This window comes from Chlorocebus sabaeus, chromosome 26 (assembly GCF_047675955.1).
Source record: "Chlorocebus sabaeus isolate Y175 chromosome 26, mChlSab1.0.hap1, whole genome shotgun sequence".
NCBI lineage: Eukaryota > Metazoa > Chordata > Mammalia > Primates > Cercopithecidae > Chlorocebus > Chlorocebus sabaeus.
In genome coordinates this window covers 16222842-16345006 of record NC_132929.1, presented here as the reverse complement: position 1 = coordinate 16345006, position 122165 = coordinate 16222842, and the positions used below count along the sequence as shown (strand labels likewise).

Genomic DNA, 122165 nt, shown 5'->3' with positions numbered 1-122165 from the left:
CTGCAGGCTGTATGAGAAGCATGGCACGAGCATCTGCTGCTGGTGAGGCCTCAGGAAGCTTACAATCATGGTGGAAGGCAAAGCAGACCCAGTATGTCACATGGCAAGAGAGGGACAAAGCAGGAGGGAGAGAGAGAGGGAAAGAGGGAGAGAGCAGGTGCCAGGCTCTTTTAAACAACCAGAGAGAGAGAGAGAGAGCTCACGTGAACTCAGAGTGACAGCTCACTCACTACCATGAGGACAGCACCAAGCCATTCATGAGGCAGCCGCTCCCACGACCCAGATATCTCCCATTAGGCCCACCTCCAACATTGGAGGTCACTTTTTTTTTTTGTGATGGAGTTTCGCTCTTGTTGCCCAGGCTGGAGTGCAGTGGCATAATCTTTGCTCATTGCAACCTCCACCTCCCAGGTTCAAGTGATTCTCCTGCCTCAGCCTCTCGAGTAGCTGGGATGACAGGTATGTGCCACCACACCTGACCCAGTTTTTGTATTTTTAGTAGAGATGGGGTTTCACCATGTTGGCCAAGCTGGTCTTGAACTCCTGACCTCAGGTGATCCACCCACCTCAGCCTCCCAAAGTGCTGGGATTACAGGCGTGAGCCACCACGCCCGGCCTGAGGTCACACTTTAACATGAGATTTGGAAGGGACAAAACATCCAAACCATCTGATCGTCCTTGCGCAGGGGCCGTGTGAATCTCTGTATGTTCCAATTTTAGTGCATGCACTGAGGAAGAGAGTACTCGCTTTTTATTCTGATACAATTTCAAATTTACAGAAAAGTTGAATGTACCAGGAATTTCCAAATACTCTTTACCCAGATTCACTGATGTTACCACATTTGCACGTGCTTGCTCTCTCTCTCCCTCTGCTTTTTCTCTCTGCATATAAATGCATTTCCTAAGAATAAACACATAACCAACCAAAGAATAGAGTTTCCATTATTTGTACTATTTTCTCATTTAAAAAGGCTGAGGAAATGTGTGTTCTTTTCCTGTGATCCTGGGCCACAATTTCACCAGGTTCAGGATGCAAGGCCCTTTTCTGTATTCTTCGGCCCTCTGTCATCTGAAAACACTGGCAAACCACCACTCCAGTGATGCCGCCATGTGTTAAGCTTCCCTTTAAGACCTCTGGCACAGAGTAGCATACTGTGCACCAAGGTTGTGTGGGAAAAGGGGCTGAGATGAAGCCATCCCTGCAGAGCGGCTGCTTCTCTTGTACATGTGGGTGCACAGAGGTTTCTGTGACCCTGGAAGCCTGTCCACTTAAGCTGACCTTCACTGGGGAACAGAATCTCCAGAGAAAGGCACTTAGCTGCCTACTGGGTCCTCACCCAGAGACTGCTGAAAATATGTCTTCAGAATGCTGAGCGCTGAGGACCACTTAGCACATGCTAGAGCCAGAGGTGATTAGACACAAGTCTGTCCTTGGAACTCCCAGGCTCAGAGCCACCATTATGCAAAGAGGACTGTTTAGGGGTTTTCTTTTACTTTTCTTTCCTTTTCCTTTTTCTTTTTTTTCATAGTTTTTTGAGAAATGGGATCTGTGCTAAGGGCTTTGGGCAGGCCAGCTAGGAGGATGGAAGAAGTTCCCCATTCGCTTGTGGACAAGGCCTCCTCCCGTATAATCAACTCCTACACACCTCTGACGTCAGCAGGGTAACAGCCCTGCCCACTCTCTCCTCAGGCCCTCTGCGTTACCAGACCTGGGGCTTCCCCTCCCTGGATTTGAGGGCTCTGGACTCTTTGCAGCCTCTACCTTATGCCCAACCAGGACAAGCCCTCAGCACAGGCAAAACAGATTCCACAGTCTGCAGCCCATGGCAAAGAATTTCATATCATTTCCTCCTCCACTCCTCCCTTGGTCTGGCCTGGCCTTGAGACCCAGCCCTGGCTCCACACAAATTCCAGGGTTAATGATGGCCTTGCCTCTGCTACTCTTCCCTTCACTCTCAGACTCCCCTTACCCCGGGCTGTTACTTCTTAACTTTTTGATTTAGGGAAGTTAGTCTCTCTGGGCCTGTTTCCTCATCTGAAAAAATGAGACAATGATATTTACCTTAGAAGGTGGTTGTGAGGGAGAAAGAAGACCAAGTGTGTGAACGTACATGATGGACCGCACAAGTGTTAGCCAAATCCAAATCTTCCCCATGAGAGTGGCCAGAGCTTTGCCTCTCTCAGTTTACACTCTAGAAGTGCCCTGTGCTGAAGGTTGTAAACTGCTCAGTCAGTATCGACTGCTGAGGCTGATTTCTGCTGAAAAGATTATTGCCCATTTTTATCTACCAAATTGACAAAATTACTGAAGATAGGCCACAGGGAGTAGGGGAAAGGGCCCTCTTGGACACTAGTAGTAGCAGAATGAATGGGTACAATCTCGATACCCAGTATCTTAGTCTGTTTTCTGTTGCTTATAAGAGAATATCTAAAACTGAGCAATTTATAACAAAAAGAAGCGTATTTCTTACTCTTATGGAGGCTGAGAAGTCCGAGGTCAAGGGGCTGTACCTGGAGAGAGCCTTCTTGCTGGTCGGAACTCTGCAGCATCCAAGGGCAGAGCACAGCACCACACGCTGAGGCGGGCTGACCACACTCATGTGCTAGCTCAGGTCTCTCTTCCTCTTCTTATAAAGCCACCAGCTCCCCTCCCACAGAAACCCATTAATCCATGAATTTATGAATGAAAGAACTCATCTGTGAGAGCAGAGCCCTCATTATCCAATCACCTCTTTTTTTTTTGAGACGGAGTCTCACTCTGTCGCCCAGGCTGGAGTGCAGTGGCGCGATCTCTGCTCACTGCAAGCTCCGCCTCCCGGGTTCACGCCATTCTCCTGCCTCAGCCTCCCAAGTAGCTGGGACTACAGGCGTCCGCCACCTCGCCCGGCTAGTTTTGTGTGTTTTTTTTAGTAGAGACGGGGTTTCACCGTGTTAGCCAGGATGGTCTGGATCTCCTGACCTCGTGATCCGCCCGTCTCGGCCTCCCAAAGTGCTGGGATTACAGGCTTGAGCCACTGTGCCCAGCCCCAATCACCTCTTAAAGGCCCCACCTCCCAATACTGCCACACTAGGGATTAAGTTTAACAAGCGTTTTGGAGGGTACAAATATTCAAACCATAGCATCTATGTACAACATTTAAGAACATTCGGTGGGGTGCGGTGGCTCTCACCTGTAATCCCAGCAGTTTGGGAGGCCAAGGCAGGTGGATTGCTTGAGATCAGGACTTCGAGATCAGCCTGGACAACATGGTGAAACCCTGTCTCTACTAAAAATATAAAAATTAGACAGGCGTGGTGGCCCACATCTGTAGTCCTCGCTACTTGGGAAGCTGAAGCAGGAGAAATGCTTGAACCCCGGAGGCGGAGGTTGCAGTGAGCTGAGATCTTGCCATTGCACTCTAGCCTAGGTAACAGAGTGAGACTATGTCGCAAAAGGAAAAAAAAAAAAAAGCAAAAAAAAAAAAAAAAAAGCAGTTCGAGACCAGCCTAGGCAACATGGTGAAACCGTGTCTCTACTAAAAATACAAAAATTAGCTGGGCATGGTGGCCTGCACCTATAATCCCAGCTACTTATAAGGCTGAGATGGCAGGATCATTTGAACCTGGGAGGCAGAGGTTGCAGTGAGCTGAGATCACATCACTGTACTGCTGTTGTCTGGGTGTACTGCTGCTCTGGCAAGACCCTGTCTCAAAAAATAAAATAAAATATAAAATAAAATAAAATAAAATAAAATATTCAGTATATTTACTTTATTTTATTATTATTATTTTTATGAGTCTGAGTCTCACTTTGTCACCCAGGCTGGAGTGCAGTGGCACTCACTGCAACCTCTGCCTCCTCAGCCTCCTGAGGGGCCAGGACTACAGCCAAATGCTACCAGCTAATTTTTGTACCTTTAGTAGAAATGCGGTTTCGCCATGTTGGCCAGGCTGGTCTTGAACTCCTAACCTTAGGTAATCTGCCAGCCTCAGCCTCTGAAAATGCTGGGATTACAGGTGTGAGCCACCACGCCCAGCCAGTACACTTGCTCTAATTAAGCAGTTTCCCTTATAGGAGTCTATTAGAAATATTTACGAATGTCAGTATTACAAATGTGCACAAGGTCATATGACAAAGGCATTCACTGCCATTATTTGTAATGGAAAAGTACATGGAGACAATCTGAATGTCTAAAACTAGTTAAATTCTGGAGTTGTGATACTGCCATGCTATGGAATCCACGTGACTGTTAATAATAATGATGGAGATCATTATGTACTGATGTGGAAAGATTTTATGCTTTTAAGCAAAAACAAGTTACAGTATTATTTTCAGTTATATAAAACAGTACCTGGCATATAGTAACTAATCAATAAATATTTATTGAGCTGAAAGAGCATGAGCCCAGCCTGTTAAAAACAAATGACCCCCCAACACACACTTATAAACAAGCCCACATATTTTCATGAAAAAAATGTTCGGAAGGACAGTGACCACTGTCAATGGTGCTTATCCCTAGTTCATGAGCAGCTTTAACTTTCTCTGGCTCTGATCTACACAGCCCATGCTGTGTGAAGCAAGGCTGCAGTGGGCCCACGCAGGCACCAGGCAGCTCACAGGTGTTCAAGAGGCCTTTCGTCCGCACTCTCGGTGGGAAAGAACGGTAGAGCCTAACCACCCCAGCCACCATCCAGGGTGACTTGCAGGTCATGGAGAGAGAAAAAAAAAAAAAGCCAAGGACAAAGATATGTAATTATTGACACTATTTTATTTATATCTAAGGAGAGACACCAAAGTATGAGCTCCCAAGGGCCCGGGCCTTGGGTGGACCAGAAATTGTGGGCAGGTGGCTTCCAAGGCTTGGAGAACCCAGGCCACAGCCACCCAGTATTCCCTAAGCACTGAATGTCCTGGGTCTCTGCACTCAAAGCTTAAGGGAGAAACAAGGGGTATCAGGCAGGGTCAGCTCTGAGGAGCGGGCAAGGTCCCAGTGGCCTGCCAGGGTGAGGTCAAAAGAGCTGAGCTCTGGGTAAGAGGACACTTCAGGTCGGTTACGGTGGCCTGAGAAGGACTGGCAGGCCTCCCTGAGGTCTTGGAAATAAGTCTAAAAGAGTGTGGCTTTAGAATATTTAGGACTTTTTCAAAATTTAGGACACATAACGTAGTTTAGGGAGACTTTAGAAGAAGAGGGCTCAGCTGGGCACGGTGGCTCATGCCTGTAATCCCAGCACTTTGGGAGGCTGAGGCGGGCACATTACCTAAAGTCAGGAGTTTGAGACTAGCCTGGCCAACATGGTGAAACCCCATCTAAATTTACAATTACAAAATTTGGCCAGGCGCAGCGGCTCACACCTGTAATCCCACCACTTTGGGAGTCCAAGGCGAGTGGATTATGAGGTCAGGAGTTCAAGACAAGCCTGGCCAAGATGATGAAACCCTGTCTCAACTAAAAATACAAAAAAATTAGCCGGGCGCAGTGGCAGGGGCCTGTAATCCGAGCTACTCGGGAGGCTGAGGAAGAATTGCTTGAACCTGGGCAGTAGAGGTTGCAGTAAGTTGAGATCGTGCCACTGCACTCCAGCCTGGGCAATAGAGTGAGACTCCATCTCAAAAAAAAAAAAAAAAAGAACAGATTGGTTGGGCATGGCAGCTCATGCCTGTAATCCCAGCACTTTGGGAGACTGAGTGAGGGGACTGCTTGAGCCCCAGGAGTTGGAGACCAACCTGGGCAACGCAGTGTGACTCTGCCTCTACAAAAAATTTAAAAAATAGCTGGGCATAGTGGCATATGCCTGTAATCATAGCTACACAGGAGGCTGAGGCAGGAGGATTGCTTGAGCCCAGGAGGTCGAGGCTATAGAAAACCTGGGCAACAGAACAAGACCCAGTCTCCAAAAAAAAAAAAAAAAAACAGCTTGATGAAGTTTTCCAAAGGTATACACCCATGTAACCACCACCCCAACGAAGACAGACCTTTCCATCATTCCAGAAAGTTCTCTCATGCCTCTTTGCAGCCAATTGCCCCACCCCCACAAGCCCCAGGCAACCACTGATCTGCTGTCCCTATAGCTTAGCTTTGTCCATTCTAGAATTTTACATAAATCCACTTACACAGTACATACTCTTTTGTGTCTGGCTTCTTTCACTCAACATAAGATTTTTAAGATTATGTATGTTATGTGTATCAATAATCTGTTCTTTTAAAGTATTGACCTGTCTTTAATTGTTCTGGATATACCACAATTTATTTATCCATTCTCCTGTCAACTGATATTTGTTTCCAGTTTTTGGCCATTGTGAATAAAACAGCTATGAACATTCATGTACAGCTTTTCTGTGAATATACATTTTCATTTATCTTGGGTAAATACCACAAAATGGAACTACTGTTATGTCTGTTAGTTTTATTTTTAAAAACTGCCAATATGTTTTCTAAAGTGGTTGTCCCATTTAACACTCCCACCAGCAATGAATGAGAGTTCTAATTGTTCCATGTGTTTGTCAGGACTTGGTGGTATCAGTCTTTTTAAGTTTAGCCATTCTGGTGGGTGTGTATTTCACTGTGGCTTTAATTTGCATTTCTCAGTTGGCTACTGATATTGAGATATTTTCATTTGTTTATTGACCCTTTTTATGTCCTATTTAATAAACTATCGTTTACCTATCTGTTTTTATAATTCAAAAAATTTGTTCAACACAATTTTACTAAGTAGTTGAGGTAATTATGGTTGTTTCCTTTTTACAGGTAAGGAAAATAAATTCAGAGAGACTTACCCACTTTTTCCTTTTTTTTTTTTTTTTTGAGATGGAGTTTCACTCTCGTTGCCCAGCTAGAGTGCAATGGCAGGATTTCGGCTCACCGCAATCTCTGCCTCCCGGTTTCAGCCAATTCTCCTGCCTCAGCCTCCTGAGTAGCTAGGATTACACGCATGTGCCTCTACGCCTGGCTAATTTTGTATTTTTAGTGGAGACAGGGTTTCTCCATGTTGGTCAGGCTGGTCTTGAACTTCTGACCTCAGGTGATCCACCTGCCTCAGCTTCCCAAAGTGCTAGGATTACAGACGTGAGCCACCGTGCCCAGCCCTTACCCACCTTTTCTTGTAGCAGATAACCAGCAGCTGCCCAGGTGCAGTGCCTCACTCCTGTAATCCCAGCACTTCGGGAGGCCAAGGTGGGTGGATCACCTAAGTGAGGTCAGGAGTTCGAGACCAGCCTGACTAACATGGTGAAAACTCCATCTCTACTAAAAATATAAAAATTAGCCAGGCATGGTGGCACACGCCTGTAATCCCTGCTACTCGGGAGGCTGAGGCAGGAGAATCACTTGAACCCGGGAGACAGAAGTTGCAATGCGTGAGATCGCACCACTGCACTTCAGTCTGGGCAACAAGAGCGAAACTCCATTTCCAAAAAAAGAAAAAAAAGAAAAGAAAGGCCAGGGGCGGTGGCTCACACCTGTAATCCCAGCACTTTGGGAGGCCGAGGCGGGTGAATTACGAGGTCAGGAGATTGAGACCATCCTGGCTAACACCGTGAAACCCCATCTCTACTAAAAATATAAAAAATTAGCCGGGCGTGGAGGCTGGCAGGCGCCTGTAGTCTCACTACTCCGGAGGCTGAGGCAGGAGAATGGCGTGAACCCGGCAGGCAGAGCTTGCAGTGAGCCAAGATTGCACCACTGCACTCCAGCCTGGGTGACAGAGTGAGACTTCGCCTCCAAAAAAAAAAAAAAAAGAAAAGAAAAGAAAATCAGCGGCTTGTGGCAGCACCTCTGAGTTATGCTGAGCAACTATCTGTACTGCAAAGGTAGGGACTGTCCTCCTCAGGTTTTGCTGAGTGGCATCTACAAGCTTAACGGGCTTTACTCAAGGTACCCAACTGTTTGAAAATAAATAGAACCATCTGATATTTTAGCTCCCTGCCCAGTAACATTTAAAAAGCAGGTGTACACCTAAATTAATGGAAAACCATCCTATGTTCATGGATCAGAAGACGTAACATGGTTAAGATGCCAGTTTTCCCCAAAATGATCTACAGATTCCATGCAATCTATAGCAAAATCACAGTGGATTTTTTTGGTAGAAATTGACAAGCTGATTCTAAAATTCATATAGAAATTCCAGGAATCCACAATAGCCAAAACAGTCTTGAAAAAGAAGAACAAAGTTGGAGGGCTCACACTTCCTAATTTCAAAACTTCCTATAAAACGGTAGTAATCAAGACAGTGTAGTACTGGCATAAGGATAGACATAAAGCAATAGAATAGAATTGTGAGTCCAGAAATATACCCTTACATTTATGATTGATTGATTTCCAACAAGAGTGCCAAGACAATTGAATGGAGAAAAAATAATTTTTAACAAATGGTGCTGGGACAACTGGATATCCAATTGCAAAGGAATGAAGTTAGACCCCATCTGACACCCTACATGCCATATATTTCTTTTATTCTCTCTTTTTTTTTTTTTTTTGTAACCCACATTACTTTGGAGAAACCATACATTTCTTAGAAGAAATATAGGAAGAAAATATAGGCATAATATTTGTGACCTTGGGATGGGCAAGAGCAAAAGTGACAAAAGAAAAAAATAGATAAACTGGACTTTATCACAATTATAAATTTTGGTGTTTCAAAGAACACCACCAGGAAGGTGAAAAGACAACTCACAGAATGGCATAAAATATTTGCAAATCAGATACCTGAAGGGACTGCTATCTAGAATTTATGAAGAACTTTAACAACTCAATCATAAAATGACAACCCAATTAAAAAATGGGCAAAGGATCTGAACAGACATCACTCCAAAGAAGATATGGAAATGGCCACTAGCCATCATGGAAATGCAAATCAAAACTACAATGAGATACAGTTAACACTCATTAGGATAGCTCTTTTCAAAAAGACAGACAATAACAAGAACCTGCTAGGATGTAGAGAAACTGGAACCCTCATACATTGTTAGTGGGAACGTACAATGGTGCATCCACTTTGGAAAACAGTCATATGATGTGGCAATTCCACTCCTAGGTATATCCCACACAGACACTTGTATATGAATATTCATAGCAGTATTATTCATAGTAGCCCAAAGTGGAAATAACCCAAATATCCATCCATTGATAGATGGATAAATAAAACTCCATACAATGGAATATTATTTGGCACTACAAAGGAATGAAGTACTGATACATGCTACAACATGGATGAACCTTGAAAACATTATGCCAAGTGAGAAAAGCATCACAAAAGACCACGCGTTATATAATCCCATCTATACGCAACATCTAGAATAGGCAAATACACAGGGGAAAGTGAGGAGTGACTGCTAATGGATATAGGGTTTATTTTTTGGGGGTGATGAAAATACAGTTGACCCCTGAACAACACAGGTTTGAACTGCACTGGTCCACTGATAGACGAAGTTTCTTCTGACTGTGACACCCCGAGACAGCAAGACCAACCCCTTTTCCTCCTCCTCCTCCTCTTCTTCCTCCTCCTCAGCCTACTCAACGTGAAGATGACAAGGATGAAGATCTTTATGATGATCCACTTCCACTTAATGAATAGTAAACATATTTTTTCTTTCTTATGATTTTCCTGATAGCATTTATTTTCTCTAGCTTACTTCATTGTAAGAGTATAATACATACAGCATACAAAATATGTGTTAATCAACTGTTTATGTTATCGGTAAGGCTTCTGGTAAACAGTAGGCTATTAGTAGTAGTTAAGCTCTGGGGGAGTCAAAAGTTATACATGGATTTTTAGCTGCAGGGAGGCTGGTAGCCCTAACCTCCACGTTGTTCAAGATTCAATTGTATTCTAAAATTGATTGTGATGATGTTGTAGAACTCTGTGAATATACTAAAAAACAGTGAATTTTACACTTTAAACAATTCCATGAATTATGAAAAAGATTATGCAAATGTCCACTTTTATAAACTACTATTTTCTTAACTGGAAAATGATTTTATAAATAAAGTTGCATTATTGCTTTGTAGATGAAGTACCTTTTTTTTTTTTTTTTTTGAGACAGAGTCTCACTCCCTCGCCCAGGCTGGAGTGCAGTGGCCGGATCTCAGCTCACTGCAAGCTCCGCCTCCCGGGTTCACGCCATTCTCCTGCCTCAGCCTCCCGAGTAGCTGGGACTACAGGCGCCGCCACCTCGCCCGGCTAGTTTTTTGTATTTTTTAGTAGAGACGGGGTTTCACCGGGTTAGCCAGGATGGTCTCGATCTCCTGACCTCGTGATCCGCCCGCCTCGGCCTCCCAAAGTGCTGGGATTACAGGCTTGAGCCACCGCGCCCGGCCGATGAAGTACTTTTATTATAAGCCTACAGACCAGAATGCAAAATGATGCCATTTATGCATTCAGTCAGTAGTTGAGTTATTTGCTGAAATTATATCAGTATAGTGCATTGATTCTGCTTCAAAGCAGGTATAGAAAGGAATTCCAATATGTTGAACAATGTGTGGACTGAAAAGCAGAAGAAAATATGTATAGAATTGGGTACAAAGTAAATGTATTTTCTTCAACATTGTGTTCTGGACATACTGTCCTGAAATAAAAGAACAGGTTCTAAACATTAAAACAAGTACACAACATCCAAGAAAAATGATATAATAAGCAAAACATGCAGAACACACACACACACACACACACACACACACAAATATCTGGCAGCTGGAGCTACATCTAGAGACAACAGTTGTTAGGGGAAGCCTCCCAGTTTCCTCCAAGGAAAGGACATTCTCAATTTGTCGTCTCCACTCCCCTGTCACCCTCGACTTAGGTGCAGAGAGGGGCGGGGCAGCTGTGCACACCAGGTTGTCTCTTCTTTCAGGGGGTGCCCATGTGTGTTGGGGTAAAAGGGAAGCTGGGGGAGGGGGCACTCTCCGGGCGAGGGGCTGGCCCAAGCTCAGCCCAAGGGCAGCCTCAGCGAACAGCACTGCCACCTTGCGGCTCCGATTGGTCTCAGCTCTGATTAAGGGTCCAGGCACCCACAAGGCGGGGTCCTTCATGTTCTTCAGAAGAAAATATTTGGTAATTCAGTAGCCTTCCTTCAAATATCATTTTTATGTTATTTTCTTTTTCTTTTTTTTTTTTTTGAGACGGAGTCTCGCTCAGTCGCCCAGGCTGGAGTGCAGTGGCGCGATCTCGGCTCACTGCAAGCCCCGCCTCCCGGGTTCACGCCATTCTCCTGCCTCAGCCTCCCGGGTAGCCGGGACTACAGGCGCCCGCCACCTCGCCCGGCTAATTTTTTGCATTTTTAGTAGAGACGGGGTTTCACCGTGTTAGCCAGGATGGTCTCGATCTCCTGACCTTGTGATCCGCCCGCCTCGGCCTCCCAAAGTGCTGGGATTACAGGCGTGAGCCACAGCGCCCGGCCGTTTTTTTCTTAATCTAAAAGTAATTCAAGTACACTTTATAAAATTTTTAAAGTAGATATAAGGAAAAATAAAATAATAAAAATTATCTGTAAATCCAACCTCCAGAGATAACTAAGATTAGGCACTTGAGTGTATATTCTTCCAGTCTTTTTTCTAAGTCTTTTTTTTCTTTGTCAACAAAAACAGGATTATGCAGTACATACTGTTGTTTCATAAACTAAATATATTGTACGAGTATCTTTCCACTTGTTAAATACATTGTACAAGTATCTTTCACTTGTTCTGCAATACCTTTTATTTCATTTTATTATTTGGAGACACGGTTTCGCTCTATTACCCAGGAGTGCAGTGATGTAGTCTCTGGTCACTGCAGCTTTAGCCTTCTGGGCTCAAGCAATCCTCCCACCTCAGCCTCCTGAGTTAGCTGGGATTACAGGCATGCACCACTGCCCCTGGTTAATTTTTGTATTTTTTCTAGAGACGGGGTTTCGCCATGTTGCTCAGGCTGGTCTCAAACTCCTGGCCTCAAATGATCCATCCACCTCAGCCTCCCAAAATGCTGGGATTACAGGAAAGAGCCACCACGCCCAGCCCACAACTTCATTTTTGATGGCTGTCTTGTACTCCTATCTTTGGGTGACTGGGCCATAGTTTATTATTGTTGGAACATTTAAATTATACCCCTTTTTTTCACTGAAGTAAATAATGCTGGGATGCACTTCCTTGTTGCTGAATCTTTACAGAAATCCATGGTAATTTTCTTAGTGAAATTCCCAAGACAAAGTGGATATGAAGTTTGTAAGGTGTTTCATATAATACATTAGTTAAGACTTTCTAGAAAGGCTGAATTAGGAGGCTTTCTATCTTATTTAATTTTTTTGAGACAGGGTCTCACTTTGTCATCCAGACTGGAGTGCAGTTGATCATAGCTCACTATAGCCTCGAATTCCTGGGCTCAAGCAATCCTCCTGCCTCAGCCTCCCAAAGTGCTGAGAGCTCGAGGCTACAGTGAGCTGTGATTCGTGGCACTGCACTCCAGCCTAGGTGACAGAGTGAGACCTTGTCTCTAAAAAAATTAAGATAAAATAAAATAAAAATTAAGGGCTTTCTCATGTTAGTGGAGATTAAACAAATAGAGAAAATTATAATGAGTTAAAAAATACTGTAAGTTCAGAAACATTTTATTCTTTTTTAAAATAACTTTTTTTCCTCCTCATGTTCCTTTGTTTAAGATAAATGTAGAAACGTTTTAAAGTGAGCTTGCTTTATTTTTTTATTTATTTATTTATTTTGAGACCCAGTCTCGCTCTGTTGCCCAGGCTGGAGTGCAATGGCGCGATCTTGGCTCACTGCAACCTCTGCCTCCCAGGTTCCAGGGATTCTCCTGCCTCAGGCTCCTTAGTAGTGGGATTATAGGCGCCCACCACCATGTCTGGCTAGTTTTTGTATTTTTAGTAGAGACGGGGTTTCACCATGTTGGTCAGACTGGTCTTTTTTTTTTTTTTTTTTTTTTTTTTGAGACGGAGTCTCGCTCTGTCACCCAGGCTGGAGTGCAATGGTGCGATTTCCACTCACTGCAAGCTCCGCCTCCCGGGTTCACGCCATTCTCCTGCCTCAGTCTCCCTAGAAGCTGGGACTACAGGCGCACGCCACCAAGCCCGGCAAATTTTTTTGTGTTTTTAGTAGAGACGGGGTTTCACCGTGTTCGCCAGGATGGTCTCGATCTCCTGACCTCATGATCCGCCCGCCTCGGCTTCCCAAAGCGCTGGGATTACAGGCGTGAGCCACCGCGCCCGGCGCGTCAGGCTGGTCTTAAACTCCTGACCTCGTGATCCGATCCGCCCGCCTCAGACTCCCAAAGTGCTGGGATTACAAATGTGAGGCCACAGAACTCAAGATGCTTTATTTTTATAAATTACAACTACACCCTACACCTATATACTTTTCCTCCTATTTGTTTTTATTTTTATGAATTTCAAAAGCAGCAAATTTGAAAGAATAGTATTAACACCCCTCCACTCTTCACCAAGCTTCAACATTTTAAGCATTATAAAACTTTGCTCTCTGTCTTTATATATGAATTTTTTTTTTTTTTTTTTTTTTTGAGGCGGACTTTCTCTCTTATTGCCCAGGCTGGAGTGCAATGGCGCAATCTCGGCTCACCACAACCTCCACCTCCTGGGTTCAAGCGACTCTCCCGTCTCAGCCTTCCGAGGAGCTGGGATTTCAGGCATGCGCTACCACGCCCAGCTAATTTTGTATTTTTAATATAGACAGGGTTTCTCCACGTTGGTCAGGTGGTCTCAAACTCCCGACCTCAGGTCTGCCTGCCTGGGCCTCTCAAAGTGCTGGGATTATAGGCATGAGCCACCTGGCCCGTCCATGAATACTTTTTTGCTTAACCTTTTGAAAGTAAATTGCAAATGTTATGTCACTTCACCTTTGAATATATTTGCATGTATCTCCTAAAAGAGGGACATTCCCCTACATAACTACAAAACCATTATCGCATCTAAAAAGTTAACAATAATTATCTAATATCATTTAATATTTAGTTTATATAACATTTTACCCAATTGTCCCTAATTACAGATTTTTAAAAATCAGATTCAATCCAAGTTTATGAATTGTTATATCCTTTAAGCTGAAAGAGTCACTTCTTTCTTTTTCTGTAACATTGTCTTTTTGAAGACTCCAGGCCAGCTTTCTTACAGAATGTTCCACATTTTGGATTGACTGAGTGTTTCTTCATCGTGTTGTCTAACTTGTTCCTCTGGTCCTTTCTGTTTTCTGTAAATTGGAAGGTTGGTCCAGAGAACCTGTATAAAATAATTATACCAGCTGGGTGCGGTGGCTCACGCCTGTTATCCCAGCACTTTGGGATGCTGAGGCGGGTGGATCACCTGAGGTCAGGAGTTCAAGACCAGCGTGGCCAACATGATAAAACCCCGTCTCTACTAAAAATACAAAAACTTAGCCGGGCGTGGTGGCGGGTGCCTATAATTCCAGCTACTCGGAAGGCTAAGTCAGGGGAATCGCTTGAACCTGGGAGGCAGAGGTTGCAGTGAGCCGAGATCGCACCACTGCACTCCAACCTGGGCAACAAGAGCGAAACTCTCTGTTTCAATTAAAAAAAAAAAAGAATTCTACCATAGTTGGTTGCATTATTGGTTCTGATTTATTCTATCCTTTCCTGTGAGGTGATTATACAATCCTCTCCTTTTGCTATGTGACTTGCAGCACTCCTTTTTAGGAGGAATACACTTCACTGTCCCATTAATGGTGGGCATGGTCACACGACTTGCTTTGGCCAATAAATATAAGTGGAAATGACTATGCTTTTTCCTGCAGAAGGCTTAAGAACTATGGCAGACTTCTATCACTTTCCTTTTCCCTCTGCCATGAGGATGACATGTTCCAAACAGAGGCTATGTCTTCTGCCCAGATCCCAGAATGGAGAGGACAACACAGAGCAGAACCATCAATGACCACAGCCGACATAAAATGTGCATAAGAAATAAATCCTTATTATTGTAAGCCACTGAGAGTTTTGGGTTATTTGTTACTACAGTGTAACTCAGAGAAAGTTAATTAAAATACAAATACATATGACAGCAATATTATTTCTTTCATCACAGAAGAGCCTTGCTGTATCCATAGAGTTGAGAGCAGGTCTCCTTGTTACACTCTGGGTACCCTAGATTCCAGAACCACTACCTGTATCAGCTCCTGCCTTTAAGCAGCTGTGTCTCTGTATCAGTTCCTGCCTTCAAGCAGCTCAAGAAATGGCTTTGGGGACCCAAGCTTGGGGCCAGTCTGTCCAGGATGACTAAAGAGAGAGTTAGATGGAGAAGGCAGGGTCTGGAGCAGTACCTGGCACATGCAGTACTCAAGGATTTGATAGATAAATGAGTAATTTGCTCGCATCCTCGTGCCAGGGTTTTTAAGAGTCAGTCCAAAATAACGATTATGTTATAAATTTTTCAAAAAGTCTTTTTTCCTTTAAAAGACTTATTGGCCAGGCGTGGTGGCTCACGCCTGTAATCCTAACACTTTGGGAGGCTGAGGCGGGCGGATCACAAGGTCAGGAGTTCAAGACCAGTCTCGCCAACACAGTGAAACCCCATCTCTACTAAAAATACAAAAAAATTAGTCGGGTGTGGTGGGGTGCGCCTGTAATTCTAGCTACTCGGGAGAGGCTGAGGCAGGAGAATCGTGTGAACCTGGGAGGTGGAGGTTGCAGCAAGCCGAGATCACACCATTGCACTCTAGCCCAGGCAACAGTGCGAGACTCCATCTCAAAAAAAAAAAAAGAAAAAGAAAAAAAAGACTCACTTAGGAAGATGTAAAATGAAGATTTTATTTCCTTTAAAAGACTTATTAATCCACTTAAATTATTTACTAATTACAAAGGGGAAAATAGTAATTTGACAGTGGAGAAATCTGGTGGCCACCCTTTTAACTAAGAGAGCAAAGTTAACATCTCTTAAATAGGACAAACCAATGTCATATGCCTTCTGATGTCATGCAGCGAGAAAGGACGTATCATTTCTGTGGTATGTTGGCAAAAACACATTACCTGAGTGTAACCATGAGCAAACATCAGACAAACTCCAACTGAGGGACCTTCTACTCAATAACAGGTCTGTACTTTTCATATACACAAATGTCAATGTCATGAAAGACTAAAGAAAACCTGAGGAAACTGTCAACAGATTGAAGGAAACTGAAGAGACATGACAACCAAAAGCAACGTGTGATCCTAGAGTGGATCCTGGGCCAGAGAAAGCAATGCCTAGAAGAGGAAAAAGAAAAGAAAAAGAGGAGAAAGAGGGTGTAGAGAAGGAGGAAGAAAAGGAGGATGGGGAGGGGGAGAAGGGGAGAAGAGAGAGAAGTAGCAGCAGGGGGAGGGAGAGGGGACATTATTAGGATAATTGGCAAAATTTTAATCAGTTACATAGATTATAATTTTATATCAATGATATTAAGTTTCCTGGTTTTGGTGATAGTACGTAAGTATTTCAGGGTAAAGAGGTGCAATGTCTATAATTTACTCTCAAATAATTCAGTAAAGAAATTTATATAAACAGAGAGTATTCTGTCTTGTATGTGTGTTCTCTTTCTCTGTGTGTGTGAATGCAGAGAGAGAATTGTAAACCAAGACTGAGCACAGTAGCTCATGCCTACAATCCCTGCACTTTTGGAGGCCAAGGCAGTAGATCATTTGAGTTCAGGAGTTCCAGACCAGCTTGGCCAACATGGTGAAACCCTGTCTCTACTCAAAATACAAAAATTAGCTAGGCATGGGGGTATACACCTGTAATCCCAGTTACTTGGGAGGCTGAAGCAGAATTGCTTGAACTCGGGAGACAGAGGTGGCAGTGAGCCGAGATTGAGCCACTGCACTCCAGCCTGGGTGACAGAGTGCGACTCTGTCTCAAAAAAAATTTTAAAAAACCCAGAAACTCAGAAACCTAATATAGCAAAACATTAGCAATTGGTGAATCTGGGTGAAGAGTATATAGGAGTTCATGGTACTATAGTAGCAAATTTTATGTGTGAAATTATTCTAAAACAAAAAGTTAAAAAAAGTAAATTAATCCTAAAATGATGTCATTTCCATATTTTTGGAATTAGAAAATCTGTTTATTTATTAACTGATAGGATAGTAGACGGTGGTTTTTTGTTTTGTTTTGTTTTTTTTGAGATGGAGTCTCGCTCTGTTGCCCAGGCTAGAGTGCAGTGGCAGGATCTCAGCTCACTGCAACCTCCGCCTCCCCAGTTCAAACAATTCTTGGTGCCTCAGCCTCCCAAGTAGCTGGGATTTCAGGCACGTGACACCACGTCCAGCTAATTTTTGTATTTTTAGTAGACACAGGGTTTCACCATGTTGCCCAGGCTGGTCTCAAACTCCTGACCTCAAGTGATCCGCCCACCTTGGCCTCCCACAGTGCTGGGATTATAGGCGTGAGCCACCGCACCCAGCCAATAGTAATTATTTTGAATGAACTTGCTTGGCTAAGTAAAAAGTTAGCCATCCCCTGTTGGCCCCTCCCTCCAAAGTCTTTCATGGTGCAAGAAATCCTCAAATGTGGGAAGCAGTATTTTAGTGTGAATTCCCAACACGATGGACTCCTGCTGTCATCCAGAATCCAGAGGCAGGCAGCACACAGCGTGTCCTCAGTGATGGGCCAAGAACAACTCCGCAGAGGCCTCCTGGGGCAGAAGAGACCCATGAACACACACCTTCTTGGGCACATATCCACAACACACACCCTGAGAGCCCCTGGAAATGGGAGCCCAGCCTCCCTTGGCATGTGATTGGCTGTCCAGCTTAAGATGTGGCGGGTACTCCAGAGCTGACCAGAGGGAGAGAGTTGACATCACTGTCTCTTTCTGGAAACAGCAATGACAGAGAAGACCACAGCAAGAGATAAAGGCAGGCTCTAATTAAGCCCTCAATGTGTAGGACTTGGGCCTTGATGGAAGGGGTAGGATTTAGTTAAGCCAGGAGAGAGGACAATGCTTTCTCCTTCTGAGAGTCCCTTACTATACTCAGTAGGTACTCAGAGAGTGTCGATGTAGTCACTATCAATTTTAGGAAACAGGAGCAGCCAAGACTCCGAAGATCAAACCAGCCTTTGTTTCCTTTACCAATTCTTGGCGGTATGTTTGGCTGACCCAATAGCATCCCTAGGTGTGCCAGGAGGAAGGATGAGGCTAAGCGCTGCTCCTCCTTCACCATGAAGGCTAGTAAAACTTCTGTCCCAGGAGGACCCAGGAGGATGCAGACCCTTAATGGCAAATGAGATTAAGAAATGGGGTTCCAGTTAGGCGCAGTGGCTCACACCTGTAATCCTAGCACTTTCGGGGGCTGAGGTGGGCTGATCACTTGAGGCCAGGAGTTTGAGACCAGCCTGGCCAACATGGTGAAACCTCGTCTCTAGTAAAAATACAAAAAAAATTTAGTTGGGCATGGTGGCACCCACCTGTAATTCCAGCTACTTGGGAGGCTGAGGCATGAGAATTGCTTGAACCCAGCAGGCAGAGGTTGCAGTGAGCCGGGATGGTACCACTGCACTCCAGCCTGGGTGTCGGAGCAAGACTCTGTCTCAAAAAAAAAAAGACCAGAAGAAAAAAAGAAATGGGATTCCAATTCCTTCGGCAGAAGCAGCAGGAGCTGGAATTTGTTCTGTGGACTGTGGCTGGCAGGTTTGGGAGCACACATGAGGATGCAGGCCAGGGTTGGGGCCCGGAGCAGGGCAGCAGCTGGAGTCTCAACATGCGGACACCAGCAGGACACACAAACTCCATCAGGCCAACACCAGAAGATTCTGTGCTGGGCTGGGCCAGTGATCCCAGATTCAAGGGAAGTGGGGGCCCCACTCAGGAGGGAAGGTCTGAGTCAGGGACCATGAAGACAAAAAAGTTGGAGGGCAGCATGTGGGGGCATGTTAAGGATGGAGATTAGTGAGCATGGGGAATAGAGAGCCAGAAATAACCACAGAATCGTGAAGTCTAAAAAATGAAGGCAAGGATGGCTGTGAGAGTTGAATTCTAGGGTTACAGCTGAAGTAGCTGAGTGATCCTGGGCTGATAGTGGATGGTAGTTACTTTTAATGAAGTTGCTCAGGCATCAGGATTGGGGCTGATGAAGGGACAGGGGCGCTGGAAGGAGATTGGGTCACAGGGAAAACAGGGTGACGGTGAGGTGGAGGAGAAAGTAGGACAAAGACCAAGGTCTACGGCTAAAGCCAGAAGCCCGAAAAAAGAGGGCCCAAACACGTGTAGGGCAACCCCAGATCCTTGAGGGACATTCATCAGGTGGGATGAGTTAGAGCCAGGAGAGTTAATACTTATCCCCAAAGTAGAGGTTTGGGGAGCAGAGAGGAGGGCAGAGGCGGGTGGGATGCAGACATGGGGAGGGGTCGCACTCCTCTGTGGGTTTGGAGGGCTGCCTGCCCGGGCGTCGCCTGCCGGAGGCTTGGCGCTCAGCCACAGTTGCATCACCACTAAACGCACTGAGCCTGTGACCCTGTTTTTACACACGCCTGTACCCAGTTCAAGCGGCATCTGGAGAATAGTCTTAAAACTCCAATCTAAAACGTTCTTTTCCGTCCGATCAGGCAGAGCGCAGGCCCCACGGGCCGAGGTGGAAGGCACATACAAGCCAGCACCGCGCGGCCGCCCAGCCCGAGGCCTCCGCTCCGCCCTGCCGCCGGGTCCAAGCGGGCAGCCAGTCTCCGCCCTGGCGGCAGCGGCGGAACCGGCTGCGCGAGGTCGGCGCTGGGGCGGCCCGCACGTTCCCGAGGGCTCCGCGCCAGGGGGCGGCGCTGCGGACGGGCAGAGCCGAGACCTTGACCCGGGCCGGGGCCCTGGGGAGGGAGCGTCCGGCCAGGGAACCTGCCCCTGCGCGCTCCTCGGCTCTCACGCGGCGGCTTGAGGCGTGAGGCCAGAGCCATGAGCAGAGGACGCGCAGTGAGGACGCCCCCGGCCCGCCTGGGAGCTTGGGGCCGCGCTGGAGTCAAGCGGAGCACACAGGGGCCTGTTATCGGCCGGGGTGAGAAGCCACCGTGGCCAGGTCCTCTGGAGTGGGCCCTGGACCTGCGCGGCCGCTGCGGGACAGGAGAGCGGAGACACGGTTCACTGCCCGGCGCCTACGACCAGCGTGAAGCTAAGTGGCGAGTGGAAGAGAATAATTTGCCTCCAAAAGAGGGAGGATTTGCTGGTCTACTGGCGAGGCGGAACTGGAACCCACTATACCCACATCCCCATTCACGAGCGCCCACCTTGAAGGCGCAGAGACGCCATGGTTGTCATAGAAACACTCGTACTGGGCCGCTGACATGAGCCTGCGGCGTGGAGTGAGGCAAGTTTTTACCAGAATGTGTGCACACATACAACACGACTTATTACGCACATACCCTGAACCTAGGACTGTGCAAGGCACATTAGAGAAGTAACTCAGATGTGGGTGTTTTGCAACCTACATTCCTCCCTATGGTATCCTCGAAGCAGGGTTTACCAAGTCTCTCACCCCTCCCAAAAGAATCCACTTGCACAGGTGGATTTTATTGAAGGCTTATAGCGGAAACCAAGGAAAGAGATTTTACATACATACAGCAATAGGGTGAAGCATTTCTTTACATTAAACATCTCTTCCCTTGTTTTCCTTTTTGGCTGTTTCTCATGGACCCTTTCTCTGATCAATCTCTGAATCTTGCGCAGCCCCAGGTGCTCCCTCCCGGAGCTTCCTCTGAACTCTCTATCTCTCCCCTTTCCCTAAGATCACCCGGTCCTGCCTTTCCAAGACTGCTCGTGGGAATACACACTCTCACCCACACGAGACAGCCTGCTCAACAAGTACTTGCATCGCCAGCATCCACAGTCTGCAGAGGTCAGCAACAGTTTTTATTTCTGAAACACATAGCTTTTCTCATCCAACTTGCCCAGAAACCCAGGGGGTAGGTATCAGTCCCATTTTACAGATGAGGAAACAGAAGCCTGGGGAGGTTAAGTAACTCCCCCAATATCACATGTAATAAGTGACAGAACCAGCATTCAAACCCAGGCGGTCAAGATCTTTCCCCTCCCCAAGGAGTCTCACAGAGCAGCAGTTTAAAGAACTATGTCTGGGTGATATCTTCTGGTACATCTATGAGCATTCATGGAATTGTTGCATATGTGATGTGCAGGTCATGAGAATGTGTGATGTGCTTGCATCATTTTATGCTGCTTTGGACTTGAAGCAGCATTTCTCAGATATAGAAATTATGTTGGCAAGTTAAGTTGGATGACCACTATCTACACTTGTATTTTCTTTTATTAATCAAATACAAATGTAGCTGAGGTATATGGCCTCATTTGATCCTCACAACCCCTTATGAGACTGAAACAGTGGAAAAGTGATCCCTCCTTCCAAATTGTGAATTTCCTTCATGGAAAATTCTGAACATAGAGAACTTCAAAACGTAAATCTTTTCCACAATGTCACAGATTTCAGACTAATTATAAATACTGTAAGTAAATGCTGTATAAATACTATATACACACACTATAAATTCTATATGACTATGTATACGGTAACATCTATATGCCAGGTACTGCTCTAAACACTTTCCATAGTAACTCATTTAATAATTACAACCACCCTATGCAGTATAAATTATTTTTTCAAAGATATTTTTAAATTATTAATTTTTATGGCTGCATAGGTGTATCTCTTTAGGGGTACATAAGATATTTTGATACAGGCATATTATGTGTAATAACCACATCAGGGACTGGGCGCGGTGGCTCATGCCTGTAAACTCAGTACTTCGGGAGGCCGAGGCAAGTAGATCACTAGGTCAAGAGATCGAGACCATCCTGGCCAACATGGTGAAACCTCATTTCTACTAAAAATATAAAAAGTAGCTGGGCGTGGTGGCATGCACCTATAGTCCCAGCTACTCAGGAGGCTGAGGCAGGAGAATTGCTTGAACCTGGGAGGCGGAGGTTGCAGTGAGCCAAGATCGTGCCACTGCACTCCAGCCTGGTGGCAGATCAAGACTCTGTCTCAAAAATAAAATAAAAATGACATCAGGGTAAATGGGTTATCTACCACCTCGAGCATTTATCATTTCTTTGTGTTAAAAACATTCCCATTATACTCTTTTAGCTTTTTTTTTTTTTAATGGAGTTTCGCTGTGTTGCCCAGGCTGAAGTACAGAAGCATGATCTCAGCTTACTGCAACCTCTGTCTCCCAGGTTCAAGCAATTCTCCTGCCTCAGCCTCCCAAGTAGCTGAGATTACAGGCATGTGCCACCACACTAGGCTAATTTTTTTTTTTTTTTGAGATGGAGTCTCACTCTGTTGCCCAGGCTGGAGTGCAGTGGCACGATCTTGGCTCACTGCAAACTCCGCCTCCTGGATTCACATCATTCTCCTGCCTCAGCCTCCCAAGTAGCTGGGACTACAGGTGCCCGCCACCACACCCAGCTAATTTTTTTTTGTATTTTTAGTAGAGATGGGGTTTCACCGTGTTAGCCAGGATGGTCTCGATCTCCTGACCTCCTGATCTGCCCGCCTCGGCCTCCCAAAGTGCTGGGATTTATAGGCGTGAGCCACCGCACCCAGCCTAAGTTTTATATTTTTTGTAGAGATGGGGTTTCACCATGTTGGCCAGGCTGGCCTTGAACTCCTGACCTCAGGTGATCCACTCGCCTCGGTCTCCCAAAGTGCTGGGATTACAGGTGTGAGCCACTGTGCCCGGCCACTTTTAGCTATTTTTAGATGTACAACAATTTATTGCTGACTGTAGTTACCCTGCTGTACTATCAAATGCTAGATCTTATCCATTCTATCTGAGTATATTGTTATACTCATTAACCCCACTACCCTCCCCACTGCCCTTCCTAGCCTCTCATACCATGGTTCTACTCTTTAGCTCCATGAGTTGTTCAATTGTTTTAACTTTTAGCTCCCACAAATGAGAACATGCAAAGTATGTGTTTTTGTGCCTGTCTTATAAAGGTATTTTAAGCTTATCTCTACAACAAATGAAAAAATTAGCTGGCTGTGGTGACATATACCTGTAGTCCCAGCTACTCTCAGGAGGCTGAGGCAGGAAGATTGCTTGAGCCTAGGAGGCTGCAGTGAGCCATGATTGTGCCACTGCATTCCTGCCTGGGCAGCAGAGCAAGACTCTGCCATAAATAAATAAATAAATAAATAAATAAATAAAGGTACTTTAAATTTGAGGCTTAATTTACATACAGTAAAATGTACAAATTTTAAAGTACAATTCTGAGTTTTGACAAATGTATGTACTCATGTAACCATCACCTCAGTCAAGATACAGAACATTTCCATCACTCCAGAAAGTTCCCTGTGCCCTTCTCAGTCTGTACTATGCAAAGAAGCCACTGTTCTGATTTCTAAAATGACAGATTAGCTTAGTGTTTTCAGACCTTCATACGGAATTGTACAGCGGTTTATTTAATCCAGTGCTTTTGAAATTCGTTCATGCTGTAGTACATATCAGTAGTTTGTTCCTCTTATTGCTGAGTAGTATTCCATCGTATGAACACATGACAATGTATTATGACTTTACTTGTTTATGGACATTTGGTTGTTTGTAGTCTTTGGCTATTATGAATAAACCTGCTATGAACATTTGTGGGCAAGTGTTTCGGTGGACATCGATTTTAATTTCTTTCTCTCTCTTTCTCTGGTCTCCAACTCCTGGGCTCAAGCGATTCTCCTGCCTCGGCCTCCCAAAGTGCTGGGATTACAGGTGTGAGCCACCACACCCAGCCTAACTTTATAAGAAACTACCAAATAGTTTTCTAAAGGGATTGTCAATTTGGTATTACTACACAGAAAAAAGGAAACTAAGACCCAGCCACGTTAATTGCCCCAGAATAATTCGCCCAAGCATATGTATTCTGGAGTCTCTCTAGGTGGGGAAAAGGGGAAAGTTGGGGCTGGGAAAAAAGGCTGTGAGGTGGGAGGGAAGAGATGCTAACCCGGGAGAGCCAGCCTTTACCTGTCCTGTGTGCTGGGGGAGGAGCCCCGGGTACAGGCAGGAGACAGGGCTGTCCCGGCTGAGCTCTGGGGTCCTGCCTGGGGTTGGCTGACAACATCACTCCTCGCCAGCTTCTCGGGCCCCCTGGCTTGCCATGGCTCACCCAAATTCCCCCAGTGGGAACCAGTGAGCGGGCGGGCACAGCACTAAGCTGTCTTCACACCGAGGCGCCCGGGAAACGCGAGGCCGGAACAGAAAGCCCAGGAGGCGTCTCTGCAGATCCTGCAGGGGGAGCTGCTCCCACCGCCAGAGGCTGGCGGAGGGCGGGTTTCCACCGCTTGGAGGGGAGGCGGGAGCCCCCTTGGCCTTGGCGGGAGTGTTCCAGACGCCTGCTCCGCTGACACAGCCCCCGCGGTCTACACAGCGCGCTGGACTGTTAGGTCTTTTTCTCTTTTCTCCAGTAAGTGATTTTGTTGGAAGCTGCTTACATGGAGAAGTGAGATCACATCGAATCGTAAAATCAAACATCTCAGCTGAATTATCCTTTGGTTCCAAAGACACCAACTCGCAGATTCTACCAACAGAGTTGTCGACATTGAAACAGGAGTGGAAGAAATAGATTTTTAAAGGTTGGCATTTTATACAGACAGCCATTTGAACCACGAAATACCATCTAATATACAATGGGTAATTGAATAGAAAGCAAACACATTTTCATCAATAAGATGGAAACTGCCTTTTGTTAAAAACCTGAAGATACACTCTGAGGAGCCCCAATTTACCTGGCAACTATGTGCCTGTCTGACTTGTTCTTGTGCATTAATATTTTGATTTACTTGAAAAGAAAAGTTGAAAATATATGATAAGTGTTCATGATGAAATGGAATGAAAGTCTGAGAGCCCTAATCAACCAATCAGTTGTCCTCAGATATTCACTGTGTACCCAGGTTAAACACTGCAGAGGTTCCAAAAGAGGTGAGGAGGGCTAGCGATTGATTTCACTGGGAAGACAAGACTTAGGCACAAGAAGCAATTAGCTATACAGGATGGTCTGTACCATGTAATTATATCACTAATCATGAAGATTCAAATTTTCCTAAGACCACCATCATCCTACCAGAGTAGAATTAAAAGTTCACAGAGCCAGGCACGGTGGCTCATGCCTGTAATCCCAGCATTTTGGGAGGCCAAGGTGGGCGGATCACGAGGTCAAGAGATCGAGACCAAGTTCACCAACATGGTGAAACCCCATCTCTACTAAAAATACAAAAATTAGCTGGACGTGGTGGCACATGCCTGTAATCCCAGCTACCCGGGAGGCTGAGCCAGGAGAATGGCTTGAACCCTGGAGGTGGAGGTTGCAGTGAGCTGAGATTGCACCACTGCAATCCAGCCTGGCGACAAGAGTGAGACTCCATCTCAAAAAAAAAAAAAAAAGTTCACTGAAATCATGTGAATTTTTTACTTTTAACTTTTTGCATTGGCAATATGTTAACAAGATTCAACCGTCAGGAGATATTTAAAACATTTTCACAAAGTCTCCCTCCTATGGCATCTCTTAGCCACCCTTCCCATCTGTTTTCCTTCTACTTTATTAATCTGATCCCAGAGTTGCTTTATGCACCAACACACACATAGGAATAAGCTCCCCTCCTTTTTATACAAAATATAGCATACTCTTCACACTGTTCTATATCTTGCTTTTCCCCCTTAATATACTTTGAAGACCTTTTCATTTATTTATTTTTAAAATGTATTTATTTAGAGACAAGTCTCACTCTGTCGCCCAGGCTGGAGTGCAGTGGTGCAATCATAGCTCACCTAAACCTTAAACTCCTGGACTCCAGAGATCCTCTCACCTCAACCTCCTGAGTAGCTGAGACTACAGGAATGTGCCACCATGCCCAGCTATCTTTATTTTTTTGTAGAGATGGGGCTCACTTTGTTGCCCAGGCTGGTCTCGAACTCCTGGGTTCAAGCAGTCCTCTCGCCTCAGTCTCCTAAAATGCTGAGATTATAGGTGTTAGCCACCTTGCCCAGCTGAAAGTCTTTACGTATCAGCTTACAGAGAGCTTTCTCATTAAAAAACATCTTTCTCATAATACAATATTATCTCAGTGTATGAATATACCATAAATGAATTATCCAGTCCTTTTATCTGTGGGCATTTAGATTGTTTCCAATGTTTTGCCATTACAAACAATAATGCAGTGAATAACCTATTATACAAGTCATTTTACACATAAGTTTACCTTTAAGGTAAATTTCAAAGTGGAGTCTGCTGGATGGAAGGAAGTGCATTTTCAGTTTTGAGAGAGCTTGTCAAATTGCTCTCTGCAGAGGCTGTCCCACCTCGCCCTCCTATGCCCTCACCTACAGAGTGTGTTATCAAAGGTTTGGATGTTTGCCAAACTTTTCGTGAAGGTTTTCAGTGTAGTTTTAATTTACATATATCTTACAAATGAGGTTGAACATCTTTTCATATATTTAAAGCTCATTGTGTTTTTTCCTGTGTATAGATTCTTATACCCTTTGCTCATTTTTTAATGGGTTATTAGTTTCAGGTTTTTCTTTTTTTTTTTTTTTTGACGGAGTCTCACTCTGTCACCCAGACTGGAGTGCAGTGGCGCGATCTCGTCACACTGCCATCTCCACCTCCCGGGTTCACTTGCCTCAGCCATTCTCTTGCCTCAGCCTCCCGAGTAGTTGGGACTGCAGGCACCCACCACCGCACCAGGCTAATTTTTTGTATTTTTAGTAGAGACGGGGTTTCACTGTGTTAGCCAGGATGGTCTCAATCTCTTGACCTTGTGATCTGCCCGCCTCAGCCTCCCCAAGTGCTGGGATTATAGGCGTGAGCCACCGCGCCCAGCCTCGGGTTTTTATTTCTAAGAATTCCCATGTAACAGAGAAATTACATTTTTTTGTTTTGAGACAGTCTCACTCTATTGCCCAGGCTGGAGTGCAGTGGCGTGATCTTGGCTCACTGCAACCTCTGCCTCCCAGGTTCAAGTGATTATCCTGCCTCAGCCTCCCAAGTAGCTGGGACTGCAGGCATGCACCACCACACCGGGCTGATTTTTGTATTTTTAATAGGGATGGGGTTTCACCATATTAGCCAGACTGGTTTCGAACTCCTGACCTTGTGATCTGCCCGCCTCAGCCTCACAATGCTGATCCCTACTCCTGCCCTACATTAGTACATACAATAAATAAGCATATGATATGATAAAATGATCCAAGGTGACTTTTTTTTGAGATAGGGTCTTACTTCGTCACTCAGGCTGCAGTACAGTGGCACGATCACGGCTTACTGCTGTCTTGACCTTCCCAGGCTCAGGTGATCTTCCTGCCTCAGCCTCCCAAGTAGGTGGAGTAGCTGGAACTATAGGCACATGCCACCACGCCTGGCTAATTTTTATTTTTGGAGAGATGGGGTTTTGTCATGTTGACCAGGTTGGTCTCAAACTCCTGTGCCCAAAGCAATCTGCCCACCTCAGCCTCCCCAAGTGTTGAGATTACAGGCATGAGCCACCATGCCCAGCTGTGACTGCCTTTTTAAATAAATATCCATCTTCAGATTTTTAAAAGATAATTTTCTTTATTATGTTCTAATTAACATAAAAAACAAATTTAATTCCTTAGCCAATCACCAGATTCAGAGCTGGATAGCAGATTCAGAACTAAAGACATGGGGACACCTCAATTTAGAGGACATTTTTATAGAATGCACTCATTTCACATCAAAGAAAGAAGTATCCATGAAGAGAATTGATGCCTATAACGTATGTAAAACTTAAATATTTTAGAACAGAAGACTCAGATAAAGCACAATCATAACAAACTGGATCCACTTACATCCATCAAAAATCAACACACATCTAGCAGGTGCCTGCTGTGGTAAGGCACTGCTAGGCACTGTGGGGAATACAAAGAAATGAGGGGTCATTGTTCATGTTTACCCTTTCACAGTTTACATAAATGTGCACATAATTATATGATATATGACAATGTGGGTGTTAAGCCATCTTTCCAAGGTTTTCAGCTAGCAAGTCATCTAGAAACTTTGGCCAGGAGAGAGCAAATATGAATAACCATATGATTTTTGTTAATAAAATTGAGAGGAAAACAGTTGATACTTCTTTACTAATTTTAAGAGCAATAAGGAGACCAGACTACAGCCTCCCTCATATGGAATATTCTTGCCCTGTCTTTGCATCTGCCCCCAATTCAGTGAATGGATGTGGAGACTGGTCACCCTGCCACTTCTTTTTTTTTTTTTTTTTTTTTTTGAGACAGAGTCTGGCTCTGTTGCCCAGGCTGGAGTGCAGTGGCCGGATCTCAGCTCACTGCAAGCCCCGCCTCCCGAGTTCACGCCATTCTCCTGCCTCAGCCTCCCGAGTAGCTGGGAGTACAGGCGCCCGCCACCTCGCCCGGCTAATTTTTTTTGTATTTTAGTAGAGACGGGGTTTCACCGTGTTAGCCAGGATGGTCTCGATCTCCTGACCTCGTGATCCGCCCGTCTCGGCCTCCCAAAGTGCTGGGATTACAGGCTTGAGCCACCGTGCCCGGCCATACCCTGCCACTTCTTTATCCTCCTATGCCTCCTCATTCCATCTTGGTGGTACACTTTTATGACCACTGCCTTTGGTGCAATAAATGATTACAGTCTTTTATTATCCCTATTTTATGCAGTGCATTTTAAGTATTATTTAATGTGTTTAGGGGCAGTGATGATAGGTAAGTTGGATGGTGAAGTCTGGAATACATCTCAACATTTTGCATTCATCCTTATAGAAATAATTTCTATGTATAAGTTGTAGCAGAGGACAGAAAAGGCGGCTCACACCTGTAATGCCAGCACTTTGGGAGGCCGAGGCGGGTGGATCACCTGAGGTCAAGACCAGCCTGGCCAACATGGTGAAACCCTGTCTCTACTAAAAACACAAAAAACTAGCTGGACACAGTGGCACGTACCTGTGGTCCCAGCTGCTCGGAAAGCTGAGGCAGGAGAAGTGCTTGAACCCGGGAGAAGGAGGCTGCGGTGAACCGAGATCATGCCACTGTACTCCAGCGTGGGTGACAGAGTGAGACTTCAACTCAAAAAATAAAAATAAAAATAAAAATCAGGCTGGGCGCGGTGGCTCAAGCCTGTAATCCCAGCACTTTGGGAGGCCGAGGCGGGCTGATCACGAGGTCAGGAGATTGAGACCATCCTGGCTAACACGATGAAACCCCGTCTCTACTAAAAATACAAAAAAAGTAGCCGGGTGCGGTGGTGGGCGCCTGTAGTCCCAGCTACACGGGAAGCTGAGGCAGGAGAATGGCGTGAACCCGGGAGGCGGGGCTTGCAGTGAGCCGAGATTGCTCCACTGCACTCCAGCCTGGGCGACAGAGCGAGACTTCGTCTCAAAAAAAAAAAAAAAAAAAAGGTTGTAGCAGGGATGGAGAACTGTTTACCAGACTTTATGCTCCTCTTTGTAGTGTAGTGTATTGCCAGGAAAAAGCTTCCCATCCAGGAACTGTCTTTCCGTTCCCCTTGTGGCTAGGTGGGGTCAAGTGATAAATTCACATGATAGAACATAAATAATTGTGTACCACTTGCAGGCCAGTTTAAAGAAACATGGGCTGCGCGTGGTGGCTCACGGCTGTAATCCCAGCATTTTGGGAGGCTGAGGTGGGCGGATCACAGGGTCAGGAGTTCGAGACCAGCCTGGCCAATATGGTGAAATCCCGTCTTTTACTAAAAACACAAAAATTAGCTGGGCCTGGTGGTGGGCACCTGTAGTCCCAGCTACTCGGGAGACTGAGGCAGGAGAATCGCTTCAACCGGGGCGGCAGAGGTTGCAGTGAGCCGAGATCATGCCACTGCACCCCAGCCTGGGCGACAGAGCAAGACTCCATCTAAAAAAAAAAAAAAAGGAATATGTATGCCCCCTCCAAGTTCTCTCTTTGCTGACTGGCTGCATGGATAACAAAGCCAAGGAGATAATGAAGCTATGTGATGAGGAATTGCCTGGGCCTGAATCACCAGAGGAGGAAAGGCACCCAACTGACCAGGAATGTTAGCACTGGATTGTTAAGGGAAGTAGAAATAAACTTGTTATATTAAACTTGTTATATGTTGGGATTATGTGTTACAATAGCTAGTGTTACCCTAAAGAAAACAAAAGTAAACAAAAAATCCTTTCATTGTAAATTGCATTTTCTTGGAATTTAACTTTAATATGGAATGTAGACCAGTCCTCTATTTCAGGTATGTAAATTTGGGCCCTCTGTCCTTATGGAGATTATAATTTAGTTAACTAGTCTATCTTTAGTCATGTCTTCTTTTATCATTTAGTGACCTGAAGGAATTACAGAAAGTATAAAATGAAATTTGCATAAAACCTAAGGTAGAAAGGGATAGTATGATGTTCATTGAGAAAATCAGGATCCAAAAGTATCCAGGCCGGAATGATGGGTAAAAGTAAGAACACAACCTTTAGGCATGCCTGAAAATGATATGCTTTCACAGATAGTGGTTTGAAACAGTAAGGATTCAGGCATTGTTTTGAATTGGAATATGCAACATTTGATAAGTAATGTGGGGGGAGGGAGGGAATGATTTCCACCATGTGCAAGGGAAAAGTGATTCTGTGCTCAAGATGAAGGTTACTCTCCAGTTACCTGAATAAAGTATGTGGGTCAGAATGTTTTAAATTGTCATTTATATATTTGAGTGTGTTAATTTCTCCAGACATAGGGACTTCTGTCTCCTTGGAAGACTGTGTGTATTTGAAAAATGACAATAAAATACATATGAGAAGGACTGGATTCAAAAGATGAATCCTTATAATTTTTTTATACACTAAAACTCACATTTATAGAAAAATAGGGACTCATTCTATGGCAGACTCAGTCTGGCTGCTGACCTCAGTGACGAAATGGAACACTGCTCTGAGTGAAATTACCGTAACAATAATAAATCATATTTACAGGGCTCCAGAGCAGTGCTGTACAATAGAAATGTAATGTGAGTCACATGTGTAATTTTAAATGTCTAGTAATCACATTTAAAAGTAAAAAGGAATAGGTGAAATTAATTTTAGTAATATATTTTATTTAACCCAGTATATCCGAAATATTATCATTTCAACATGTACTCAATACAGAAAAATTATTGAGATATTTTACATTTTTTCCCACTAAGGATAGAAAACCCAGTGTATTTTTTACACTTATAAAACATCTCAATTCAGACTAGCCACATTCCAACTTCAAAAGCTACACGTGGTTAATGGCTGCTGTATCAGACAGTGCAGTTCTAAAGCATTCATCCACACTGTCTCATTTAATCTTTGCAGAAATATTCTGCCATAGGTGTTATTATTCACATTTTACACATAATGTTTTCACAGAAATAAGGTAAAGACACACAGTCATAATGGAAGAGCCAGGGCTTGAACCCAACTTACCTGAAAACCAGTGTATCCCAAGGTTAAGTGGCTTGATGTCAAGTCCAACAGAACTAGCTTCAAATCCTGGCTCTGACATTTATTAGCTGTTACCTCAGGCACAATTTTTCACTCTGACACTTGGTTTCATTATGGAAAATGTTGATAATAAGAACCCTAGTTGGCCAGGAGAGTGGCTCTCATCTGTAATCCCAGGGACTCAGAAGGCTGAGGGAGGAGGATTGCTTGTCCCAGGAGTTTGAGACCAGCCTGGGCAACATAGCAAGACCTGTGTCTACAAGAATTAAAAAAAAAAAAAAGGCCGGGCGCGGTGGCTCACGCCTGTAATCCCAGCACTTTGGGAGGCCGAGGCGGGCGAATCACCTGAGGTCAGGAGTTTGAGACCAGCCTGGCAAACACGGTGAAACCCCGTCTCTACTAAAAATTAAAAAATTAGCCAGGTGGGGTGGTGCACGCCTGTAATTCCAGCTTCTTGTGAGGCTGAGACATGAGAATCGCTTGAACCCAGGAGGTGGAGGTTGAAGTGGGCCGAGATCACACCACTTCACTCCAGCCTGGGTGACAGAGTAAGTCTATGTCTCAAGAAAACAAAAAACCAACCAACCAACCAACCTTAGCTGGACATGATGACATACACATGTAGTCCCAGTTACTCAAGAGGCTGTGGTGGGAGGATGATTTGAGCCCAGGAGTTTAAGACTACATGAGCTATCATCACACTACTGCATTCCAGCTTGGGTGACAAAGACCCTGTCTCTAAAAAAGAAAAAAGAGAAAGAAAGAAAAAAAAAACCTCATAGATTACTGTGGGGTTAAATGAGACCATGCATGCAAAGTGCTCAGCATAGCACCTGCCCCTGGCCAGTGCTCCATGGAAGTGAATGGTTATTGCCTTGGCAACAAGACCCTTACCACCTTCACACACTGCTTCCCAGGAGCTTCTCCTTCCATTCCACAAGGGTTCATTCTCAATATGTGCCAAGAACCAATAAACTGGATGATGTTTCTGACTCCAAGTCTAGCCTCATCCTTCACATCACAACTGCTTTGTTGTCGTTTTTGGTTAACATATTATCATCTGCCAGTAGCATACAGTACGATGACTTGACAAACTACAAAGCAAACCCGGAAATATCCAAAGTCAAACCATACACTCCCATTCTGAGACCCCCTCCAAAGAGCCCCCTCATGACTTTGGGGATTGCAGGAATCCGTGCCACTCAGTGCTCAAACTGCCTACATCCCTCCTTCAAGCCCTCTGCGATCTGCAAAGCTGAACGCGGGGAAGTAGTATCCCCAAGCAGGAGCTGGGCATCCTCACAGCCTCCTCCCTGCCTGGCACTGGTATCCTCACCTGTCTGCAGTGTGATAACATGACCCCTTTCCCCCAGAGCCAGGTTGCCCGCAAGCCAGTAATAAAGCGTTTTTTACAACCCTGAAAGAAATACTTTAATAGAGTATATGGTTGGATTATAAAACCCACAAAGTATAAAAATATTGTGGAGCTCACACATGCAATGCATGCTGGTTAGTGACTGCCTCCAAAAATGTTTTACTTGACATCACAGAGAAATGGGTTTATTGAAGATAAACGTTTTTAAAAGACCGACACATAATGAAGTGATTCATAGTTCATTCACACCTTCAACAAATACTGAGCCCTACCATGGACCATATGAGCAGCATGCTGGTGATGCAGGGGTAGGCAAGAAAGACAGAATTGCTGCCTCTGATGACCTCACCTTATGGAGGGGGATACAGATATGCATCAAATATAGAATTACAAGCTGTTGTAAGAGCTACAGAGGAGAGGGACACAGTGATCAGGGAACAAACCACGGAGAACTGATCTGGTCTGCAGGTCAAAAGAGGCTGCCCAGAAAAGTAATGACTGAGGTGAGGGGGCACAGACTATGTGATAGAATTGGGGTCTAGGAGAGAAGCCTCAGCATACGCGAAGAGTGTCCAGGGATTATGCTAGGGTCATCTCGGGGTCTGGGATAACAGAACTGTCTATCAAATACGTCTTTTATCCAGAGGCCCACTGGGATGTCTTGGGAAGTGGCAGAGAGGATGCTGAGATTCAAGGCTGGGCTCTGGCGGCCGGGCACGGTGGCTCACTTTGGGAGGCTGAGGCAGGTGGATCACCTGAGGTCAGGAGTTCAAGACCAGCCTGGCCAACATGGTGAAATCCCGTCTCTACTGAAAATACAAAAATTAGCCAGGCATGTTAGCACACGCCTGGAGTCCTAGCTACTTGTGAGGCTGAGGCAGAAGAATCGCTTGAACCCGGGAGGCAGAGGTTCCAATGAGCCAAGATAGTGCCACTGCACTCCAGCCTGGGTGACAGAGCGAGACTCTGTCTCAAAACAAAGGTTGGGCTCCTAAATAAGAAAGGTAGAAAAATGCTGCCCCAAACTTCTAAGAGAAGCAAACTCAGTGGGCAGGAACTCATCCTAAGGTAGGAGAATGCTGGGCCACATGAACGCCATCTGGAAGAGCTAGCTGGTGTCTCGTTCACAAGCCAGACTATTCAAGGTCTGGCCCAGACTCAAGAGAGCCGGGCTTGATGACAGTAGAGAAACCATCCCTCCCCTCGCATTAGCAGAGATGGCAGCTGCAGACGAATGTCACGAGGGCCAGGGTAGTGGCCCTGTCTCTTTTTGGCAGCCAGTGGCTAGAGCAGTAAGAAAAGGGCAGCTATATAGAGTGGTAGACATGAAAGAGGCAGGAGCAGTAAGGGCAGCTTCAGCTGAGAGTGAGCTGGCAGAGTCAGCCCAGGGGAGAGGAGGGGCCCATGGTGCTGAGGTCTTACCCAGTGACTTCAATGTGCTTAGAGATCACGGAATTGTTTCATGTCATTAACTGAGCTGTAGGTTGTCAGATTATGAAAACATGATGATACAGCTTAGAAAATGTCCAGAATTGGGAGGTAACATGGCTCATGGTCCCTCGACACAAGTGGCAGTCTCTTGAGGAACATTTTCAGCAGCACTGATGAGTCAGAAGTGCAATAACACCTGTGACATTCAGGATTTAAATAAGACCTGGGACATCAAAAACCTCATATACTGCAGGCTCTGGCTCTTTGGGTGCCTACCACTTCCTCCCTTTTTGTAGATCCATTCATGATTGAGAAATGTATCAAAAGAGGCAAGTAGAAAACCTTTATATTTATGGTTATTTAAGGAAATATAAATACAAACCCACTAAAACATTTATTATTATTATTATTTTTAGAGACAAGATCTTGTTCTGTCACCCAGGCTGGAGTGCAGTGGTGCAACCATAGCTCACTGCAGCCTGTAACTCCTGGGCTCAAGCGTCCTCTCTCCTCAGCCTTCCAAGTAGCCAGGACTACAGGTACATGTTATCATACCTGGCTAATTTTTAAATTTTTTTTTGTAGAGAGGAGGGCTCACTATGTTGCCCAGGCTGATCTTGAACTCCTGAACTCAAGCAATCCTCCTACCTTGCCTCCCAAAGTGCTGAGATTACAGGCATGAGCCACCTTACACGGCCACTAAAATACTTTAAAGCAAAATTGAAAAACCGCTTTTATTGCTCAACAGTTAACATTCTTAGTATTTGCAATAGCTAAGCTGAAGGCACAAAGGTAAGCAGAATTAGACATATGGTGTCTATCTGCTTCAAATTCATTGGCTAATTGGGAGCCAGCCATTAATTAAATAATTGCCCTAGGAGATATATAATCACACAGACAGGAGGGCCTAAAGAAGAGGTACATCTCACTGTGAAAACTTATGGCAGGCCAACTTATCTACTGGAGGGGGTCAACGAGGCTCCCCTGAGGAAGTGACAATTGAGAAGGTCTAAAGGATGACAAGCAATGAGGCAGATGAGGGAAAGCATTTCAGAGGGAACAGCATGTGCAGAGGCTCTGTGGTAGGCAGGGAAGCAGGTGTAACTGAGCACCTGAAAGGCCTATGTGGCTAGAGAAAGTGTCCTAGGAAGTGGAGGTCAGAAAGGAGGACAGGGTGGACCATGCAGGGTCTATGGTTGTGCTGAGTATATGGGTCTTTATCCTAAGAGTGGAGGGAAGCTATTGAAGGATGTAAGCAGAATTGGGCTGGAATGGGACAATGGAGATTTGGGAAGATAGAAAGGAGGCTACTGCAATAGTTCAGACACAAGACAATATTAGTCCTCACCTTAATTGTGGCACTAGAGATGGAGTAGAGAAAAATAGAGAAAAAGTGGAGGTATCTTGAAGATAAAACAAGATTGATGACTGACTGGAACATGGGGAGAAAAAGGGGTTAAGCAAGATTCCCAGGTGTGTGGCCTGTGGAACTGGATGAATAGAGGTCTTGTTCATCATGATAGGAACAGAGTACAAAAGCAAGACTTGGGCTGTGTGCAGTGGCTCATGCCTATAATCCCAGCACTTTGGGAGGCCGAGGTGGGTGGATCATGAAGTCAGGAGGTCCTGGCCAACATGGTGAAACCCCGTCTCTAGTAAAATACAAAAATTAGCCAGGTATGGCGGCGCATGCCTGTAGTCCCAGCTACTCGGGAGGCTGAAGCAGGAGAATCGCTTGAACCCAGGAGGCGGAGGTTGCAGTGAGCTGAGATTGTGCCACTGTGCTCTGACCTGGTGACAGAATAAGAGTCTGTCTAAAAGAAAAAAAAAAAACAGAATCTGGCACCTCCTCCTCTCTCTCGCTCCCTCTCACCATGTGATGCACGTGCTCCCCCTCCTCCTTCTACTCTGAGTAAAACCTTCCTGAGACCTCACCAGAAGCCGAGCAAATTCTGGTGCCATGCTTGTAGAGCCTGCAGAACTGTGACCCAAGTAAAACTCCTTCCTTTGTAAATTACCCAGTGTCAGGTATTCCTTTATAAGCAATGCAAAACAGACTAACATACTTCCTCCTCTCCTCCTTTTTCTTGGGGAGAAAAGCATGAATTTTGAACATGTCTAATTGTAAGTACCTTTGAGATGCCTAAGTGGTGGCGCTAATTAATTAGCATTTAGATACACAACTCTGTAACATAGAGGGTGAGCCCTGGGCTAAGGATCTGTATTTGAGATCACTAGCATATATGCTACTTGAAACATCAGGCATTTGGCCAGGAATGGTGGCTCACACCTGTAATTCCAACACTTTGTGGGAGGCTGAGGCAGGAGGATTGGTTGAAGTCTGTAGTTTGACACCAGTCTGGGAAACAAAGCATGACCCCATTTCTAAAAAAAAGAAAAAGAGAAAATTAGCCTGGTATGGTGATGTACACCTGTGGTCCAAGTACTCAGGAAGCCGAGGAATGATTGCTTGAGGCCAGGAGTTGGAGACTCCAGTGAGCTATTATTGTACCTCTGCACTCCAGCATGGGTGACAAAGTGAGACCCCATCTCTAAAAAAGAGAAGAAAAAGGAAACATTGGGCAAGAATGAGAGAGCTGGAAGAAAACATACAGTAAGAGAAAGAGGACTGGGGAAGACCTTGACAAGCCTCAACGTTCAGTGACTGAATGTAGGAAATAATCCACAAAAGAGCCAGAGGAGTAGGAAGTGGTCAGAGAGTGAAGAGCAACACTAGCAGAGGGGGCTGTCCAGAAAGCTAAGGGAGGAGGGTGTTTCAGCAAGGAGAGTGTGATTCTCAGGACTGAATCCTGCTGGGAGGTCAAGAAAGAAGCCTGAGGATGCCCACTGAATCTAGTAAGACAGAGGTCACCGGTGACCATGGGGAAAATGATTCTATGGAGTGATGGGGGCTGGAGTCGAGGAATGAATAGGAAGTTCAGAAATGGAGACAATGCATATAAACAACTCTTTCTAGAAGCTTGGGTATTCTATTAGCACATGCAATTGTGACGTTGAAACCACTGTATTAGGATTCACTGAGGCGAATAACATATTTCAATGGAAAGAGAGCCACTGTTAGTCAATGGGAAACCCACATACTAAAACAGAATTGGTGCCCCTCTTGATGAATCTGTGGAGCACTGATTCTGGTAGGATTGCTACATATATCCTGACAGCAACAAGACAGATGTTCTTCATTTTGGGTATGCACCTGTAAACCTAAACAGCATGATCTATACGTACAGATGGTTTGGTAGACAATTACTGATACAGGGCATTTTTAGCCCTTTGATTTACTAGGAACAGGAAGTGGCAGAAAAAGAGACTAATCACAGTGATGGATGTTTCATCAGAACTACTGACTCACAGCATGTATCAGCACCCAGTTCTCACCACCATTGCCTGTGGCACTTCAAACAGCACGGAGACCACTTCAAAACCACGAGGCAAGGTCTGCTATGGAAACACAAGCATGCGGCATTCACTCAGTCCACAAATGAGAATTACGAAGGAATGGGAGATTTGGGGACTGAAACATACACTAAAACCCACACTTTGACACCTGATCATGTCAGAAGCAGGAGATTATTTCAGTCATTCTGGATCTCAATACTTGAGACATTTTGACCCTCTTGAAGACACTGACAACATTCACTTGGTACCGAATAGGAATCAGCACACTTTTCTGATCTGTGTGCATATACCAAAAATCTCCTAACCCTAATTTCTGATATCTGAAGTTTCTGTTTCGGTGGCAGGCAGCCCTCCTTTTATCCTTTTTACCTAAAAAGCAGATCCTGAAAAGCTGAAATACATGTCAGGAGAATAGAGTGTTTGAAACTTTCAGCCAGGCGCAGTGGCTCAAGCCTGTAATCCCAGCACTTCAGGAGGCTGAGACGGGCGGATCACGAGGTCAGGAGATCGAGACCATCCTGGCTAACACGGTGAAACCCCGTTTCTACTAAAAAATACAAAAAACTAGCCAGGCGAGGTGGCGGGCGCCTGTAGTCCCAGCTACTGGGGAGGCTGAGGCAGGAGAATGGCGTAAACCTGGGAGGCGGAGCTTGCAGTGAGCTGAGATCCGGTCACTGCACTCCAGCCTGGGCGACAGAGCGAGACTGTCTCAAAAAAAAAAAAAAAGAAAGAAAGAAACTTTCAAACTGGTGTTCATTAAGGCAAGTATCTCACTGGCACATCATACTGACAGCAGCAATGCCTCGCACTAAGAGCGCTGGTACTTAAAAACGGCTTTGGGCACACTTGAAACATATTCACTCATAGGATGAGCATATATTAAAGGGAAGGGTTTTCAGAGACAGTTATTTGACAGTCACAGTTATCTATATTCATACATCAGGTATTTGCTTCTCCCCATCTGTAAGCTCCTCCTTGGGTTTAAGAAACACACCAGGGGTGGTTCACACATGTAATCTCAACTTTGGGAGGCTGAGGTAGGAGGATACTTGAACCCAGGAGTTCGAGACCCACCCAAGAAACATAGCAAGACCTTTACTCTACCAAAAAAAAAAAAAAAAAAAAAATTTTGGGGCAAAGGTCTCACTATTACCCAGGCTAGAGTACAATGGTGTGATCTTGGCTCACTGGAACCTCCACCACCCAGGCTCAAACAATTCTCCCACCTCAGTCTCCTGAGTAGCTGGGACCGCATATTCGAGCCAACACATCTGAATTTTTTTTTTTTTTTTGGTAGACACCAGGTTTTGCCATATTTCCTAGGTTGCTCTCAAACTCCTGGACTCAAGTGATCCGCCTGCCTCAGCCTCCCAAAGTGCTGGGATTACAGGCATGAGCCACCGTGCCTGGCCTCAAATTAAAAAAAAAAAAAAAAATAAGCCAGGTATGGTGGCATGTACCTGTGATCCCAGCTACTTGGGAGGATGAGGTGGGAGGATTGCTTGAGCCTAGGAGGTCAGGGATACAGTGAGTCGAGACCGTGTCACTGCACTCCAGCCTAGGTGACAGAGTGAGACCCTGTCTAAAAAAAATTTTTTAAGAGTATCTATTAACGTTTGTTTTAGTCAGAGTTCTCCAGAGAAACAGGACAAATGGAATATATACATAACATAGAAAGATTTATCCGAATGAGAATTCCCAAGCTCTGTAGTTGGCAAGCTGGGGACCCAGGAGCATCAAAGGTATAGCTCCAGCTGGAGTCCAAAAGCCTGAGAAGCAGGAGAGGCAACAGTGTAAATTCTAGTCTGAAAGCTGGCAGGTTTGAGGCCTATAAGAGCTTATGTTTCAGTTCAAGTCTGAGGCAGGAAAAGACCAGGATCCCACTCCAGGCAGTCGGGCTGAAGGGGTTACCCCTCTACTCTAGAGGAAAGGTTAGCATTTTGGTTTTATTGAGGCCCTAAACTGACTGAATGAGGTCCACTCACGTTAGGAAAGGCAATCAGCTGTACTCAGTCTACTCATTCAAACGTTAGTCTCTTCTCAAAACATTCTCACAGACACACCCAGAATGATGTTTGGCCAAATATTTGGGCATCTTGTGGCCCAGCCAAGTGGACATTCAAAATTAACCATTACAAAAGTAGAGCACAGGAAGACCTGCTGCTGCACCTAAAACCAACAGTCACTCATTCTACCTGCTAGTTCACAAGATTACATTCAACAATGGTGCTGGTAAGGACTTTATAAAAATGGCTGCAATTTATAGAGTATTACATGCATTATCCCAATCTAAGTCTCCAAATCCCGTTCTACACATTCAGAAACCAAGGCTGCAAGAAGTGAAGCAATTTACTCAATGTCATACAGACAAGTCATGAACTGTGGATCTGAACACAAGTCTGCCTGATTTCCCACTCTGTGCTCTTAACCACTATGCCAGACACCCCAAGGAGATTATGTCTTTACAACGATAGAGAAGGAAGTGTTCTATTACGTGGTCTACAGTTAAACTGAATAATATTTACAGGTATTCCAAGCATCAAAGTCTTCTTATGCATAGTTTGAAAAAAGAAATTTAAATAGATAAGTGAAAAAAGAATTTTTTTTTTTAGCACAAACCAAAAATGGTCAATGTTTATTATAATTTAAAACTTGAGGCCAGGTGCAGTGGCTCACGCCTGTAATCACAACACTTTGGGAGGCCAAGGAAGGCAGATCACCTGAGGTCGGGAGTTTGAGACCAGCTTGACCAACATGGAGAAACACGTCTCTACTAAAAATACAAAATTAGCCAGGAATGGTGGCACATGCCTGTAATCCCAGCTACTCGGGAGGCTGAGGCAGGAGAATCACTTGAACACGGGAGGTGGAAGTTGTGGTGAGCAGATATCATGCCATTGCACTCCAGGCTGGGCAACAAGAGTGAAACTCCGTCTCAAAACAACAACAACAAAAACAAACTTCAGGAAGTTGATTCTCCATTTCTATTTATTTATTATTATTCTTTTAGATATGGTTATGCTCTGTCACCCAGGCTGGAGTGCAGCGGCACGATCATGGCTCCCTGCAGCCTCGACCTCCTGGGCTGAAAAAATCCTCCCATCTCAGCCTCCTGAGTTGCTGGGACTACAAGTTCCGCCACTACTCCCTGCTAATTTTTGTATTTTTTTGCAGAGATGGGGTTTTGCCATGTCTCTACAAAAAACGAGACTTCGGGGTCCAAGAAGACTTCCGCCCGCCTCGGCCTCTCAAAGTGTTGGGATTACAGGTGTTAGAACCAGGCGCCCTCCTGGTTCTACATTTTTGAAGTCAACAAATAACAGCATGTGTATTGTAAAAGCTGCGGTGCTTAATATTAAAGCAAAAGAAAAATAAAACCTTTTTTTTTTTTTTTTTAAATTAAGGTGATGTCTTGCTTTGTCGCCTGGGCTGGGGTATGGTGGTGCGATCTCGGCTCACTGCAACCTCCGCCTCCCAGGTTCAAGCGATTCTCCCGCCCCAGGCTCCTGAGTAGCTGGGATTACAGGTGCCCACCACCAGGCTCAGCTAATTTTTGTATTTTTAGTATTTTTAGTAGAGACGGGTTTTCACTATCTTGGCCAGGCTAGTCTCGAACTCCCGACCTCAGGTGATCACCCGCCCCAGCCTCCCAAAGCACTGGGATTAGAGGTGTGAGTCACCGTGCCCAGCCGAAAAACCCAACTTTTGGGAAAAAAATCCATTCAAAGGAGTACACATAAAACATACGCACAGTTCGAAGAATAATACAATAAAGGTATTGTATTATTTCAGGTAGAGGTAAAGGTACCCCCTCTGTCTACCTGGGCGGGAAGGCTGCCTAGAGGCTGGCACTCAAGCACCTGGGGACCGCCTTCCTCCAGTGAGGCGCTACTGAGTACCCGCTCTGATTGAGCCTCTCCGCAGGCTGGTCTCGAACTCCTGCCCTCGGGTGATCCTTCCTGGAGCCTGCCTCTCCTGGAAACAGGGAAGTTTCCAGGGCCGGGGATAGCAACCAGCCCACCGCCCCCTTTGTCTCTGCCAGTCCTGGGGATGTGGATCCCCTCAGCAGGCACCACGTTTTCCATGGCTGAGGCAAGGACAGGCCTCCTGCCAGGAAACCCAACATGGCGGGAAACCTGGTTGTCCCTTGGGCCTCACTTTTCTCACCACGGAACCCGAGCGCCGGGGAAGAGTTTCCCCGTGCCTGGTTCCTGGTGCAGGGCTCAGTGGCGGAGAGGGGCGTGGCGGCTGTGGCGGATGTCGCGGCTGTGGCGGATGTTGCGGCTGTGGCGGATGTCGCGGCTGTGGAAGGCCGATTTTCCTACTGCCTGTTCGGAAGATTTTCACTTCTCCGTGTCCCCGGGATCTGTCTCATCCTCTAATCTGAGCTCTAGGTTGTCGCTGGGGAAAATCTCGGGGTCGCATATTTGTTTTTGGCTTTCTGGGGGGCGGGGAAGTCAAGCCGCCATTTTAAAACAGGAAGTCCCCTTTCTCCCTGAATCATCTCGGCTCAGCCAGAAGTTAGAAGATGGAGGCGCCCACTGGGCTCTTGGCTGGAATCCCAGCGATGTGGGAGGCCCAGGCGGGAGGATCGCCTGAGGGCAGGAGTTCAAGACCAGCCTGGCAATATGGAAAGACGCCGCCTCCCCCCCCCACCCCGTCTCTACAAAAAATACAAAAATTGGTCGGACGGTGTCGCCCGTCCGTAATCCCAGCTACTCGGGAGGCTGAGGTGGGAGCATCGATCGCTTGAACCCAGAAGTTCGAGACTAGCCCAAACAACATAGCAAGACTTCACCTCTACAAAACCAAATTTGTTTTGGAGACAAGGTCTCACTCTGTCACCCAGGCTGTCGCCCAGGCCGCAGTGCAGTGGCATGATCTCGGCTTACTGCACCCTCCGCCTTGTGGGCTCAATCTTCCCTCCTCCTGAGTATCTGGGACCACAGATGTGGGCAGCCACGCCTAGCTAATTTTTTGGTTTTGGGTGGTGGTTGGGATTTTTTTGTTTGTTTTTTTTTTCTTTTTTTTTACCGGGGGGTGGGGGGGGTAGAGACAGGGTTTCACCAGGTTGTTCAGGCTGGCCTTTGTAGTCCTGGACTCAAGCGATCTGCTAGCCTTGGCCTCCCAAAGTGCAAGGATTACAGGCGTGAACCACAGTGCCCAGCAAATTTTTGTATTTTTAGTAGAGATGGAGGTTGCACCATGTTGGTCAGGCTGGTCTCGAACTCCTGACTTCAGACGATCCTCGCACCTCAGCCTCCCAAAGTGCTGGGATTACAGGCATGAGTAACCATGCCCTGCCAAAAAATACAACTTTTGGGGAAAAAATATATTCAAAGGGGCACACATAAAATATACCCACAGTTCGAAGAATAACACAATAAATGCTCAGGTGCCCACCCCCTCCGTCTACGTGGGCGGTACAGGGCTCAGTGGTGGGGAGGGGCGTGGCGGATATGAAAGCCCGATTTTCCTACCATCTGCTCGGAAGATTTTCACTTCTTTGTGCTCCCGGGATCTGTCTCATCCTCAAATTTGAGCTGCAAATCGTCGCTGGGGAAAATCTCGGGGCTGCATATTTGTTTATGGCTTTCCGGAGGGCGGGGAAGTCAAGCCGCCATTTTAAAACCGGAAGTCCTTTCTCCCTGAATCATCTGGCTCAGCCAGAAGTTAGAAGATGGAGGCGCTCACTGGGTTCACGCCTGGAATCCCAGCGATGTGGGATGCTCAGGCGGGAGGATCGCCTGAGGGCAGGAGTTCGAAACCAGCCTTGGCAACATGGAGAGACACCCTCCCCCCCTCCCCCGCCCGCCACCGCACCCCGTCTCTACAAAAAATACAAAAATTAGTCGGATGGTGGCGCGCGTCTGTAATCCCAGCTACTCGGGAGGCTGAGATGGGAGTATCACTGAGCCCAGGAGTTCCAGACCAGCCCGAACAACATAGCGAGACCTCACCTCTACAAAAACAATTTTTTTTGAGACGAGTTCACACTCTGTCACCCAGGCTGCAATGCAGTGGCGTGATCTCAGCTCACTGCACCCTCCGCCTTGCGGGGCCCAAATTATCTTCCTTCCTCCTGAGTAGCTGGGACCACAGGTGTGGGCAGCCACGCCTGGCTAATCTTTTAGTTTTTGGTGGTGGTGGTTGTTGGGATGATGACGATGATGATTATTTTTTTTGGTAGAGATGGGGTTTCGCCATGTTGCCCAAGCTGGTCTTTGTAGTCCTGGACTCAAGCGATCTGCTAGCCTTGGCCTCCCAAAGTGCAAGGATTACAAGCGTGAGTGGCGGTGCCCAGCGAATTTTTGTATTTTCAGTAGAGACAGGGTTGCACCATGTTGGCCAGGCTGCTCTGGAACTCCTGACCTCAGGTGATCCGCCGGACACAGCCTCCCAAAGTGCTGGGTTTATAGGCGTGAGTCACCGTGCCCGACCGAAAAAACCTAACTTTTGGGGAAAAAAAATACATTCAAAGGAGTACACATAAAATATACCCACAGTTCGAAGAGTAATACAATAAATGCTCAGGTGCCCACCCCCTCCGTCTACGTGGGCGGTGCAGGGCTCGGTGGTGGGGAGGGGCGTGGCGGATGTGAAAGCCCGATTGCTCGGAAGATTTTCACTTCTCTGTGCTCCCGGGATCTGTCTCATCCTTAAATTTGAGCTGCAAATCGTCGCTGGGGAAAATCTCGGGGCTGCATATTTGTTTATGGCTTTCCGGAGGGCGGGGAAGTCAAGCCGCCATTTTAAAACCGGAAGTCCTTTCTCCCTGAATCATCTGGCTCAGCCAGAAGTTAGAAGATGGAGGCGCTCACTGGGTTCACGCCTGGAATCCCAGCGATGTGGGATGCTCAGGCGGGAGGATCGCCTGAGGGCAGGAGTTCGAAACCAGCCTTGGCAACATGGAGAGACACCCTCCCCCTCTCCCCCGCCCGCCACCGCACCCCGTCTCTACAAAAAATACAAAAATTAGTCGGATGGTGGCGCGCGTCTGTAATCCCAGCTACTCGGGAGGCTGAGATGGGAGTATCACTGAGCCCAGGAGTTCCAGACCAGCCCGAACAACATAGCGAGACCTCACCTTTACAAAAACAATTTTTTTTGAGACGAGTTCACACTCTGTCACCCAGGCTGCAATGCAGTGGCGTGATCTCAGCTCACTGCACCCTCCGCCTTGCGGGCCCAAATTATCTTCCTTCCTCCCGAGTAGCTGGGACCACAGGTGTGGGCAGCCACGCCTGGCTAATCTTTTAGTTTTTGGTTGTTGTTGTTGTTGGGATGATTACGATGATGATGATTATTTTTTTTGGTAGAGATGGGGTTTCGCCATGTTGCCCAAGCTGGTCTTTGTAGTCCTGGACTCAAGCGATCTGCTAGCCTTGGCCTCCCAAAGTGCAAGGATTACAAGCGTGAGTGGCGGTGCCCAGCGAATTTTTGTATTTTTAGTAGAGACGGGGTTGCACCATGTTGGCCAGGCTGCTCTGGAACTCTTGACCTCAGGTGATCCGCCTGACACAGCCTCCCAAAGTGCTGGGTTTATAGGCGTGAGTCACCGTGCCCGACCGAAAAACCTAACTTTTGGGGAAAAAAATACATTCAAAGGAGTACACATAAAATATACCCACAGTTCGAAGAGTAATACAATAAATGCTCAGGTACCCACCCCCTCCGTCTACCTGGGCTCCCGGGAAGGTTGCCTAGGGGTTGGCGCCCAAGCACCTGGGGACCGGCCTCCTCCAGCGAGGCGCTGCTGAGTACCCGCTCTGATTGGCTACAGAGCAGTTTCCAGGGCTGAGGATGGCGGTCCGGCCACCGCCCCCTTTGTCTCCGCCAGTCCTGGGGATATGGTTCCCCTCAGCAGGCACCGCGTTTTCCATGGCTGAGGCAAGGACAGGCCTCCTGCCAGGAAATCCAACATGGTGGGAAACCTGGTTGACACTTGAGCCTCACTTTTCCCACCATTGAACCCGCGCACGGAGGGAAAGTTTCCCCGCGCGTGGTGTGGGGCTCAGTGGTGGGGCAGGGCGCGGCGGATGTGGAAGGCTGATTTTCCTACCGCCTGCTCGGCAGATTTTCACTCCTCCGTGCTCCCGGGATCTGTCTCATCCTCAAATCTGAGCTCCAGGTTGTCGCCGGGAAAAATCTCAGGGCTGCATATTTGTTTTTGGCTTTCTGGAGGGCGGGGAAGTCAAGCCGCCATTTTTTTTTTTTTTTTTTTTTTTTTGAGACGGAGTCTCTCTAGCCCAGGCTGAAGTGCAGTGACGCCGTCTCGGGCTCACTGCAAGCTCCGCCTCCCGGCTTCACGCCATTCTCCTGCCCCAGCCTCCCGAGTAGCTGGGACTACAGGCGCCCACCTCCACGCCTGGCTAATTTTTTATATTTCTTTTAGTAGACATGAGGGTTCATCGTGTTAGCCAGGATGGTCTTGATCTGCTGACCTTGTGATCCACCCTCCTCGGCCTCCCAAAGTGCTGGGATTACAGGCGTCAGCCACTGCGCCCGGCCCAAGCCGCCATTTTAAAACCGGAAGTCTCCTTTCTCCCTGAATCATCTGGCTCAGCCAGAAGTTAGAAGATGGAGGCGCCCACGGGGTTCCTGCCTGGAATCCCAGCAATGTGGGAGGCCTAGGAGGGAGGATCGCTTGAAGGCAGGAGTTCGAGACCAGCCTTGTGAACATGGAGCGACCCCTCCTCCAGCGCCCCCCTCCTGTCTCCACAAAAGTTAACCAGTGGGTGGCCCGCATCTGCAATCCCAACTACTCGGGAGGCTGAGATGGGAGTGTCGCTGGAGCCTGGGGGGTCGAAGCTGCAGTGAGGAGTGATTGCGCCACTGCACTCTAGTCTGGGTGGCAGAGAGGGACCTTGTCTCACCAGAAAAAGAAAAAAAAAAGTATGTGAGAATATTTATTACATGTATTTATCTATAGGAAACAATAAAAATGGCAAAGCTGGTTTAGGAGCCGATGTGAGTCTCCTAGAAACTTGTCTTTCCCAAAGCGGATTCAGAGGAAATCCACTTGTGAAAAAGGGATTACCTGGTCAAACAAGTTGAGAAGAAGAACCGTGTATGTTCTGTTGTCTACACCTCTCATGCAAATATAGGAGACACATTAACGTATTAGGAAAAAGAAACATTCTGCAGTCATCTTTTAAATGTTGTGTAACTCTGGATTTCCCTAACATATTTGACCACCAAAAATTTTCTTTTCACAAGGCCTGTCACTAGAATGCAACTTGTATTGTTCCTCCGGGGAAATGCTAGTGCCTGGCTCAAGGTAGGCACTCACCAATGACCCTGGCATGCATGAATGGTTTTCTGATCAGTGATGCTCGTGACAGCGCACTCTGAATGGTAAAGTAGCTCTAGACCCCTGAGAAAAGTTGTGGCTCCGGAGGGAAAAGGAATGAGGACAAAACAACAGCCACTGTAGTCAGAGAGAGGGGCAGAGGGGGAAAACCAACACAAGATCGGCAAATTTGCTTTGTGGGTACAAGGAGGCATCATTCTAATGTTTGCAACATTATCCTAATGTTTCAGGTGGTGCTTTCCAGGAGCAAAGGAATGTCTTGAATTATGAAAAATAAAGCATAAGATCTTATTTCACTTGTGTTTTAACCAACAAGAGTCTCATTAACAATTAAATTAACAATTATTTTTAAAATGTTACTGTTCCAATAGCAGTTTAAGAATACAAGCTATTGAGCAAAATGTGTAAACACATTGTGAAGCTGCTTCCTAACCTGCTGGACATGGCCAGGGAACATATACACAAACATTTTCATCACAAAAACCTACACTTAACAAGATTAGAGCAAGGACAATTAAAACTGATACTGTTAGGCCAAGTGCAGTGGCTCATGTCTATAATCCTAGCACTTTGGGAGGCCGAGGTGGGCGGCTCGTGAGATCAGGAGATCGAGACCATCCTGGCTAACACTGTGAAACCCCGTCTCTACTAAAAAATACAAAACATTAGCTAGGCATGGTGGCACACACCTGTAGTTCTAGCTACTCAGGAGGCTGAGGCAGGAGAATCACTTGAACTCGGGAGGTGGAGGTTGCACCACTGAACTCCAGCCTGGGAGACAGAGCAAGACTCCATCTCAAAAAAAAAAAAAAAAAAAGATACTGTCAGGGCTAGGCGCAGTGGCTTATGTCTATAATCCCAGCACTTTAGGAGGCCAAGGCAGGCAGATCCACTTGAGTTCAGGAGTTCAAGACCAACCTGGCCAAAATGGTGAAACCCTGTCTCTACTGAAAATACAAAAATTAGCTGGACATGGTGACGCACGCCTGTAATCCCAGCTACTCCGGAGGTTGAGGCCTGAGAATCTCATGAACCTGCGAGGCAGAGGTTGCACTGAGCTGAGATCGTGCCACTGCACTCTAGCTTGAGCAACAGAGCGAGACTCTGTCTCAAAAAAAAAAAAAAATACTAGCGGTCCAGAGAGGTGGTTCACCTGTAATCCCAGTGCTCTGGGAGGCCGAGGCAAGTGGATTATTTCGGTCCAGGAGTTCGAGACCAGCTTGGGTAACATAGCAAGACCACGCCTCTACAAAAAATACAAAAATTAGCCTATTGTGGTGGTGCGTGCCTGTTGTACCAGCTACTTGGGAGGTTGTGGGAGGATTGCTTGAGCCTGGGAGATTGAGGCTGCAGTGAGGGCTGATTGTGCCACTGCACTCCAGCCTGGGCTTTTAACAGAGCAAGATCCTATCTCAAAAACAAACACACAAAAAATAAAAATGATACTGTCCAGTTCCTGTGGGACTTACAGCCTAAGATGATACACCACCAGAGAGCCAAACAGAAAATCGACAGGTTTTGAGAAAAGTGGACATCCATTTTAGGGCAAAATACTATCCATTGCAATAATCAGTTAATGTTCTCTGTGTAATAAACTCTTATATGAGTGTATAGTTTAAGACAGCAGTATTTTCCCCAGAGTGTCACAATGCTAACTGAACAAATCCAACAGCAACAATATAAGTAATAATAAAGTCAGATTGGCTGGGCATGGTGGCTCACACCTGTAATCCCAACACTTTGTGGCTGAGGTGGGAGGAATGCTTAAGGCCAGGAGTTCAAGACCAGCCTGGACAACACAGTGAGACCCCCCCCCATCTCTACAAAACAATTTTTTAAAATTAGCCATGCATGAGCCAGACACGGTGGCTCACGCCTGTAATCCCAGCACTTTGGGAGGCCAAGGCAGGTGGATCACAAGGTCAGGAGATGGAGACCACCCTGGCCAACATGGTGAAACCCTGTCTCTACTAAAAATACAAAAATTAGCTGGGCATGGTAGCACGTGCCTGTAATCCCAGCGTCTCAGGAGGCTGAAGCAGGAGAATTGCTTGAACCAGGGAGTCAGAGGTTGCAGTAAGCCAAGATCGCACCACTGCACTCCAGCCTGGCAACAGAGCAAGACTCCATCTCAAAAAAAAGAAAAAGAAAAAAAAAAATTAGCCAGGTGTGGTGGTGTGCACCTGTAGGCTTAGCTACTCAGGAGGATGAGGGAGGAGAATCACTTGAGCCTAGGAGTCTGAGGCTGCAGTGAGCTATGATTGTATCACTGTACTCCAGCAGAGGTGACAGAGAGACCCTGTCTCAAAAAAAAAAAAAAAAAAAGCCGGATTTGTACTCCATGAGTTCCTTTGAATTTGATGCTTATCTGTGATTTCCCCTTGCATCATGACAAATCCACTGCCCATGGCTATTACTCTTGACTTTGTGAAGTGTGGAATTAGGAGCCTAGACTGTAGCCTCCTGGGAACCCTCATATGTCTCAACAACGACCAGATAAAAATGCTTATCAGCAGAAACACAAAGTGTCAGGGGCCCCCAGCACCCTCAATGCCATCCAGGGATTCTGAGACCACAGGTTAAGGAACCCTGGTCTACCAATGGCATGTTTTGCAGAAATAGAAAAAATCATCTTCAAATTCATATAGAATCTAAGAAGACCCCAAATAGTAAAAAAAAAAAAAAAAATCTGAGACAGAAGAACAAAGCTAGAGGCCTCCTAATTCTGGATTTCAAAACATGACAAAGCTATAGTAAACAAAATAGTATGGTGCTGGCATAAAGATAGTCATATAGACCAATGGAACAAAATAGGGAGCCCAGAAATAAGCCCACACATATATGGTCAAACAATATTCAGCAAAGATGCCAAGACTACACGATGGGGAAAGGGGAGTCTTTTCAACAAATGGTGCTGAGAAACAACATCCACATGTAAAAGAATGTAGATGGGCCAGGCGCAGTGGCTCAAGCCTGTAATCCCAGCACTTTGGGAGGCCGAGACGGGCGGATCACGAGGTCAGGAGATCGAGACCATCCTGGCTAACACGGTGAAACCCCGTCTCTACTAAAAAATACAAAAAACTAGCCAGGCGAGGTGGCGGGCGCCTGTAGTCCCAGCTACTCGGGAGGCTGAGGCAGGAGAATGGCATGAACCCAGGAGGCGGAGCTTGCAGTGAGCCAAGATCGCGCCACTGCACTCCAGCCGGGCGACAGAGCGAGACTCCGTCTCAAAAAAAAAAAAAAAAAAAAAAAAAAAAAAAAGAATGTAGATGAACTCTTACCTTATGTCATATACAAAAATTAACTCAAAATGGATTAAAGCCCTAAACATAAGATCTTAAACTATAAAACTACAAGAAGAAAACATAGGGGGAAGGCTTCATGACATTGGAATGGGCACTGGTTTCTTAGATGTAACACCAAAAGCACAGGCAACAAAAGTAAAAATGAGACTACATCAAACTTAAAGACCTCTGCACAGCAAAAGAAACAATAGTGTGAAGCGGCAACCTATGGAATGGGAGAAAATATTTGCAAAACATATATCTGATAATGGGTGAATACCCAGAATATATAAAGAATTTCTACAATTCAGTAGCAAACAAACAAACAAAAAACCCTGATTAAAAAGTGGGCAAAGGTCTTGAATAGACATTTCGCCAAAGGAGATATACAAATGGTCTACAAGCCTATAAAAGGCTAATTAGGGAAATGCAAATCATAAGCCACAGTGAATTATCACCTCATATCCATTAGGATGGCCACTATAAAAAACAAAACAAAACCAAAAAACAATGTTAGTCAGGGACAGTGGCACATGCCTATAGTTCCAGCTACTCAGGAGGCTGAGGCAGGAGGATTGCTTGAGCCCAGGAATGTGAGTCAAGCCTGAGCAACCTAAGGAAACATCACAAACAAGTGTTGATGAGAATGTAGAGAAATTGAAAACCTTGCACACTGTTGGTAGGATTGTAAATAGTGCATCTATTATGGAAAACACTATGGAGGTTCCTCAAAAACTTAAAAATAGAGCTACCATATGATCCAATAATCCCACTTCTGGGAATATATCCAAAAGACTTGAAATAAAGATCTCAAAGAAATATTTGCATGCCCACATTCATTGCCGCATTATTCGCAATAACCAAGATGTGAAAACAACCTAATGTCCATTGTTGGATGAAAGAAAGAAAATGTGGTGTAATAATGGAATATTATTCAGCCTTAGAAAGAAGGAAATTCAGGTACGTATTACAACATGGATGAACCTTGAGGATATTATGCTAAGCAAAATAAGCCAGTCAAAAAGGACAAATACTGTATGATTCCACTTAGATGAGGTATCTAAAGTAATCACACTCATAGAAACAGAAAGTAGAGTGGTGGTTGCCAGGGGATGGTGGGGAGGGAGGGGAAATGGGGAATTGTTCAATGGGAATAGGGTTTTGGTCATGCAAAATGAAAAGGTTATGGAGCTCTACTGTACAACAGTGTGTATGTAGTTAATACCGTGCTGTACATTTTTAAATTTTTTTTTTTTTTTTTTTTTTTTTTTTTTTTTTTTTTTTTTTTGAGACAGAGTCTCGCTTTGTCGCCCAGGCTGGAGTGTAATGGCCGGATCTCAGCTCACTGCAAGCTCCGCCTCTGGGGTTTACACCATTCTCCTGCCTCAGCCTCCCAAGTAACTGGGACTACAGGTGCCCGCCATCTCGCCCGGCTAGTTTTTTGTATTTTTTAGTAGAGACGGGATTTCACCGTGTTAGCCAGGATGGTCTCGATCTCCTGACCTCATGATCCGCCCGTCTCGGCCTCCCAAAGTGCTGGGATTACAGGCTTGAGCCACCGCACCTGGCCATAAATTGTTAAGAGGGTAAATTGATGTTACATGTTTTTTTTTTTTTATCACAAAACAAAAACAAAACCGTGGTCTAGAAATATCCTTTCTTTCTTTGCCACGTCTACTGTGAGAATGAAGACCATTTTCAGCAATCAGACTATCGACATTCCAGAAAATGTCGACATTACTCTAAAGGGACACACAGTTGTCGTGAAAGGCCCCAGAGCAACCCTGTGGAGGAACTTCAATCACATCAATGTAGAACTCAGTCTTCTCAGAAAGAAAAAAAAAAAAAGGAGGCTCTGGGTTGACAAATGGTATGGTAACAGAAAGGAACTGGTTACCATTCGGACTATTTGTAGTCATGTACAGAACATGACCAAGGGTCTTACACTGGGCTTCTGTTACAAGATGAGGTCTGTGTATGTTCACTTCCCCATCAACATCATTATCCAGGAGAATGGGTCTCTTGTGGAAATCCTAAATTTCTTTTTTTTTTTTTTTTTTTTTTTTTGAGACGGAGTCTCGCTCTGTCGCGGCCCAGGCTGGAGCGCAGTGGCCTGATCTCAGCTCACTGCAAGCTCCGCCTCCCGGGTTCACGCCATTCTCCTGCCTCAGCCTCCCGAGTAGCTGGGACTACAGGCGCCCACCACCTCGCCCGGCTAGTTTTTTGCATTTTTTAGTAGAGACGGGGTTTCACCATGTTAGCCAGGATGGTCTCGATTTCCTGACCTCGTGATCCACCCGTCTCGGCCTCCCAAAGTGCTGGGATTACAGGCTTGAGCCACCGCGCCCGGCCAGAAATCCTAAATTTCTTGGGTGAAAAATGCATCTGCAGGGTTCAGATGAGACCAGGTGTTGCTTGTTCAGTATCTCAAGCCCAGAAAGATAAATTAATCCTTGAAGGAAATGACACTCAGCTTGTTTCAAATTCAGCAAGCCACAACAGTTAAAAACAAGGATATCAGGAAGTTTTTGGATGGCATCTATGTCTCTGAAAAAGTAACTGTTCAGCAGGCTGATGACTAAGATCTAAGAGTTGTCCAGCTACAGAAACAAGATACCAGATGGCTGCTAAAACCTACTTGTGATATTTAAATGATGCAATAAAAGACCTATTGATTTGGGGGGAAAAAAAAAAAAAGAAACATCCTTTAATGCTGTTCTGGGTGATGTTCCTCAAGCTGTATCCTCCAGCCAGCTCCTGGAAGACTTATTTTCCAGGTTTCTTCTAGAAAAGGAATGTAAAACTGAACTTTCTAGACACTTCAAGAACTGGAATGATAGAAGAGAAACCACCTGATATCAAGGAGTCAGGTGTAGTGATACAGGGACTTGTATTTTTGAGTAAGGACACGACACCACAGAGGAAGATGGCAAAGAAGAGAGTGTCTCCTGAGGGGAGGGAGGAGGCAATGCCAAGAGGAAGCTACCCGCAAAGAAGGGCACAGTCATGGGACTAGAGCACTGTCCAAGACTGGCCACCACTCCACAGGCTGTTGAGTAGCACGGAAACATACAGTGAGGTCACCAGAACAACTGGAAAAGCTACCATTTGTTGGGGGGCAATGTGAGCAGCTGGGATGTTCAAAAGATTAGTGGGGGAGCAGGACAGAGAGGAGTCTGCACTTCTGGGAATGACAATGCCATCTTATTGGTCTTAGAGTCCGCTAAGGGCTACACATTTAAAAACACTAACTGGTAAATTGCTTTTTATTTTATCTTTGAGGGGGTCAAAGTGAATCACTACTTTCTGAGTCCTTTGAGACAGACTTTAAAGTTGAATCCCCTGACATTTTGTAGGTTTTCTAATTTTCATTATGACAATTATAGGCCTGGCCACAGATTTAAGAAAGAATATATCGGCTGGGCGCAGAGGCTCATGCCTGTAATCCCAGCATTTTGGGAGGCTGAGGCAGGGCGGATCATGAGGTCAGGAGATCAAAACCATCCTAGCTAACACGGTGAAACCCCATCTGTACTAAAAATACAAAAAATTAGCCAGACATGGTGGCAGGTGCCTGTAGTCCCAGCTACTCGGGAGGCTGAGGCAGGAGAATGGTGTGAATCCGGGAGACGGAGCTTGCAGTGAGCTGAGATCACACCACTGCACTCCAGCCTGGGCAACAGAGCGAGACTCCGTCTTAATAATAATAATAATAATAATAATAATAAATAAATAAAGAGGGAAACATGAAGAGTTATCAGTAAGTAACAGAGCGCAGCATTTCTCACACGTGAGTTAAGTACCCCCAATGAAAGAATAAGAAAAAATGCCCAGATCTCTGGGCATGTACTCAAGCAAGAACAAACATGAAGCTAAGGACACATATGCTAAGTAAAAAAACCCAAAACTTACAAATTCAAACAGAAACAATTCAGATTAACATCATTAACTTCATATGGCAAATGATACTGTGTTTTCTGCAACTGAATTCTACCCACCTGACTATGGTGCCAACCACTAGAGTACAGGTTTTTTGAGTTTAGCAACTTCATTATGCTAAGGGTTAATGAAGCAACTTCATTATGCTTCATTATGCTAAGGGCTCAACTTCTCCACCACTTTTTAAATATCATCACCATTTACTTATTAGGTCTGCCCGTTTTTTTCCTAATTAGAATGGAACAATTTGGGTGGAACTGCTTGGCTTCACCTCTGCTGTAAATGTAAACTCAGAAATGGCAATGGAGTGGCAGTGCTCTGTATAAGGCAGTCATTCCAGCTACTAGGAATATTATATAATAATTTGTTTAATTAACATCAATATTTAAAGTTCAAAATTAGAAGACTCCCAAAAATACTTCCTTGAGTCCTCATTTGACAAAAACCCAAGACTCTTAACCTTTTTTGGTACCACAGCCCCCTTTGGTGGTTTGGTGAAGCCTCAGAAAAATGCTTTGCATAAAAAATACATCAGATTGCAAATGAAACTAATTATATTGAAATGAAACTAGTTATATTGAAATTGAGTTATCAAAATTTTAAAAATATTTTATATAATACTATATTGATATGTATAGCATTCACTGTCCCCTTATCTGTGGTTTTGCTTTCTGCAATTTCAGTTACTTGCAGTCAACCATGGTCCAAAAATATTAAGTGGGAAATGCCAGAAATAAACAATTCATAAATTTTAAATTGCACACCATTCTGAGTAGCATGATGGAACCTGGCACCATCCCGCACTGTCCCTTTCTCTTCACAAGAAGAAAAGAACACAAGAATACAGTACAATAAGATATTCTGAGAATAAGAGAGATATATCACATTCATATAGTTTTTATTACAATATAATTTCTTTCTTTTATGATTGTTATAGTTGTCAGTCTCTTACCATGTCTCATATATAAATTAAACTTTATCATAGTTATGTATGTATGTATAGAAAAAAACATAGTAATATTGGGTTTGGTACTAGTCACAGTTCCACTGGGGCTCTTGGAAACATTTCCCTTGTGGGCAGAGGGGGACTACTATACCTATGAACACATTAAGGATCTCATGACAGATTTAATAATTCCCGTAATTTCTTTTTTTCTTTGTTTGTTTTTTGTTTTTTGTTTTTGAGACGGAGTCTTGCTCTATCACCCAGGCTGGAGTGCTGTGGCACAATCTCGGCTCACTGCCATCTCCGCCTCCCGGGTTCAGGCCATTCTCCTGCCTCAGCCTCCTGAGTAGCTGGGACTACAGGCACCCACCACCATGCCCGGCTAATTTTTTTGTACTTTTAGTAGAGATGGGGTTTCACCGTGTTAGCCGGGATGGTCTCGATCTCCTGACCTCGTGATCTGCCCGCCTTGGCCTCCCAAAGTTCTGGGATTATAGGCATGAGCCGCCACACCCGGCCAATTCCCTTAATTTCTAAGTGGTGGTGAGTATAATTGACATTTCAACAACTGTAAAGTTATATTAAAAATCTATGATTTCTATAAATGACAAAGTCACAGATTTTACTATTTCATAAAATATTTTATATATTTCAGAAGAAGTTAGTGAAAATAGGTAACTTTCCCCATAACTTTACCAATGCCCTGAATTCTGTCCACAGACCCCTAAGGGGTCCTGAACACCCCAGGTAATGATGCTTGGCCTAAACTTTACCCAAACAAGAGGGTTAAAGTAATACACATATATTCAAGAGTAACTGCAGACTTGGATAATTAGGATCTGCCCAGGCATATGGACCATCCATCTCTCTCCTTCCACGGAGAAGCATGGCCCGGCCCCAAACCCAGCACTCCTGGCCAGCAGATCTCTGAATGTCTGTGGAACCATTCTATGAGAAGCTTAACTCTCCTGGCATGATGAGGTTCTTACCTGGATCTTCTCCTTTCACCCTTTTCTCTTAAAGAGTCACTGCAGGGGGAGGTGTCATCCTCCCCTTAGCTCTCAGGCACTCTGCCCAGAGAGGAGCTCCATATTCCATGGCATACTTGTGTAGCTCCCAACCCAGGAGGAAAGACCTTAAAGAGATTGCTCATCCCCTGGGAGTAGGAGGGTAACTCCCCAGAGTGCAAGGACCACCGTGTCTGTTATGCAACTGATCATGAGGAGACCCCCCAGAGTAAGAAAGTACCAGCCAGCCATGTGGTTGCCCCCTCCACCCACTCTCTGGCTGGAAAGGGCTGAAATGTCCTAGGGTTGCTAGGCAACAGGACAGAATTCAGTGATGACTGTACCCAGAGGATTGTTACATCCTAAGTACTCTGTGTGTGTGTGTGTGTGTGTGTGTGTGTGAGAGAGTGAGTGTGTGTGTGTGTGTGTGATGCATCACTTTCCCTGGAGGTCTAGAAGGGTCAGAAAAAGTCATATTTCTAAGGTAGCCTAAAAGGACCACTTGGGGTGGAGGGGTTCCAGACAGGGCTGACTATGGAGGCCAGGGTTCACTGCAGATGGTATGTTACAGGTGTCCCCTGCCCTGGATTACCTTTCTTTCTCCCAAGCCAGACCCTGTCAAACTCTGCTGTTCATTTGTGGCTAAAGGGGGCTGTTCAAGGTGCTAAAGGGGGCTGATAAATGAAGCCATCATAAAAAGAATCCAACTGCTAAGACATCACAGCTGCATGAGATATGAGTGCACAAAGCAAATTACCAGCATCCAGTCCCAGGACAGCCTCTTAGTAGCATGGGACAGCCCTCGCTGAGCCTCAGCCCCCATTTCCATAAAACGGAGTCAAAAAACCTGTCAGAGTTACTATGAGGATGAAATGTGCAGGTCCACCGGAATCTAACATGAGGAAGCCATCAGAAAATCTAAATTAAGGGATGTTCTGCAAAACAGCAGATTTGAATGCTTCAAAATGGCAATGGTATGAAAGACCAAAATAATAATAATAATAAAATGAAGGCTGTTTTCGATTAGAGGAGGCTGAGAAGCCGTGACAACAAAATGTAGTGCATGACCCTTGATTGAAAGCTGAATTTTTTTTTCTTTAAGAGATAGGGTGTTGCTAAGTAGCCCAGGCTGGTCTCTATCTCCTGACCTCAAGCGATCTGCTCTCCTCAGCCTCCCCAAGTGTTGGGATTACAGGTATGAGCCACCGTGCCCTGCCTAAATCCTGGATTTTTTTTTAAAGTCATAACACGTGTTATTCAGGCAATTGGGAAAATTTTAGTGTGGACTTACATAATACTGTTGTATTAATGTAAAATGCCTTAGTGTTGAGTACAGTATTCAGTTAGATAGCAGAGTGTTCTTTTCCTTAGGAGACACATGCAGAAGTTTTTTGGGATGAAGCATCATGATGTCTGTAATGGAGTCTGAAATGGTTTAGCCTAACATACATATAGAGAGATAAAACAAATATGGCAAATGTTCAATGGTGAATCTAGGTCATGGATGTCCATTGTTATAAAATAGTTATAACTATAAAGTAGTTCAATGGGCATCTTCAAAATAAAGAAAAGGAAAAAGGTGCACTGACCCCTTTTAGCGCAGGGTCTGGCACAAAGAAGTAATCGGCAAATGGTGGCTCCTTACTATGATGAGCTGACTTTTGCATCTACATGGGGATGATTTCCTAAACCAAGAGAACAATGCCGTAGAATGGTGGAATGACAGGCTTCTGGCATGGGCTGGTGGCAGGACTTTGAGTGCTGGAGGCTTCCCACTCTGCCTGGCTCTTTAAGGAGTGTGAACAGTACTCCCAGATACAGAGGGCTCCCCCGCCTCAGATGGCGGCATCATGATCTTCACACTGTGGGAGGAAGATGTCTGGGCCCAACCAGATTAGGTCATCAGCCAAGTTCAGAGTCTGGCCTTCAGACTTGTCTGTGGAAGGTAAGGAATTAGAGCTGAAGATGATACTTTTCATCCCAGCCTTGTTGGAGGCAGCCCCCTAGGTACAGAATTCAGAGAGCAGACAGTACCTTTGTGAGAATGAGGAGGTGTTCCTTCCTTCCTCTGGAGACCCAGCCTGTGTCCTGGTGTCAGCTGCACAGACACACACAGCAGCCCTGATCAGTCCATTGTATGTAATATTGGCTTCCATGTGTTGAATGTCAGGCACTTTCTGTGACTTATTTTGAAACCTCACAACAATTCGTCAAGATAGATATTATTTTGTTCATTTCACTTGTGAGGAAACAGAAGGTTTAAAGGCTTGTTCAGCTGGCCCAGCCAGTAAGTGCTGGAGCAACAGAGCAAGAATCTGAATCTAGGACTTCCTGACTCCTAAGCTCTCAGGCCACTGCTGCACTCCATTCTTCTGTGTGTGGAGTTTTATGCTGTGCAAAACTCCCTTCCTCATGTGGTCTGCAAGATCACATAAGGTGGTGAAGGTGACAAAGTGAGGAGACTGAGACTCAGAGAAGGGACTTGCTCAAGATCATCAGAAGCTTGTGGCAGTGCCTGGACTAGAATGCCAGAATCTGCTTGCTCTGGCTCCTTTATAACTAAGAGACTCTAACAACCATCAGAGGCCAAGCCCAGGACCCAGCCCTGCCTTGACCACTTCTTCCATCCTGGACCTCAAGCTCCTGCTATTGCTTCTTTTTTTTTTTTTTTTTTGAGACGGAGTCTCGCTCTGTCGCCCAGGCTGGAGTGCAGTGGCGCAATCTCGGCTCACTGCAAGCTCCGCCTCCCGGGTTCACGCCATTCTCCTACCTCAGCCTCCCCAGTAGCTGGGACTACAGGCGCCCGCCACTGCGCCCGGCTAATTTTTTTTTTTTCTATTTTTTAGTAGAGACGGGGTTTCACCATGGTCTCGATCTCCTGACCTTGTGATCCGCCCGCCTCGGCCTCCCAAAGTGCTGGGATTACAGGCGTGAGCCACCGCGCCCGGCCTGCTATTGCTTCTTTAGTGGAACATCTCTCCTTCCTTCCAGTTGTCTCATTTTAAGAGGCAATATGCCAACTGCCAGATGTCCATTGAGATTTGTGATTTCTCTTCCTACAGAAGTTCCTCTTCCCATCCGTCATTCCATTAATCCATTTATCCATCCAACTACTTATCTACCTGGTCATCCATCCTTCCATTCACACGTGTTACACACATACCTCTCCCTCCATCCAATCAATCATCAGGCCTTCCACTGATTCAACATTTATCAAACACCTGCTACTACTATGTACCAAGTACAAAGAGAAGACCTAGCTCTTGCCTTTGGAAAGCCTCAGTTTGTAGGATAGACAAGTAACAGCATGGGTTGAAAGCTGTCCTAGAAGTATGCACTAGGAACCTTGGGACTTCAGAGGAAGAAAAGGCTAACTAGTCAGTAGCTGAGAAAGGCCTCAGGGAGGGCCAGCGTCTGAGCTGCAGTTATGGGCCTCCTTCCTTTTCTCGTCCTCCTCTGTGGCCATTGCTCCCCCAGTCCTCTATCTAGTTATTTTTTTATCTGTTGGTACCTGGGCTGAGGATAGTCTCAGTGGGCAAAAATCAAATACCCCTCCCCAAAAGTTGCACAGGGGCTAGCGTTTTCCTTTCTGGCTTTCCTGTCATAGTTAGGCCAGCTCATTCTTTCATCTGTCGGAAAAACTCTCTTTTTTTTATTACTGGACACCCAGGCAGCAGAACCTCCAGGAGACTGGCCTGCCACTGTGTCTGTCAGCTTCTACGGAAGAGGCTTATTATACATTCTCATGGGGGAGAGAGGGATGCCTGTGCTGCCAGGAGTCAGCCGACCCCCAACTCTGCTTAGCTCTTCAACCAGAAAGACTGGCCCCACCCAACCAACCCCCCTATTCTTGGGTCTGTTTCCAGTGCCTTCCACCAGGCAGCCTGTGGCCCTTCAAAGCAGCACATTAAGAGCCCAGCCTGATCTCCACCTCCCACGGACTCCTCTGCTCTGGTGGCCCCTCTGGCCATGATGCTTGGATTCTGAGGACTCTGCTGCCCGTGGGCTCTGGCGGGAGTCACAGAGGCAGCTCAGTCTCTCTAGCACTGAGAACAGAAAAATAATCAGGTGATGCTTGGTGGGTTCCTGTTCCTTGGGCTGCTGTGAGGCTGAATATCTGCTTTTCTCCATCTGCAACCAGGCAGTGAGGCAGCAGCCCAGCAAGTCTGGGGCCACTGCTGGGCCACTGGCAGGAATGGCTCCTCCTTCCCGACCCCTTGAAGTTCCTCATCTCTCTCTGCTCCCTAGTGCCCTACCCCAAGGCTGAGGCTGGCACAGCTTTCCTGCTAGAGGGCTCAGGGGGCAGCAAATGACCTGGCCTGAACTTGGTCCTCCTTGTCCCCTCACAGGGGCAGATCAGGGCTGATCCTGTGACTCCCTTTGCCTCTATGAGTTCTCCTCTGTAGGTAAGTCCTCTGTTGAAGCAAGGATCAGGCAGTGGTGAGCTGAAGAGCTCAGTAGAAGGACGCTACAGAAAATCTGACATTCATATGTATGCAGGTCCCTGGACACTCTCTTTGAGGGAACTTCCCTTCCCTCTCAGGCTGCCCCTGGAGTTTAAGTCCAACCAGATAATCACATTGAGAATAAGATTGGACTATATCCTGGAAAGGTCCATGACACTAGCATCTAGATTCGGCCTCTGAGTGAGTCTGCTCCCTCCACCCCAGCTAAGGATGCGAGCCTATGAGAGAGGAAAGTAGACAAAGGTGAGCATCAATATCCACCAATTAATGACACAGACATAAACCAAACATAATCAAAACCTGCAGTGAGTTGGGTAAATTGCAGAGGAAATGTCCTGAATATTATAGCATGAGTATTTCAGCACAGTGATGGTACAGGTCTTCCATGGTCAAATGAAGGGCAGAGGCCAGGCGTGGTGGCTCACATCTGTAATCCCAGCACTTTGGGAGGCCAAGGTGGGTGGATCACTTGAGGTTAGGAGTGCAAGACCAGCCTGGCCAACATGGCGAAACCCCATCTCTACTAAAATGCAAAAATTAGCCGGGCATGGTGGCACGCACCTGTAGTCCCAGCTACTCAGGAGGCTAAGGCACAAGAAATGCTGGAACCTAGGAAGTGGAGATAGCAGTGAGCCACTGCACTCCACCCTGGACAACAGAGCAAGACAGTCTCAAAAAAAAAGAGGGCAGAGGCAGTGGTCCAGCTATAAAGCCAGGGGATGGCCATGGGGGAGAGTTTAGTTCAGTACCCCTAGGACATCGAGAGCTCTTGCTAGGCCCACAGCTGTTTTCTGGTTGTTCGAAAGGTCACTGTGTCAACAAAACCCCTGGGGGCCAACTCCCATAAGTCACAGCAGACATGCCAGATCTGCGCAGAGGTGCACTGCTCAGCTTGTTCTTCAGGAGAACTTGCTGTAAGAAGTGCAGCTGGCTGAGAGCCTCCGGCTGCCACACCTTTCTGTCTGGCTCAATATTCAGGTTTCCCCTGGCTGCTTCTACCCAACGCCTGAGCATGCCTGGGGTGCTAACGCTGCACCATTTCTGCCCACAGAGAACCCCTCTAATAGGCAATGTTTGCCTGTGATTCTCCACTGGCCTTACAGAGACTTTCTCAAGATGCACTGTAATCTGAGACTCTTCCTACCCAATGCTTCCTTCCTTCTCTCCTTTCACAAATGTAGGCTCTTTCTGCCTCCTGCTCCTCCCTTCTCCTTTATCCTTCACAGGTGTTTTCTCCAATAAACCTCTTGCACATCTAATTCTGTCTTTGTATCTGCTTCTCAGAGGATCTGAACTAATAGTCTAGTACATTCATGGTCTGGGTCCAACAGTACTGGAAAGCTGATCTTCAGGTAGGCAAACGTAGGGGATTTTATGATAGCCGGAGAGACTTGTGAACAGAATCATTTGTGCAGTGTTGAGAAGGAGGGCTGGAGAAGGGCACACGAATCAGAGAGAAGGAACATGAGGTACATCAGCAAATCCAATAAGCTGGGGAGTTTATAATGCGTATTCATTTTGAAGGGAACAAACCTTAAATGGACAGCAGTGGATTGGTTAAAGAAAATGTGGTACATACACACCATAGAATACTACACAGCCATAAAAAAGAGCAAAATCATATCCTTTGTAGCAACATGGATGGAGCTAGAGGCTATTATCCTAAGAAAATTAACACCAGCAACAGAAAACCAAATACTTCACAGTCTCACCTATAAGTGGGAGCTAAACATTGAGTAAGCATGTCCGCAAAGAAGAAAACAATGGACACTGGGACCACTTGAGGGTGAAAGGTGGGAGGAGAGTGAGGATCCAAAAAGTGCTCAGTGAGTACTATGCTCATTACCTGGGCAAGGAAATAATTTGTATGCCAAACCCCTGCAATACACAGTTGACCCATGGAATAAAGCTGCACATGTATCCCCTGAACCCAAAAGTTAGAAACAAAAATACAAAAAGAAAAACCTTAACTGGAGCTGAGTTTTAATCCCAACCCTGCCATCAATTTTGGGCAAGTCACTTTGGCTCAATTTCCTCATCTAGAAAATGGAAATAATTTTACTTACCTTGCTGGGTTGTAAGAATGGAGAGGATGACGCATGTGAAGCACCGGCATGGGTACTCTCAGTTCACAGTAGCTACTGTTCATTATTAGTCTTTCTCTTTAGGAAGAGAAAGAATGTCTTCCTCTTATTTAGAGCCAGGCAGGGGCTCGTTCAAAAACAAAGATCCTTGCAGCCTGGGCAACACCAAGTCTCTACAAAAAATAGAAAAAATTAGCCGGGCATAGTGGTGTACACCTGTAGTCCAGCCACTCAGGAGGCTGAGGTGGGAGGATTCCTTGAGCCTGGGAAGTTGAGGCTGCAGTGAGTCATAATTGCACCACTGAACTTTAGCCTGGGCAACAGGGCAAGACCCTGTTTCAAAAAAAAAAAAGAAAATAAAAGAAAGATCTATCCTGAGCGGGGGTCTTGGGAGCTTGGCCCTGTGGTGATAGGCCCATGGAAAGGTGAGGGTTCAGTGTTCACCCAGGGGGGTGGGTCAGCTGCCCCCCTCTGCCCTTACCGTGTCCTGAAGGGGCTCCTGTGTGGTGTGATGCTCCTGGGGTGTGGGGGCAGAGGCGAGAGTGGGAAAAGGAGCGGGAAGAGCCTCCAAATTTAAGGTGGTTTCTGGGCAGTACTTTCAGATGAGAGGAGAAATGGACAAGAAGTGGAGCCTGGAAGTAGAATCACGGTCGAGACAGGAAGGCCCACCTGCTTTGGGCTCCTCCCTTTCCCTTTGTTCATAGGCCTCAGCTGTGAGAGAAGTTAACTGCCCCTGTGCCTAGGGGACCTGGGTTGGGTTGTCCGGGGAGTAAGTTCTGAAGGGGCCCCTTGTCTTTTGAGGGGACAGGCGGTAGGGTAGGGCATGGCTCCAGAGGGTAGGAAACCAGAGCAGACACAATGAAGAGGATGAATCCGCCAGGTGCGGTGGCTCACGCCTGTAATCCCAGCACTTTGGGAGGCTGAGGAGGGCAGATCACAAGGTCAGGAGTTCGAGACCAGCCTGGACAATACGGTAAAACCCCATCTCTACTAAAAATACAAAAATTAGCTGGGCATGGTGGCAGGCGCCTGTAGTCCCAGCTACTTGGGAGGCTGAGGCAGAAGAATTGCTTGAACCCAGGAAGTGGAGGTTGCAGTGAGCCGAGATTATGCCACTGCACTCTAGCCTGGGTGACAGAGCAAGACTCTGTCTCGAAAAGAAAAGAAAAAAAAGGAAAAGGAGGAATCCCCAGAAGACACAGTTCAGGCGTCCAGTCCTGAGATGCCCCCACCCCTGCCCCGGTGACCCACAGCTGGTAGTGCCTCCAGCTCTGGCCTGGGTACCCAGCATAAAGCAGGTCCCGCCAGGGCCCGCTGGACGCCACATTTCTATGCCACCTTCTTGGCAGCTTCTTTTAAGAAGTCTGTTTTCCTGAAAGGAAGCTAGATGACAAATTATTTTCCTCAGGTGCTGACTAGAGGAAAAATAATGACCCAGAAGGTGGCATTTGTCTCCCCTGTCCCTCTCTCTCCTCTTCCCCACACCCTCCTCCCCACACCACAGGTGTCCAGTTGTGGCTGTCAGGATGCTCTATGGCCCAGCACCCCTTTTCTGCCTGGGAGGAGAGTAGCCAATAAATTAACCACATCAAGAGCACGATCTGTCTCCCACTCCTCCAGGGTGGGAACTGGTAAAAGTCAGCTGGGCTCAACTGGGTTCTTTGCAAATGAGGGAATGAAAAAACCGAGGAAGGAGAGTGTTTGCAAATACCCCTGACTACAACCCCACCTACCCTTCCTCTAATTTCGCTTTCCTATTCCTTCTCTCTACCCACACCTTCCGTAAGCCTTCTTCCTTTCCTCCCTCCCTCCTATGTGGGAGGCAGACAGACCTGGGCTGGACACTTTCGGCAGGTTATTTGTCCTCTCTGTGCCAGTTTCCATGTCTGTAAAACAGGATGACCCCACCGGCACGTGACTGTTGTGAGGATTAAATGGAGTGAGTACAGCAGCTGGCCCCAGTGTTTGTTCTCCAGGTTCTCTGTTTGTGCTGCAGGCCCCAGTTAGGGGGACTGATTAGCTGCTGTATGTCTGGAGCCGCTAAAGGTCCCAGGCAAGGAGGAAAAAGAGGGTGCAGTACGGGGGTCCTGAGGGGCCGGAAACTCAGAGAAGGACTGACTCATTGGTAGAGGAAGTAAACCCAGAGGTCAAAGGGGCCCTGCCCAGGGGTAGTAGTGATCTCCAGTGCTGGGCCGGACACAGTGTCCTGGCTTCTCCTTCATCCCCACAGGCTTCTGAGGGGTCAGGTGTTCAACCAGCATCCAAAAGAACATCCACTGAGCCAGGTGCGGGGATGGGCCCTTTTATTCATTTTGTTTTCATTAACTCCCTCCTACCCCAGCAACCTTCATGAGATCAGTGTTTTCATTCCCACGACACACTGGAGAAAACAGAGGCTCTGAGAGATAGGTAGGCAGCTGGTGAGGAATAGGGCTGGGACTTGATTGGTCTAGGTAAAGTCCTCAGAGCCAAGGGGACTCTGAAGAAGGACATCTGAACCAGACAGGGGGTCAGGTAAGGACTCCTGGAAGCAACATGGCCTGATGAGTCATGGTGGAGAGCCATAAGTGCCCATAGAAGCCCCCTACCCCAAATTTGGGAAATAGTGTTAGTTTTCCTCTCCAAAGTCCAACCAATAGCAAAGCTAGGGACAGGCAGCACCTGCAAGGGCCCCCCCCCCCTGCCTCCCTTCCTTGGACCCCACCTCTTACCATAGCCTCAGGTCCCTAAAGTACAGCAGTTCCCACTGGGGGTATGTGAAGTAGGGCTAACAGAGAATGGCCAGGTCTGCCCTTGCATCTCTCCCATGGGCCCAGCAACTCCTGGTGGGCCTGGGATCTCTGGAGAGCAATGGGGCAATGGGCCATACTGAAGCCTGTCCTCTGCTGCTCCAACTGTGTTCCTTCCACAGCTTTCTCTGGACCTAAGACAACAAGAGCCTGACCCTCACTCAACCTCCTTGCCTGCCTTCTTTGTAATGCCAGAAAAAATCTCCTTGCTCACACAGTTTTTTCATTTGAAAATGGTCCGGGGCCAGGTGCGGTGGTTCACACCTGTAATCCTAGCACTTTGCGGGGACCGAGGTGGGCAGATCACCTGAGGTCAGGAGTTTGAGACCAGCCTGGCCAACATGGCAAAACCCTATCTCTACTAAAAATACAAAAATTAGCCAGGTGTGGTGGCATGTGCCTGTTGTCATCCCTGCTACTTGAGAGGCTGAGGCATGAGAATCACTTGAACCCGGGAGGTGGAAGTTGCAGTGAGCCGAGATGGTGCTACTGCACTCCAGCTTGGGCAACAGATTGAGACTCCAACTCAAAACAAAAAAAGAAAGAAAGAAAGAAAGAAAATGCTCTGGGGGACCTTCTCGTTCAACTCTTATTGAAGAAGAGGAGGAGGATCCTGTATCTCCTACCCACCTAGTTTTTTAGGGAATAATCCAAGTAGGTATGCTCTGGACCTGAGGCCATTCCTAACAGGGCTTGCCCTTTGGTGACATCCCAGAATCTGAGTCTGTGATCTGGGATAACCTATGAGAAAGCCCCCAAAGTCTCCATGGAATGGCAATGGCCCACTGGACCAACCCAGCCAAGTTACACCTTACTTTCTCTACCTACAGGCTGCCTCCCCTGACATGGGCAGACAGACATCGAGGAGATCTGCTGGGCCCACAGGAGCTCCAAGGGAAATCACAGAAATGCTCACCTTATATATAAAACTGCTTTATTAAAAAGTCAGCTATTAGGAAAACAAAGCCCTTACAAGGGTTCTATCAAAAAGTACAAATTTTAAATAAATGCATCAGAAAAATGGCAGCCAGATATACCAGCCACAGTCACAACCTCAAAGGCCTTGCAGGCAAGGAAGGGAGAATTAGGGAGGAGGTTCCTAGAACTCAAGGAAGAGGCTGGGCACAGGGGGTCTTTGGGTGCCTGCAGAGCTGGGTCCTGGAGCTACCAGGCAAGGACCCTGCTTCCGTTTTCCTTTCGTTGGAAAAATGGAAAGAACTGGCAGGTGCAGGAAATGTTGAGTCTGGAGCAGAAAGGCACAAAAGTCATTTATAAGGTATGATTACTCACTCCAGTCCTGAGGCACATGGGTTGAATAAAATGGGGGATCAGAGCCACAGAGTCCCCTGGCTCTGGTCATGCTTGCCCCTGGCTGGTACCATCTCTGAGTTTGGCCACAGGTTAAATTAAGGTAGACCAAGTGGACTGCGTAATCCTGGCAGCCTGGGATCTGGAGCCAGTCTTTAGATCAGGTATGTTGCTTCACTGGCAAACTGGTGTCTGTCCCCCAAGAGACCCCCCCAATGAGAAGCAGCAAGTCTCCTGCCTAGCCCTGTCCTCTGAGTCACTGTGGGCACCCACCCTGGACAAGGAACTTCTGGGGGCAGTCTCCGCCATTCAGGCATCCTGAGAAGCCCCAAGCCCCAGAGCCAGGGTTTCTCCAAATGACAGGCAGATGCACAGGAAGCTGGCGTTGAAACCAGTCCCCACCAGCTGCTGGTCCCACACCCTATGGTCACTGCTGACACGCCTCCTTGGTGACATTAGGCAGTGGGTAGGCAAAGAGGGAGAAGTCCAGGATATACTTAGGCAGCACATCCTGCAGCACGGCCCGGGGGGCACTGCACAAGTGGTAATGCAGGCTTTCGGGGCTGGCTGGCCGGTACCAGGCCTGGCGAGCTGGAAATTGGACGTGGGGTGGTGCCCGTACCCACTCCAGCACCTGATTGGCATCAGCCTCCAACCTCTCATAGGAGCCCACAAAGTCATAGTGCACGGCACAAGGCTGGCACAGGTGGTACACGGGCATCCAATGCTCATTCATGCGTTCAGGGTCTTCGTCCACCAGGTATCTCAGGAACTCAGGGAATGTGACATCGTCGCCTGCGGGGCTGGGCCCCGCTCCAGCCCTGTACCGCCTCACTATCTCAGCCCCGTAGCGTTGCTGGTACTCTCGGATCTCGCCAAATTTGTTGCGGTAGGCAGAGAGGAGGCGTTCCAAGGGGTCCCGCACAAACAGGAACTTAAAGTAGTGCTGCAGGCGGTAGCGAATCTCCTCAGGCCGCAGGTCTGCCAGGAACACCAGGTCACTGCGGTGGTCCATCTTGAGGCGGACGTCCACGCTGTCCAGGACACCCGCCAGCACCTTCAGCACCCGCTTCCAGTTAGAGCAGGCCACCTTGGGGACGTAGCAGTAGAGGAAGCGGTAACGGTCACTTACGAGGATGTGGCGCAGCAGGGTGCGCCGCTGCCCCACCGGCAAGTCCCAGGGGTCCCGGGGCATGCCCGGCTGTCCGCACACAGCCCGCAGGGTCCTGTTCCGGACGTCCTGCCGCACTTGCAAGTCCGCGTCCCCAGCACTCAGGGACAGGCCCCCAGGCTTGGGGGCTTTCCCGCGCCAGGCTGCGCCCTCGCGGCCGGGCGGGTGCAGGGGCAGGGGCTTCATCTCGGCCAGGATGCCCCGCTCGATCATGAGCAGCAGCCCGCTGGAGGCCACGATCACCGCGAACATCAGCATGGACGGCAGCAGCAGGGGCGGCCCCCCCAGCCCCGCCCGGGCCCTGCCCAGAGGGGCCCGCCTCAGCGCCCGGCCCAGGGGCTCGGCGCCATTTGGGGCCGCCAGCGGGGTCAGCGGGCGGGGGAACATGGTGCTCCCGGGGTGGGGGCCTGCGCGGGCCCGGTCGATCCGAGGGCGGCCTGGGAGGCGGGCTCGGGCTGGGGGCGGGAGGAGGGTCTGGGCCGGGAGGGAGTTGGGGAGGGGAGGGCAGGGGACGGCCCTGGCGCGTGTAGGGGTGGCCGGCTCCCGGGCTGCGGCGCTGAAGCGGGCGGCGGGCGGAGGGCGGCGGGCGCGGCGAGGGACCCGGGCCGGATGTCCCGCCCGGCCGCTCTCCACCCGCGGCCTCGCAGTGACACAGGCGCGGGGGCGGGCCCACGCCGGGGGCGGGGAGAGGGGCGGGCGCCCCTGCGGGGCGCGGGCTGGGGAGGGCGCACGCGGACCCCTACCCGGAAGAGGGCGCCTGAGTCAGGGCCACCCCTGTCCTCTGGGCTTGGGGACAAAAGCTGCTGAGACTTCGAAGGCAGGAAAGACTCGAGGCCGCTCTCGTGCAGCGTGTGTCTATAGGGAGCTGGACCAGGGGGATCCACCACAAACTCAGGCCTGCCCTAGCCCTTCCTCCAGCAACCGGTCTGGAGGCAGGGAGGCCCGCAGCACTCTCCGAGTCCAGACATGCCGGAGGCTCGTCTTTCCAGCTGGAAGCAGAGTCCTCGGTGTGCTCCCCCTTGACACCCTTACCTCCCTCCGTCCCGCAGGTCGTGGCCACTCCAGCGAAGAGCAGGACTGTCAGACATTGACCAGTGTCTCCATGGTGACCCTTGTGTTTAGCAATACCTGGGGACTGACTACAGTGCTTGTCCACTGGGTAATGCTGAAACGTCTGGAAATGGCATCTCCCCTCCTTTACCTTCTCCTCACCAGGCATGAGGCAGTGGGATAACTGGGCACTCTGGGGAGGGGCTGATGTGTTTGTCTGTCAGCTGCTGGTGTGGCCAACACACATTTGGAAGGGTGAGGAGCTGAGGGCACAGAACAGCTGGGAAACAACATGCAGTCTCCTTGTCTGGAGCTAAATGTGTGCTCCATGGCACCAGGCTGGTCACTTGGGCAGACAGCAGACCCCAAGTGCTTTGGATGTCAGCAACCACCATTTCCCACTGGGAACCTGGCTCGGTAGCCTGACTTCGTCCAGCTACGTTCTTGCTGCCTGTGGAGAGTCAGCAAGTCTCTGAAGCAGCAGAGCAATACGATTAGAGCCCAAGTGTACTTCGGACAGTGGCCGCTAAGTGTTTTGTATTCATTATCTCCTTTAGTTGTTACAGCCACCCTGGCAGGGAGCTAGTGTGGGCATTCCCTTTGTATAGCTGAAGAGAGGCTCAGGGAAGATGAGACTCAATATGGGTGGTTCTGATTCTAAAATCTAAATTCCTAGTCGCGGCCCTTGAGAGATTAATGGGGCTTATCACGGAATGGCTAGAAGGGAGGAAGCAGCTGACTTGAGGGCAGACTGTACAGAGCAGGTGATGGAAAACAGAAGATACTACTGGGAGAATGGAGCTACCAGTGATCAGATGAATTCAGAAGAATGAGGGGACTTGAGGGATGAGGTGACACCAGAGGGCTCACTGATGGCCCCCCAATCCCAGCAAAAGGAAAGCACACAGGATGAGCCAGGGGAAGGAATGGCAAAGCCTTGCAGCCTTCCATCTCTCCAGGGCAGGCTCTCCACATCCGATTGCCCCGGCGCATCTGCAGGCTACCACCTGTCCATTTGCTGCATCAGAAGTTTGTGTGAAGGTTTTGCCTTGACTACACTGCTCCTTGCTTCCAATAGGTCTAAAGGTATACATTTCTGGTGATAGGATTTTCTATTAAAATCATGTTTTCCAGTAAGTATGTCTTTTAAACCAGGAGAGGAAAAAAAGACCTTAGACCTTTAAAATTTTTTGATAATGTGGCTACATGTGCTCCCTTCTTTAATGTTAGAGGGTAGTTTTCCGTGTTAGCAGTCAGGGTGAGGCAGTGAGAGTCCTTGGGCCTGGAACTTATCTCCATACCACTTTGTCTGTAAGATGAGGACAGGCTACCACTCACCTCAAGGGAGTCTTGTGGATAACACACTGAAGGCAGAACTAGAGAAATGCATGGTGGTGTCTGTGCCACCAATAACTTCTGAAGAAATGTTCCTGCCCACATGCACCATGCCTTAGCAAAACGCAGAAGAGGGTGCGGGGTGTGCTGTGTGCCATGGCTCCCAGGAACCTCTATGGCCTTAGAGCTGCCCCACCTGGAACATGGTCAACACTGACGCTTCCAGACTGGGACCAGGGCTAGGCTGAAGCAGGGGTCAGCTGGCCACAAACCTTTGGCCCCATGATGTGGACTTTATTTCCTCAGCAAGCAAGCAGCACCAGCTGCAAGACACCGAGGCCCTAGTACAGTGCTGGCCAGTTCCCCAAGGTGATGAGGGATCTTTTTTCTTTTTTTCCTGAGACAGTATCTCACTCTGTCACCTAGGCTGCAGTGGTGTGATCACGGTTCACTGCAGCCTTGGGCTCTTGGGCTCAAGCAATCCTCCTACCTTTGCCTCCCGACTGAGACTACAGGCATGCACTGACAGGCCTGGCTAATTTTAAAATTTTTGGAGAGACATGGTCTATGTTGCCTAGGCTGGTCTTAAACTCCTAGGCTCAAGTAACCCTCCCGCCTCTGCCTCCCAAAGCACTGGGATTACAGGCAGGAGCCACTTCGTGAGAGAAGGTATCTTTACCACATACCTACTTGGGGACCAATTTCCAAGTCACTGGCCAGGTGAGGGCTGGCAACCGAAGTATTTTGCACAGACCTAAGCAGGCAGCTGTGGCCACCATGAAATCAAGAAGTCAACTCCAAGTTCCCAGTCCCTCTGTCTCCTCCCCTCACTCTCTTTTCCCCCTGCTTCCCTGCCCTCTTTGCTCATTGGCCTCAGTGAGCATCCATGCCACAGGGGTTAAAGAGGGACCTCTGAAATAAGAATAGTGAGTCTTTCCACACCCACACATCAAAAGACAAAAGGACACACAGGAAATGATCCTTTTCTAAATCAATACAATTTCTCAAATTTATTTTTTTCTTAAAGAAGTACTTCTAATCTCTGTCAAAAGGGAGGTGAGGAAAGGTCCTTCCTCCCTTGTAAACACTGAAATACAGATCTGGGAAACCAGGATCAACACACACAAAAAGTGCATTTTACAAAATATCAACTAAAATATATTTTACATGGATTATGCTTCCATTGAAATTCTACCAGCTGCATTTTCAGGTTCGAAAAAATATTTCCACATCTAAGAGATTTCAAAAGCATTTAAGTTCAGGGCAGCAGACCCTACCTCCTGGGAGGAGGGCTATGATCTCCTTTCCTGTTAGGTGAGGCTGGGCTCCTTGGCAGCAAGGGCTCAGAATGAGCAGGCTCCAAGGCTAGCTCTGCAGAGCCCCCACTGCCACTCTGCCAACCTCATTTACTGCCCCATCCTCCCAGACGGACACCTTCCTCCAAACAGCTTATTCAATACAAGGAGACCCAAGTCCCTTCCCTTCAGGTTTGGGATCAGGCTTCCCAAGCGTAAATTCACCTCTGAAGCCTCCAGGCCTCACCCAAACCCAATGACCAATCAGGAGCAACTCATCTACTAAGGGACAGGGCAGGGCATGTCGGGGGAGCCCTCAGGGTTCATTTCTACCTCCCTCTGCAGCCCCTGCCCAACTGTCCTCACCCAGTGCCACCTCCTCAGCCTGCTGGGTTTGTCTGCCCCTCCTCCCTAAGGGAAGACCCAGGGCTGCAGTTCTCAGCCCTGGCCCCTGCCCCTGGGAGTATGCCCTTGTGGAAGTGCTCAGCTAGCAGGTTCCCAGCGCCACGCCCAAGCCACACTGCACTCCACTCCCTCTCCCACCATGTTCCTCTTTGGTACAAATAGGAAATAGCCAGGCTGCTCCAGCCCCCTCACAGAGTCTCAGGGCCAGGGCCAAGGCCTAGTCTCCACAAGGACAACAGGGGACTGAGCCTCTTAGTCTACTCCGGGGAGCAGCATGAGGTGAGAACAGGGCCTCTGGGCAACAGGAACAAACTGAAAATGCAGGTCCTTAGCTCCTAGAGTAAGTGGCTGCAGCTCAGCAGGTCTGTGGACTGATACAGTGTTGATTCTCGCTGGGATGTAAATTAGTGCAATCTACATAAGACTAGGGAAAAGGTGGCAGGGCAAGGGGAGCCACAGCACTCCTTTGGTTTGATTTCAGGTGGGTGTGGCTTGAAAAATCATGTGTGAAGTTCTGCAAGAGGTTTACTGGAACCTCCATGTGTAAGGCAAGAGGAAAAATCTCCAACAAATCAGGTAGCAATTTTCCTTGCCCCCTGCCCCCAACCCTCTCCCAGCACCCATCTTCCCTCCCAGACATGCCAAACCCCACAATCATCAGCTAACTTTCTGGGAAGCCAGACCTGCTGGGTGGCCCTCTCTGGGAGGTGGACAGGAGACTCCCTCAAGCGGGCCACACCCATGACTGTGAAGGGTGGGTCAACTTGTCCCAGCACCAGTTGCTACTGCAGGGCAAAGGAGGAAAGCCAGACAAAGGCCTCAAGTCTGGGAAGAGGAAGTCAATGCTCTGGAAGCCAGATTCTGGCTCTCCATGCCTCAAAGGAACAAGCTCAGAGCTGTGCTGGGATCTAGGAAAGCCTGGTCCCAGGCTGAAGGGGAAGCGGCGGGTCACAGTGGGTGAGGTAAAGCTGGCTCCCACTCCCCCTTTGAGGGCCCGGAGGAGGCTACAGAAGGGCCTGTTGAGTCTGGTTCCTGAAGGACCTTGCCCCTCCTTGCCACCCCCACCCTCCTAGGGGCCCATGCCCCTCAGGCTTGGCCCAGCCTCAGAGAAGACTACTTCTTCGGAAATCTCCACCCAGGGGAACCACAGAAGGTACCTTGGGCCAAGCTGAGAGCTCTGATGCTTTTCTTATACCCTGGCCTCCCCAGCTCCCTCCCCTGGGGCCCAGAACCCACGGGGGCCCCTGCCCTCCCCCCCCCAAAGAAAACCACAGGCCAGCAAACTTAGGCCTCTGTGGCCCCCTAACCAAGTGCTGTGCTTCAAGCGGTGCCCCCTATCCCGAGCCCCACTTGCCCACAGGTAGCCCCAGCATGGGCATGAGGAGGCTACTGGGGGTTCTTAAGGATGCGCCCGTGGCGGAAGTCATAGACATGGCGGCAAAGGAACACCAGCTCAGGGTCCGTGTCCTCTGGCACTGTGCGGTGGGGTGGGGTGGAGTAGTCTGCAGAGGGGGGAACCAGTGCTGTCTTTCGGCTGGGAAGGCCTTCGCCTCGGCGCTTGGCCATGGCACAGAACCTGCAGAGAGATACCATTCACTATCTTTACTACAGTCACTTTTGCAGGAAGACCAATTCCTTCCCTACCCTACCCTACCCAGACAGCTAGGCTATCCTAGCTCCCCAAGGGGTGGTGCTGTCTCCACCCATCCCAGGGGTGATGTCTGCTCTGCCAACCACCAGGCCATCTTCTCTGTCACTGGAGAACCACACTTGCCAGGGCCTCCCTCCATTCACCTGCCAATTCGCCAAAATTTTTTCCAAGAGCAGTAATGTTCCCCCCCAACTCTGCTCCAACCATTCTACCTCAGTGTGGCAACAATTTTTCTTTCTTCCAAAAAAGAATCAGATGGTAGAGGCAGGCAATAAGGAAGCAAGTTCTGGGAGATTAGGCTCAGGGAGTAAGATCAGGTAGAGAGCAGAATGAGATCCTCTCGGGGAATTCCAAGCAGCCCCCAAATATGCCTGGGGAGCCTGAGGGAAGAGGCCAGCCAGAGGGTGCAGGGAACCACCCACCTGCAGTACTCGGCAAAAGTCAGCACATAGCACTTCTCCTCAATGCAGGCCACACTGTTCTGGTCCTGATGTCGCGATGCAAAGACTTCATTCTGCAACGGCTCAAAGGGAGACAGGTGGAGGTTGTTACCAGGGCTGGAAAGCACCTCATTCCAGGAGCAAGGCGTACATTAACCCCTCTGCTGGCCTGCTGACCTGAGATGACTCCAGCAAGCCAGGAAGCTTCCCTGGAAATTCAGTCTAAGTATGCCTCACCTACCGCCTCCAGGCATTCCTCCTGAGTCCCTTCTAGGTCCCCTCCTTCTCCAGAATAGCCAGGTATCTGCTCCAGCTCCTGACTGCCACTGACCTCCCAACCCCCAGCTCTGCCTAGCGTAGGAGAGGGGAAATGTTCATCTTTCTAGTTAGATGAAAAGTCCCTGCAAGGGAAAGTGATATAAAAGGTGAGCCCAGGGCACACACAGGTGGCAGTCACCTCTTTCAGCACACGGCTTGGTGGAGAGCCTATGGGGTGTTAGAACGAGTCTCTTCTCCCCTCCTTCCCATACTATAGACAATACCAAAAATGACCAGGTATGCAGCTCCACCTCACCTTTCCTGTTGCCAGGAGAACACATCTATTTGCTCTCACTAGCACCTGCTACCTCAAGGGTTCTCTTTCTGTTCCCCTTTTTAAGACAAAGGTTATTATTCCCTTTGAAACATGAATTGGGGCAGTGCTGGGAAAAGAGAATAAATCCTGGGTCCTTTCCCAGGTTCTCTGGAGTCCAAAGTGACAAGCGAGGGATTTGACTACAGCCCATGGCTGCCCTCCCCCTACCACGTCTTAGTGCCATAACCTTTCCCTCTGTCTCTCCTGCCCTCCCTGACCCATCTGCCGGGCAGCTCACCTCGTGCATGCTGGGACTGCGGCCTCCCTGTAAGTGCTCAGGTCTGTAATACCACAGGAGGCTCATCATCAGCTCTCCTGGGGGGACAACACAGTGGTTATAGCTTGAACTGGCAACTTGTGTTACTTAGGCAGAGAGGCTGGCTGGTTGCCCTGGAGGTTCATCCAACCTCAATGCCTGGCCCAATCCTGCAGGCTCCGGCAACCCATGTCCCCTGCCCCAGGCCAAGCATTCAGAGGCCTGGAATGCTGTTAGGCATGGAGGGAGAAGGGGGAGAAGGCACTGACAGGTGAGGTGGGGGGACAGGTGCCCAGGCTCTGCTGGCTGGAAAGGTTAATGAGCTGATCCAACCCAAGCCACAAGGTCACCCACAGCCCTCAGCAGCAGACAGACCCCAGCCGAGTGGAAGGCAGATTCTGTGCCAGGAACACGGGGAGACTCATGCCAGGTCAAACTCCAGGGAGGGGCCAATCTGGGGCCTACAGTTCTGCTGAAGACAGCTGCCCCCTGGGTCCCCAGCCAGAGGGAGAGGTACCTGACTCGGGGTTCTCCCAGAGGGCAGAGATCTTGGCCACATAAGGTGTGGAGGTCTTTCGTGGGCCTGACTTGAGGAGGACAGTGTCCCGGACTCGGATTGTCTCCCCATGCCGCTCTACCGCCTGGTAGCTCTTTCGGATGGCTGGTTCCGGCTCATCCTAGGCAACAAACCAATGACACAAATAGGCTTACAGGGCCACACTCAGAGTAAGGACAGAGGGAGGAAATGACATCCTCTCCATCCTTTCCTCACGGTAGTCAAACCACTACCTTGGTTTTATCAAACCACTATCCTTGTTTAGATGGGGCTGGGGCATTCTCATGGTTGGAGAAAGGATGGGAAATGGGAACAGGGGTGGAAAAGTGGCCTGGTGCTTCTGGGGCTGAGGTCTGACCACCACACCCTTGAAAGCTGACTCTCACTCCAAGCCCCCCAATGCTGGGTAAGTGCTCATGCTTCCTAATGGAACAAGTCTCGGTCTTAACTCTTAAACCACTGTTATAAGGGGCATAGCCTTTGACAAATTATTTCAAGTGTTGCTAAGCCTCAGCTTCCACATCTGTAAAATGGGATTAATTATAGGAAGATGGGATATATATCGCATAGGATAGTGGCGAGGATTAAAGGGAATAATACTTACAAAGTGCTTAGCTCAGTTCTGGCATCTAAGACGTGCTCAATAAATTTTATTTATTTATTTATTTATTTATTTATTTATTTATTTTTAGAAACAGGGTCTCACTCTGTTACCCAGGCTGGAATGCAGTGGTGCAATCATAGTTCACTGCAGCCTCAACCTCCTGGACTCAAGCGATCCTCCTGCCTCAGCCTCTCAAGTAGCTGGGACTACAGATGCATGCCACCATGCCTGGCTAATTAAAAAAATTTTTTTTCTGTAGAGACAGGATCTTGCTATGTTGCCCAGGTTGGTCTTGAACTCCTGAGCTCAAACAATCCTCCAGCATCAGCCTCTGAAAGTTCTGGGATTATATGCATGAGCCACCTTGCCCAGCCTCAATAAATTTTAGTTGACATTCTTTTTAATTAATTACTTTTTTTTTTTTTGAGGCGGAGTCTTGCTCTGTCGCCCAGGCTGGAGTGCAGTGGCTGGATCTCAGCTCACTGCAAGCTCCGCCTCCCGGGTTCACGCCATTCTCCTGCCTCAGCCTTCCGAGTAACTGGCTAATTTTTTGTATTTTTAGTAGAGACGGGGTTTCACGTGTTTGCCAGGATGGTCTCGATCTCCTGACCTCGTGATCCGCCTGCCTCAGCATCCCGAAGTACTGGGATTACAGGTGTGAGTCACCGTGCCCGGCCAATTAATTACTTTTAAGAGCCAGGGTCTCACTCTGTCATCCAGGCTGGAGTGCAGTGGTGCAATCAGCTCACTGCAGCCTTGAACTTCTGGACCTAAGCAATCCTCCCACTTCAGCCTCCCGGTGCACAGCACCGTGTGGCTAATGTTTTTACTTTGTAGAGATGAGGTCTATATTGCTCAGGCTTGTCTCGAACTTCTGGCCTCATGTGATCTTACCACCTCCATCACCCAAAGTACTGGGATTAAAGATGTGAGCCACTGCACCTGGCCTCTTTTCATCATCCCAGATGTTCTCTGTATCACTAATTTTCTCTGCGCATTCCAACTTCCTCTATATACTTATCCAGAAAAGTTCTCCATTGACAGTCCTCCATTTTACAATCCAGGGTATAAGGGACGGAGTGAGCAGGGAGGGGACGCGAAGACACTCACAGAGATGGCAACCACCAGCTATGACTGTGTGTCTCCTGACCTCCCTGGGGTGTCTGGTACAGGATCAGTAGGGGGCTAGGGAAGCAAGCTGGGTGGGCCAGCATGACTGATTCCTGGGGTAAAAGTAAACTGGAGTCCCCTGTCATCTCTCAGAGTAGCTAGAACCAGGTGCTCCTAGCACCTACCTCACTGCAAGTCCTGTGTCCCCACTGCCTCCCTCCCTCTTGTCATCAGTTAAGAGCTGGCACTTACCAAGACATACACGGCCTTCTCACAGGCAGCCCCAACAGGTACCCAGCCATTAGTGCGGCGGCGACGGCGGCGGCGAGGGCGTGGGCGCTGGACACGTGGCTGCTTGGGGTGACTGGGCCTGCGGGCTGCCTTGCTCCTTGCAGTGTGCCTGCAGCTGGAGCCCGTGCGCAGACCTGACTTAGAACCACTGGGCGGTTTGGCGCTCTGAGGGCACGCACGGGCTACTGTCTGAGGCTCCGAGGTGGGTGTCTGAAGATGGGGGACGGGCTCTGCTGCAGGTGGTACACTGGGTACAGGGCATCCCAAGAGTGGGTGGGCGGGTGAGGCTGGGTGGCCAGCTTCTGGGAGAGGAAATTCCAACTGGCTCAGGGATCTGCAGCCTTCTAGGAAAGGGAGACAGTAGGTCAGGACAGGACCCCCATCATCCATCTGTTTCAGAGCCTGCTCCTGTCTTAATTCTAAGTGTGCAACCAAAGGCCAATGAGGTGGCCAATGGGATCAGAGGCCTTTTTATGGTGGACTGTCAGAGTGACTCTCTAAGGGGACAGGGGTGTTTCCTGATCTTGGAGATTGGCCATCTCCCCTTTTAGTCTGAAAGAGAGGTGGTTGGAACATCCTTTTTAATTTTTCTTTTCTTTTCTTTTTTTTTTGAGACAGTCTCGCTCTGTTGCCCAGGCTGGGGTGCAGTGGCCCTATCTTGGCTCACTGCAACCTCCGCCTCCCGGGTTCATGTATTTCTCCTGCCTCAGCCTCCTGAGTAGCTGGGACTACAGGTGCCCACCACCACACCCAGCTAATTTTTTTGTACGTTTAGTAGAGATAAGGTTTCACCACGTTAGACAGGCTGGTCTCAACCTACTGAGCTCAGGCAATCTGCCTGCCTCAGTCTCCCAAAGTGCTAGGATTACAGGCATGAGCCACCACGCCTGGCCCTGATATTAATTTTCTAAGGCTTTCATAATGCTTGAGAATAGGGGTTCTGGAATCAGACAGCCTGGGTTCTGCCACTTACTAGCCATGTGACTTCAGGCAAGTCACTTAACCCTCAGAGCAATATAAATAGTAGTTACAAATATCACATACATTTGGTAACTGGCTGGTTTTTTTATGAACACATTAACTCATTTCATCCTTACAAAACCCCTACGAGGTAGGTATCATTACCCCCATTTTATAGTTAAGAAAACTGAGACACAGAGCAGCTACTGACTTGTCCCATAGTCACATGGCTAGGGAAGTGGGGGAGAACATTCCACTCCAGGCAGTCTGGCTCCAGAGTCTGTGCTCAATGACATGGCAAGCAGCCTCCCATATGTAAAGCACTTAGAACAGTGCCTGGTACGTGGTGTTTACTGGTGTCCTTATTAGGGGGAGAGGATGAGGGTCTAGACTTGGGGAATGGCACAAAAAAAGAAGGAAAACCCTCAGCAGCAGCCTGTTCTCATGTCACAAGAACTCTAACTCAAGCCACAACCTGAAATAACCAGTCTGGCCAGGGCCAACTGGTCTATAAAGTTGTTTTATAGACCCCTACAAGGAAGGATGTGGGGGGAAGGGAGATCTGGAAGGTTCAGCCCTCACCTCCCCAGCAGCAGGCCAGACCTGCTGGCCAGCATGTCTCATTTCCACCCAGGAGGCAGGCAGGGAGCCTGGAGAGGCAGGTGAGGATACCTCTGCCAGTTTAGGGAAGAGAAATGATTCTGGGAGTGTCTCAACAGCCGGAGCATGGGCCGGTGTCTGGGTCTTGTCAGGCAGGCAGACACCAAAGCTGTGGGCCCTGATTGCATTCCATCCACGTCAGGGAACTCTGTTTTGTCTGTTCTCATGGTGTACCCTCTCTATCCACACCCAACAAAGTGATGCTCAGTCTGAGCACTTCTTTTTCAAGGCCTGTATAGCCAGGGCAAAGCTGCCCTGTGCAGTAGGTACCACCTACTGAGCCTGGTACCTACCACTCTTCCCATGAATGCTGAACTTCGCCTGCATGCAGAGAGTACTGGTTTCTAGAAAGTAAAGAATTCTAGCTTTCCTCGAGGAGGGCAGAAGGGCCAGGCCATTAGAACAGTTTGGTAAAAGTCCTAATTCCAATAACTAACCTGCTATTCAGAGTCTAAGAAGAAGTATCCCAGGATGAGGAGGGAAGAGAGGCCTTCCTGTGGCCTGTACTACTGCAATGCTACCTAACTGCCAGGCCAAGAATCTCCACAGGCAGCCTGGGAAGAGCAAGGCTGTCCACAACTATACATGGGGCCCTGTTCTTGGGAATGCTCCTCTGCCTGGGGCACAGACTACGGGAGTTCTCGCTTCTGAAAGCCCCTACCTTCCAGTTAGCAGCCAGACCCCAAGGGAGACCCCTGCTCAGATCAACAGCTCAAACTCCTGGGATGCCATGTCTCTGAGACTCCTCAGTATATCCCAGACCCAGGAAGCCTCACCTGCTGCAAAAGGCATTTTGTATGGGCAGCCGCCACAGGTAGTGCCAGCGCGGGTGACAGACAGGGGCAACACTCCGCAGATGCTGTAGCCATTCACTCCAGTGTCCTCACTAGAGCAGTAGCGAGAGGAGCCCCAGGGAGGGTGCTGAAAAGGGGTGCCTGAGGGCACTGAGCTTGGGGCTAAGAGGAGCCCCTCTTCTTGAGGTGCAGCCACTGGGGATAGCTTGCCCTCAGGGAGCATGGGGCAGGGCGAGTAGCCCCCACACTGCAGCCCCTCTTGGCCACAGTACAGGTAGAAGCTGCCTAGTGCAGTGAGCTCGGGCCCAACACATAGGCCACTATAGTCGGCGGGGTTGCCAGGCATCGGCAGTGGAGACAGCTGAGGTGTGGGGAACGAGGGCTGATGCAGTTCCTGCTTAGGGGCAGGTGACTCCTCGCCTGGGCGCCCAGGCTCTGGCTTCAGAGCCGCCTGTCCACCCATCAGCAGGGGTAGGTGAGGGCGCAGCCCCAAAGGGCTCTCCAGAGCCTTGCTCAGGGGCTGATGAGATGGCTGGACGGATGGTCCGCGAGGAGTTGTAGATGGCCATGGCTCATCAGGGCAGCCTTGCCAGCCGGGTGGGCCTGCAGCCTCCCCAGAGCTGGCCCCCTGCCAAGCCTTGGGATAGTTCTTGCCATTGACCTTGGGCCACTTTGGCCTCGGGGCCTTGGGTGCTGGGGGCTCAGTGGAGCGCCCATCTACTTCTGCATGGGCACGAGGCAGACGCAGGGGTAGCTCCCGCTCCTGGCTCAGCTTTAGGAAAGCAGCTGCGTTCAGGCTAGCCAGTCTCTTGGGAGCTGGGTCTCCATCTCGGCGGGGACCTTCATCTGGTGCTGGCTCTGGAGACAGGTCCCGACTTCCTCCTCCAAGGTCCCCCAGCCGGGGCCGCTTCTTGGAGGAGGACCAGCCCCCAGTAGCACGATCACGGTCACGGCTGCGGTGGGGATCCCCCGCTCGACTGCGGCGGGTGCCTGCCAGGCTGCTGGTGTCTTCTCGCTCCAGCAGCAGGTTATTGAGAGCTTCAGCATTGAGGGAGGCCAGGCGCCGCTTGCGGGGCTGGGCAAGGCCAGGGTCCTCACTGGATGGGGCTGGGCTGGGGGGCTTGGGCAGGTCAGGCGGTAGCTCATCAGCCTCATCTGCACTCCGGGGACCAGCCACATTCTCCAGACGAGTCAGCAGCACTTTGCAGGCCTTGGGCTTCTCAGGAACCAATGGGCGCTTACGAAGTGGGTAGTTCTTGCGGCGCCCTGTGAGGTGACCTGGGCTCTCGGGCATGCCTGGCTCCACACCCTCAGCCCCCTGCTCCATGCTGCTGTCTTCCATCTGCAGGGGCTCTCGGCGGCCACTGGGGCCCGAACTCAGCATGGGAAGAGACTTTCTCCGAGTGTGTGTCATGGAGTACTTCCAACCTGCAGGACAGAAGGTGGGCAATGAGAGAAGCCCTCTCTGGCCTGCCGCGGCCTGCTTTCTCTCCCACTGCAGCCTACCCAGCCCCAGGTGCAGTCACCCTGGACTCCAGTATGGGTTTTCCCAGGACTCCCCTTCCAGAGTGTGAAGATGCAGTGGAATCAGGCTACCAGCAGCTGTGCAAGGACTGGTTCCCCCCCTTTCCTTTTAGCCTAGGGTTATCTCTGAACGAAGCCCCTGAAAAGCCTAGGGAGCAATGCAGACCCCAGGGACAGGGGATAGGAGGAGCTGGTGGCAAAGCTCTTTGTTTTCTTTCCGTCCTTCTCTCACTAGATACTCATCACTGGATAGGAGGAGGCTCTGAAGACAGAGCCTCCCAAGATGGGGGCTTAGGTAGTAGGAGTCCATCTATTCTTTATTATTTTTATTATTATTATTTGAGAGACGGAGTCTCGCTGGAGTGCAGTGGCGAGATCTCAGCTCACTGCAAGCTCCGCCTCCCAGGTTCATGCCATTCTCCTGCCTCAGCCTCCCAAGTAGCTGGAACTACAGGCGCCCGCCACCATGCCCGGCTAATACTTTTTTGTATTTTTAGTAGAGAGGGGGTTTCACCATGTTAGTCAGGATGGTCTCGATCTCCTGACCTCGTGATATGCCCGCCTCAGCCTCCCAAAGTGCTGGGATTACAGACGTGAGCTGCTGCGCTTGGCCAGGAGTCCATCTATTCTTTCAAAAGTATAACCAAGGCATTAACAACCCCCTCCCCAAACACACAGCTTCTGAGGTTGGCCACAGGAGGATAAGAAGACAGATAGTGAAGAGTTGAGATGGGGAACCTGCCTTCTGGGCCATGAAGAAGGCAAAGTTCAGTCTCTGAGGACTCCTCCCCTGGCACATAAAGCAAGACTGCCACAACCTGGGTCTGGCTGGAAAAGCTCTATCAAGGGTGAAGGCCTGGCTTTGAGGGGCCCATGGTAGAGAGGTCTCAGCTTTGAGGGGCCCATGGTGGAGAAGTTTCATTTGCACTTCAGTTCAAATTCCAGGCAAGAGCAGCCCAAAGGGTGCCAGTACCTAGGGCAAGGGTAACAGTATGGCCGGGATCAGCATATTCCTGGGGACAGAGAAAACCCAGGGACTGCACACTAGACCTGCCAAACTGCTTTAAACCCCTGCTGGCCACAAAGAGTTGGAAAAAGAAAGTATCAAAGAGAAGCACTAACACAGGAGACAAATGCGCTGCCTTGCTAGTTGTGCTCAGTTCTCCCTCTTTGTAGGCAGGGGCAGGATGCAAGGAGGTGGGGAAGAGTCTCAGGAAGCTCAAAGCCCCTGACAGGAAATGCGTATGACCAGGCATCATCCCCTAACTTTGCTTGGCAAAACACTCCAACATACACCTGCGGCAGCCTGAGCCCCAGTTCTGAGTGAGAGGCCAGAGCTGGCTGTGCACTGGAAGCTGGCATAGCCAAGGCAATGAAGAACTGCAGGGGGCGGTGGTCAGAGACTGCAGAGCTGTTCACTTCCTACCACGCAACCCAAAGCACACGGGCTGGCAAGTAAGGTGCCAGACAAGTTCTGTCCCTCACCAGGCACCCCTGCAACCCATCCCCACCCAGCAGGCCCAGGCTTTTCAGCTTAATTTCCCCACTGCTATTGTTGTTCACACTCATTCTACAGAGGAACTGAGAGCAGTCCCTGCTGGGCCAGGATTTAACCCTGAAAGTCCCAAGCCTGAGGGCTCCCAGGCATTCCTGAATCTTCCCCTGTTAGCTCCCATGGCCTTGGGCCAGTGGGTGGGGTCACTGGACACCTCCACTCCAGAGACATGCTGCATTAGTTGAGAAAGAGTTCTCAGAAAACCAGGCTGAGGGTGGCGTGGGCAACCCTCACCCCTGAGAAAGGACACGGAAAACTGGAAAGGAGAGGCAGCATGCCAGGCTTTGCTCTGGCCATGTGCGGGGACTTGCCACTGCTCAGAGACCAGACCCCGGGCAAGACAGAGTCACAGAAGGCAAATCCATTCATTCCTGAAGCACAGACGGAGAGCTCCTAAAAAATCCCAGGCATCTGCTAGGTTCCATAAGTCTCTTTCCTGCTTGTAATCAGGGTGACCATCCGTCCCTGTCTGCTCAGCAGGCTTACTGGCAATGCCGGGCGTGGTGGCTCACGCCCGTAATCCCCACACTTTGGGAGGTCCAGGCGGGTGGATCACGACGTCAGGAGATCAAGACCATCCTGGCTAATATGGTGAAACCCCGTCTCTACTAAAAATACAAAAAAAACAATTTAGTTGGGCATGGTGGCACGAGCCTGTAGTCCCAGCTACTTGGGAGGCTGAGGTAGAAGAATCACTTGAACCCGGGAGGTGGAGGTTGCAGTGAGCCAAGATCGCACCACTGCACTCCAGCCTGGGCGACAGAGCGAGACTCTGTCTCAAAAAAAATAAAATAAAAAAAAAGCATCCCATTGCTTATAACCCACAGGCCCTTCTCTCATATCCAGGCACCCCTGTACTGGAGGTGGAGGAGCAAGCAATGAGAAGCAGCAGAAGCACATCAGTATTTCCTAGGAAGCCCGGGTCCAGCCCTCTCCAACTCCCAAGAGGCCTGGAGATGATGGATGAGTGAACAGACGATGCATCTGAGCAGGGGCCAAAGCCCCTCAACAGGCCCCAAGTTACCAGAGGGGCTGGGCCTAGGAACGGCTGGGAGCCAAAGTGGAGATCACCTGGGCTTGTGGTCTTTGAGGAAAAGGACACGAAGTACAAAGTGAGGAGAAGGCAGTTGGGAAAGACAGCACAGGGAGGTGCTGTCAGGCCTGACTAGTGGAAGCGTTCTTAGCAGGGGGATGACTGGCCACCCCTGACCTCCAGTTTGCTGGGAGACTGGCTGCATGGGCAGATGGTCCTCGATCTTGGGATGGTTGTCCCCACTCAGTCTTCCCCTATCAACACACAGAGGTCCCAAGCACGGAGAGGTGCGAAAGAAGTCAGTGCCTTGACTACACAGCTTCCACTTTCAGGAGTCTGAGCCCAAGCCTTTGAGAATCTGTTCCCTGTGGACTAATGTTGCTCTTTAACCTCTCATTCAGCTTTCCAGTCCCTCAGGGACATTCACTGCTCCCCTGGGGGGTAGGGTGCTGACGATCCTGGGAAGCCTCTGAATCACAGGGTGCGAGTCACATTTCCAAATCGAGCAGAACAGCCTCCTGCTAGCCTCCCTAAAATCTGCCAAATCCTGTCACTCGCTAAAAACACCCAAAGCCATCAAAAGCACATCACAAAACAACTCCTAGCTTTCCTGTGGTGCAAAGTCCAGCCACTCAGCATCCTAAGGAGAGGCTGGGGTCTCTGCTGCCTGCCTCTCGCTGCACTCCAATCTGAGGAGAGCATGTGTGAGTCATGCTTTGAAGCCAGACAAAGAAGCAAGAAGCTTGGCTGCAACTTTTTCCCTGGGGTGGAGCTGGGCGGAGGGGCTACAAGCCTGCCAGGGCCCCTCCAACCCACAAGGGACGGCCCAGCTACAGGGCTGGTTGGGGAGAGGGGATCCCAGCAAAGTAGTAGGCTTGGTTCCCCTCTCCTAGCCCTGCCAATCCTCCTGCTGCCCCTCCCACTTATGCACTAGCTCACCCAGAAACTTTCAACCACTACTAGGGGACAAGGTACGCTGGGGTTCTCTCAGCACTATCCCCTCCTCTCTGGGAAGCTGTGTCCTCCCAGACACGAGTGGTCCATGCCCCTTGGGAAGGTCTCTAGGAGGGATTCCCAGGGCACTTTCTTGACACTAAAAGATGTCAAGAAAACTCTCACTGGAGAAAATGAGTTTGATGGTCCCCAGCTCTGATACAGCTGCCAGGAAGGATAGTGGCTGGCTGGTGGACATACAAACCAAAGACCCAGAGAAGCACAGGTTGAATCCCAAATCCTCAGAAGCGTACTCTAAAGACAGCAAACAGGCCACCTTCACCTCAGGGGCATCAGGATTTCAAAACTGAGGGGGAGGTCAGGCCCAGTTAAACTGTCACAGTAGGGTCTGGGAGTAATCATCTCCACAGAAGCAGAAAGGGACAGACAGATGCCCTGCTCTGGCCCTCAGGCTATAGCAGCACCATACACCAACACCACCAGCACGAGCAGAGCACAACCAAGGTGCTTCGCGCTGGGCTGAAGGTTCAAGGGAGAGTCAGAGGCCCAGAGGAGCACGGGGTGCTGGCACTGCTTTGGGGAAACAAGGGTGGGGGCCTGGTCACAGCCCAGATCACTCCCACAAGCAGAGGCTGCCCGGGGCAGGAAGTGGCCCTCAGTTGTGGTTGCTGCTTTCCCCTTACTTACCCAGCTCTGGGTTGCACCCCGCACACCATCCTGAGGGTTTCAGGACTGCACTTTAAATTTTGCTTTTCAGGCTTCTTTGGTTTTTCTTTTTTGTTGTTGTCTGAGACAGGGTCTTGCTTTGTTGCTCAGGCTGGAGTGCAGTGGTGCAATCATGGCTCATGGCAGCCTTGAACTCCCAGACTCAAGTGATCTTTCCACCTCAGCCTCCTGAGTAACTGAGACTATAAGTGTGTGCCACCATGCCCAGGTAATTTGGTAGAGACAGGTTGCGGCGGGGGGGGGGGGGGGGGGGTAGGGGTGCAGAGGGCCTCACTATGTTGTCCAGGCTAGTCTCAAACTCCTGGGCTCAGGTAATCCTCCCACCTTGGCCTCCCACAGTGCTGGGATTACAGGCATCAAACCCAGCCCGGTTTATTTTTAATGAGAGGGAGGGAATCGTGGGAGTCTTAGATAAGGGCAGACCAGGTCATCTGAGTGAGGGCTGGGAAGGACCCTGCCCCATTAGAAGCCACCTCCTTCCAATTACAGCTAAAACCACAACTGGAGCTGTCTTCCTCTGCATTCTCTCTTGGAATAACCCCTCCCATCCGTGAAAGGAATAAAACACTTGTCATGAGCACTGAATTTCTTGAATCTTCTATCAGGGAAGAAAAGTGGAAAGGGCACAAAACCAGGCTCCTTTTCACTTAAATTTAGTTGCTGTTACTTTATGGAGAAACAGGTGAAGCTGCTGAAATTCTTATGGTAAAGCCAGGTAAAGACACAGCTAGTAGCTACTGAATCTCTTAAAGAGCTGGTAAACCGGGCGCGGTGGCTAACACCTGTAATCCCAGCACTTTGTGAGGCCAAGGTGGGCGGATCACGAGGTCAGGAGATCAAGACCATCCTGGCTAACACGGTGAAACCCCGTCTCTACTAAAAAAACAAAAAAAATTAGCCAGGTGTGGTAGCGGGCATCTGTAGTCCCAGCTACTCGGGAGGTTGAGGCAGGAGAATGGCATGAACCCGGGAGGCAGAGCTCACAGTGAGCCGAGATTGAGCCACTGCACTCCAGCCTAGGCGACAGAGCGAGACTCCATCTCAAAAAAAAAAAAAAAAAAAAAAAGAGCTGGTAAAGCAGAAAGAACCAAAGCAGACCTGGATTTAAATGCTCTGTTCCTCCTGAGCAATGTATTTAACTTTTCCAAACTCCAGATCCCTCATCTAAGATGGATATACCAAAAAGAGTCTTCCTTAAGAGTGGTGGTAAGCAGAAGCAGTCAGGCCAACTTCCCCCATCCTTCCAACCCGACAGAGGAGGGCAGATGGCCCTGGCTGGCCATTCCCCACAGCAGGAGCCTGGGACAGATTCCACCTACCCCAGTGAGAAATCTGAAAACCCAAGCTTGCACCTGAACTTTGCTCTGCCACTATTCCACTAAAAACACCCTAAGTGCCCACCCCAAGGAAAGATGATGATGATGACACTTCTCCTTTTCCCTTGCAGGGCCCAGTGTGGGGTGAACTGTGGGGGGTTCAGTTTACAACTCAGCAAGAGGGCTGGGGCAGAAACTATCCCAACAGATCCTGAACAGCAGCTCTGTGCCTCTGGGAAACACTCAACTCTACAGTGAAAGGCTAGGTTCTTCAGATGCTAACAGCAGGGCTAGACCCACAAGGTGAGGTCAGAGGGTGTGTGACCTGCCTGTCTGTGCCACCTGAATGAGGCTTCGGTGCAGGCACCCATGCAGAGCAGAAGTCTCAGCTCCACAGCACAAAGCTGCAAGGAGCACTGTCCTCAAAGAGAGAGCAGGGGCCTCAGCCACTAGCCCTGCCTCCTCAGTGCCCATTCAGCCTCACTTGCTGTGGGCACTCAATTCATTTTGCAACCAGACTGGGAGCCTAAAAACACCTGGGCAGGAAGCATGAAGTACAGCTGAAAGGAACTGGCCTGATCCATCTGGACACAGGCTTGTTTTTAGACTGCCCTCGGGTCTGGTGGCAGGGGCTGAGGTCAAGAGAAACAAGAGTATACCTTTCAGATCTAGAAGTTGCTATACAACACACAGAACCCCGAGTGAGGAGAGTGGGCAGAGAGCATTGTGTTTTAATCATACCAGTGTTCTGCCTTACGAACTTTAACCTGACAAATTAGAAGGTAATCACATGCAATAAAAAACTAGTCTTTAGACGCTTTCTTAAAAGGCACATGTCCCTACTTTAGGCAACATGCCTTCCCCCAGCTTCTTTCCAGTACACAACTCCTGTGTGCATAAGGTAGACCGCCATCCACAGGCGCTAGCCCAGCTAAGCCTGCCCCTCATTCTCAGGCACGCAGCACCTCTTGTGACCTTTGCCCATTCAGCCAACATTTGCTGGCCCCCCACAGCAGAGGGGAGACCCATGTGGGGCTGGAAGCCACTTCATGCCAATGCTAATCCTACGTGGCCTTAGTCAGCAGCTTGAACTCTGAGCCTTGGTTTCCTTGTCTAGACAGCAAGGTTGTTGTGAGGATTAAGTTAAATAAGAATGTGTGTGAAGTGCCTAGCAGAGTTCCTGGAATCCAGTAGGTTCTCAATACAAGCTCATTTGTTTTCTCTTTCCCCTACAAGCACCAGACGAAGTGCTGGAAAAAACGCAAAAGACTCAAGAGTTGGAGCATGGGCTGGTAGGAAGACAACAAGATAGTGTGACAAGGGCTATAATGGACTGCTCAGAGCTTGGCTGAGGGGTCCCCCCAAGGCAGCTTCTCAGAGGGTACATATGAGCCAGGCATTTAGACACTTACTGAGGGGCCTACTTTATGCCACGTGTACCGTGGGAACAAAAGCCCACAAGGGAGTGGGCAGCACTCTGAGAAATTAATTTCATAAATGTTTGGATGCAGGAAGGGGTGACAAACAAAAGCTAAAGTCTTTTTTTTTTTTTTTTTTGAGACAGAGTTTATGCTCTTGTTGCCCAGGCTGGAGTGCAATGGCACGATCTCAGCTCACTGTAACCTCCGCCTCCTGGGTTCAAGTGATTCTCCTGCCTCAGCCTCCCGAGTAGCTGGGATTACAGTCACTCACCACCACGCCAGCTAATTTTTGTATTTTTAGCAGAGACAGGTTTTCACCATGTTGGCCAGGTTGGTCTCGAACTCCTGACCTCAAGTGATCTGCCTGCTTCAGCTTCCCAAAGAGTTAGGATTACAAGTGTGGATTACAAGTGTGAGCCACTGTGCCCGGCCCGAAAGCTGAAGTCTTAAAGCAGGAAACAAATGCAACTTTTCCCAGACTCACCCCTATTGGCTCCACATAGGATGACTCCAGGCAGGGGTTGGGGGGCACCCCTTAAATCTGGGTTAAGGCTCCCTCAGACCCTCCCATTTAGATGCCACACTGCCCAGGATCAGCCAGAGGCAAACCTACACCTGCAGCAAGACCCATTTGCTCTGAGCAGCTAACAATGTAGGAGGAATAAAACAGGGGACAGGGCACCCCAAAGCACAGCAACGGGCCTCAGCAGAACCAGGGGAAACCTTGTGCTACTGATGCACCATTCTTCAAAAAACATGAACAGCTCACCAGCCTTCTCCAAGCACCTGCCCAGGAATGGCAAAGAACGTGTGTTGGTTCAACCACCAGGATATTCCATGGACCAACAACTCAGATTTCTAAAATGGCTTGCCAAGACTACAGGTGCTAGCTCCAGTCCTGAACAGAAACTAGCCAGTCAGGCCAAGATGGAGCTCTGTCTCCAGCCTCCCCAGCAGAGCACTAACCTCCTGAAAGAACCAGCTGTGAGGAACAAGATCCAAGACCAGGCCTCCACCACATTCCACTAGCAGCAGCAAAATCGCAAGGCAGATCCTATCAGAGTTATGGGCACCCTACCCAAATATCACTCACCTAACTAGTTAAGTGGCTAGTGCCACCTCCAATAGGATGCCAGCCCTATGGGGGCAGGTAGGCTCTGCCTTTCTTAACAGTAAATCCCACCCACATGACTTAACGAGAGCTTAATAAGAAGAAATGAAGATCTGGCTGTCCACCTGCCCCACCCTGTGTAACATCTTTATCCTAGACTTAGAGTACCACTTGAGGCCCAAGACAAGAGCCCTCTGACCTCAAAACTCTCCTCCATCCCAGGAGTCCACTGTGCATCTTCAATTTAATCCACAGTGCAACAAGGTTACAATAGGAAATCTCTTGTATTTTCACGGCACAACCCTCCTTCATTACCATCCTTTTTCATTTTCTTTTTTCTTTTTTTTTTTTTTTTGATACAGGGTCTTGCTGTCACCCAGGCTGTAGTAGTGCAGTGGCACAATTATAGCTCACTGTAGCCTCAAATCCCTGGGCTCAAACAATCCTCCTACCTCAGCCTCCCAAGTAGTTGGAACTACAGGCCCACACCACCATGCCTGGCTAATTTTTAAATTTATTTTTATTTTTGTAGAGACAAGGTCTCACTATGTTGCCCAGGCTGGTCTCAAAGTCCTAGCCTCAAGTGATCCTCCCACCTCAGCCTCCCAAAGTGCTGCGATTACAGGCATGAGCCACTATGCCTGGCCTTATCCTCTTTCTTCTCTCTCCCAAGTTGCCCAGCTACCTCAGGAAAGCATTCCACTGGCTGCCCCTAAACCATTAAGCAAGTGAATGTAGTACTACGGACACTTGTATCAAGACAAAGAATGTCACAGATAGGTGAAATCAGGAGCAAAGAACCAAAGTTAAAGTTAGCATTATCAGTCCCCAGACGCCCTAAGTGTGCAGGGTTGGAAATTTCTGATTCACTGCAGAGGTGTCTACTGTAAAAGGACGGTCAATGTTTGTCAAGCACTCACTATGCTCCTGGGAAGGTCCTAAGCACACTACATTCACTATCTCATTTACCTTCACAACAGCCTTATGAGCTAGTTGTTACCATTTCATCCTAACAAGGAAAAAAAAAACAGTTACAAATAGTTAAAAGGCTGGGTGCGGTGCTCATGCCTGTAATCCCAGCACTTTGGGAGGCAGAGGCGGGTGGATCACCCATGCTGGGAGGGAGTGGTGGCTCACACCTGTAACCTATAATCCCAGTGCTGTGGGAGGCCAGAGCTAAGAGACCAGCCTGGGCAATACAGCGAGACCCTATCTCTACAAAAATAAAAAATTAGTCAGGCATGGTGGTGCGTGCCTGTAGTTCCGGTTACTCAGGAGTCTGAGGTGGGAGGATTGCTTGAGCCTGGTAGGTGGAGGCTATAGTGAACCATGATCACACCACTGCACTCCAGACTGGGTGACAAAGCTGGTTCTTAAAAAAAAAAAAAAAAATGTTGCTAAAATCCTCCCAGGATTGAGGCGAGCCATCCCAGTGTCTACACCAAGGTCCACACTTTCTGCACTGCGACATGCTGCCTCTACTTAGGGCATCGCAGGACAGCCGCTGGATCACAGACCAAGATGCAAGATAACTTGCACATTCAGTTTTATTTTTCTGTGCTTTAATTATTGGCATTACCACACATTATTAGTTTTCCTACCACAGAGGAACCGAAGATGTACTCCAATTAAATGGCATCTATGGGATAAAACATAAATATAATTTAAAAAATTTTTTTTGAAAGAAACTTTTTTTTTTTTGAGATGGAGTCTTGCTCTGTCATCCAGGCGGAAGTGCAGAGGCACAATCTTAGCTCACTGCAACCTCCACCTCCTGGGTTCAAGCGATTCTCCTGCCTCAGCCTCCTGAGTAGCTGGGACTACAGGCACACACCACCATGCCCATCTAATTTTTGTATTTTTAGTAGAGACGGGGTTTCACCACGTTGGCCAGGATGGTCTCAATCTTCTGACCTCGTGATCCACCTGTCCCGGCCTCCCAAAGTTGCTGGGATTACAGGCGTGAGTCACTGCACCCAGCCGAAACAAACATTTCATATCTTAGAAAAAGGTGAGATGCTAAGAAGTTAAGTCAGGGCTAAATAAATAAATGAATAAATGAGAAAGCTTCAAGGATACATTGTCCTGATTTTACAGTAAATCCAGAAAAAGGTAACCCCCAACCAGGCATCTACCCGTATCTCTTGACTCAGGTGAAATTCCCTTCCTCCAGTCCAAACCGCAACGAAGACTAAAAACTGGTCATCACGCTCTAAACTGTCATCTTAACATGCAAAAACATATTAACTGCCCCTTGTCTACCTCTATCTGGGCCAAATAAATTCAAGTCCTTTCAATTTCTCTGGAGATCATCTCTCAGTTATTCAATCCTTTTTATTTTTATTTTTATTTATTTATTTATTTTGGAGACAGAGTCTTGCTCTGTCGCCCAGGCTAGAGTGCACTGGCGTGATCTGGAACCTCTGCCTTCTCGGTTCAAGCAATTCTCCTGCCTCAGCCTCCTAAGCAGCTGCTGGGATTACAGGCGTATGCTACCACACCCGGCTCATTTTTGTATTTTTAATAGAGATGGGGTTTCAGCATGTTGGCCAGGCTGGTCTTGAACTCTTGACCTCAAGTTATCCACCCACCTCAGCCTCCCAAAGTGCTGGGATTACAGGTGTGAGCCACGGCACCTGGCCTCAATCATGTTTATAATTCTTTTTTGTATTCCAGCCGATGTGAAAACCCCTCCAGGCACAAAGCAGGAGACACCCCTCACTACTGAGGAAGGCCCTGCTGGCCCTGACTATGGTGGAAACGTGACTTCACCTCTCCTTCTGGCATACTTGTCAGGATCTCCTGGCATCAAGCGGCACCCTAATAATACCTTTCCCACGATTTCTACATAGGTCCTCTAAAAAACAGTAATTGACCTCTAAACCACCTGGCCATGTGAGAATGTGATTAACAATTATTCCTAAACATTGTAGACAGGCAACCAGAGTTGGAGAAGGGTCTGTGTGGGCTACCCCTGTCCACTGCACGCAGGAAGCTGAAAAAGCTGCACCGATGGAGGCTAGGAGTCCCTAAAAGGCACTGGAGATGGAACAAAAGTAGGAGCCATCAGCACCACTCCAGGTGAGATCCCTAGGGTCAAGAGAACGGCAGAAAGACAGGTTCCATTCTCCTTACCCAAGGACAGGAGGTCAAAGCACCTCTTTTCCCCAAACCCACTGGAAAAGGAACACATGCAAGCAAAAATATTGAGACCTAAGTTCCTGCCTGACATTGATAATACTGATTAAGAAAAGTCACTTGCTTTTTTCATTCAGTTAACTTGGTCATAGTGCTTGGAAATAAGTTCTCAATTCAAATTAGGGAGGCTGAGAGACACACCCATTTTTTTCTCCTGGTGGATTGGGCCTGCAGAGGATCTTAAAGACAATGTTATTTTTTTGTGTGGGGGGAACACTGAGTCAAGTGAATAACCATTCTTGCAGGCATTTCCCACTGGGAAAAAAGAAATCTGATGGCCCCACTCCCACCCACAGAAACAACACCAAGTCCTAGAGGTGACTGTACTCCAGGGCCTGCTGACAACGTCACCTGGGGCAGGACACCAACACCCCTGTTGGAACCCCAGGGCTGGGCCGGTGCTCGGTGGAAGTGAGGGTGCTTGTCAGGCTGTCTGGCCCTGAGCAGACCATCTGCAGCCTCACTGCTGCTGGTACTCTTCCTCCTCCTCCTTTTTAGCCATTTTACTGCTCATTAGTGGCAGTACCAGGAGGTGGGCAGCGGAACATAAAGGAGCTGAAATTCAAACCAGCCCATTTTACACCAGTTAGGTGCCTCCCATAAAACCAGGCAAGATTTCATCATCCAAGACCTCCCTGTCCTCTGTCCGGCGGAGGTCTAAATAGCATGATGTGTCAGGAGATACACAATCTCCGGACCCCAGGATGAGGAGCCTCTACCTCTAATTATCATGAGCTCTTGACTATACATGGTATTTTCTGTCACTTCAGGGTCAACAGGCATTTCCAGCCATGAGCTGGTCCATCAAGTCAAGGCCAGGAAACCTGCAGAGCGGGAGTGCTAGGGCTGCCCTCAGAACCAAAGCACACTTTCCTTGTCCCTCCAAAGTCCCCAGCACAATGGCAAGTTCACAAAGGAAGTGAGCCTTGCCAGACTGTGCTAGCAAATTCCCATAAATACTTGGGTCGGGGTAGTACTGCTTATGTAAAATGCTTCCCCATTGAGAGATGCTGCTTTATTTACATTCTTCACAACCCATTCATAAAAAGGAGGCCCTTTAATGTCGGGGCTGTTCATATAATGCTCCATAAACTCGGCAGCTTCGCCTGGCAGCCTTAGTTCAACGCAGGCTACTTCTCAACTCCAGAGACTTTTTTTCCTTAAGGTTTTTTTTCTCCTTAATGACTCACCTTGCGACAGGGTGCTGAGGCCAGATGTTGCCGGAGCAAGGCCAAGAGGAATAAGAACAGATAAAATGAAAACACACAAGTCTTCCTGGATGCTGGAACAGAGAGATGAGGAGGAATGAAATAATTTTGAAAATTCCCCATAGAACTCCAATGTGAAGCATGTATGCTACGAGGCTGAATTCCTTCCAGGTTTACTAAAACTTCCCTTCTGGATGTCAAATGCTCCCCAACTTATACCTCTAACCAGACAAGGTGTGAAAGGGTTTTTTTTTTTTTTTTTTTAACCCAAAAGCTCTCTCTGGTTTTTAATTTGCACTGGGGATTAATAAATAAACAGAAATTTTCTCGGTTTCTTGATAGAAGTGTTCCAGGGGCTGCTGGCTCCAGAAGGGGCACAATTTGCTCAGAGTGAAGAAACTCAGGCAATCCCCAGAAAGAGAGGAAGGACCGTGTTCTAGGACACACAGCAAACACAGCTGAGGAGCTGAGAGCCCAGGAGATGCATTCTGAGGTGGCTTTTCTCCTGCTACAGTAGAAGGAGGAGAGAAGTAGTAGGGATTTTTTTTTTTAATTGACGGGGGAGCGGTCTGCATTGCCATGGCAACTGTGAGGGGTGGCCTTCCCGCGTAGAAGGGAAATGCTGGTCCATTAATCATCAAACTGGGGCACAAAAGGGAGGTTTGGGGGAAAGGGGATGGATGCAGAATATATTTTTTCACTATCTAGCCTCTAACCAGTCACCAGTCCTCTTTCCCGTTTACCCCATGGTCCAGGGTTGATGGTGAACAAAAACAGAAGCCTGAGGGAGCAGGGATTGCAGCTTTCCTTTATGAGGGGACCAATGTGGGGCTGATTGCGCCTCTTATGTTGGTGATGCCCCCATAAACACCTCTTCCAAACCAGCCCCGAAAGTCCCATCTATGGGCCAGACCCAGGAGTATTTGTCTTTTCTGTGCTCAGAATCGTGTTTTCTCCCTCATTTGCACCCGGTTCGAGAAGAGATAAAACATATGGATTCATTTAGCATGAACAAGGAAAACTGCATAAGAGCAGCAAAGCTGGGTAAAAAGAATGGTGGTCCGGTGAGGTAGGAGGAAAACAGGATCACAGCCCTTTTCCAATGTCTATACGGTATCACATAAGCAATCCATAGGACTCTTCACCAGCAGAAATATCAGAAACAGCAGTTAAATTTCCCATTTACAGCACCCCAAACATGCCCTATCCATATGCCTTTGACAGAAAGGGCTGGAAACCTCCAAGGCCTCCAATATGAGCATTTCTGGAGAAGCTGAAAGGAAGGTCTCCTCCTTGTTCCTGCCTAACTCAGCAACAAACCACATTTATTCACTAAACAAAAATGATGTGCACAGCACTGTACAAGAAATACCAGAATATTCACATACACACACAAACACACACACACACAAACACAGGTTTAACACTCATATTGTTCCTGTCCTTAAGAAACTTCCAACCTACAAAACCACTCAAGAGGATACCAGGTTAGAAAATCCAGAGTCATGAGCTCAGGTGCAGATGACTGTGTTGGCCTGGAGTGGCCTAAGCAACAACCAGACTAAGGACAAGTGGGATTCAAGTGTAAGTAAAGGAAGGGGAGTGGCAGGAGTGAAGATGCAGGAAGAAAAAATGTCCTTGGTATGGCTAGGGAAGAGCTGAAGGGGACACTGTCTAGGGTCAGACTGCAGGGAATGGGGAGCCATTGCAAGTTTGTGAGAAGGAGAGTGACACGGGGAAGAGGTGTTTTAGGAAGAATGATCTGGTAGCTGCATACAGACTGGATCAGAAGGGCCAAAGGAATCAAGAGGGAAAGGGAGGTTATAACAACAACACAGGCCTGACATGGGGACAGGAGGGCAACAGAAAGGAAGAAAGAGAGGGAGATATCAAAATGAACCTAATCACTGGCTAAACTCGCTGGAGCAAAACCTCCTTAACCCCAAATCTGACAGGCATGAGTCTCCTACCAGGTAAGAGCCCCACCAAAGAGGGAAATGCTATCTGGGCACCTCCCCTTCATATTCCAGTGGCCAGATCCGGTCATCCCCTTCTGACTGCCACTAAAAGAAATCACGTATCGTGTAGCCTCACAGGAGGCACAAAGGCCTTGAGATTCATCATCACTGTCTGGATTTTAGACACGCAATTAAATTATCTCAGAACAAACTTTAGCCTCCTGAGTGAGGTAATACCTCCCTTTCCCATATGCCTCAGCTCCATCCAGGCTGGGGTCTAGATCATTCTCGGGAGGTCCATGGGGGGTAGCCATCAATAAACTCCCATGCCCATGCTACCCCTCTGACAAGACAGACAAGCAGCTTTCCCAGGTGAGATTACAGCCAACCACAGTTGAGAGCGGCTTCCAACCAGTCCTACCTGAGGTGGGACTCGAACTCAGATTCTCAGCAAAATCCACATTCTAAAACAGCCTGAGTTTCCCTGTCCTTACGATCCCAACTCTTCTTTTGGGTGTGGGGTTCACACGGGAGACATGGGAGCTCTGAATGAGTTTTTACAAGCAGGTAAACAACATCCAGCTCACAGCTGGTCACTGGTGGAGTTGGAGGCACTCACAGCTTAAGCCAGTGGTTCCTAAGCGTCCTCCAAGCTGGCCAAGGACAGTGGTGTCCCTCCAAGACATGTGGTCCCTCTGGGCCCTTTTTCTCCTTTTTTTGAGGAAGACAGGGAGGTGAAGAGCGTAGGGAAGAAAGTCTCAGGTGGCACAAAGTAAAAGGACTGGAAACCTTTTTATCTCATTATTAAATTCCTGCCTGGATTTATAAACTCAGCTTCTCATTTCTCTAAGTGGGTACCACCTTCGTGGCTAAGGAAAAGTGCTGGAGGCAGCTGTGGAGGGCTGGCGGGAGCCCACTGAGCGGGTGTCTCCTGTCCGAATCCAACTAGTCTTCTGCACTTCTAACATGTCGACAATGGGCGACTAGGAGACGTCCCAGGTGGGGTTGGACTTCTGCCTCTAAGCAGACTGCCTGCTGAAAAACCACTCATTCTTGACAGGCTCTAGAGCGGCTCACCGGGTCTGTCGCCTCGGTGAGTAGCCACCCGGTCGCCACCAGTCAGGGCACATCATGAGCATACACCCCCACCCCTGCCCCTCGGCCCCCGGTGAGTAGACCCCACTTCCCAGAGCCTCAAGGCCAACAGCGAGCGGCTAGAGCAGCGAGCCAGTGCCGCAGCTCCTCCCGGCGGGCGCCCCGGCCCCCGCAGTCCCCAGGGCAGAGTCCGGCCCCGTCGCCCGCCCCTCGGAGTGGGTGCTTCGGACCCGCTCCCCTCCCCGACGCCACCACCTGCGCCCGTTCCGGCGCCGCCTTTGTCCAGCGCTTCACCGCCGAGCGAGCCCCTCGGGCCCGACCTGACCCGGCCCCCAGCCCCGGAGGAGAGGCGGTGGAGCGAGCAGGGCAAGAGCAGGCCGGGCCGCGAGCACGGGGTCCCGCTGTCACTTGGAGGCGGTCTGACAACTTCGATTCCCCCCGCCCCACCTCGGACTCGGCCGCCGCCCCGCAAGGTCCCCGCAGGGCCTCCCGCGGCCCACACTCGCTTTTCGAACCGGTCCCCTTCCGTCTTCGGCGCCTCCCTTCCTCTCAGCCCGATAGAGTCGGGTCTATACTACCCCCCCCCCCCGCGCCGCCCCCGGCCCGGCGCGGCCCTCATCCCCTGCCCCCCATCCAGCAATAACCGGTCAGCTCCCAGCGCGGGAGGGCGCCCCCCACCCTGAGCGGGCGATCCCGCGGCGCCGCCCCCGGCCGCGGCCCCTTGCCTCGGGGACCGCGATGGGGGAGGGGGCGCGGCGGGGGCCTCGCCGCCCGCGCACTCGGAGGCGAGCCGGCTCTGGGGCTGCGAGGAAAGACCGGCGTCCTCCCGCCCTCCGCAGCTCGGGACGCCCGCGCCGCCGCCGCCCGGCCAAGCTGCCACCCTGCGGCCGCCACCCACCCCGCCCCCGGCCTGCAAGGCAGGCGGCCCCCGGGGGCTGTCACCTCGAGGCGCGCCGCGTTCCCCGATGGCGGGACCGTGGTGCCGGACCCAGGGGAGGGAGGTGGCGCGAGCTGGCGGGCGGCCGCACCTGCTTCGCGTCGTCCGTCCGTCCGTCCCTTCCCGGGCTGGCGGGGGCGGTGGCGCGGCGCACTCGGTGGGGCGCGCTGACGGGCGGCCGGTCCTCTCCCCCTTCGCTCCTCTGCCTACCTCGCTAGCTCCCTCCCTCCAGCTCGCCCCTTCCCCCTCCTCGACCCCGGCCCCTGACTCACCAGAACGGGCGGCGCGGACGGCGCGGCTCTGGGCGCCCGCAGGCCCCGGCCGGGCTGGAATCCGGCGGCTGGAACCCCCCGGGGGCGCTCAATTCCCGGGCTCCACGCTGCTGCGTCAGCGCCTCCTCCTGGGGGCCGGGGCCGGGCGGGCGGAGCGGGGACCGCGGCCGGGCGGGGCCGTCGGGGGGGGCGGGCGCGCCTGGCCGGGGCGGGCGGACGGCGGAGGCCGGACGGGCGGGGCAGGCAGCCGGACGGGCGGGCGGCGGGGGCCGGGCTCCGGGATCCGCTACGCCGCTCGCGGTTCCCCCACAAACTCCCCGAGAGCGGAGCCTCCGCCGCCCTCCTTCCTGCTTCCTCGTCCCCAGCCAATCAGCAGCGCGCCCCTCGGCCAGCTCCGCCAATCAGCCGCCCCGCCCTGCGCTGGCTCCGCCAGCCAATCCGGCCCTCGGCTCCCCCTCCCGGTCTCCGACCAATCAGAACCGTGGGTCGGTCGTCCCAACGCAGGGGGCAGCACGAGGCGGCCGGGGGAGGCGGTGCGGGGAGTGGTGGGGCCTGGGGGGAGGGGTGCGGTGCCAAGGGTGGTGGCAAGGGGTGATTTTCTTTGCCGGCTTCTTGGATTTTTCTCTTAGTCTTCAGAACCTGAGCCCGTATCCCACGATGACTCGACCCCAATCCCCCAGCTGCTAGCCCCCCGGAAAAATATTATCTACCCCCGCCCTGGCCATCACCCCTCCACATCGCCTTTCCCCCATATCCTCCCCAGCACGCGCGGGAGAAAACTGTGGGCCGAGGAACACCCCACCCTCTCCGGAGGCTGCTGCCCCCAGGGCAAAGCTTCGGGAAAACCAGCCGAAAATGAAGCGAGAACAACCCCCCTTTCCTGCAGAAAGGGCCCCAGACTCCTGCAAAAGGGCCCCGACTGCTGAGAAGCCCCTCCCGCCCTTGCCTCATCTTTCCGACTTCCCTGCCTGCCACGTCTCCTTTCCTCTCCAGCAAGGTCGGTCCTGGCTCGGTAACCCCTCACCCGCATCTCTTTTTCCTCTTTCTGCCCTTCACCTACCGCCCCCAACCCCAGCTTCTAATTCACCCTCTTCAGAAGCAGAGTGTGGAGCCCTCATCCATTTCCAGCTGACAGCAGAGCCTGGTCTGTGAGTCCTTGACACCCACACACCCTCTTCCACCACCGCGGGGAACATCAGAGCTCTCCGGGGGAGGGAGAAAGGGGCGGGCAGCTTGACAGGAGCGGCTGGACTCCCTCCCTCGCGTCCCCAAGCTATGGGAGAACCAAGTGTAGACACTTACCTGGCTTCCCCCTAGTCACCGAATGCTGTGGCTCCGTCTCTCACCCCCACAGACGTGCCTTCCCAAGCCCGAGCACGCTCGCGGGGTCAGTGGGGTGGGTGGGCACAGCGGGCTGAGGTCACAGAGAGAGATGGGAAGTCCCTGTTAGGTGCGGGAAGGAGCTGTGTCTTGGGCACCTGGTGGTGCCAGAGCCCGCCTAGGACTTCACTTCACTAAGCCCGGGATATGCACACAGTAGGTTCTTGAGAAATGCTGAGTTCACCCCTGAACAAAGCCTCATTCCCAATTCAGGCGGGGGAGGGGAGCTTTAGGAGGTAAAAGGAGCAGCGGCAGAAAGGGTAGTGTCAAGTCACCAGAGCGCTGGAGCAGCCCAGGGAGGGGCTGGGCCCCAGGAACGCCTTGGGCAGAGAGAGGCACTTGGAGTGCTGAGGCTGCCCAGGCAAGCAAGGAAAACCCAGCCTTGGAGTGTGGCCCAGGGGCTTCGGAGGGGCTCCTCCTGCACCACACACAGCGCCCAGCCTTTCCTAGACCTTGGGACTCCAGCGCTCACCCAGGCAGCCTTTTAAGACAATCAGGGCTGCTAGCCAATATGGCTGGGAAACAACCTCCCCCAGAAGCAGTTCCCCATCTGCCTCCAGAGCTGTCCAGGGGGCCCAGACTGTCTTAGCTGTTTGGGGGGACACATTTAAAGGAGGGAAAGTTTGTGAATGGGAGCTAAAAGCTAAGACTGTGGCACGGAAATGTCTCGAAGGGCCAGGTTCTCCCACTGCCACCTCTCCCACCTCCCACCCTTGGGGAAAGCAAAACCCCCAAAGCTGTAAAAGTAGGACACTGAAAGATCTCTCCCCTTCCTGGATAGGACAGAGGTTCCCGGCAGTGGCCCCCCAACACACAGCAGGCCAGCCCTACTCCCTGCCTCACAGAATTCCCCCTCTCCCAGTCCCAGTCTGTCTTATGGGGAAATTAACCCCATGGTGGCCCCCACTCGTCAGAGATTGGTGGTGGAGGGTACAGCAGTGGTGGCGGAGGGTACAGCAGTGGTGGCCACGGGAGCAGAGCCATGCTACGGGCCAAGACAGAAGAGAGGCCAGGCTCCTGTCTGCAGCCCAGGCGGCATTGACCTTGGCAGCCACTTCAGGCCTGATAATGGGCAGGGATGGAGGCTGGGAGGGTCGGAAGAGGAACGTACCTGGTGGCAGGGAAGGAGGCCCAAGTGGCAGGAAGCCCATGCTCAGTGGAGGAAATGGTAGCAGATGAGGTGGCAGGACTGGGTGTCTTCCTGGTGTTGGCATCAGGGGGCCCTGGGGTGAGCAGGGGAGAGTTGTCTTATCTGGGGTCTCGGTGGGAGGGAAAGGAAGGAATACCGACTGGAGAGGAGGCAGAGTAGTCTTGACAGCCCACCGTACAAGTGCCTGCCTGGCCGCTGGAGGAGTTCTCTTCTCAGAGCCTCCCGTGTGGGTGACTGTATCTGCTGCCCCAGGAGGCTCTGACTGAGTGGGCTATGGTGCAGGGACACAGGCTGGCTAAAAGCACTGAGTGTTCCTCCTGTGCCAGCTCATTGAGCCACCTCTGTCCCCCCTCCCTCTCTATTGCTTGTTAAAACAAGCCAGCAAAGAAGAGGCAGGGGCTACACCCTGTCTGTTCCCCAAAGGGATCTTTTGGCCTCTTCTAGCCTCCTTCACCCAACTTTCAGGGACCTCTGCAACTGGGCCTCCTTCTTTCCCAGTCCAAAGCCCTTCCACAGCTGGAAAGGGCTCCACTTCTTCCTCCTTCCTTCGGTCCTGTAACCTTTCCTGAGAGAATGCTGCCCCCACCCCACTTCACTGGGCAGCTGTGCCAATGCCTGGGGCCCATCACCTTTCCTCTCCCTGGTATGTTTGGCAGCCCAGAGGTCTCCCACTGAATAAAGGGTTTGGCACTTGGTCTAGAAAGAGGAATGGGTCCATCAGGTCTCTGGAGTCTTCCCCCAGCTGCTGCCAGGCAGGGGCTGTCTCTCCCCAGACACCTCCAGACCCATCGGGAAGGGTTAACTGCCTCAGAGGGAGATGCCGGAGAGGAAAACATCCAGGGCCAGAGAGAACACACGGCGCACCCCTCCCCCACCACACACAACCAGACTGACAGCCAGGACAGACTGGCTGCTCCGTCATCTCCAGCCCAGCCCCAGCACCTCCCCGCCACTGCCCGCTGCAGTCCCCCAAGACCGCCTGGCCTGAGATCCAACCACCTGGCACCAGGCAGGGCACCCCAGCAGCAGTGCAGTCCCTGCGGTGGTGGCAGTGACCACTTTCTCCTCCCTGCACCCCTGCCCGGGTCCCATCTTCTTTCCTGGAAGTGGGGCAGGCCCCCATCCCAACCCCCAGAGCACCTGAAGTCTAGGTCCCCGCAATACTTACTGAGCCACCTGGCTCCTCAGCCCCACTGGACGAACTGAAGAGCACAGCTCTTTGCGGGAGGGACACCAAGGCAACAATTAAATGCGGCAACAGCACTTGCCCCTTCCCCCATCATAGGAAGCCCCCGGGGGGTGGGGGAATAAAGAAAGCTGGACTTTTATAGTCCTTTTGCTGTGACCCACTCCCTCTTAAAGGGATTGGAACACCCCTCCTTAAAGGGATCTCCAGAAATTATTTGCCCCCAGGCAGATCCTAGTGCACAAGTCTGGTCTTCACCTGCGGGGGCCCTCTTCCCTAGGGATGGGGAGGTAGAAGTGCTACTCCTGACTCTTGAGCTGGAGGGGCAACGTAGCCTCCTACCACCAAGGAGCCAGCTGTTGAGCGCCCAGTGAGGAACAAGACCTCTCCCTCTCCTAAACGCACCTACGGCCCCGGCCTTGGGGGTGGGGAGGTCCCGGTGAGGTAGGGACTGTGTGGGACTCAGTCTCCGCACAAGAAGGAACAAGGGGGCTGCATGCGCTCAGACTTTGGGGAACACATGTCCATGGCGCTGTGTCCAAAACCCCCATCTGCCCAGCGCTAGCCTCCAGATTGCCGGCCAGGGGACGTCTTTGCAGTCTGCCTCTCCCCGTAAAAGCTGTTTCTGCATTCTCCTTCCCGCCCTCTGAATCCCGTCTCCTACCCTCTTTGGGGCCCCATGCCTTTCTCTTGGGGTTCATTCTCTGCCCCTCACCCCAGTCGCCTCCTCCGCAGCCCCAACAACGGCGGACTGCACCCTATTTCAGGCTCTCTCCAGACCTAATCGGAGTGTCCCCGGGGTCCTTCTCACCCCGCCCACACCCCCGACTACCGTCAAGGGGTGGGGGATGGGCACCCTCCCGGCTCCCGGGAGCCCCGCAGAGTCGCATCTTAGCCCTTGGGCTCACTCGGTCCCCAGTCTCACCCTGCCTCTGGGACTGCAGAGTTCAAGGAGGGGGTGGGTGTAAGTGGGGGAGGAGGTGTCCGAGGGCAGTCCAGCCTGAGAGAGGGACAGAGTCGGAAGCGGGCACTCACTGAAGCCACCCCCCTCGCCCCTCCTCCCTTCGCTGGGGGAGGGTCGATGCTGCCGGGGGAGAGGTTCCCCGGCGCTCTGGAGCCCCCTCCAAGCCCCCCACCCCTACCACTCCCTGGAGGAAAGGCTCCCCCAAGGGCTGGAGCTCCAAGCCCTCCCCCCGGCAGCTGCGGCAGCCTCCGGCTGAGGTCAGGCTCCACCTCCTTTCTCCAGAGGCAGAGCGCGGAGGGTTGTTTGTTGTTGGGGTGTGAGAGAGAGAAGGTTCGAGATCACCTGGCCCGGTGGGCACGGCTCCGGAGCGGGAGCTGGGCCGGGTGGGCTGGCTTGGGCAGGGGCCCGCCACAAGGGTGAAGGACTCCCCTCGCCCACCCCCAGCCCCGGCTCCGAGCCCGCGGCCCGGCCGCCCCCTCGCCGCGCCCCCGCCGGGCTCTCCGGCCCGCGTCGGGTGCCAGGACGCCCCAGGCAGAGGGCCTGCCTTAGGGTTACCACGGGGAGCCAGGCTTTCCTGCTCTCCAGGATCCTGCAGTCGGAGGCTGGGATGGGCAGGGGCTAGAGAGACAAGTAGACAGAAAACAGAGTGATAACTTTATGACAGCAACACGTAATGGCTGCTGAGGAGGAAGGAGGGCTGCCAGGGTCTGCCCCTGGCGAGGGGCTGGGTTGAGGTGCGGGGACGTTCCAAGAAGGGGCTAAGCCGAGAGCGGAGCCTGAAGGAGCAGGCACTCTTCGGGCAGGCTGCCATAGGTGGGGGAAAGATGAGGACACCCTAAGCGCGAGTACCAGTTTCAGCAAAGGTGCAGAGCTGTGGTATAGGGGTGAGGCAGCAGATGAGGCCGGAGAGGTGGGTAGGGCTACCTAAGCTTTGTAAACCCTGCCAAGGAGCTCTGTCCCAAAGGCGTTGGAGAACATAGAAGGATTTTGAGGAAAGGACGCTTCTGGTCTGAGATCCGAGAGGCGAGTTGGGAGAGCAGCACGGGGGGTGTGAGTTCAGGCAGGAGGATCTTGCATCTCAGTTCCCTCGCAGTGCTCACCTGTTCCAGGGACTTCTGACCTTGGGTCTCGCCCTCCCTCCCAGGTGGGTGTTGGGTGGAAAGGGTGTGCCCTGGAGGAAAGAGAGCCCTCTTTTAGCGCTGCCCCCAACCCCAGCCGCTCCTGCCTGCCGCCCACCAGGAGCTCTACCATCTCTGTCCCTGGGGGGGAAGAAATGGAGGGACCCCCATGCTCCATCTCCTCCCTCGCCCTCTAAGATAGGCAGCGCTCCCAGAATCCATGTCATTTCCAGAGCAGTAACAAGAAAAACATGGGGACGAGCTTCGCTTCGCCCTCCAGGTGCTTTTCCCCCACGTTACTGGAGACAAACTGGTGGTGGACATTTGTCATAAAAACCATACAGGAACAGGGGCAAATGACATCCTATATTGCTTTCTCATTCTCACCCCAGTCTCAATAGGTATATGCAATTACTATCGCCATTTCACAAATTAGGAAATTGAGGCTTAGAGCCATTAATGCCTGGCCTGAGCCACACAGGCAGGGCTTATACCCCAGCCGAAATTGGAACACTTACCCAAGCCTCCAACACTGACTTCTGCAAGCTTGGAGAGGCTGACCCCACTGGACTTCTGAGGCCAGGGATGGCCAGTTTCAATAGGAACGGGTGTGGGGGTGTCAGTGAAGCCTCATGCTATATAGCCCTGCCCTTTCCTGTGAGCCTTTTCCCATGACACCTGGAAGCGGATTCCCTGGGGCTTTTCTTTGGGGTCTCCAGCATAGGTCGTGCCCATTCATATTTGTTTATGGATCTCCCAGACTCCTCCAGAATCCTCATTCTCAGAGTCCAAGCCTGACTTCCTGGAAAGGTCTCCCGAAGCTCAGGTGAAACTCTCCTGAAGCTCAAGTCCACCTTGTTCTCTGCTGCCCTGAACTCCACGGACTCCAAGCTGTCTCCTCCTCACACATTCCTGACCATCTGCTGTTTTGCCTGTAAGTCTTTATTTATAAGATTATAAACCCCTGGAGGGCAGGCCTATGGCTTTGACATCCTCTTTATGGCTTCCTGTGTCTAGCACAGTCCTGGCCCCAAGGAAGGATGGCCCCAGGACACACAGCCCTCTACCTCTCCCCTTTCACAGGCACACTTAGGGCTCCCAAACTAGTAGCCTTTGAGCAAAAGTAAGCAGGCAGACAAATTCTATTTAACTGTCTATGGGACTTTCAAAAAAGATTAAAATTAGGGGCCAGTGCTGGAATTTTTGGAGACTTAAAATAAAAATCCAGGATTACAGTTTCTCTTGAAAAAAATCAGATTTGCTACCCTTGGCACACATTTTCACTTGCAACAATAGGTTGGTACTAAGTAGCAAATGCAGTCTTTATGGGGTAGGCATGCTCCAGTTTGCCATGCTCCCACCTTGCCCGTGTGGGACATTTACGGGACCTGAACCCTGGAGGTTTTCAGGTGTGTGATCCTTGCCCTGCATTGTGGCCACAGAGACATGGATGGGTATCTTGGTACAGGCCTTTGCAGTGTCTACTTCCCTTGAACCTACTCAGAGAGCCCTGTTGCATTCTCATGCCAATCTCTAGTAGTACCTTCATTATCGCCCCAGGAGCAGATGTTTACTGAGCACACTCCAAGATCCATGGACCCAGGCTGGAGACGAAAAGGGAAATTAAACATGGTCCAGAGTTTGTGGGCTCTTCTAGGTGACTCCTGAGAACATGGAATGATACCTGGCAAATAGTAGTTGCCTAATAATGCTTGGTGAACTGAATAGTAAACAATTGGTAAATAGAAACTGAATGGATAAATACACGGAGACGGGAGAATCATTCCAAGAAACATGACATTTCTGCGATGATCTAGGTTTGGGTTGCTTGGGACCTCAGCTTCTAGGGTCACCTCCTTCACTGTTACCAGAACACTTATCTGCTCAGATATCAACTTGGAGTATGACTTCTCCCCTGAGGAACTCCCAGTGCTGTGGACTGGAAGTCCAGGGGTGCATCCACTATGGTTGGTTCCTTTATTCCAGACATACAGACCCCTGGGAAGATGAGGAAATCCAGATCTGGAATGGACAGTGTATTGAGAACCTCCAAAGCCAGCAGGAGGTCCAGAGGGGGCAGGTGTCTTACAGAAGACATGAACAGGCACTCAACATACGTTTCTTTATTTAACCCTCAAAAACTCTGGTAGGTAAATGTACTCTCAAATTTACAAACAAATGAGGAAACTGAGACCTGGAGAATCTAAGTAAGTGCTCAAGATCACGTAGGCTTGGAGTGGCTCCAAAACCTTCGCTTTTTTTCATGTGACATTTAACATATAAAATAGAGGTCTAACCCTTTATAGGTCTAAAACCTTTCTTCTTTCTACATTTCACATAGCGTAGTGGTTAAGAACGCAGACTTTCTGAGTACAGTCTTGGCTCTACAGCTTCTTAAAACATATAAAGTACTTAGAATAGCACCTGATGTAGCCAAGTGCCCCCAGAACATTAGCGATTGTGAATCTACTTCATCATGTCCACATCTGGCCATGCCTGAAGCCTGCCCTGCTTCCATGCTGGAATCAGTCTTCCACCTCTGTTTTGTACTCCTTATCTCCCATCTGGAGCCCTGACAATGTAGTGCCTGTGGCTGTATTCTGTCCGCCCAGCAGTGGGCCCCACTCTGGCTTCAGTAAGGCAGGATTGCTCCCTTTGCTAGGTGTGGGGGAGAGGCCAGCCCCTCTTCCCATGACTTCTCCACTACACCCTCCCAAGGCCAGGGCCGTATAGCCATTTCCCTCTTCGGGAAAGATTCTCTGTGGCATCCCTAATCTCATTCCTCAAGGTGAGATAGTTCCATCTCCTACAGGCTCCCAGCCACAGCCACTGACCTCTCTAGTCTTGCAAAACCCAGAGCAGAGGAGAGAATCACCTGCGGTTCTTTTGCCACCCTCACTTAACCTCAGTGAACCCACAGCAAGAGCCAGGACCAGCCCTTTCCAGCAGACACCCTCTGGGGGGACTACAGTCTGGGCCACAAGTATGGTGTTAACCAACCACAGTGCCACCTGTGCTCTGCACTGTTCAGACACCAAGAAGACTTGAGAGACCATGCAGATAGCATTGCTTCTGACCTAGGAAAGCTACTCCACCTAGCAGAAGCATGATCCTCAGAAACTGAAGAGTGCATCAAAGAGTATATGACCTAAGCAAGACTGGGCCAGATTATTAGTAGCTGGAAAAGTGACATCAAGACTTAGATATGGTAGGCCAGGCACAGTGGCTCACACCTGTAATTCCAGCACTTTGGGACGCCGAGGTGGGCAGATCACTTGAGGCCAGGAGTTCGAGACCAATCTGGCCGATGTGGCAAAACCCCATCTGTACAGGTGTGGTGACACGCATCTGTAGTTCCAGCTACTCAGGAGGCTGAGGCATAAGAATCACTTGAACCTCGGGGGTGGAGATTGCAGTGAGCCATGATTGAGCTACTGCACTCCAACCTGGGTGATGGAGTGAGAGTCTGTCTCAAAAAAAAACAAAAAAAGATTTAGTTAGATATGAGAAGCCTGACAATTTTTGCCCTTGGTTTGTGAATATTATACTACATTTAAAAATCTAATAAGGGCATTTATAAAAATTACACTTAGTTATATGGACAACAACTCTTCTTTGTTGAAAGGGATTATGGGAAATCAGCAATTGCCTGCTTTGTTGCTTCCCTCTGTCAGGGTGTATTCTGTGATAGGTAATGTTCCTGGAGAGAGTCCATGAGTTAGGCACTGCATTAAGCTCTTTACACATACTCTTAATCCCCAGCCAGTCTTATGAGATAGATAATGTTATTATTCTCATTTTACTGATGAGAAAACTGAAGCATAGAGAGGTTCGGTAACTTCCCAGGGTCACGTTAATAATAGTGGAGCCAGGATTTAGATCCCAGCCTTGTCACTTTTAATGATTTCTCCATCACTTCTTCCTAAATAAGCTTCCCCAAACAATTCTCTACTCTTATGTTTTCCAAATGTCTGTTAGCAACTCATTCGAATTTTACACATGAAGTTGCTGTGAGGAACATTCATCTCGCTGTTAGACTGGGGGCAAAATGTTGCAAGTCGATTGTCATATTTCTTTATAAAAAGATATTCCTTTGGCAAAGCCGTTATCAAAAGTACCCTTTCCCTGCCTTCTGCACTCTCTTTGACACTGAAACATCAATATGGTCTTTCAGGAACATCAGATACACTTCAGCCAACTTCCAGCTACAAGCAAACTCAGTGTTCTCCCAATGTTTCCACTGTGGGGTAAAGGCACTGGCAGTTTTAAAAGTCAAGAACCTTGGACTCATCCTTGGCACCTCCCTCTCCCTCCCGAGCCGCCACCCATAGCTAATCCATCACCACAGCCTGTCATTTACTGGAGCCTCCAGCCTCGAATCTCCTCCCACCTCTGTGACCAACCACAGCCCGGCCTCCCGCATCCACTCTGCCCCAGTCAGAGGGCTCTCAGTCAGAGGGATCTTTCCAAAATAGACTGCATCATAGCACTCTGCTGCTTAAACCCTTCCGTGACTCCTGCTTACACTCAGGATAAAGATCCAAATCTGGAACTGACTGTTGTTGCCGCCCCAGCCAGGAGGCTCTCTGATCTCATCTCTCAGGCTCAGTCACACTCCGCAACCTGCGATGCTTTCTTCCTGGCAAGCCTGGCAAGCCGGTGATTCCTGGCTAAGACCTGCCTCCCCGGCTAGGCTAGGGTGAAAACCACATCTGCGTCTGCCTGGGTCCTACTGTTTCCCCATGGCCCACAGGGTACCTGCACATGATAGGTTCTCGGTAATAGCTACTCAGTGATGAATGAATGGCAGAGAAATCAAGCCTTTGCCTGTGCCGCAGCAGCTCTGCAGCCTGACTGCTCTGCCAGGTGGCCACAGTGCTAGACTGCCATATTAGCTTAGAAAACTACCTCCTGCAGCCACACTGTGTGCCAGGCTCTGCCTCCCTACCTTTAAACACACTCATCCTGACCCAGTTTGCCTGTTTTCAGGAGTGATCACCAACATTTGTACTTTTTGTGACTTGTACATATTTTTACTATAAGATTTCCTGACCCGATTCATTCAACAACTGGATAACAATTGGTTATGGGTTTGACAAGGCAGACTCATTGAAATTTGGAGGCATAAACAGTTCTGGCTTTGGCAGTCCAGATGGCTTCCCCAAGAAGCTAGAGGCTGTGGCCCCAGAACTCTGCTCTTTTAGCTGCTGCTAAAAAGATGGGAGAATTTAGTTCAAGGCAAAGCCTTGCGATTCCCCCCTGCCCACTCCTGCCCTCCCTGCTCCAAGGCCGCCCTTGATGTTTTATTTAAATCTGATTTCATCTAGATAAGCTTGGTGGAGGGCAAAGGAAAGAAGTCATCCTCCCTGCAGCCTGCCCCCCCCAACCCCCGCCGCTTTGCATTCATTATGCAAGTATTTGTTTGGAGGGAGAGGGGCTCCACTGAGCCACGTGCAAAGTGTTGGGGATACAGCAGCAAACCAGAGACAGGTGGGTATGTAGTGGGTTAGTGCCATGCTGGGTCTTAAAGAATGGGTAACATTAAAATTGGAGTAATTGAGATGTCTCATAATTTTTATGTCTATCTCCCCAAATAACTCGTAAACTTTTTTGGCCCCATACTGTTACTAGTCTTTGAATCGCTGGCACCCTGGGACATAATGGTCCCTCAGCAAATGCCAGTTCTTAACTGAGCAGGGGATTGGTGGATGTGGGGGCAGGTCACTCGAGTGGGCTGAGCCTGGGGTGTGCCAGCTGGGGGACAGGTGCGTGAGTGAGGAGGCTGGCCACGCCAGAGCACCCACTGGCAGGGGATGGAGTGGTGGGCCACAGGGGCCTGGCAGACCCTCTGAGGCACAGAGAGATGAAGGTTCCACGGGGCAGCAGGGAAGTGAGTCGTATGGCTGTTCCTGGTGAGTGGGCAGGCTGGGTGGGGGATGGGGCTTATCAGGGGAGCTTGTAGTGTAAGATGGCTGAGCCCACAGGAGTGGCCATAGGGGGTTTCCAGCCTTGGGGAAGAAGGGAATGCAGAATTGGGAGAGGGCCGGGTCTTCATTAGTGAGGGAAATGCTGTTGGGATCCACACAATGTGAGCTCTGAGGCAGCTGCAGATGTCCCAGGCAGGGCTGAGGAGCCTGCATTTCTCTGCCCGATCCTTCTTTGGGGAGGCCTCACAGTCAGTCCTGCAGAGAGATTGTCTTGTTGCCCCTATTGGCAACAGGCTCCACACTCTGGGGCACTTCCAGGGCTCTTGCCTCACCCCCCACAGCCTGTCTCCAGGCTCAGGAGTTCCGAACATGAGGTTGCAGCCCCCTTGGAGGTGTGGGTGATCAGGTGGGAGGGCAGAAAAACTGCAGCACGAAGGTCTCTGACAACCCGGAGGGCCAGTGAATGGGGCACCGGGATGTGTGTGGCCGGGTTCCAAGCAGGTGGGCAGCCTGGCCATGGAAGGAGAAGACTACTGAGGGCCCCTACTTGCTTCTTCACTCTGGAGCCAAGCAGCCTCCCAGGAAGGGAGGGTACCAGGGGAGAGGGAGGTCCCAAAGGCCAGCCTACTTCACAACTACCTGCTTCTCCAGCCTCAAAGGACCCTAGGGTATACTCTGCCTAGGGGTACCTGGGAGGGAGGGGCTGGGAAGAGGTACAAGAGGAGCTGGGACTGGCTGGATCTCAATATCTAGGTGGGGATTCTGAACTGCTGCCAGCCAGCTCTGGGCCTTGGAAGCAATCTTAGGAAGGGAGAGCAGATCTCAGCTCTCTCAAGCAGCAGCAGTCATATAAAATCCACAAACAGTCCAGTCTTTTTTTTTTTTTTTTGACACAGAGTCTCACTCTGTCACCCAGGCTAGAATGCAGTGGCCAAATCTCAGTCTCCCAGGTTCAAACAATTCTTGAAGAATTGCCTCCCGAGTAGCTGGCATTACAGGTGCATGCCATCACACCCAGTCAATTTTTGTATTTTTAGTAAAGATGGGGTTTCACCATGCTGGCCAGGCTGGTCTCGAACTCCTGACCTCAGGTGATCTGCCTGCCTCAGCCTCCCAAAGTGCTGGGGTTACAGGCATGAGCCACCGTGCTTGACAGTCTAGTCTTAATTAGCAACCTTGGGCTGGTCTAACTCCCACCCTTCCACTCTGGGCCACTGGTGGGCTTCTGGAAAGAAAGGAGGGGCTGGGCAGGATGCAGGCCAGTTATGAAGGACATCAAGTCTTCCTTCACTCCCCTTTTCTTATTTCAGGTTTCTCTTTCCCCCTGTTTTGAATCTTCATATAGCTTATAGTAAAGTTATCTTCATTTATCTTATAGTAAATTTCATTTAACTAGTTTACTTCAGCAAGTAAAGAGACCTACTGTATGCCCAGCCCTGGCCAGCCTGTCAGCATCAGACAGGACTCAAATATGAACTAAGGGATTTTGCTACTCCATTCCTGTAAACAGAAAGATTTTGCGGGAGGGGGCAGCTTGTCCTGAAAACACGTATCTTTGTAGAGGTTGCCTCTTGGGAGCCCAGGCAGATGTGCAAGGGGACTCTCAAGACAGGCCAGGCAGGCAGCCCCCAGCGCTGGGCTTATCTTCCACAAGCAGCTGCGTGTTCACGCTCCTTGCCTCTGCTCCTGCAGCGTGTCTGGCAGCCTCTCTGAAAGTGTGTGCGGAGGCATGCGTGTCCGCGTGCATGCTCACCCGTGTTTGCTGCTGGAGGGGCACAAGGCACAAGATGCATCTGAATGGATCTGGATCTGGAGCTGTGTCTCTCTCTGCCAGCACGAGCATAGCCCTAGTCTTCTTGCTTCCTTCCTTCCTTCCTTCCTTCTCCTGCCAGCAAGGGCAGCCCTCTGTACTTCTGCCACTGATCCACCGGCCACCTTTGAGGAGTGGAGGTACTGCCTGTGCTGAGATATTCCTGGGCCCAGAATACCTTTTTTCCTTCAAGAAAATTCCCTCTTATCTATCCGGCCCTTACTCTCTCGTGTCTTCCAGGGCAAAACTAGAGCATCCGGCTGCCTGGCAGGGTAAATGGAAACATAATTGTTCTCTCTGAGGCTGGTCTGTGCTAAATCATTATCGTCTCCTCAGCCCCTCGCCCAGTGCATGGGTCTTAGTAGCTTGCCTATAAAGGTTTGTTGAACATGTGGTTTATGGGCCTGGCTGGGGAAGCAGCAATGCACAGATGCACACTCTTTTGCCATCTGACTTCTCTCCCTTGCTGAAAATAAGCTCATGGGGTTGGCCCTGGGGCTGGCATTCAACTTTTACCCCAAGTCACCTCTGGTGGCATCGTTCTAAAAAATAATAGACCCACAACTACTTTGGAAAGCAGTTGTGAATGATCTAGTAAGGTTGATCAGGTGCATAGCCTACAACGGAGCAATTATATTTCTGGGACTATGACTTGAGGAACACTTGCACATCTGCATCAGAAGATGCCCATGGGAATGGTTTTTTCCTTTTTTCTTTTATTTTTGAGACAAAGTGTCGCTCTGTCACCCAGGCTGAAGTGCAATGGCATGATCTCAGCTCACTGTAACCTCTGCCTCCCAGGTTCTAGCTATTCTCATGCATCAGCCTCCAGAGTAGCTGGGATTACAGGCATCCGCCACCACACCTGGCTAATTTTTGTATTTTTATTAGAGACAGGGTTTTGCCATGTTGGCCGGACTGGTTTCGAACTCCTGACCTCAGGTGATCCTCCCGCCTTGGCCTCGCAAAGTGCTGGGGTTACAGGTAAAAGCCACCGCGTCTGGCCAGGAATGTTTTACAATAGCCCCAAACTGGAAACAGCCCAAATGTCCATCGACAGTAGAATGGACAATTAAATTGTTATATTTCCACATTATGGAATACTACACAAGAAAAAAAATTGAAGAGATTACAGTCCTGCTCATTAACATGAATGAGGCTGGGCACCGTGTCTCACACCTGTAATCCCAGCACTTTGGGAGGCTGAAGCAGGAGGATGGCTTGAGCTCAGGAGACCAGCCTGGGAAACATAGTAAGACCCTGTCTCTGTAAACATTTAAGAAAAAAAAAAAAATAGCTGGACTGGGCCTATAGTCCCAGCTACTGAGGAGGCTGAAGTGGGAGAATCACTTGAGCCTGGGAGGTCAAGGCTGCAGTTAGTCATGACTGCGCTGCTGCACTCCAGCCTTGGTGACAAAGTGAGGCCCTGTCTCAAAAACAATAAAAAATTTAAAAGAGCTGAGCAGCTTTGGGAGGCTGAGGCAGGCAGATCCCTTAAGCCCAGGAGTCTGAGACCAGCCTGGGCAGCATAATGAAACCCCATCTCTACAAAAAATACAAAAAAATTAGCTGAGCGTCATGGCAAGCCCCTGTAAGCCCAGTTACCTGGGAGGCCCAGGCGGGAGGATGGCTCGAGCCCAGAAGGTTGAGGCTGTAGTGAGCCATGATCATGAACAGAGTGAGACCCTGTTTCAAAACAAATGAAAAAAAAAAAAAAAAAAAAAAAAAAAGAAAACAAAAACTGTACAATGATGCGCCAAAAAGCAAGACATGGAAGAATATATATATATATATGGTATGAGTCCAGCTATAGAAAGTTTGAAATCAGGCAACCTAAACAATATTGTTCAGGGATCTATACAGAGGCAGGAAGCCACTGAGAAAGGTAAGGGGAGGATTATCACCAAATTCAGGATGGTGGCTCCCCTGGGGAGAATATGTCAAGGAGGGGCACATGGGCTTGGAATACTCTCTTCATTGACCTGCGTGTTGGGTACACAGGAATTTGTTATTTTTCACACTGCATATGTGCATGTACGTACTCCCCCATATATACCATGCATTTCACACAAGAACACAAAGGCTGTGTGGCTCTGCTCTTCCCCTTTCCCCCTCCAGCTCCCATTCTCGTCCTCGGCTAGCAGGGGAGGGTCAGGGTCGTTTAGCACAGCTTCCTTCTGTCTCTGAGTGGGTCAGAGGAGTATGGGGGTGAGGGCCTCCCTTCTGCGGCTGGGCCCTGGCCACTCCAGGGTGGGAAGCTGGCTGGCCCTGCTGTTTCTGCCAATGCTGGGATTAGTCCAGGGCTCTGGCCCACCTGTCATTTCACTCATTTAGCATGAACATAGCCACTGAGCACTTACTGTGAGCCCCGGGTGTTATTGGGAGAGTTCAGATAAGTGAGAGATGGTCTTTGACCTAAGAGATCTTACAATATACTCAGAGAGCACCATATACACAAATAACTGTATACCAGCAAAGTGTGAGCTAAGTGTCACGTGACTGCTCATTTACTCTTTCAATAAACATTTGTTGTGCACCTATTACATGCCGGGAACTGTGCTGGCTGGTGATCATGTAAAGACAGTTAAATCACAGTCTAGCCCTCAAATTCATAGCCTGCCTAATGCTAGGGAGACTGGAGTAAACACAACTTTGTGGCAAGCCCATCAGTGCAGATATGCCCAGGGAGAAGGAGGAAGGGGACCCGTCCAGAATGGATGAGATGAAGACAGAGGAGTGAGGAAAGGTTGGAGAAGAGAGGTCTTCCTGAAGGAGGCAGGCCCTGGCCTGAGGCTTTAGAGATGAGGGAGCAAGAGAAAGGTTGACGGGCTGGCAGGACTTCCAGAGCTGCCCCAGACAAAAGGCACAGGGGTGAGAAACACAGCAGTGAGGACTCCTTGCAACAAGAACATGAACACTGAGCAGGGAAGGAGGGAAGCAGCAGAAGGGGAAGGCCCAGGGGGATTAGAGTCAGATTTGCCTTGCCAAGCCTTAGATCTTATAGGTGCTGGGAGCCACTGAAGAATTTGCGGGGAGCTTGACAGTTCACTGGTTCAGTGTAGAGGAAGGGTTGAGGGGCATGGTCTGGAAGAAGGGAGGCAAGTTGGCAGGATGTTGAAAGTCCAAGAAATATTTAAAAGATATCAGGCTACCCTCTGAGAGTGGGTGGGTGGTGGGTGAGGGAGAGAGGCCGAATTCTGGAATGGCCCCCTGCAAGAGTAACCAAGTGGTGCACATAGAGAGAAGAGAGCTCCCACTCGGCACTAGCGTGGCTGTAGGCTCTGGGTACCAAATGTGGCAAGGGTTGGGGACAGCCAGGAATGTGGATGGGGCTCTGTACCACCTGATTTCAGGGCTTCCAAACACTGGCCCGTGGACAGGGCTGGCCTGAGGAAGTGGAAAAAGTATGGGCATAACTTCTCATAAATCAAATGTATGCACTTTAAAGAACTATCCTTGGGCTGGGCATGGTGGCTTATGCCTGGAATCCCAGCACTTTGGGAGGCCGAGGCAGACGGATCATGAGGTCAAGAGTTTGAGACCAGCCTGGCCAATATGGTGAAACCCTGTCCCTACTAAAAATACAAAAATTAGCTGGGAATGGTGGTGTGCACCTGTAGTCCCAGCTACTCGGGAGGCTGAGGCAGAAGAATCACTAGAACCTGGGAGGCACAGGTTGCAGTCAGCTGAGATTGTGCCACTGCACTCCAGCATGGGCGACAGAGCGCAAGATTCCATCTTAAAAACAAAAACAAAAACTATCCTTAAAAGTGCTTACAATTAAATGAATAAGTAAGCATGTCACTTAGAGGTATGAAGTGAATTATCAAAATAAGCCCCTTAAAGATTCAAAAGTGGTTTTGTCCTGGGAGTGGGAATGGGGATAGGAGGGACAGGGGACTTTTATTTTTTAAAATAAGCCTTTAAAAATAGTAGTATTTTTTAAAACCATGAACATAAAGCATATACAAAAATTTAAGGGCTGGGCACACTGGCTCAACACCTATAATCCCAACGCTTTGGGAAGTGGAGGCGGGAGGATCGCTTGAGCCCAGGAGTTGAGCCCAGCCTGGACAACATGGTGAAAGCCTAGCTCTACAAAAAACACAAAAATTAGTCTGGCATGGTGGTGCACACCTCTAGTCCCAGCTACTGAGGGGTTAAGGGGGTGGCCAGGGGAGGGCTGAGGCCGGAGGATCTCTTGAGCCAGGGAGGTCGAGGCTGCAGTAAGCTGAGATCACACCACTGCACTGGGCGACAGAGTGAGATCCTGTCTCAAAAAAAAAAAAAAAAAAAAAAAATTCCTGGCCTAGCTGGGCCCGGTGGCTCATGCCTGTACTCGCAGCACTTTGGGAGGCTGAGGCCAGTGGATCACTTGAGGCCAGGAGTTTGAGACCAGCCTGGCCAACATGGTGAAACCCCATCTCTACTAAAAATACAAAAATTATCCGGCCGTGGTGGCACATGCCTGTAATCCCAGCTCTTTGGGAGGCTAAGGCACCAGAATCGCTTGAATCCAAGATGCAGAGGTTGCAGTGAGCCGGGATCGGGCCACTGCACTCCAGCCTGGGTGACAAAGTGAGACTACGTCTTAAAAAAAAAAAGCCGGTCGGGCGCGATGGCTCACGCCTGTAATCCCAGCACTTTGGGAGGCTGAAGCCGGCGGATCACAAGGTCAGGAGATCGAGACCATCCTGGCTAACAGGGCGAAACCCCGTCTCTACTAAAAATACAAAAAATTAGCCTGGCACGGTGTTGGGTGCCTGCAGTCCCAGCTACTCGGGAGGCTGAGGCAGGAGAATGGCGTGAACCCGGGAGGTGGAGCTGGCAGTGAGACGAGATGGCGCCACTGCACTCCAGCCTGGGCAACAGAGCGAGACTCCGTCTTAAAAAAAAAAAAAGGCCTTGTATGAAATGATGGTAATAGAGGATAACATTCCCCCAACCCCCTTTCCCTTTAATGTCCTTATTGGCTAAAACAAAACGTCGTTGAGTCCTGAAATCCCAGACTGGGGGCCTTGGGACCAGAACCCCAGGCAAAGGCCGGATAGACTGGCTCCGCGCGTCTGCAACCACGCGGCAGCCGGCAGGGGTCAGGCGAGCTCCATGCGACATCCGAGCTGCGTCTGGCGCGCCAGTGCTGCGCTCCAAGAAGCGCGCTGCCTCAAAGGAGAGGGTCAGAGGAAGGACTCTGGACCTGCCCTAGGCTGGGGGTCGAGACAGATGACCACCCGGGTCTTAGGTCCCAGTTCCCGCCCGGCAGGCAGTGGACTGGGCACCTCTCTCCAGTCACCGCGCTGCATTTACACCAGGTCTGGTCCCATCCCACCGAGGGCAACTCATCTTACCGGTATTCTGAAAGCGTGTCCTGCGCGAAACCTTGCCTCCTGCACTCGGTTGTGCAAAGATCAAGGAGCTCAGACTTGAGAGAGTTACATGGGCAAGGGATTGTTATCACTGGATTAAATGGATTTAGAATTAGGACTCAGGCTCCCGGGGAAGCCTGCTCTAGGACCCAGATGGTAGTTGTAAAAGATTACCGTGTCTAGAATCACCCTTGGGGATGTGATTAGGTCTGGGGCAGGATCCAGGAACCTGCATTTCTTTCAGGTTGCCAAATTCTGATAAGGGGTGTGCTCAGACCACGCTTAAAAAACATCCCAAGGTTCTGTTGCCCTCCCACAGAGCAGGCAGCATCAACAGCAGTGAGCTGCCCTGATAGTGTGACCTGCCTAAAATTGGAGTGGAATAAGAGCCAGCCGCAGGAAGGAGCAGTGCTGGCAGCTGGTGCTGCAGATTTGCCCAATGCATGTAGGCAACCAAACACGCCCACCAGAACCAAAGTAGACGTGCCCCTTGTTCTTCCATTTACCACTCAGGCTACATGGTTCATTTTGTTTTTTTTGCTTTTAATTTTAAAACATTTCTTTTGCTTCACATACAGAATCAGGAGAGAAATCACCTCCCCAAGTCGACAGGGTTTAGACAGACTGGATGAAGCGCCCCATTTTGCCACATTGTGTCTCCAGGCTGGTCGTTCCAGCCACACATTAAGCCAGCAAGATGGCCCTTTCAGTCACATTCATCTCCAACACAGCAGGGAGCATGACAGGGAAGTGAACGGGACTGCCTATGAGCCCAGGATCTTGCCCTCAGGATGGGACTGAACTGGGGTTGGTGAGGAGCTAACCCCACCTGTCTCAAGCCTCAGGCTAGGAACAGCAACTTGGCTGCAGGCCAGGACCAAAAGCCAGGATAGGCGCTGCTGGGCTGAGAGCCAAGACAACCAGTTACCTCTTTAGGGAACCCAGAAGGGGTGGAACAACCTAGACCCATTCCCTTCTCAGACCACACTCTATCCAGGCTGTACAGTGGGGCCCAAGGCTGGAATTCTCAGAACACCCCCATTTTTGCCATTAGCAGATCTGGATTCTAGTTCATTTTGACCTTGACAAAGTCAAATTGTGTTGATCTTTTTAAAAACATAGGTGTAGTTTTCAGAAATCTATAAGCTTCCTTCTGGCTGTAAGAACTTAGCACTCTGGGCTCCCTGTTTCTTTTAAAACTCACTGGGAGATCTGGGAAAGGGAGGCTGAGACCTCTATCCTAAGGGCTGATTTTATCTTCCTGTCCCTCATGAAAGAACAGGCTGGAGGGCAGGAATAGGACCTGGACCAGCCACTCTCCAAGGACACAAGCTGGATCCAGAAAGGAAGCAGCGGCAAATAGATTGCTTCTCCCCAAAATCACTGCTTTAGAAGCAGATGGGTTTGTTTCACAATATATTTAATACAAAATGGCAGCAGCCACTGTGCAGTAATAACAAAATTAGCCATAGGGTATCTGGAGAAATGTACACAGGCAGCCTCAGCTGGAGTCAGGCCAGCCAACTCCGGTCTGCTCGGGTAGGGCCTGTGCCTGCTGCCCAGTCAGCTGTGGGTGGTCACGTGGCCAGGACTGGATGGTGCCCGTGGCAGGGTGGGGCAGTGCACAAGGGCTCAGAGGTGCTGTACAGGAGGAGCTAGTCTTCCAATAGCACACAAAAGCATGCTGTCCTCTGCTCTGCCACACAGCAGACTCTTAGCAGCACATCTGTTCATTTATTATTATTTTTTGAGACAATTTCACTCTGTTGTTGCCCAGGCTGGAATGCAATGGCACAATCACGGCTCCTGCAACCTCCGCCTCCTACGTTCAAGTGATTCTCCTGCCTCAGCCTCCCGAGTAACTGGGATTACAGGCGTGTGCCACCAGGCCCGGCTAATTTTTATATTTTTAGTAGAGACAGGTTTTCACCATGTTGGTCGTCAGGCTGGTCTCAAACTCCTGACCTTGTGATCTGCCCGCCTTGGCCTCCCAAAGTGCTGGGATTACAGGCGTGAGCCATCACACCCAGCCTATTATTTTTTGAGACAGAGTCTCACTCTGTCACCCAAGCTGGAGTGCAGTGGTGTGATCTTAGCTCACTGCAACTTCTGCCTCCCGGGTTCAAGCAATTCTCTGACTCAGCCTCCTGAGACTGGGATTAGCTGGGATTACAGGCACCTGCCACTACACCTGGCTAATTTTTGTATTTTTAGTAGAGATGAGGTTTTACCATCTTGGCCAGGCTGGTCTTGAACTCTTGACCTCATGATCCACCTGCCTTGGCCTCCCAAAAGTGTTGGCATTACAGGTGTGAGCCACTGCACCCGGCCTATTTTTCTTTTCTTTTTTGAGACAGAATCTCGCTCTATGGCCCAGGCTGGAGTGCAGCGGTGTCATCTTGGCACATTGCAACCTCCGCCTCCCAGGTTCAAGTGATTCTCCTGCCTCAGCCTCCTGAGTAGCTGGGATTATAGGTGTGCACCACCACCCCTGGATAATTTTTGTATTTTTAGTAGACATGGGGTTTCACCATATTGGCAAGGCTGGTCTCGAACTCCTGAGCTCAAGTGATCCACCCGTCTTGGCCTCCCAAAGTGCTGGGATTACAGACGTGTGCCACGGCACCCAGCCATCATTTATTTTTATTTTTAGAGACAGGGTCTCACTTTGTTGCCCAGGTTGGAGTACAGTGGTCTCATCATAGCTCACTACAGCCTTGAACTCCTAGGCTCAAGTGATCTTCCCGCCTGGGCCTCCCAAAGTGCTGGGATTACAGGCACACACCACCCTGCCTGGCCAAGCATATGTGTTCATAAGCTGCTAGGAGATGATACCTCTAGAAACTGGAAGAAATAAGGGCCAGGTTTTTGTTTTGTTTTGTTTTGGTTTTTTGAGGCAGAGTTTTGCTCTTGTCGCCCCGGCTGGAGTGCAATGGCGCAACCTTGGCTCACTGCAACCTCCACCTCCCGGGTTCAAGTGTTTCTCCTGCCTCAGCCTCCTGAAGTAGCTGGGGTTACAGTAGGTGAAGTAGGTGGGGTTACACCACCATTCCCAACTAATTTTTTTCTATTTTTAGTTGAGATGGGGTTTCCACATGTTGGCCAGGCTGGGTTTGAACTCCTGACCTCAGGTGATCCACCCACCTTGGCCTCCTGAAGTGCCGGGATTACAGGCGTGAGCCACCACGCCTGGCTAGGCTAGGTTTTTAATTATTTTTTTCCCCCAGAAAAGAGACTGCAAGTTGAATATGCCTTAATCAAAATGCTTGGAACCAGAAGTGTTTCAGATTTTAGGATTAGGGATACTTAACCTGCACCAAGTTCCAATTCATGGAGGGGCCATGATTCTGCTGTGCTTGAGCAGAGAGATCGTCCTGCCAGAGGCTCACCCAAGAGAAAGAGGCGGGTATCTGCATGCCCCCAGGTGCCTACCCTGGGAAGTGGGCTCAGAAGTTAGAGAGCAAGGACACAGAGTCACCAAAACCTGTCCCAACAATCCCCAGACAATATGCTTCCTGCTGAGTCCATTTTAAGTCACAGAACACTAGTCCTGGCACTGGCCCGGCTGTGAGGCCCATGATGCTTGGGAGCTGTTGTGGAGAACTCAACCTCATCCAGAGGCCAGAGGGCTAACAAGACCAGCTGGGCAGGAGGGCCTGCTGCAGGCAGGGTGGGAGAGCCGCCACATCTCTACTTGCCAAGAAAGGCTACTAGGTACAGGAAAAGGGGGCGAAGGGTCTCAGGACTAGTGAAAGTCTGCGTTGAAGGCTCTGCCGATGACCATCCGCCTCACCTCGCTGGTCCCAGCCCCTATCTCATACAGCTTGGCATCTCGAAGAAAGCGGCCCATGGGAAAGTCATTGATGTAGCCATTGCCACCTGCAACAAGGGTTTGGGCAGAGAAGAAAGGAAGTGATTGACAGTGGGCAAAACAAAGAAAGCAAAGAGAAGGCGGAGTATATAGAAACAGGCCACAGGAGGAGAGACTGATTAAAGAAAAGCAGCAAAAGGTAGCAAGATGGAGGGGTGTGGGGAATACACTAGTTCCTTCTTATCCTTGGGGGATACATTCCAAGACCCCAGTGGATGCCTGAAACCATGGATAGTACCAAACCCCATATATATGTTGTTTTTTCCCCTATACATACATATTTATGAGCAAGTTTATGAGTTAGGCACAATAAGAGATCAACAATAATAACTAATACTAAAACAGAACTATTATGACATGCCAGCATCACTATTCTTGCACTTTGGGGCCACTGAGTAAAATAATAAGAGTTACTTGAACACAGGCACTGTGATACCAAGACAGCTGATTGGATACTCTAGGTGACTACTAATGGGCAGGTAGCCCACATAGCATGGATAGGCTGCACAAAGGGACGTTTCACGTACCAAACACGACAGAGCAGCATGGCACAATGCTTCATCACGGTATTCAGAATAGTGTGGATTTTAAACTTATGAACTGCTTATTTCTAGAAATTTCCATTTAGCTTTTTTTTTTTTTGAGAAGGAGTCGTGCTCTGTCACCCAGGTTGGAGGGCAGTGGCATGATCTTGGCTCAGTGCAGCCTCCGCCTTCAAGGTTCAAGCAATTCTCCTGCCTCAGCCTCCTGAGTAGCCGGGATTATAGGCACGCACCACCACACCCGGCTAATTTTTGTATTTTTAGTAGAGATGGGGTTTCACCATGTTGGTCAGGCTGGTCTCAAACTCCTGACCTCAGGTGATCTGCCTGCCTCGGCCTCCCAAAGTGCTGGGATTACAGGGGTAAGCCACCGCGCCTGGCCTTTTTTTTTTTTGAGATGGAGTTTCACTCTTGTCACCCAGGCTGGAGTGCAATGGCGCAATCTCTGGTTACTGCAACTTCCACCTCCTGGGTTCAAGTGATTCTCCAGCCTCAGCCTTCCAAATAGCTGGGATTACAGGCTCCCACCATCACACTTGGCTAATTTTTTTTTTTTTCTTTTTTTTTTTGTATTTTTAGTAGAGATGGGGTTTCACCATGTTGGCCAGGCTGG

General features: G+C 49.4%; 4 protein-coding genes and 1 long non-coding RNA gene across 11 annotated transcripts in view; 2 read left to right on the top strand and 3 right to left on the bottom strand.

The window, feature by feature from the left end:
* The first annotated feature begins 51864 nt into the window (after positions 1-51864).
* On the top strand, positions 51865-53049 carry LOC103245827 (large ribosomal subunit protein uL6-like). Its single transcript, XM_038008871.2, has 2 exons — positions 51865-52205; positions 52532-53049. Exons 1-2 carry the CDS (start codon positions 51865-51867, stop codon positions 52683-52685), a joined length of 495 nt encoding a protein of 164 aa, XP_037864799.2. The 3' UTR covers positions 52686-53049.
* An 11853-nt stretch (positions 53050-64902) lies between these two features.
* Positions 64903-68535, bottom strand: CHST14 (carbohydrate sulfotransferase 14). The gene has a single exon (XM_008017020.3). It carries the CDS (start codon positions 68274-68276, stop codon positions 67146-67148), a length of 1131 nt encoding a protein of 376 aa, XP_008015211.1. The 5' UTR covers positions 68277-68535; the 3' UTR covers positions 64903-67145.
* Positions 68536-71269: 2734 nt separating this feature from the next.
* Positions 71270-99751, bottom strand: BAHD1 (bromo adjacent homology domain containing 1). Of its 6 annotated transcripts, none has more exons than XM_008017024.3 (8): positions 99541-99687; positions 93959-94050; positions 79913-81358; positions 77478-77860; positions 75473-75632; positions 74938-75014; positions 74048-74148; positions 71270-73550 (listed from the first exon to the last, which is right to left on the bottom strand). In XM_008017024.3, the coding sequence occupies exons 3-8, from the start codon at positions 81342-81344 to the stop codon at positions 73361-73363; spliced, it is 2343 nt and encodes a 780-aa protein (XP_008015215.3). In that variant the 5' UTR covers positions 81345-81358; positions 93959-94050; positions 99541-99687; the 3' UTR covers positions 71270-73360. The 6 variants fall into 6 exon arrangements, with proteins under 6 accessions (XP_008015215.3, XP_008015220.3, XP_008015219.3 ...); XM_008017029.3 differs by lacking the exon at positions 99541-99687 and adding an exon at positions 98239-98529; XM_008017028.3 differs by lacking the exon at positions 93959-94050 and having other exon boundaries at positions 77478-77857; positions 99541-99751.
* On the top strand, positions 98696-109596 carry LOC103245831 (uncharacterized). Its single transcript, XR_502071.3, has 4 exons — positions 98696-99235; positions 104797-104970; positions 106023-106182; positions 108211-109596. It is a non-coding gene; the product is annotated as an uncharacterized lncRNA (long non-coding RNA).
* Positions 109597-117661: 8065 nt separating this feature from the next.
* IVD (isovaleryl-CoA dehydrogenase) overlaps positions 117662-122165 on the bottom strand; it is a 16221-nt gene continuing 11717 nt past the window's right edge. The window contains exon 12 of one of the 2 annotated variants that reach the window (XM_008017030.3): positions 117662-121018. In XM_008017030.3, coding sequence (XP_008015221.1) covers positions 120885-121018 — 134 coding nt within the window. In that variant the 3' untranslated portion in view covers positions 117662-120884. The remainder of the gene's footprint in view (positions 121019-122165) is intronic. The other variant, XM_038009833.2, reaches the window with a different exon arrangement.

Bases quoted from the DNA above. Each gene is read 5' to 3' on its own strand.
- LOC103245827 (XM_038008871.2), top strand. From the start codon at position 51,865: ATGAAGACCATTTTCAGCAATCAGACTATCGACATTCCAGAAAATGTC. The intron at 52,206-52,531 runs GGAAATCCTAAA...CCGCGCCCGGCC, and splicing joins CAGGAGAATGGGTCTCTTGT to AGAAATCCTAAATTTCTTGG.
- CHST14 (XM_008017020.3), bottom strand. From the start codon at position 68,276: ATGTTCCCCCGCCCGCTGACCCCGCTGGCGGCCCCAAATGGCGCCGAG.
- BAHD1 (XM_008017024.3), bottom strand. From the start codon at position 81,344: ATGACACACACTCGGAGAAAGTCTCTTCCCATGCTGAGTTCGGGCCCC. The intron at 77,861-79,912 runs GTGAGGCTTCCT...TCCCTTTCCTAG, and splicing joins CAAAATGCCTTTTGCAGCAG to AAGGCTGCAGATCCCTGAGC. The intron at 73,551-74,047 runs GTGGGTGGTTCC...ATCTCTCTGCAG, and splicing joins ACTTTTGCCGAGTACTGCAG to GTTCTGTGCCATGGCCAAGC.